At 34.1% G+C, this 144,125-nt stretch overlaps 5 protein-coding genes, 1 non-coding gene and 6 pseudogenes across 6 annotated transcripts; 6 read left to right on the top strand and 6 right to left on the bottom strand.

The window, feature by feature from the left end:
- Nucleotides 1-20,507: 20,507 nt before the first annotated feature.
- Nucleotides 20,508-22,645, top strand: LOC120193528 (DNA polymerase alpha catalytic subunit-like). Its single transcript, XM_039196016.1, has 4 exons — nucleotides 20,508-20,645; nucleotides 21,518-21,637; nucleotides 21,716-22,021; nucleotides 22,149-22,645. The coding sequence occupies exons 1-4, from the start codon at nucleotides 20,643-20,645 to the stop codon at nucleotides 22,245-22,247; spliced, it is 528 nt and encodes a 175-aa protein (XP_039051947.1). The 5' UTR covers nucleotides 20,508-20,642; the 3' UTR covers nucleotides 22,248-22,645.
- Nucleotides 22,646-24,283: 1,638 nt separating this feature from the next.
- LOC120193320 lies at nucleotides 24,284-25,224 on the top strand (annotated as a pseudogene).
- A 30,342-nt stretch (nucleotides 25,225-55,566) lies between these two features.
- On the top strand, nucleotides 55,567-55,673 carry LOC120193979. Its single transcript, XR_005522925.1, has one exon. It is a non-coding gene; the product is annotated as a small nucleolar RNA R71 (small nucleolar RNA).
- Nucleotides 55,674-60,964: 5,291 nt separating this feature from the next.
- On the top strand, nucleotides 60,965-64,463 carry LOC120193311 (annotated as a pseudogene).
- Nucleotides 64,464-64,729: 266 nt separating this feature from the next.
- Nucleotides 64,730-66,756, bottom strand: LOC120193481 (annotated as a pseudogene).
- Nucleotides 66,757-71,610: 4,854 nt separating this feature from the next.
- LOC120193823 (protein YIPF1 homolog) lies at nucleotides 71,611-74,232 on the bottom strand. Its single transcript, XM_039196257.1, has 6 exons — nucleotides 74,076-74,232; nucleotides 73,909-73,948; nucleotides 73,568-73,648; nucleotides 72,977-73,169; nucleotides 72,306-72,573; nucleotides 71,611-72,031 (listed from the first exon to the last, which is right to left on the bottom strand). Exons 1-6 carry the CDS (start codon nucleotides 74,130-74,132, stop codon nucleotides 71,825-71,827), a joined length of 846 nt encoding a protein of 281 aa, XP_039052188.1. The 5' UTR covers nucleotides 74,133-74,232; the 3' UTR covers nucleotides 71,611-71,824.
- A 1,914-nt stretch (nucleotides 74,233-76,146) lies between these two features.
- LOC120193300 lies at nucleotides 76,147-109,470 on the bottom strand (annotated as a pseudogene).
- Nucleotides 109,457-112,989, top strand: LOC120193288 (annotated as a pseudogene).
- A 2,114-nt stretch (nucleotides 112,990-115,103) lies between these two features.
- On the bottom strand, nucleotides 115,104-115,974 carry LOC120193803 (40S ribosomal protein S27-1-like). The gene is made up of 4 exons (XM_039196237.1): nucleotides 115,866-115,974; nucleotides 115,667-115,768; nucleotides 115,541-115,569; nucleotides 115,104-115,369 (listed from the first exon to the last, which is right to left on the bottom strand). The coding sequence occupies exons 1-4, from the start codon at nucleotides 115,866-115,868 to the stop codon at nucleotides 115,225-115,227; spliced, it is 279 nt and encodes a 92-aa protein (XP_039052168.1). The 5' UTR covers nucleotides 115,869-115,974; the 3' UTR covers nucleotides 115,104-115,224.
- Nucleotides 115,975-127,139: 11,165 nt separating this feature from the next.
- LOC120193278 (nuclear transcription factor Y subunit B-4-like) lies at nucleotides 127,140-127,568 on the bottom strand. The gene has a single exon (XM_039195818.1). It carries the CDS (start codon nucleotides 127,566-127,568, stop codon nucleotides 127,140-127,142), a length of 429 nt encoding a protein of 142 aa, XP_039051749.1.
- A 6,531-nt stretch (nucleotides 127,569-134,099) lies between these two features.
- Nucleotides 134,100-140,672, top strand: LOC120193268 (annotated as a pseudogene).
- Nucleotides 140,673-140,739: 67 nt separating this feature from the next.
- LOC120193813 (40S ribosomal protein S21-like) lies at nucleotides 140,740-141,910 on the bottom strand. Its single transcript, XM_039196247.1, has 4 exons — nucleotides 141,815-141,910; nucleotides 141,414-141,503; nucleotides 141,213-141,345; nucleotides 140,740-140,916 (listed from the first exon to the last, which is right to left on the bottom strand). The coding sequence occupies exons 2-4, from the start codon at nucleotides 141,461-141,463 to the stop codon at nucleotides 140,851-140,853; spliced, it is 249 nt and encodes an 82-aa protein (XP_039052178.1). The 5' UTR covers nucleotides 141,464-141,503; nucleotides 141,815-141,910; the 3' UTR covers nucleotides 140,740-140,850.
- Between the last annotated feature and the right edge of the window lie 2,215 nt (nucleotides 141,911-144,125).

Below are 144,125 nucleotides of genomic sequence, written 5' to 3'. Positions count from 1 at the left end.
ATTTAAACATAAAGGATTAAAATAATAAAAATAGAAATTAAAGGGATCAAAATGGATGAAATAAAAACTAAAGGGATTAAAATAGTAAAAATAGAAACTTAAGAGTCTAAATAATAATTACAAATAAAATAGAACCCATATCACAAATGTTTAATAATATAGGCATTGGAAATAAAATAAAACTATAACTACCATTAAGGACTAAAATAAAATAACCATATACACAGAAGACTAAACAATAACTAAACCAAATATCCAGCAGTGACTAAAATAAAGAAATTACAAATGTCATGGCCAAATCAGGATATCAATGAAAATGAACAATACACTAAAATAGTGACTAAAATGGAATAACTAAAAATATCATTACCATATTCAAGTAATCACAGAAATATGTAAGATAAGTGACTAAAATAAAATTATTACAAATATGGTGACCCAATTCGAATAACGCAAAGATCATAATATACATGGAAACAATGATCAAATTGAAATATTTGAAAATATTGAAGCCGGAATCAAATATAGACGAAAATGATATAAAACATGAATAGTGACCAATATATAACAGTGAAAAGATAAAAGCTCAATTTCAAATAAAATGAAACTTCATTTAATGACTAAATAATATGGTTACAAAGCATCAAGGACCAAAAGTGACATTAGACCCTAAAATTTAAAAACACGGGGGAGAACTATCAGAAGATGAGGGACTGAAACCAACAATATCCCTTTTTTCTCAAAACACGTAGCCCCAACCCTGTTCAGAACGACGTCGCTCGGCGTTTGTAACATAACCCACTTAAAGGGTTATTTGAAAACCCTAACCCATTTCAACCCTCAGCCGATCTCCCTTTCTCCTCACTCAAAACAGAGAGCCGAAAAGGCTCTCAACCTTTCTCACTTCTCATCCCTTCTCTTTCCATCCTCCACCGAGGGTGAAAACCCCTAGCTTCCCCGGCCACCGTAAATTAATGGCCATGGGGAGCAGAACGCCTCAGACCCCTCGCATCTCTTCTCTCATTCACGACAGGCCCCTAGCCTACTTAAAACCCAAAGAACCCCATTATTTCGAGCCCTAACAGAACCTAGAACAAAGGAAAGACTTTACCTTCAAGGGTGGTTCCTCCTAGCTCCGACGAGGTCACTAAGGGCTGGATCTACAAGGTAAGCAAATTTTGGTTTCCTTTCCTCTCTCCCTTTCCTCTTCGTTTATTTTTAACCCCCCCTTTTTCGTCAAATCTCTCTTCTTTTTTTTTAATGTTCTCTGTTTTTTTTATCACCGACCGTTCTCCATTTTCTCTTTTTTGGTCTTTTATGTTTGCTTGCATGTGGATTTCTGGTGAGATGATGATGATATCTAGGTAGATAGGATTTGATTTCTCTGATTTGGGTGAATAAAATCCAGATTTTTCGGGATTTTCGGGTGTTATTTTAATGGGTTTTTAGATTTGGGGTAAGTTTAGGCCACTGTTCTTTGATTTGGTTACTGTTTTTACAGGAACCGGTCACTGTTTGATGGATGGACTCCTCACAGCTCCGATGACAGCGGCGGTGAGGGAAGCAGTCAGCTTGAGCGGCTGGGAAATTGAAGGCCAAACGGCTGTGGCGGCTCTCTTGGTTTAGGGTTTTAGAAACCCTAAAGTTTTAGGGTTTAGATTATCTACTGGATTGGGCCAGTGATTTGGGTTCCAGTGGGCTTCTGGTTTGGGTTGTTGGGCTCCGGGATTGGGCCTTTGTAATCTGAATTGGGCTTCTAAGCCTGCAAAAGTGTAATATGTAAAATTAATAATAATAATAATAATAGTTAATAATAATTAATAATAATAATAAATAAATAAAAAATAATAATAAAAAAAATATAAAAGACCCGGACAAAAACGGGTGTCTACAGCTGCCCCTCTTTGCACATACTTGTGTTAACAAGAACAGTGCAAAGACGACAAGCCAACACGTTTTTGTCTGGTTCTCCCTTTCAAACTTAGAAATTGAATAATGTTGGTTGTTGGGGACGACATTGCTCATACGTGATGAAGAGTTCGGGTCGTCTAAGGGTGACACGGTTCATACGTGATGAGGAAATCTGGTCGAAGGATGACACGACTCATACATGATGAAGAGTTCTTGGCCATCTTTAAGAAGGGTGATAACTCAGTTCCTACGCGATGAGGACGGCTGGTTATCTAAGGCTGACACGACTCCTACGTGATGAGGAGATCTGGTCGTCTATGGGTAGATGACATGGTTCATACATGATGAAAAACTCTGGCCATCTTTAGGAAGGGTGATAACTCGGTTCCTACGTGATGAGGAAATCTGGTTGAAGGATGACACGACTCATACATGATGAAGAGTTCTTGGCCATCTTTAGGAAGGGTGATAACTCAGTTCCTACGCGATGAGGACGGCTGGTTATCTAAGGGTGACACGACTCCTACGTGATGAGGAGATCTGGTCGTCTATGGGTAGATGACATGGTTCATACATGATGAAAAACTCTGGCCATCTTTAGGAAGGGTGATAACTCGGTTCCTACGTGATGAGGACGGCTGGTTATCCCAATGTTGACACGGCTCCTACGTGATGAGGAAGTCTGGTCAGTTGATGTTGACTGATTCATTGCTTCAATAATGAAATAAGTCTTGAAGATCCTGTAAAAATGGTCATATGCCATGATTTCATGTTATCAATATGCTCTAAGAATGATCTAAATGCATGTTTAAAGGGTTATGCTCAGTTCGTTCCTGGCATTGAGACTCTCTCATACTCTTTGATCGAAACATGCGATATTTATGCGTTTATCCATGCCTGGTTACTTTCTTGACCTCTCATTAAATATTCTTTGACTTGGTCCCCCCGATCTACCCCGAGAGAGTTTATCTTGCCTCTTTGATTCTTTGGTCATTGATTGATTTTTTCAGAGAAAATTCATTCAGAATGGCCTCTCCTTGTTGCATGCCTTTAAATTGGGACTTCTTTGCTTGGGAAAAGTATGATTATGTTGAAACTGATTTCTTTGATTTAAACCCTCTTTTTTTTTCTCAATAATTTGTTTAATGATTGATGGGAGCGTGCCTTTGTATGTGTTCTCTGGCGAACACCTGTTTCAAAATCCCCATACTCTGACACTTTTCAGAGTAAGGCATAATAATCAAAAATTTGGTGAATATATACAAGGACAATGAATCAAATTTGACAAGTTTCATGGAAAAGAGGCAATGAGAAATTATAATCTTTTGGGGACAAGAAACAAGTAAGTACAAAGGAAGATCAAAGGACAAATATAGTGAATATCAAATGCTGAATCCTTTTACTTCCTCACCCCAAATCTTTCTTGAAAGTTGACATGTGTTTCGAAGATTCAGATCGTACAAAAGATGTGTGAGCATGAGAGTCTTTCCCTGAACTGTCAGGCTTCCGAGGGAATCCGCCATTTCAACTTCTGGCTATTCGAGCCGTCCATTACGGATTTTCAACTCGAATCCTCCTTTGGTTTCAAGACGCCCCTTTTGGGTTTTCATCTTGAACCCTCCTTTATTTAATTTTTTTTTCTTTTTTTAAGTGTAATATCGTTTGACCGAATCGGAATTCACGGGATTAGGCAAATCTTCTCCATCCATTTCTATTAACACCAAAGCTCCTCCTGAGAATGCCTTTTTTACAACATAGGGACCTTCCCAGTTCGGCATCCACTTCCCTCGAAAGTCTTTTTGCATAGGTAGGATCTTTTTTAGTACCAAATCGCCTTCATGAAATTCTCGAGGTCTGACTTTCTTGTCATATGCTCGTATCATCCTTTTCTGGTACATTTGGCCATGGCAGATAGCTCTCAGCCTTTTCTCCTCAATCAAATTTAATTGATCAAACCTACTTTGTACCCAATCAGCCTCGTCCAGTTTCAACTCCATCAATACTCTCAAAGAAGGTATTTCCACCTCAACAGGTAAAACTGCTTCCATACCATATACCAAAGAGAATGGTGTTGCCCCAGTAGATGTACGAACGGACGTGCGATAAGCAAGCAACGCAAAAGGTAATTTTTCATGCCAGTCCCTATATGTTTCAGTTGCTTTTGTGATGATCTTCTTGATGTTTTTATTCGCTGCCTCTACTGCCCCATTCATTTTTGGGCGATAAGGAGCCGAATTGTGATGTTTGATCTTTAACTTTGTGCAAACTTCCTTCATTAAATCGTTGTTCAAATTCAATGCATTATCTGTGATGATCCTTTCAGGTGTTCCATATCTACAAATGATTTCTCTTTTTAGAAATCTGCACACTGCTCCTTTTGAGACATTAGCATAAGAGGCAGCTTCAACCCATTTGGTGAAGTAGTCTATAGCCACTAAGATAAAACGATGTCCATTTGAGGCCTTCGGTGAAATTGCCCCAATGACATCGATGCCCCACATTGAAAATGGCCAAGGTGCGTTCATTACATGGAGTGGTGAAGGAGGAACATGTATTTGGTTATCATGAATCTGGCATTTATGACATCTTCGAGCAAATCTGATACAATCTCCTTCCATAGTGGACCAATAGTACCCAAACCTCATGATTTTTCTAACCATTGTGAATCCATTAGCATGTGTTCCACAAACTCCTTCATGGACTTCCTCAAGTATTTTCTTGGCCTCAATTCTATCCACACATCTCAAAAGCACCTGATCCTTGCCTTTTTTATACAATATATCTCCATCAAGGATATACCCCATTGCTAATCTTCTTAAGGTCCGTTTATCATTCTCAGTTGCCTCCGCTGGGTAAGCCCGATACTTCACATACTGGAGAATATCATAATACCATGGGAGACTATCATCCTCTTCTTCCTCTATGTTGCAACAATGAGCTGGCATTTCTCTTATACTCATCCGAATAGGCATCATTCGAGATTGATCATCGGCCTTAAACATAGCTGCCAGCGTAGCCAAGGCATCTGCCATTTGATTTTCTTCACGAGGAAGATAAGCAAAAGAAATTTCTTCAAACTCTTTGATCAACTCCATCACCAAGTTCTTGTATTCTATCAACTTGGAATCTCGAGTCATCCATTCCCCGCGAAGCTGATAAATAACCAGAGCAGAATCGCCGAATACTTCCAGGCTTTTAACTTTGCACTCAATTGCAGCTTGAATACCTAAGATACATGCTTCATATTCTGCCATATTGTTAGTGCATTCAAAGGCGAGCCTACTAGTACAAGGATAATGATCTCCCTCAGGTGAAACTAGTATTGCCCCAATTCCATGTCCCACAGCATTAGAAGCGCCATCGAAGTTCATTTTCCATGCTTCATTTTTCGGAGTATCTTCTTCAGTAACAAATATACTCATCAAGTCCTCATTCGGAAAATCAAATTTTACTGGCTCATAGTCTTCTAATGCTCTTCTTGCCAGGAAATCTGCAATAGTACTTCCTTTAACTGATTTCTGGTTCATGTAGACTATATCAAATTCGGACAACAACATTTGCCATCTCGCCATCCTTCCAGTTAGAGCCGTTGATTCCATCAGGTACTTTAACGGATCCAGTCTTGATATCAACAAGGTAGTATGATACAACAAATACTGTCTCAGCCTCTTAGTAGTCCATACTAAAGCACAACACAACTTTTCGATAGAGGAGTATCGAGTCTCACAGTCAGTGAATTTCTTACTGAGATAGTAAATAGCTCGTTCTCTTCTTCCAGTTTCGTCATGTTGGGCCAACACACATCCCATTGACTTCTCAAAGACAGTCAAATATAAAATCAATGGTTTGTTTGGGATTGGTGGCATCAAGACAGGAGCATTAATTAAGTAACCCTTAATTCTATCGAAGCATTCTTGGCAACTATCATCCCATTCTCCTGGGTTTCGCTTTCTCAGTAATCGGAATATTGGATCGCATTTCTCAGTCAACTGCGAGATGAATCTGGCAATATAATTTAACCTCCCCAGAAAACCTCGTACTTCTTTTTGCGTTCTAGGGGGAGGTAATTCCAAAATTGCTTTGACTTTATTAGGATCTATTTCTATCCCACTCTCACTGACTACAAATCCCAATAACTTCCCTGAAGTAGCTCCAAATGTGCACTTGGTTGGGTTAAGCTTGAGCTGGTATTTTCTTAATCTTAAAAACAGCTTCCTTAAGACTTTTACATGTTCTTCTTCGGTTTGTGATTTAGCAATCATATCATCCACGTACACTTCTATCTCTTTGTGCATCATATCGTGGAACAACGTAACCATTGCTCTTTGATATGTTGCCCCGGCGTTCTTAAGTCCGAAGGGCATCACCTTGTAACAAAATGTACCCCACATTGTCACAAAAGTTGTCTTTTCCATGTCTTCTGGGTCCATCTTAATTTGATTGTAACCTAAGAAACCATCCATGAAAGAGAAAAGAGCATGACCAGCCGTATTGTCAACCAAAGTATCGATGTGTGGGAGTGGAAAATTATCTTTGGGGCTCGCTCGATTGAGATCCCGGTAATCAACACACATCCGAACTTTGCCATCTTTCTTTGGAACTGGAACTATGTTTGCTACCCATTCAGGGTACTTGGCCACTTGTAAAAATCCAGCATCAAATTGTTTCTTCACTTCTTCCTTGATTTTTAATATCATATCTGGTCTCATTCTTCGAAGTTTTTGTTGAACAGGCTTGCATTCCGGCTTTATTGGTAGCTTGTGCATCACGATGTCAGTCTCCAACCCCGACATATCTTGATAAGACCAAGCAAACACATCCCTATATTCCCGAAGAAGGCTTATAAGACCATCTCTTATTTTTGGTGAGAGTGAAGTGCCAATTTTAACTTCCTTTATATCATCTTCTGTTCCCAAATTTATTGTTTCAGTTGTCTCTTTGTGGGGCAATATTTGTCTATCTTCTTGCTCCATCATTCTAACAAGCTCAGAGTTTAACTCACATTCCTCTTCATCTTTATAACCCTCAGATTCTTCGAGACACATGTCATTTTCAAAATCAATTTGTGGTTCAAAAGTATCATTACTCGAACAGTTGATATCTGAAGACCTGCGAATCAAAAAGGAGTATATTTGGCTATGGACAAAAATTTTATCTAATTTTTATCAAGAAAATAATTATCAATAAAGAATAAAGAATACTCAAGAGATGAATAAAATACTTGCTAAGATTAGAATGAAAGAAGAACACTGTTTCATTAAAGCAATGACAAATAACAATTTGTCCTTTTACAAAAGCCCTATTATATTTGGGTCAAAAGGAGACAGATTTGTTATTATGCATTACTTTGAAAAGTGCTTATAGAACACAGGGAGTTCTTCAACAGTGTAATTGTTCAAAACATAGCCAGGAGGACACGGACGGATTGATGCCAATGAACACTCTCCAGTAGAATCTTCTGTGATAACGTTGATGCTCAGGCTTCCCAATAAATCTTCAAAAAATTCTGTATCTTCAATATCCCCTGACTGTTTCAGCGTGTCAATCACAAATCCTCCAGACACAAAAGATTTGGAGAGAGGCGGAATGACCATGGGTCCCCAAACAAGATCTTCTCCCTTTACTCTTACCTTCCTCCTTTCCTTAAGCTTTTGTGCATCTTTGACTTTATCATAGTACGTTGGTTTGTATCCGAGACCAAAATAATTTCTTTTAGGAACTGGAGCCGGCCCTTCAGTGATTCCTTGCAGTTTCTTTCCCAAGCCTTTCCCTACCTTTGCTCCTCTAGCTAATGTCTCCTTTAATTGCATCTTTGTATTTTTTGAAAGATGAGGAATGAGAATTCTTTTGCCTTCAGAGATAAAAGTAGCATTAACAAATTCCAAGGACTGGAAGGAGGACTCTAGTGGATTTTCATCTACCCCTACATATGGTGCATCTGTAGTGATAGAGGCAATGATGTCTTCTTCCGCTTTTATGGTCACCAGAGTCCCATCAACAATGAATCGGAGCTTTTGGTGAAGGGAGGAAGGAACTACCCCAGCCATGTGAATCCAGGGTCTCCCTAGCAAGCAACTATAACTCGGATGAATATCCATGACAACAAAATCTACCTCAAATGTTGTAGGGCCAATTCTGAGAGGGATAATCATCTTCCCCATTATTTTGCGTTCTGTCCCATCAAATGCCCTTACAGTATTGCCACAAACCCTCATTTGTGATACATCCACAGGAAGTCTATTTAGAGTGGCGAATGGCATAACATTCAAGGCCGATCCGTTGTCAATTAACACCCCTGAGACGATGACTCCTTTGCAATGAGCCGTAATGTGTAAAGCCTTGCCCCTGCCTTTTCCTTCTTCAGGTATTTCATCATCATAAAAATAAATGAAATTATCTGCATTAATATGGTTTACCATCCTGTCCACACGTTCCACTGGTATATCCTTCCCTACAAAAGTTTCATTCAACACTTTGATCAGAGTATTTCGATGTACTTCCGAATGCAACAGTAGAGATAACATTGAAATCCGTGCTGGGGTCTTATGAAGCTGTTCCACAATGTTATACTCGCTGTGTTTCAGAAACTTTAAAAATTCCTGAGCCTCCTCAATCTTAACAGGCTCATTCAATTTATCATCAGGATCTTTAATAACCACATCTCTTGCTTTATCAGCCTTTCCAGGAGCATAGCATCTTCCACTCCTGGTGAAAAATCCAACTTCAGCAACCTCTTCCTCCTTACTCTCAGGAGTATTAATTTGGCATGTATAGTCCCAGGGAACACTCTTGTTACTCTTGTAGGCAAAAGGCGCAGGGGTTTTGATCACCACTCTAGATGTTATACTTCCACTGCTGGCCTCGTAATTTGGTTTCGATATGACCAGGACAGGCTTTTTTAAATTCTTTTCAGCTTCCCTTGAATTTTCTTCAGAAGCGCAAATATATCTTTCATTCTCACTCATTCTTTCTTCATAGAACTGCAACTCCTGCTTGTTCATTAATTCTTGGACTATTTGCCTGAATTCTTGACAGTCCTGAATTTGATGACCATTTTCACCATGGTATTCACAAAAGTTCTCTGTCTTTTCCGTTGAGCATTCATTTCTAGGGCTCAACAACCCTCTCTCCTTCATTTGAGCATATACCCATTTCAGTGGTGTTCTTATTTCTTCAATTCTCCTTTTAATTTTCTGATTTTTCTCAATAGCGTTCACTCCCTGATTCTGATGATTTGGAAGCGGGTTTGCAGCAACACAGGGTGCTTCAGAATCATTAAAGGACACCACCTTTCTCTTGATCAGATCTTCAACCACTCTTTTGAAAGCGAGACACTTTTCAATGTTATGCCCTCTGAGATTTGCATGATATTCGCATGTCTCATTTTCGTTGAACCATTTTGGATAAGGTGGTTTAATTGGATCAATGAATTTTGGTGACACTACGTGAGCTTGTACTAATCCATGGAAGAGCTCACTGTAAGTCATTGGTATGGGAGTGAACGTCATCCTTTCATTGTTATGCTCGCGCTTAGTCTCTCCTTGGGATGAAGAATTTCCCATCTTCGGCTTACTCACAGAGAAATTTACATTATTCACCTCTCCTTGTTTCCTTTTCACATAGGGTTTCTTTGCAGGAGTTTGGCTACCGACAATCTGCCCCTTCTTTAATGCTCTCTCGATCATCTCTCCGCACATCACGATATCAGAGAAGCTCTTAGTTGCCACTCCTAACATATGATCAATATAAGGAGATTTTAACGTATCTATAAACATGGTTATAAACTCCCTCTCAATAAGTGGTGGGTGCACTTGAGCAGCAATATCCCTCCAACGCTGAGCGTATTGTCGGAAGGTCTCATTATGCTTCATCTCCATATTTTGGAGAGTAACACGATCAGGCATCATATCGGTAACGTGTTGATATTGTTCTTTAAACGCATTGGCCAAATCCTTCCAAGACCCTATTTTAGCTCGGGTTAATTGGTTATACCATCTGACAGCTGACCCCGTCAAACTGGCCTGGAAACAGTGAATTAATAGCCCATCATCCTTCACAAATCCTGTCATTCTTCGACAAAACATGGTCAAGTGAGCAACAGGACAAGTTTTTCCATCATACTTTTCAAATTCCGGCATTTTGAACTTTGGTGGTAATACTAAGTCTGGCACAAGACTCAATTCCTCTGCATTCATTCCGTCTTGAGAGCCCTGCTTTCCCATTTCTTTAAAAAACCCTTTGCACCAGTCCTTTAAATGCTCTGGTACTTCCGTTTTAGGTTTCTCCATTTCCTCAGGATCTACATCAATATACTCATAAGGACTGTTTTGAGGGTTAGTCATGGCCATTTGAACCTTTACCGCTGAAGACCCTGCAGGATGCTCAACTAGCTTTTCAGGTGAGATAACTAGTCTCGGGGTAGACTCCTGCCTAGAAACTTCAACAGGGGCAGTGCTTGGTTCTTTAACTGTTTCAGTACGTAACCCAGACATCTTGGTCATCATCTCATTCATCATATTAGCCTGGCTTTGCAGGATTTGATCTATAATTGACTTTTGTGACTGATCCATCTTTGCCTGCCATTCTTGTTGTATTCTTAGTAAATCTTCTTGCATTTCTTTTTTTAATTGATCAAGCTTGGCATCCATGGCTCTACTTCGCGTGTGATAAGGATTGGAGTTTTTACTTGCCAGAATCGTCTGTCACATAACCCTTTGGAAATTAATTTTATTGTTCTTTTAAATTCGAATGCATATTATTGGTAGTGTGCTATAAATGATACATTTTATTGGTGATGCATTATAAATGATGAATTTACTTATGCATAATGAATGATGCAAGTATGAAATGCAAATAAAAGGCGTTGACCCAAGCAGTAACCATTCGGAAATACTTTCATTGGATAAAAAGTTTCACTCATTACAAAGGAGTTCTATTACATATAAGGCCTAGCCCTCAGACTCAGCTCTACAATTTCATTCATAATGGCGATGATCTCCCTTGTATATTCAGAAACCGGATTTGTGCGCAGTTGGATGATCTCCGCTCTATTGGCTAATTCGTTCATGTACCGAGCCACTTCACCCATTTGAGCAATAGCTTCCCCCATCATGCGCTCGCGTTCTTCTACCAAGGATCGATAATGCTCATATGTATTTTCCCATCCTTTATTGATGCGCTTGATTTCTTTTTCTAGACTGGTAATATGAATTCGACATTTCTGGAGTTCACCTTTCAATTCTCTGATTTCCTTCTGGAAGGTTTTGTTTTCTTCGAGAGCAGCTCTTAGGTCCACTGAAGCGGGAGGAACTTGCACTTGCAGAAGGGATTGCTCAAGGTTCGATACATGACTTTTGAGCTCATCATTCATAGCTCGAGATTGGTTCATCTCATGTTCGAATCTCATCTGTAATTCTCCCATTTCTCCCGTGAGCTCATCTACTTGCTGACTTTTTGTAGAGAATCTCTGCATCCACGATCCAATCTCTGCCTGCTTTCTATCTAGGATTCGATTCCATCCCTATCTCTCAGACCACATCTCTTCTTTCTTTTGCTTTCTTTCTTCTTCGAGCTTTAAAATTCTTCGATCTTTGTCCTCAAAGTCCTCAATTATACTGTTCATCTCAGTTTTTAACCCCTGGACTTGATTCTTTTCTTCTTCTAATTCTTTCAGGCTGACTTCTTTTTCTTCATGGAATTTTCGAGCTCTACGAGCCTCAGCTTTATACTGCTTTATTAATTCCTTTTTATCGGCCTCTAGCTCGCATACTTTTGCTTTTCCAGCTTCTATCTTCTTGATCTGACACTTGTTCTCAATTTCCAGACTTTTGATTCGCCGTCTTGCAGCCGCTAATTCTCTGGATCCAAGTTTCTTTCTCACTTGCTGCACCCTTTGATAATCTTTTTTTAAGTCTTCTAAATCGGCTTCCACCTCCTCTTTCCGTTCTCTCATCATTATAAACTGTCTGGCATGAAATTCAACCTCGATAGTCAACATGAAGTTTTCTCTCTCCATCTCTTCTATTTTCTTGGAATCTTTAGCCTTTTCCATTTCAAACTCAATTCTTTGGATTTCCAAATTCGAAGGGATATTTCTGATTTGTTCTTCTATCGACCTTGATCCCTCTCCAGATGTTAAAGGTATTTTATCATTTACCCTCCTGATTCTCCAGGCTTCATAATCAGGCATCAAAATAACATCCGCTCCAATTACTTTAGTCCTAAAAGTCATCCTCCAAGAATCAGCCACATCTTTGATTTTCTTTCTATAATTGCCTTCTTTATAATCAAATTCAGCACCAGTCAACCAATGAGTCACGGGAACAAACTGTCGGGCACCGTATTGTCTCAATATCAACAAAGGAGCGTATCCCACTCCTCCCCACAGTCCCAGTAATATAATCCAGTCCAAATCTCCACACTTGAACAAGATTTGTGTATGCATCAGCCACGGTGTTCGCCATGCTATGTTTTGACTTTGTAGATTCCGGAAGAAATCAATCAATTGATCTTTCTGAGATACTTCAGGCCACTCCTTCGTAAGGTACTCAGCAACAGGAGAATAATCTTTCAAAAAACGGTTATAGTTGACTTTTTCTTCCTTCCAGAAATGGCTTCTGATCCACACAGTAAGCAATTGAGCACAACCCATAAAACGACCTCCCCCCAACCTTCTACATATATTCAAAGATCGGAAAGTTTCAGCAAGAATTGCATGGACTGGATTCACCTCTCTTCCTAACTTCTCAACCAAATCGACTACTGCTAGCTCGATCAATCCCAAACATTTTGGAAAGATTACCAAACCATATATACCCAAAGCAAATACATCTCTACGCACGTTTTCATCTACGTGTGTTTCAGCTATCTTTTGTAAGTGAGACCACGGCACTCCCTCACTTTCTCCCTTGCATTGCAAGCGATCATTTACCCATTTGTCGCTTGTGCCAGAGATCTTTGCAAGCTTTGACTTAAAAGAAGGCCCTTTTATCGACCGGGAGTAAACTTTGTCCACTTTAACACTTGTCAAATTCAACAGAAATTGGTATTCCTCGAGGGTTGGAGTCATGTCCTCTCGGTTGAATGTGAAACAACTATAGGCCGGATTCCAAAACTGTATTATGCTTCGTATGAGAACCGGGTCTACCTTCACGTATATCAGATGAAATATATCCCCATAAGTCTGCTGAAAAGCTTGCCTCTCAATAAGATTCCAACTTTCCCAAATGGTTTTCAATCCCTGAAGCTCATTCTGTTTTAAAGAAGCTGGTGTATAATCAGACAGATCCGACACGTAGTTCCCTGATAGACTATCTCCCTGCTCTTTCTGCTTGGCTTCGGACCAGTTCCTTACATCTGCTGGATTCACTTCTTTGTTTAGGAAACTCCTTTCCATCGTGAAAGTCTTTCCACTTTATCGATACTCACAGATCAATCGCCTTTTCTAATGATATGTCTATGCAGTATGAAAAAAATAAACAAAACAAACAAAACAGTTAGTCAAAACAATTGTATAAATTTAACATAAAAAGATAAGTAAAACGGGAAATAAATCTATTCTATTTATGTATTATCTACCCGAATAATATTCCTCAAAAAGGGTCCTACCCAAACATGCTCTCTACCCTCCTAAATTAATTAAATTCTAACTGCACCTAAATTCTATTTCACATGCTTTAAAAGAATAAATCTATTCTACACACTCAAAAATAAATAAATAAAATAAAATAAAAAGGTTAGAGGGTTTCTCCATTGTGTACGCCTATTTTGGGTACCTATTAACGGACAGAAGTTCAGTATGACTCTACCTAGTGTGACCGTTCTATGGTTCACTATATGCATGGTTTCAGCTCTAACAGGAAAAAAGGAACTCGAATTGTCCTTGATGTCGGTGCCCCTTGGGCTACCAAACCCTCAATCCTCACCCATTACAGGTTTCAAACGGACCGAGTTCAATTCGAGGGGATTCACTGCCTTATACCCATACGAGGAATAAATTCCTACGAAGGTATAAGGTATGTATCCCATGGGTTATTTGCCAAAACTCATACGAAGAATAAATTCTTACGAGAGTAAAGCAATCACCCTAACTAATTTGGATCGAAACTCATGTCTAGAGCTCATGTTATGCTAATGAAAGTGATGTGTGTGAGGAGAAACAAACAAACCTTTGACTCAAAAACAGGGAAAATAAACTCAACGAGAACTAAGAAACATCTGGGAAAAAAAAATGAAAACAATTAAAATGTTAGTATATAAAAATAAAGAGATAAAATAATAAATAAAAATTCAATACATAGATCATAGTTTTACTAAAGATTCGAACTTATAATTTCCACCATAACGACCATATATAAGCGACCGACAGCCTGACTCTCTAGTTCTGTCCCCAGCAGAGTCGCCAAGCTGTCATAACCATTTTTTTTAACAATTAAATATTATTTTTTTAAAAAAACAATTATGACTTTAATTTGGAAAAATTGGGAAATTTGGATTGATTTGAATAAAATTGAAAAGAGTCACCATCGACCTTTGGGTTAGGTAGGTCGAATACCTAAAAACGTCTTTTAAAACAATTTTAAGAAAAATCATTCTTTTTTTTAAAAAGACAAGATTCGGTCTGTGTTACCAAAGATTCATTTAAACGGATTCGGGAGTCGGTTACGTGTGAGGAAGGGTAAACACCCCACAACGCCCAAAATTGGTACTGTGTCACTTACATATCGTCGTAAATGGTGGAAATTACAAATCGAATATAAAGTTAAAATGTGATCTATTTATCGAACATTGATTAATTTGCTTCGAATTAAATAATTAGAGAAAATTCTTTAACTCGAAAAGAATTATCAAAATTAGCAATCCTCCGTCGGGAAAGCTAACTCGAATATTTCTTATCAGTTAAAGAATATTCCCTCCTCAATAATATTTAAAACGTGAATCGAACATAAAATGAAAATCGATCTTCGCGTAAAGTACATCGCTATTTAGTAACATACATCGCATTGTTCAACTTAAAATAAAAGGAATTAATTAGCAAAAAAACAAATCAATTTTATTTCAAGTTCACGTTTGTTCGAATGTCGTATCGGATTGTATCACTTCGATCAAGTGGTATTTTCCACGCCCATTCTACGCATACGTGTTCTTGAAAATATAATTGAATATTTCATACATAAAAATATAATGAAAATAAATGTAATTGGAAATATAAAATAAAATATTTACATTAAATGAAACTAAAACATTATTTACATAATACAAATAACCATGTAATAAATAAAATATTTTCATACATAAATAACTAGCATAATAAGTAAACATTACAAACCTAAATGAAATCATTAAAATGCAAATATTTGCAAGAATAAAATAACATAAATTTGAAGGACAAAAATAGCACAAATTTAAACATAAAGGATTAAAATAATAAAAATAGAAATTAAAGGGATCAAAATGGATGAAATAAAAACTAAAGGGATTAAAATAGTAAAAATAGAAACTTAAGAGTCTAAATAATAATTACAAATAAAATAGAACCCATATCACAAATGTTTAATAATATAGGCATTGGAAATAAAATAAAACTATAACTACCATTAAGGACTAAAATAAAATAACCATATACACAGAAGACTAAACAATAACTAAACCAAATATCCAGCAGTGACTAAAATAAAGAAATTACAAATGTCATGGCCAAATCAGGATATCAATGAAAATGAACAATACACTAAAATAGTGACTAAAATGGAATAACTAAAAATATCATTACCATATTCAAGTAATCACAGAAATATGTAAGATAAGTGACTAAAATAAAATTATTACAAATATGGTGACCCAATTCGAATAACGCAAAGATCATAATATACATGGAAACAATGATCAAATTGAAATATTTGAAAATATTGAAGCCGGAATCAAATATAGACGAAAATGATATAAAACATGAATAGTGACCAATATATAACAGTGAAAAGATAAAAGCTCAAACTCAAATAAAATGAAACTTCATTTAATGACTAAATAATATGGTTACAAAGCATCAAGGACCAAAAGTGACATTAGACCCTAAAATTTAAAAACACGGGGGAGAACTATCAGAAGATGAGGGACTGAAACCAACAATATCCCTTTTTTCTCAAAACACGTAGCCCCAACCCTGTTCAGAACGACGTCGCTCGGCGTTTGTAACATAACCCACTTAAAGGGTTATTTGAAAACCCTAACCCATTTCAACCCTCAGCCGATCTCCCTTTCTCCTCACTCAAAACAGAGAGCCGAAAAGGCTCTCAACCTTTCTCACTTCTCATCCCTTCTCTTTCCATCCTCCACCGAGGGTGAAAACCCCTAGCTTCCCCGGCCACCGTAAATCAATGGCCATGGGGAGCAGAACGCCTCAGACCCCTCGCATCTCTTCTCTCATTCACGACAGGCCCCTAGCCTACTTAAAACCCAAAGAACCCCATTATTTCAAGCCCTAACAGAACCTAGAACAAAGGAAAGACTTTACCTTCAAGGGTGGTTCCTCCTAGCTCCGACGAGGTCACTAAGGGCTGGATCTACAAGGTAAGCAAATTTTGGTTTCCTTTCCTCTCTCCCTTTCCTCTTCGTTTATTTTTAACCCCCCCCTTTTTCGTCAAATCTCTTTTTTTTTTAAATGTTCTCTGTTTTTTTTATCACCGACCGTTCTCCATTTTCTCTTTTTTGGTCTTTTATGTTTGCTTGCATGTGGATTTCTGGTGAGATGATGATGATATCTAGGTAGATAGGATTTGATTTCTCTGATTTGGGTGAAGAAAATCCAGATTTTTCGGGATTTTCGGGTGTTATTTTAATGGGTTTTTAGATTTGGGGTAAGTTTAGGCCACTGTTCTTTGATTTGGTTACTGTTTTTACAGGAACCGGTCACTGTTTGATGGATGGACTCCTCACAGCTCCGATGACAGCGGCGGTGAGGGAAGCAGTCAGCTTGAGCGGCTGGGAAATTGAAGGCCAAACGGCTGTGGCGGCTCTCTTGGTTTAGGGTTTTAGAAACCCTAAAGTTTTAGGGTTTAGATTATATACTGGATTGGGCCAGTGATTTGGGTTCCAGTGGGCTTCTGGTTTGGGTTGTTGGGCTCTGGGATTGGGCCTTTGTAATCTGAATTGGGCTTCTAAGCCTGCAAAAGTGTAATATGTAAAATTAATAATAATAATAATAATAGTTAATAATAATTAATAATAATAATATAATAAAAAAATAATAATAAAAAAATATAAAAGACCCGGACAAAAACGGGTGTCTACAATAGCAATTTTCAAACTCAAGTTACTAATACATGCCTAACTGAAAATGTTAAAAGTTCACACATAAAATCCACATAATACAACGTTTGCATTTAAAAATCACCTAAGTTAATAGTCCCAAAAGGTGAAGCCGGTTGTGATTGGGATTTTAAAGATGATTGCGAAACGATCTTTGCTTGATTTGTTAACTTTTAGTTGATAGCAATCTTCCACACATTTCGTATACAAAGCTATCTTCAAGTCTTCCTTTGTATCAAAACAATCATCTTTCTTGATACGAATAATTTTTGTGTAACAATCAACTGCTATCTTTACCAACTCTTCTTCCGGTATCTGAAGTAATTCTGGCATATTCCAGTTATACTCCCGTGGCATTTTCTTCGGGGACTTTTCTTTGGGGATTTCTTCTTCTTCTTTTTCTTCTTCAGTGTTATATGAATTACAGAATGGATGTTCAACATGTTCATTTACAGTCGTAACTTCCTCCTCATTAACATCAACAACATCTTCCTCGGCAACGACTGTTTCATCATCAAAATTCGGGTATTGACCAATATCAAAATCATACACGGAGGGTCTGTTTCTTCTTCTGAAAAATCATCAAAATCCGAGTATTGACCAAGATCAAAGTCCAGGTATTGACCAAGATCAAATTTCGAATACTGACTAGTACTCACAATTTTTTCTGTTGGCTCATCATCGTCTAACTGGTCAATACGAAAACCGGAATTTGGTGCTGAAAGTTGATTGGGATTTGGATTAGGGAAAGGTTGTGGGTTTTGAGATTATGTTTGATATTGGAAATGTGGTGAAACAATATTTGCTTGGTGATGAAATTGTGGTGGAATCATTAAATTTTGAGCACCATAAACTGGGGTTGAAAAACTTAGTTGATTACTACCCGCTACTCACCCAACTTCACTACTTCTAGGTTTAACAACATACAATGTAACATCATCACTTGAAACACTAATGTAAGAAATGAATCGTTCAACATCTTCATTATCGGTTAGCAAATAAACTTTACCATTTCTCTGATAAGATAGCCTAAATCCACTTAGGGGCTCTAAATTCAATTTATTTGCAACACGTAACATTAGAGTTTCATAAGTTAACTTTTTTAATGACAGTTTTAGTTGAAGATTCATGGGTAAAGGCATATATTGTAAAACACCATGAACATTCTCCCATGACCCTCCGAAACACAAATCTATCCAAACATGGTCAACATTAGATGATTTCATTATTGTAAATTAATTTACTAAACAAACGAGCTGCGAAATTAAAACTTGTTGCCGGATGGGAAGGATGTCGTTGGATATAGGAACGGATGTCGCCGGAGAGAGTGATAGATGAAGATGGAATGAGTTGCGATTTAGGGATTTAGGTTATGAGTTGATGCTGCTGCGTAGTTATATACCCAAAACATTTGTGTTGCGAAATTAAAACCTGTTGCGAATTCAGAAATCGAGTTACGAATTTGAAATTCAGTATTGCGATAGTCAGAATCTCGTTGCGATTTACTAAATCGCAACGCAATTAATTGCGATTTACGTATTCGCATTGCGAATTAGGAAAATCGCAACGCGAATTTGGGAAATCGTAATGCGATAGTCAGAATCGCGTTGCGAATCTGGAAACTGATTTGCGATACCGGAGATCGCGGTGCGAATTATCGATCGCATTGCGATTTAGTTGGTCATTTTGGCAAATCCAAAAAAAGTTGGTTAAAATCGTATATTATAAGGCATTTTTGGTCACTGAGGTTATTTTCTCTAATTATAAATATCTTCTTAAATTTTCAATTCGATGCAATTTAATCTTGTATACATTCTAATTACTTTTAATATATATATATATATATATATATATATAACTATATATGTATAAAATATATAAAATATATAGTTTATAAATTATATTAATATAGTATATATGTATGTTAACTAATATGAGTAATCTATAGATTATATATATAGAGAGAGAAAGAGAAACACTATGCATAAACTATATAAAGTAATAAAGTATATAGTTTATAGAAACCCTAAACTTTATACACTATATATGTATAGACAGTTGATAATTCATATATAGTTTATAACTTTATATAAACAATAGTTTATATAAATTATATATGTAGCATTAACCTATAGTATATAAACAATAGTCAATATATGTAACCTATAGTATATGTATACATGTAAACTATATATGTAACTTATATTACATGTATGTATAAACTATGTATAGTATATATAAAATATATGTATAAAGTAAATTACTTATATAGTTTATATAAACACTATGCATAAACTATATAAAATAATAAAATATATAGTTTATATAAATCCTGAAACCCTAAACTCTAAACAATATGCATAAACCCTAAACATTAAAATATAAACCCTAAATCATAAAACCTAAACTATAAATAAAAAACCCTAAACTAACCCTAAACATATGTATAAACCCTAAATCATAAATCATAAACATTAAAATATAAACCCTAAATCATAAAACCTAAACCATAAATCAAAAACCCTAAACCCTAAACATTATGCATAAACAATAGTTAATATATGTAACCTATAATATATGTATACATGTAAACTATATATGTAACTTATAGTACATGTATGTATAAACTATGTATACTATATATAAACTATATATATATAACCTATAGTATATGTATATATACAATCTATTTATATGTTATATAAACTATATATGTAACTTATAGTTTATAAACAATAGTTTATATTAGTGTACTATATAGTTTATACTTTATAACCTATAGTATATAATTTATAAACTATAGTTTATATTAATGTTAATTATCTTAACTATAATTTATATTAATATAGTATATAGTTTATAAACTACACTATATTAATGTTAATTATATTAACTATAGTTTATAAACTATACTATATAACTTATAACATATAGTTTATATTAATATTAATTTTATAGACTATATTTTATATTAATATTAATTACAAATTATAAACTATATTAATATAAGTTAATATTAATATTAATATTAATTAAATTAATATTAATTATAATATATAATTATTTTTATATTAATTATAATATATAATTATTATAATATTAATTATAAATACTCTATTAATATAAATTATATAAGGCGGTGACGCCAAATAACCAAACAAGAATTGTCATTTCCCTCCTATTTTTATTTTTCTTCTGCTCTTAATTATTTCCCTCTCTCCAAACAACCTATATAAGACGATGACGCCAAATAATCAAACCATAATTGTCATTTCCCTCATATTTTTTTTTTCTTCTGCTATTAATTGTTTCTCTTTCTCCAAACAACCCAATCTACCAAAGCCTAGGAAGAGAGTCGACGCTGCTTCAACCGACGCTTCTACAGCCTCTCTTGTCCGCGCCAAAGATGGAAGTGCTTTTGTCAAATGGTAATCTCATTCACCCTCAACCTAGGCTTTTGTTTCGATTTCCTTTCTGGGTTTTTGCATCATTTTGAAAATTTGAGTGACAAAGTTGTCTGTATCATGGCTGATTTGCATGGTTGGACTTTAGAAATGCTGAATCTTTATGGTTGTAAGATCAGCGATGCTAGTTTGGGTGCGATTGCAGATAACTGTCAATTGCTCAATGACCTTGATGTCTCCGGGTGTGCTATCACTGATTCCGGAATTGCATCTCTAGCTCGTTCTAATCAGATCAATCTGCAGATCCTTTTTGTGTCTGGTTGCTCTAAGGTCTCCGACAGAAGTTTGCCATTACTTGGAAAATTGGGTGAGACCCTAATCAGTTCAATCTGCAGATTCTAATCAGGAAATGGTATTTTTTTTTTTTTTTTGTAGAATGCAGAATCTGCATCGCTCATGGAACTTGTAGGTTCTGGTAACCATGTCTTATAGTAGTATGGTTCTGAAGTTTTCTTTCTGTAATGTCTAATTACATTTCAATTAGGTATCATCTAAACTTCAATAACATTTATAGGGGTCATACCTTTAAAAAAACATTGATAGAGGTCATTGTTAAACATGTATTTGAGAATATAAATATTAGCAGTAATTAGATATTAAGGGCCCAACTTGCATGATGATTGTTTGATGTTTTTCTTGAAGTGTTCAATACCTGTTGTAAGTGAATTAATGAATTGTCCATTCTTGGCTAAAAGCTTTTAGTGGACCGTACTGCTTGAACTTGAGGATAATAAAACTCAGGGAATGTGCAACAGGACAAACTAGTCAAATGTAACAGGAAATTTGCTTCTATTCTGAGTTATTATGCTTCTAATTATATCTTGTGATGTGTTCAGATTGAATATGGCGAGACTGATGCATGGTTATCTATGGAACTAATGTTTCATCTGATTGTTCTTCCCCTTACCCGCCAGCTGACCAATATCAGTGGTAATCTATGGGGAAAGACTCTCCAGGAGAGTACCACTTGATTCCCTGTGTGCATTTGTTTCAATATCAGTTCATTGACTTGACATAAAAACGTTCCTTTTTAGGGTGCTAGGGCACAAAGAGTAGAGTATCTTTTGTTGCACGCATTTCATGCAAAAAAGTATATTGTCCCAGACAAGTTTTCACCTCACACTAAGGAAACAAAAGTTTTGAAAAGGAGAATAACTCATGGTGTTGAGGATGGGAATAGGGATGATGTGAATCTTGAAGAGGAAGCTCATAACGATCGAGGAAAAGACAAAAAGGGTCCTGCCTATGCAGGTGAATTGGTTTTGGAGCCAAAAAGAGGACTGTATGACAAATATGTATTGTTACTGGATTTCAATAGCCTTTACCCATCCATAATTCAGGTTAAAATAACCACCTCATGTCTCTTATCTTTACAATCAGATTTTTTTGCCTCTTGTTCAAGGTTGTGGTCTTTTATGCTGTTGTATATTTTTCTAATTAGTATGAGCTACTAATTTGGTCCAACAGGAATACAATATATGCTTCACAACAGTTGAAAGATTTCCTGATGGATTAGTTCCTTGTTTGCCCTCTAGTAAAACAGTTGGGGTTCTACCTGAGGTATAATCTCCTCCTGGTTTTGCTTGATTTGAACAGCTGAATTTGCCAAGTTCTGTCGAAACTTTATTACAATCTGCTTCTTTATTTGTGTTATAGCTGTCCATATAGTTCTTTAAGTAAATGCTCCAATTGTCTGGAAGTGTGAATCCCCAATATAAATGCTCTAAGTTTAATGAGGATTGTTGCCTTTGCCTTTTAGACATTTTAACTGCATTGATGTTTGGATTTCTTCATAAGTTCACTTGTAAAGTGTCATGACCCTATGAAGGAGCACATGTGAACTTTTAATTGATACCTCGCTGTCGATTAGGTTACACCATCAATTTGTGAGGTCTTTTCTTGTGGATAAAATTGGTAGACTCGGTGTTATATGTGTTTGTATAGATAGGAATTGGTAGAACAGTGAGAACTCTTTGATCTAATTCTAATATTATGAAAGTTTTACATCAAAAATTCCTGTCGTTTACTTTTTTTTACAGTATCACATGTGGTAGTATAGAAAGTGGGCATTAAAAGGTGTATACTCTCTATTTTTCATCACTTTTCCAACTATAAATCATCCTTCAAATCTTTCACTTTTCTTCGTCTTCAATCTCTTGTTCCTTACAGTTTTCTCTCTACAAGATAAGCTAAAATCAAAATGAACTTGGGTTAGTCATTTAGTCTCCCAGTTTCATTCACATTTTTGAAGTTAGGTTATGGGTTGTGGGCCTTTTCCTTATAGTTTTTACTTTATTTTTCTAATTTAGAGGCTCAAGTTATTTTATATAATATTATTTTTTCTTTATATAAATTAAACTATATAATTTATATAAATTAAACTATATTAATTTTCCTTTACATTATTAATAATGTTTTATCTAATTTACATTTAAATAATTTTATTAATTTTATTAAATAATTTTATATAATAGGTCTATTTATTAATATAATTATAATAATAAATATTTTATTATAACATTTAAAAAGTAATCATATTAATATTTTAATTACTTCATAAGCTAAAAAAGTCATAATTTTATTAAAATCTTATAATTTTGTCCATGGTAATATATAAGTCAGGTATCAGATCAGATCATTAACAAGTCAGATCATTTACAGGTCAGGTTAAAAACAGGTCAGATTAAAAACATGTCAAGTTAAAAACATGTCAGGTTCATAACAGGTCAGGTTGAAATAGGTCGGGTAATACTAGTTATTTATTAGGTCAATCTCGGGTTCGGGTTCATATCAGTCGGATGCAGTTCGGGTTCGGGTATTATATTTTCGGTTCAATTCGGGTTCAGGTCGTTCTCAGATTAGATGTAGGTCGGGTTCGGATCCACAATTTTCAGGTCCATACCAATTCCGACTCGAGTCGGTTTCGGATTGCCACAATGTAGGTCAAAAACAGTTTTGACTCGGGTCGGTTTCAGTCAGTTTTGCAAATCGGGTCAACTTTTTACAGCCCTAATTAGAATTATGTGCCATAAACATGACAAAATAGTGGACACGTTTTAGAAACCCTTTTCTTTATCAATAAAAAATTGCAAAAAGCTTATCTTTTAAATAAAGAAACATTTTAATGCATCATCACTCAACAACTTTTAATTTAAATAATCGTTATTTTAAAACATATTGAGATATGCCAATTCAAAAAGCAGATTAAAATTTTAATTTAAAACTTTAACTCTTAAATTCTTAAATAATAATTCATATTAAAATATAATCTTTCAAACATTTTTCATTAAATGACTGGCAATAAAATTTATATATACACATTATCGTCATTGTTTGAATGGTTCATATTTATATAATTTTGTGTTTTCAATTTGTATTGTAAATGTTTTATTTTTTATATAATTTTTTTAAATAATTTTATTTTTAATTAATTAATTTTAATTCTTTTAATTGTTGTTAATGATAAAACCATTTTAGTTATAAATAAAAGGAAGAAATATTTTTTTTATAAAATTAGGATTTCTTGTAATACAAGTAGAGGTTTATATATATATATATATATATATATATATATAAGCGGCTTAAAACTATTTTATATTCCCTTAGGCCTTTTTCTTCTTATTTGATTTAAAACCCCTGCGCTTCCTGATTTTTCCACTCACATGCTCCTCATCCCACCTCCATGTCGTACACCGCTAAACGTGGAATCGTTTCCTTTCTTCTCTTCCTCCTCCTCTCTCCACCGCCTTCCGCCGCACAACCCACCACCCCATATAGCAAGAATTCCCCTCACGAGAGTTTCAGCCCCTCCTTGACCGTGATCCTCGTCGTTTTGATTGCCGCTTTGTTTCTCATCTGTCTTTTCTATATTTACGTTCGGAACTGCTCCAACAACATTAACGGAAGCAGCGTCAACCCTGTTAACGGCAGAGCCGGCAGTTCGTGGCGTGGGATGCGTTGACTTGAAGCGTCGGTGATCGAGACTTTCCCAATCATGGTTTACTCCGAAGTTAAGGGTCATAAGATTGGCAAAGGAGCTCTCGAGTGCGCGGTTTGTTTGAATGAATACGAAGGAGACGAAACGCCGCGTCTAATACCTAAATGCGATCATGTTTTTCATACTGAATGTATCGACGCTTGGTTGGTTTCTCACACTACTTGTCCCGTCTGTAGAGCTAATCTCGCTCCTCAAACAGATGAGCCTGTAGTGAGTCGACCCACTGAGTTGAATAACATCGACATAGACCTCGAGGCTCAAAACGTCCGCAGTGACTCAGAACCGGAAGAAGAAAGGGGGATAAACAATAACAACAATGTCAACAGAGACGTAGAAGCTCAAGTTGCTCCAGAGGTTGGAGTAATTGGTCTGATTCGAACTCTAACATGGAACCGTACACGTGGATCAATATCGACCAGTACGGGTAAACTTCTCTTCCCAGGATCTCACTCTACCGGTCACTCTATGATCCAGCAGGGTGAAAATACTGATCGATTCACTCTACGATACCTCTCTTCCAACGTCATTGATTTACATGGTGTATAGGGCAATCATTTTATTTTGTTTTTGGTATAATCACATGTATTTAATCTATTAATTAATTAATCTAAATTAACTAACTGGTTATTAATATAAAAACCAACGTAATTAATATTAAGTTTAAGTTGTTTTTTCGTCGTTCTTTCGATGATCAGGTTCTTAATCTTTTACAATGATTTTCATGAAAAGTAAAAAAGTTATTTTCCATTAAAACTATCGATATTACGACCCTCATGGTTCAGAAGTTGAATATGTAGGGTTTTAAAGAGCTGGTGCCTTCAGCAAGTTACTCTGTTCTTGTTGCTCTCTGTTTTTATTTGTTTTATTGTATTTTTTTAACTCGGCTGCCTGAAACCTTTGGCAGCGGTTGATTTCAGGCCTTCGTTACGAATGCTTGTTTTTTGGACTGCTATCCCCTTGATTCATTTAATGCATTCTAATATTCTCTCTCTCTTGATAAAAAAAAATATTTCAATTCATTAAACTGTTCTTAACTTGACAAATTGAACTAATTTAATATTTAAGACAAATACTGAGTTAAACCGTAAAATAAAAGCAATTATGGAATAGAATTACACTTTTGGAAGGTAAAACCAATCGATACGTGCACGAAGTCGAATAACTAGTATATTTCTAGGGTGGGCAAAATTCGATCCTACTTGAAAAATCAATTTTTTTCGAGTCGAGTTATTTAAGGTAACTCAAAGTATAAATTCGGTTTTCAAGTTCGAGTCGAGTTGAAATTTTGATTTTTCGAGTTACTCGAAAAATCAAAAATTTGATATACTACTTTGACAGTTTTACGATTTAGTTCATGATTTCATGATTTCTTCAATTTCTCCTTCATTTTAAGTCTTATCTTTTTTTATCAAATTTAAACCACATGCTCTAAACCATAGAAGAATACCTATGTACTCTTAATTCCTCTTTTTGTTATTAATTTTTTTATTTTTCAATTTAGTCTTTTAATTTTTCACAATCTTCTTCTTTCTTCAATTAATCATTTATTTTAAGTCTTTTTTTTATCAAATTTGAGTCACATGCTCCTAAACCATAGTAGAATACATATGTACTTTCAATTCCTCTTTTTGATAACAATGTTTTCATTTTTCAATTTAGTCCTTCAATTTTTCATAATTTCTTATTCCTTTAATTTGTGATTTATTTTAAGTCATTTTTACTAAATTTGAACCACATGCTCATATACCACAATAGAATACCTATGTAACGTTAATTATTATTTTTTAACTGAAGATATTCTATATTTTTTATTTAGTACATAAACTTTGCATTTTACTCAATTTGGTCTTTTGACTACAATTGTTTGCAAATTCTTTTTTCTCACCAATTCCTTGACTCATTTATACTCTCATCAATATTTTACCCTCAAAATTCTTTCTTTAAAATATAATATTATGAATATATTTCATAATTTTAGATTGTATTTGATATATTAAATAACATTAAATTATGAAATATATATATATATATATATATATATATATATATATATATATATATATATATTATGGTTAGATAAAGTAAAAAAATTAGAACAAATCATTGCCATAATACTATAAATAATTATAATACTTGAATAACTCGACTCGAATTTTTTAAACTCGACTCGACTAAAAAAAATTTCAAGTTAAGTTCAAGTTGTAAAATACGAATCGTCAACTTGAATAACTCAAATTTTTTGACTCGTCACCCCTATATGTTTTACCTTTTTTCACAAAAAAAATTATTGTATAGATATAAATTTCGATACCTGATTTTAGTATTGAGGTTGACTAACTCACGTCCATCAAAATGAAGGTTTGTTCGGTAAAATTTGCTCATTAGGCAAAATTGGGTCATTAGGCCAGGTAGGGTATTTAACTGGCCCATGAGGTCAACAAGAATTTTATTTACGGATTATGACAAATGCTATAGTGAAAAGTAAACTCGTCATGTCCATGTGACGAGTTTATCCAAAATAAAATTTAATTGGTCTCAGGTAAGTGGGCTCGTAGGGACCAATATTATAATATATTTCTCATAACTCGTCATCTTGAGTTGACGAGTTCCTTTAAATTTTAAAATCAACTAGCCATTTATAGTTGTTGGACAACAAGTAGAAGCACCAATTAGAAGCAACTGTCATATTAGAACTCATCATCTCGACGTGACGAGTTCCACATAATTTTTTAAAAATATAGTCATTTATAGTCGTTGGGCTAGGGGTTATGAATAGGGTTTGGGGTTTAAGATTTTTATTGTGTATTGTTAATATGAAAAAAATCACTCTTGAGATTTTTTTTTTGAAGAATTCTTGAAAATGTCTACCCGAGATGAAATGTTACGCGTTGGTGTTGTCCATATTTACTCGCTCGAACTTACTCCGCAAGAAGAGCATGGCATCCTTCAGTGATGAATGACACTTAAAGAACCACATGAGCAAATTATTATACATCTACAACAATCTGGGTTGTGTCAAATCATATTTCTTCGTGTTTTTAAGGTGAACCCGACACAGATTTCGACACTGATTAAATGTTGAAGGCCCGAAACACATACTTTTCATGTTTCGAGTGGTGAAGCAATTATTACATTGGAAGATGTTACTTACCAACTAGGTGTTATAATTAATGGTGCAACATTAGTGAGGTGCAACAATTACAACCGATTTAGAATTGTTGAGGAAGTTCTGGAAAAGAGGCCACCACCAGAAGTCTTAGCAGGGATGTAGATACAAATAACTTGGTTGAAGTCCGAATTTTAAATTCAATAAAAACTATACCGAGGATGAGGTCAAATTTGTAGCCCGATCGTATCTTCCCAAATTGATTGAAGGGATATTGTTACTGGATAAATCCATAAATTTAGAGTACACTCAGTATCTTTTGATGTTGAATAATTTCACTGAGTGTCGTAACACTAGTTAAGGTTCAACTATTTTGAAATTTTTATACCAGGAACTTTGCAAGGTTATAATCATTGAGAAGGGTCAAAAAGCCGATGTAGCGAGTTGTCTAGTCTTAATACAGTCCTGTGCATGGTACTGATTCCCATTTTTTACACCAATTACGACATCTCCGGTTGAGTATCCTCTAGTTGAAAGGTATTTTTCTAACTTTATTTTTTACTAAATATTTAAATTTATTTTCTCCTTATTTTTAATTTTTATTTATTATATTATTTAGATGTCGACATAAAATTGCTAAGACAAAGTTATCGGGTGCAACAAAAATTGATATACGAATGAGTTCGATATCGTCGGTTGACATGTGATAAATATTATTTTAATAAAATATTTAAATTTTTATTTATTCATAATTTATACTAATTTTTAATATTTAGTTAATGTTTACAGTTTTATTGGCTTCCATATTGTGAGCCGGAGATCTACCAGTTACTGCCACTGAGATTTTTTGAAGGCTTAGAGTTTTGGTTTGTCGTAACGCCTTTGCTTCATTTTGCAATTGTTGATACGCATGCCGCGGATAGTGTGTTGCACTAGTTTGTGTCCATCAACTTATTCCTACATAAATATTTTAGATAGACGAGCTTCATAGAATTGATAAAACATGGGAAACATAAAGAGAATTGGTCGAGGAAACATGTTGTATACATTCAATAATAGAATGAGCAGCATCTATTTGTGCCTATGCCTTTTAAAATTATAGGTGATGATCTTCATTTTGAAATACCTTTCAACCTAAAAAATTATGAATCAAATGGGAAATTATAACACCCTAAACTCTAGTCTAGTAGTTTCGAGTTTACCCAAAAAGCATGCATACCTTATGAATTTCATGATTAAATTTGTTGGACCAAATTAGGCTTAATTGGGCCAATTAACCATAAAATGGGATTTTTAAATAGTTGAAAGACAAGGAATGACCAAATGTGTGATTATCTTGTTTTGAAAGATGAAAAGCCTTTTATCTTTTTTCACATTCTTATTCTCTTCATTTCTTCATTCATTCTTATCTATATCTCCTTCTTCCTATCCAAGTTCCATAGCTCAAAGGTAAGTTCTTGAGCCTTTTTCATACTTGAAATTCATCTGTAATCCCTCCAACGACCTTGTTTTAAGGATTCAAGCTTTGAGTTTCTTATTTTACTAGAGTAAGTGGGTGGTTTATCATCCAAGCATTAGAAGAGAGTGTTGGTTGACTAAAGAAGCTTCATTTCGGGATTCTAACATCAAGATAGTGTATTTCTAATCCTTTGTGGTGTTAAGGCTTTGATGAATATTTTAAACTTAACATAGTCACTTGTTAATTTTCTCGTGTTATCAATTTATTACTGTTGATTTGGTTATATTTCACTTATTTATGTGCATGAATATATTTTCCAGAACCAGTAGTAAGAAGAGCATTTTCTGTATTTTTTATTATTCGATTGTGGTTGGACACATGGGCACAACCTAAGGCATGACATAGTCTGACGTGGTAGTTTCTAAAAGGTCCAGTCAGCAGCGATAGTTTCTGGAAACAATATAGTCAACATTATCCTAGACAAAGATGGACAAATTTTTTTAGGAATTTAAATTTAAGTTTGAATTCAAAAATATTTTAGGATTTATCTTTTTATGTTTAGGATAATTTATCTTTGAATATTTGTGTTACCTTTAGGGTTTTATAAAGCTATAAATACCCCTTAAGGTAAAGCTTGAAAATTACTTGGATTCAATTCGTTATTGTTTTCTTTTTATTTTTATAAAAAATTTTATTTTCACTTTTCGTTTTTACTTTAAGTCTTATTTAGATTTCTTTAAAAACATGCTAAGTATGATTTCTATCATGCTTAGCTAATTTTCTCATTTAGCCGATGGCTTAACGATAACTCAATTCATATTGTGAGAGTTGAAAAACACTTAATATCTTCGGAACTCATTCTCAATTTTCTAAAAACTTGGATTGGCAATTAACCTTTCCTTTAAAAATCCTAACACTTTTATTTCAAAAGTTGACGTTAGTTTGGATGTTGTTTTGATTTAAATTTGGGAGGAATAATCGGCTGGTAGCAAGTTCGACTTTCTATGAACACACTTAGCGACAGTCCGCTAAGGGAAATTGAGATCGAATTTGATTCTCATTGAGACAATATAATCAGAGTTGACCTTTTTCAGTGCTTAAAATTGTTTTAGTGCTAACGACGATAGCCGTAGTTAGTCCAAACAAGGATTGAATTTCAAAGATTGACTTGGAAATATCAATTTACCGAAGAGAAAAGTAAGTTGCAAATGTTGGACCTTATAGACTGTAACCAACACGAATCCTAAACTAAAATCTCTTTCGATGATCAAAATGAATCGAGTTAACGCAAAGTTTGAGGCTATTTTATTTAATTGATTTTCTTCTCTCAAAAATTACTTTTGTTATTTTTATAAATTTAGTTTTCAAATTCTTTTATGTTTTTTTACATTTATTTTCTACTTCGAAATCCCCCCATTTTCTTTACTTTTTCATCAAAGTCAGTATCAAAACCTCTTTACATCAAAAGATCCTAAGTCTCTATGGATCGTCCATTTCTTATCTTTACTACGCTTATTCATTATTTATTTTGAGATTAAGGATTATTTTTTTTGATAGTCATTGTGCTTGTCAAATTGACGTTGTTTCTGGGGACTTTGGTAAAGTTACTAATTAAGATTTGCTTTGATTTATGACCAGATAGAACCTGAGAGAACTAGTAGACTGTGAACTGGAGATCGAAGCATTAGCTCGTAGAATTCATAGACAGATGCTATGATAAAAGCGACAACAATAACAAGAATAATATTCAAAATTGATACTTGACGTTCTACTGACGTCAATACACATTACATATACGGGAAACAATTTTGATAGGTGATCAAATAATCTGAGAACTAGCTGTGACACCTAACATTCAACAATCATTATGCATTGCCTTCCCTCATGGAGAGACTCTGTTTCAGCTTAAAACGTCTTAGACACATTCTTTCTGCCTTCCATTGATTACCGAGTGAAAATCCACACAAACATATCACTGAATTTTATATGGTTTGCTCAAGCATGAAAATATAGGGAGTATCTGAGGACAAGATTAAAATTCACATTTTCCTAATTCTGTTACAACATGGGCTGACATGACTCGTCTTTTTCTTGACAAGTTTTTCCCTGCGGAAAAGGCAAGTGAACTAAGAAGAAGCATCATAGGAATTTGACAAAAAAGATAGAGAGTCATTATACGAATATTGGGAATGATTCAATAAACTATATGCTAGTAGTCCACAACACGGGTTAACCAAATAGACTCTACTACAATATTTCTATGAAGGATTACTTCCTTTGGAGATGACAATGGTCGATGGTACTAGTGGAGGGGCTGTTGTAAACATGACTGCAAATATGGCCAAGATTTAATTTCTACAATGGCCACAAACTCTCAACAGTTTCACCCTCCATATGAACCCACTCGACGAGTTTACAAGACAAATACATTTACTTTGGAGATAAGATCGATAAGTTAAGTGATGTCGTTAATTCTCTTGTTATAAGTAAAATCAAAACAACTAGACCAGAATGTCGGACCACCCTGTTAGAGTATGCCCAAAGACCAATCATATGATAATTGTATTGGCATATTTTCTTTTTCGTATTTATTGAATAAAGACATTACCATTATTTTCTTTTGTTATATTTTTATGTATTAAATAAACTAAAAGATAGTAATGTCCATATAATAATATGATAATTATTAAAAGATCCTTAGTCAAGTATTATTATGGGCATGAACAATAATAATACGTTTTATACTAAAATGTTATTGATTGATGACAATGAGTTGTCATTGATATAAAGATGTCAGAATTGATGCATGAATATGTTGTTAGAGAATAATGTATTGGATTGACCTGCTATGAGAATGTCTTAGATTATTATGTGACAGTCACGATACTACTCATAGTGACAACCATATGTATGATCATTAGACTTGAGATCATTACTATCTCAACATATATTATTGTATGTTATGATACAGTTAAACGTACTCCGTAACTGGTTGTACTATAAAGAATAACATTGAACATATCACGACATATGTAGTGGGGTATGAATAATCGAGATAGGATTTGTCATTCCTACATAATAGGAAATGTATCACATGACACTTGATTGAATGAGACTAGAAATGCATGACCATGCTCGAATAAGTTGATATGAGATATCATAAATTATTCATTTATTATAGTCTACTCTAGATATCAAGAAATAATATATTGACTCCACAAGTGTGACTATTCCAAAACTTGTGCCTATTCTAGATATAAAGGACAAAATGATTTAATACATTAAAAGAGTTCATCATGAACATGTTATGTTGAATCATGACTTCCTATAACTTAGGTAACAATGATATATTGCTAGATGTAACTCATTGTTTGTAATATTAGAATGATTCTAATTATTACTACTAACGTTACAGGAACCTACAAGATCACACCCCATGGTTGAAAATAGCAATTTATAAACGTGTTACTTTTGCACAATTTTATTATACATGAATAAAATGTGTCATTAATATATATATATATGCGTGTAATTTTAATTACACATTAAAATATCAAATTTAATATGGAATATAATTAGGGTAATTATATTCCATATTAAATTTGGATTAAACCCTAATAGATAGGGTGACACATATAAAAGGGAGATATTGGTCTAGAAACCTTTTTTTTTATCCTTTTTAAGAAATTTTGAAATTGCTCTCAACGATTTTCAACTAGGTGATCTGAGTAGAGGATGAGACGATATTCATGGAGACTAGGATTTAAATCATTCGTGAGATCGTGAGCCGTTGATGTATTGTTGTTATTCAAGGAACCCAAGGTGAGAAATCGTATCTCTTCCTCTTGAATCTGAGTTTTTCATACTTGGATCACTGGTGTGACTGCCGTGTTTGTTTGCACTGCGTTATAGGTTGCGCCGACGGTCCCAACACATCCAATAGATTATTGTCTGATGTTATGAGAAGATGATGTCGCACAAGTTAATGCAATGGGTAATTTTTTGAGATATCCCTAGAGACCATACAATCTCCATGCCAACACTTATAATTTAGGATTGAGGGATCACCCGAACTTTAGCTATGGATATAACTCGAGACCAAATCAATCATATCAACCATGGGCACCTCCACCTCATCAGTATCAACCGCTGAAATCCTCATTGGACTCCATAGTCGAGCGATTGTCTTTATCCCAAGAGAAGTTCTAAAATAGAACTGAGGCTCATCTACATGAGTTGGATAAATAAATGAGTCATTTGGCTCAAATCGTGGGGTAATTAAAGTCACAGGGGAAGCTAACCTCCCAAATAGAGCCAAACCCATAAGAAAATGTTAGTGCCATCACCCTTCGAAGTAACACTGCTATCACACTAGAGATCTGAGAAAGAGGTATCGCACAATCACGAGAGAAAAAGGAAGATAAAACACCATCTCCTCTAGTACAAGCCCCTTCCATGTCATTTTTTGTGCCTTCCCCATATATCGTTCCACCTCCATTCCTATCGATATTGGTAAAACACGACAAGCAGACCAAAGAGAAGGAAATTCTAGATATATTCTGGAAAGTGGAGATAAATATACCACTCCTCGAGGTAATCGGAAAGGTGTCGAGATATGTCATATTTTTTAAGGACCTTTGTACAACCAAAATAATGCTTACCAGCAATGAGAAGGTAAATCTGGGTGAAAACATCTCATTCTTTTTTCAACATAAGCTTCCACCAAAGTAAAAGGACTAAGGTATGTTTACAATACCTTGTAAAATCGATAAGGTCAGAATTAAGCGTGTTATGTGTGATCTTAGTGCTTCTATAAATGTTATGTCACTTTCTGTTTACAACTTACTTAATACTGAGCCCTTGAAGGAAACAAGAGTAATAATCCAACTTGTTGATAAATACATCATTTATCTCGATGGACTCCTAGAAAACGTACTGGTTAAGGTAAATGATATAATTTTTTCAGTAGATTTCTACATGATTGATATAGAAAATGACAAAACCAATACTTCCTCTAAAATTCTTCTTGGTCGTTCCTTTCTAAGCACCACACATATAAAAAATTACATTAGGAGTGGAATTCTTGCCATGGAGTTCGATGGTGTGTTAAATTTGACGTATACAAGGTGATAAAGTACCCAAATAATGTTGTGAGCATTATTTCGTTAATATTATTGAACCTATCGTAGATGAGTTTATGGAAAATAACCTTGTTGATGATTTGTGCAAAGCGTTGGGTGGTGAAAATGAAAACATATGGGAGCTGGAAAATATTTATTTTATCTATTCTAATTTGCGTCGTACTCCCTCAAAAACTAAAATGTTACCTTGCATTTTACAGCATCAGAGACCGAGTTGAAATAGTTATTGGATCATATTAAGTATACATTTTTGGGAAGCGACTCTACCTTACCTATGATAATTTTGAATAAATTGTCTAAAGAAGAGGATGATGATTTAGTGGATGTCCTCAAAACTTACAAAGAGACTATTGATATCGAATGACTTCATATATCGACCTGCATACATAAGATCAAGGTAGAGGATGACATCAAGCCTTCTAGAGAGGGGAAAAGACATCTAAATCCTTTAATGATAGAGGTATTCAAAAAGGAAATTCAGAAACTACTAGATGCTGATATGATCTATCTGGTATCTGATAGTAGCTGTGTAAGTTTGGTCTACAAGGACAAAGTCCTTTGATGTCGACTATAGTCCATCTAATCGCCTCTTTGTAAGTTTTGAGGATCTAGGCTTATTCATTATTTATTTTGAGATTAAAGAATATTTATTTATAGTCATGAAACTTGTCAGGCTTCATAAGCATGATGATTTGTTAAGATTTGAGTATTTGAGCATTTTAGGGTTTATGCTTGATTTCATGATTATATGACATTTCTGATGTAAAACATGTGTTGTTATGATGCTTTATGACCCTAAGTAACTTCCAAAAAGGCTTTACATATGATTAAGAACCAAACTAAGATCTTTGAGATGATTTTTTAGTGTTTTATAAGCCTAAATAAGACATTTCTAGGTTCAAGTATCGATATTGGATGAACATTATTGATATTGGATGAACTAGGACAAATTTTGGGAAACTTTAGCTAGAAGTATCAATACTGTTGGGAGAGTATCAATATTTCCCCAACAGTATTGATATTGAGGGTACTTGGTGTCAATATTAGGCCAATTTTCAGCAAATAAAAGTCATTTTTGTAACGAAACTCATGGGGTATCGATACTTGACTATAGGGTATTGATATTACAAGTAGAGTATCAATACTATCCACTTTGGATGGTTATATTTGACCTTGTTTAGGCTAGTAAGAGTTAAGGATGATCCGTGATGGTGAAACTTAATCCATAAGGGACATAAAAGACCAAAGGGCCTAAAAATACTCGTAAGAGTGGGTTAAAACTGAGGTAACTATACTAAGTCTGATACGTCCAAGTATCTTTAGTCGAGCACGTATCATATAATTAAGAACAATTATTGTTGCAAAGGATGTACCGACAATCGATATGTTAAGTAAGTCGGATTAACTAATAACAAAAATTGTGTACTTTGGGATCGTTAGTAAACCAAGAACGTTAGTAAACCAAGAACGTATGAGTCGTCCCTCCAATTTAAGGGGTATTAAGGAAAATTACGATAATAGCGAATAGAGTGTCGTTACCCAGGATCGAACCCGAGTCAGGTATCGTTCCAACTAGTATTACATACAATGAACAAAAAACACAGTCATCGTCATAAAATCACGAAACATGTAGAGATTTCTTTAGAGATAGAAAATGATAAAACACCCTTTGTAAAATCCCAAAAATCAAATTAGTGACTAAAACATAAGTTTTTAAAAATTTGTGTCTAAATTTGAAAAATTAAAAAGTTCAGGGACCTAATTATAATTTCTTTGGGTATGACTGATTAGAAAAGAAGGAAAGAAGGAATGATAAAAAGGACTTTTAACAAGAATGGATTAAAAATTCATTGAGTTGTTTTATATATACACGTGGGGATTGAGGAGGTAAAGAGAAAGAAAAATTTGGAAAATTGGGTTCAGCTATCTTCTTCTTCCCGTGAGAGCTTGGTAAAAGGTAAGTTGGTCTCAAATTGATTCTTCCTTCCATTTTAAAGTGGGTTTTGATTCTTGGAGTGTTAAGAAAGATTAAGGAAAACTTAAGGTGGCTTAAAATTCAAAGATGAATAAGTTATGTAAGATTGAAGGTAAAGAGTTTTTAAAGGAATTATTGAGAAATAGTTATTAAATAAGTTTTGAAGTGAAATTTGACTTGTCATGAGATGAAATAAGTAGAAATAAAATTGGAATATGTTAGAAATTTAGTAAGATTCTTGGTTTGAAGAATTATTATTAGATATTGAAGATGGTGATGTGTTATATGGATATAAGATGATTTGAATAAGTATAATTAAGTCTAAAGGGTTAAAAGGATTTATAGTAGAAGATTTAAGTGAGTTTGGTAAAATTTTCGGGTAAAATAAATAAGTTGTGGGCATGGGGTGTCAGTCATGTTCATCCAGTACCAATACTTCAAAGCCAAATTAGTAGAATTTGAGCTTGGGGTATCGATATAGAAGGAACAATATCGATACCATAAGGAAAAATTGGATGAACTCTTTAAGAAGTATCGATACTGATTGAAGGGGTATCGATACCAAGTATCTAGTATCGATACATTATCAAGTTATGAATATACAATATCAAAATGGTATCGGTACCTAGGGGGTAATGATACCATAAGAGGGTAGTATCAGTACTATAGTAAGAGTACCGATACTATAATTAAGTGGTTTTTTCCATCTTGCGTTATATTGATTGATTATAAGTGATTCAGACTCGGATATTCATATAAGTCGTATAATTTTACAGATATCGATCGGAAGCAAGTACCGTATGAATCAACAAGATAAGATCGATCAAGAAAGAGTTATAAGTGCTTTAATTTACTATTGAGGCCAGGTGATTGCATACTATTGGGTATTAATGTTGGGAGGAAAAAAGACTTGTGATAAGTCTATTTTCAATGATTGATTTCATGATTTCATGCGTGCAAGTGTATGATTGATATGATTTATTTGTGTACATGAGTGCATGCATATGTAAGTATGTATGTACACTGTTATACAAATCTATGTGATACATGCTATGTGACTATGATATAAACCATGTGATAATGAACTATGTGAATATATGAAAAATGAAATAAGCTAAATAATATTGACCTATGTGACTATGTGTGAAATAGTATAAGTTATGTGATTATATGAGAAAGGAAATAAACTATGTGAATATGTGAATATATGTCTATGAGAAGACATATGAACAAGATATAAGCCATGTGACATATGAATGTGAATCATATGAACATGATATAAACCATGTGATAATGAACTATGTGAATATATGTATTATTGTAATTAATGTAAATTATTCAGTTTTGTTTTCAATATGAACTGAAATTTTAGTTGTTTTGTAAAAGTAAATGTTTTGAAAAGTCAATGTGACACATCAGATTCGTATCCGGGTCGGGTACGGATTGGGGGTGTAACACACTTATGTAAATAATGGCTAGAATTGAGCAGCTAAAGAAACTAACAGAAGTAACAAAATAATAATCCAATGCATAACTTTCAAGGTAAGAGAACGAGTGAGATATAAGCTAGTGGGAGGATGGCCTCACTTTAGTGCGTTTAACTATGCTAGGGTGTAGCCAAGCTACCTTATTTGCCCTAGTAGGGTATTGTTATCATTATGCAACCTTAGGGTCCTCATTCATGCATGTGTAGTTGTATTAGTCCAATACAAAAATTATTATAAAAGTTTCCTTTGACGCTATGTGATACTAAGCCAATGCTTCAATTGAGCGGGAATTACTGATGTTATGTGATACTGGAATTCCCCCTCCATGGTCTATCTAACGCTATGTGATGCCAAAAGATTGTTCAAAATTGAAAGGGGACTTTATCGATGCTAGGTGATATCGATACCCTCTCTCAGCAAGCTAGTATCTGATTCTTTATGAGACCAAATACTAGCATAACAATATCAGTGTCACATTCAGATAATAAACAACAATTTTAGCATCACATTGAGATAATGCACATCAGTGTGTCATGTTTCGTATTTAGAGAATGCATAGTAGTTATAGTCAGTATGGGTAGAGACCCAATAGAGGTGTAATCATAGTGAGACCTTCCTTCAGTGATAGAATAGTTAGACCTTAAGTAGGTAGCACTTGATTAAGATCATGCATGTAACTACTACTTAGCACCATGTCTTTAGCATAATTATGTTTATGAGACTCATAATGTTGTTCTAGATTAGAGATTATACTATTGAGTTGTAAGCTCAGCGTTCAGATGTTTTCTATTTGTAGGTCATTTGCTTGAGCTGTTGGTGGATCACCATCACTGTAGGACTTCCAACACCCCTTCTATAGTACTATATTGTAACCTTAGTGGGTATATATATATATATTAATAAAACACTTATTATTGTATTCAGATTTATAACTCTAAGTTGTATTATTTTGGTTTTAAACTATATGTCATAGAGCTCCGATTTATAAAAGTCTTTTTATGACTATCATATATGTCTATTTTTTCCATATTGTATGTTTCAAAAAGAAAATGAATGGGTTTTAAAAATCAGGGGTTGCCTCGGTAGCCCAATGTGACACTTTAGGTACATTCAAGTTTAGGGTGTTATATTTAGTGGTCAGAGAGTTAGGTTGAGTTGGTCTAAGGACTAAGTAGTCAGTTATAATAAGGTGTTAGTAAATACATCCCCTAGGTACTAAAAGTATTTATATAAGTTTGGAATCTTGATGGTGGTTATTTTATTTGTCTGTGTTGTAGAAATTACGATGGCATATAGTTTTGAGCGTAGCCTTGAGGATAGGATGAAAATTCATTCCTATCATCCCTATAGCATTAGTGATGAGTTCTTGCCTAGGGTAGAGGATCATAGGGTTCCGTTAGGTGCGGGAATCGCAGAGGCAAACTTCTTTAGAGGTTTGACTTCTACCCTCAGGGAGATTATGGATGTTATTCCAAGGGCATATATTATTTTGTCAACTACTTAGAGTATGTTAGTACCAGTAGAGTCCCTAGTAGAGAGATTAAGGGGGAATAAGACAGTCGATTTATTTGGTTCAAGTGATGATAATCCGATTTTGGTCAATCAATGGTTGAGAGAGAATATGAGGATTTTGAGACAACTTCACCTTATCCTAGAGGGAAAGTTAGAGTACGTCACCAGTTTGCTCAAGAGTGATGCTATAGACTAGTTAGAGACTGTAGAGATGGCTCTAGAGCTAGAGGTGCATACGTGCGATCAATTCATAAGTGAGTTTAGAGATAAGTACATTGGTGAGGCATATATGGATGATTTGCGAATGCAGTTTTCTCAACTATTTTAGGGAGATCGTTCAGTGTATAATTACGAGAGAGATTTTTTAGTTGAGTCCCCATGCTCTTGAGTTACTTGTAAAAGAGTCCTTGAGACAAAAAAGGTTCCTAGAGGGGCTTTATATCAACATTCTTGCACAGTTGGTGGCAAACTCACCTAGAGTGTTTTTAGAATTGTTACGATAGGCTAAGGCCATAGAGAGGGTATAAAGTATAAGGAATAGTTTGTTGGGTGAGTCAAATATCTCAAGTATGATGACTTGTATATTAGTAGATTTGCATCAGTTGGTGGCCAAGAGGGCCAAGGATTTGCGTGAGCAAGGTGAGTGACATCAACTTTGCCACTCTAATCGAGTCAGAGTTTAGACGTAAGGTCGTATAGGAGACTATCAACTTCACATTTTGTGCCGAGCGTTGGAAGCTCCAATAAAGTTTTAGATTATTCAGTGTGTGAGAATTATGGAAAGAAGCGTCGAAGAAGGTGCTTTAAAATCTTTAGAGAGTGCTATAGATGCAGATCTTTAGAGCATGTAGTGAGGGATTGCCCTAGTTTAAATAGAGATGTCTCAGCTCGACTTGGGGAAGTGACCACAGTAGCTTAGCATGTCATAGGATCTTCGTAGGGAGGTGTTAGCGCTATGCTCAAGTGGGAGAACCGAGTTACAGATCAACTTGGTTTCAGTTCAACTGCGCGTGACCTAGTTTGTCAGATCACAATGAGGCTTAGATAAGATGTTGATAACGCAAATGAGATGACAAGTATGTTTTTAACAATTTTAGTTATTTATGTTGTGCTAGTAGTTATGAGTCTATACATTTATTTTGGGGCGCCAATGGAGCTATATAACAAAAAGTATTCGAGTAGAGAATCTAGGAACGAGGATCCAAGTAGCTAGTTGGTAGACCTTAGTGTAATAGACCAGGGTGACCTTAGATGATCTTCAAGGGCTTGGGTTAGGTTCAGTAGTCGACCAAAGAAAAGTTGTTAGAAAAATAGTGGTGTTGGCCTCAGGTTTTGGGTCCCAAGATTGGAATATAGGTGTTTTTTCCTCGTTGGGTTGAAGGTCAACTTTAGGAAATGTTTAACTGCATAATCTTCCACCCTTGCGTGTTTCCTAGGGGAACATCCTGATGGGTTGTCAAGTTAGATGCAAGATTATGAGAATATTTTTGTATTGTTAGTTTAGGTTCTGTGTGGTGGATCCCATAGAGATTTAGAAATTTCAAGTTTAATCTTGGAGGTAGAGATCTCCATAAGAGTGTTAAGAATGTCCAAGTTTTTCAAGCCAATGTGACGATTGTCCTAGTTATAAAAAAACATCATGATATATCTTAGTTAGTGCCAAGGCATTTCAGTTTCTAATTGGGTATAGATGCCCTAAGTACTCATGAGGAGTAAGTTAGTCAGGTGTATATTTTCGATGCAGTAGTCTCGTATCTCACCCTAAGTACTAAGGGTACTATAGGTAAGATAATGAGGGTGTAAGTCTCAAGGTGTAGTGAACCCTCCAACTGCACCTATTAGTATGCAGTGTTGTGTAATACCGTTTATTTAGTGCTTGAGGCTAAAAGACACCAATTACTTCAAGTGTCGATTGGCTAGCGTTAACCGTCAACAAATAACATAGTTGTGGTAAGCGATCATGGCAACAAGACATAGAGTCATAAAATCCTTAAGTCATGGTGCGGTTGTGAGAGATCTCCTCTCTGTTATGTGTGCTCTCTAAGAGAGCTAGACATGCTAGTTTTGTTCAGGAAGTAACCAATTTTTAGTATTGATTATCGTAGATGTTGTAGACACTCGTTTATGTTTGGGTTTATAAATTATTATTATTATTATTATTATTTATCTAATAATATTATTATATATTATTATTATTAATTTTTTTATTTTACATTTTTAGGACCCATAATCAAAGCCCAATTTACAAGACTTAAGCTAGATCTGACCCAAGTCAGCAAACTCGAAGCCCAACTAAGCTTGCTCAAATGACAAACCCAACCCAACCTGACCCAACCCATCCCAACTAGGGTTTATAAACCCTAGCCCTAATCTAACCTAACCCTAAAGATCTACAGTTATCGCATTACCGCCACTGTTCTAGCCACATTCTCTCATCATCCACTAGCTGTCGTTTCAACCACTTAGTATTATCATCTTGTACAAATAGTGAGGAAAATCAGTAAAAAAATCAAGCAAATCCAAAACCCTTCAATAAAAAATTAAAATAATCCTGTAAAATCAGAAATGATGTAGGAAAATCATTTTCCTATCAACCGGTGACCATAGCTTTACCAAAACCGAACAAAAAATGCATATAAACCAACATGCAAGCAGAGAGAGTTGAGGATCGAACAAAAAAATCAAAGAAGGATTTGATAAAAAATCAGGAAAAAGAAGAGATTGAAAAAGAAAAAAATAAGGAAAATGGGGCTTACCTTCGGTCAGAGTTTCTCGCTGACGTTTAGAGGGTCTGATCATGGATTAGGGCAATGAGAAGGAGAACACGAGAGAGAGGAGTAACATACTCTGAAATCAAGGTGATCCAATGACCAGAAAAGGATATCGGAGAGATTGGAGCTCGGGACGTTTTTCGGGAAAACCAAGCCCAGATCCGTGCTAAAGGCCTCAAGATGAAGCTACATATATAATCGGAGCTCAAAAGGTCGCTGGAGTACGATGCCAAATGGTGTCTGATGTGGCGAATGGTGGCGGAGCCACTCACTGGAGACTCATCGGGTCTAAGAGAGAGGAAAAGAAAAAGGGTGAAATAAAAAAAGAAAAAAAATGCCTTTTATAGGTCGTATAAAGCGGTGTCATTTTGAGGGGACGATCCTCGTATTTTTGCACGTGGGAAAATAGCTATTTTGATCCTTACAGGTTTTGTAAATTTTTATTTTAGCCATTAAATGAAATGGTTAATTAATGTGTGTGGTCCTTAAATTATGCTATGTTTATATTTTATTCCATTGTTTCCAATATTGCTGAAAATCAGTCTATTTATGTTTTTTAGTTCCTTAGATTTTGTTTATATACAACCTGATCACTATTTTTTGCTTGAAAATTTGAATTATTATCTGATTAGCTCCTTGTATTTTTGTATTCATGTATTTTGATCCCTGTATTATTTGTTTATCGTATATTAGCCCTTAACTTAGCATGTGCATATTTCAGTTGTAAATATTGCTATGCATGTGTTGCCATATTAAATATTTATATGTGTATGTCTAAGTGCATGTATATTTATATATTTTACATAGTATATTTATGTAGATTTTTTAAAATTTTTGTTAAATACTCATTATTTAATAATTTGATAAATGCCACTCGCTTGAATATTTTAAAGAATGCTCGCCGTAGAATGGGCGTGAAAAGTATGTACCTATAGGGGAAGTACGATTTACGACATTTGAATGAAAAGTGAACTTGAAATAAATCTGATATATTTCTGTGCAATTTTTTGATTCAAAATAATTAATCATTGTTCGATAAAAAAGATTGTATTTTAATTTTAGACTCGAATTTGCATATTCTACTGTTATGACAACATATAAGTGACTAGGTACCAATTTTGGGCGTTGTGGGGTTGTTCACCCTTTCCCACGCGTAATCGACTCCTGAACTCTTAAAAATGAATTTTTGGTGACTTTAAATTCGATCAAATCTCATATTCATAAAAAACCCTGATTTTTTAAATTAAGTCATAATTATTTTTAATTCGAATTTTTCGTTTAAAAACGATATGAAAGATGCAGGACCTCACAAGTAACACATTTATAAGTTGTAATGAGCATGAGAAACATTCAGATAACATGGTTGAATATTGAATCAGAGTTACATAACATAAATGTATAGATCGACGTTTAGGAATTCAAGAACTGTCACCAAATATTCAGTAGTCGACATCGAGACCGTGTATGGCGAGTGCTAGTAAAATCTCGACATATCGTATGGCGAGTTATATAAGTTCAGCAAGTAATAGATAATTACAGAACTAGGTAGTTTGTTAACTCGACTTAGCATGTGTTAGCCAGTGAAAGGGGTTAGTGATAACTCTCCAAAAGAGTTATCTTTTAAGTATCTTTTTACCTAGGTTAAGCTTGAACTTAAGACAACCGATAAATTAAAATAGTACCGAAAGAGCAGTTCAAGGGTGTTAATCCTTCCTTGACTGTAACCGACTCTCAAATCGGACATATTTATGGTAAAATGCAGATCAGGTAAGATGGTAAATTAAGGTGTCCGATCAATCTAAATATTTTTAAAATGATCGGTGGCGGCTCTAACGTGTTTATTTAAGTCGAAGCCCAATTCCGGGCCCACCCGAAGGACGGTTGCAACACTTAGTATCATTTTCAACTACCTTCAACTGTTCACTTGGTCAAGTTTATCAACTTAGCTTCAAATAGTCCACCTAGTTGAGTTTAGCTAGCCTTGAGCTCCTCCAGCTAACTTGAGCTTCCCATTGTGTTCCATGAGCTGCCATGATGTTTGTGAGCTAATTGTGAGCTGCATATGGATTCTAAATACTCCAACAAGCTTCCCCAATGTTTGCCATGCTTCCATGTACCTACATGTGCAAAGAAAACAAGGTAAATCAAAGGCAATGAGCTTGTATGATCCAATTACCTTGTTGTCGTGCATGAATATGATCTTGTGAGCTATGAATGCATGCTATGAGCTAAGTACATAATGATATAACATATGTAAGCTAATGTATAAGACTTAGGAGCTGAAATGAATGCAAATGAGCTAACAAATGAATGATTAAGCATGCTGCCAATTCATGAATGTATTAAATCATGCTTAAAGTAATGCAAAACTAGTATACCATACTTAACATGCTTGAATAACATTGTGCATCAATTAACATAAAAATATGGATATGCTAAGTTACTTTACTCATTAGATCACATAACTAACAACCTTAGCATGATATGTATAATTATTTCATAGATGATCAGAATAATATAAAGAAAGTCAAGCATTAAGATGTTTAAGAATACTCCATTTTCATATGGAGTGAATGTGCTTGCATCACATACTAATAAGTTAGATACATTCCCAAAAGAGCCATTATCGATACATACCCTAGGGTCCATTAACTACATAGGCTATACTATTTTATTAGGTTCTTAGGTATATTTCATATACAACCTAATTACCCACCATATGCATGAAATTTGAACCATTATATTAAAAAATAAGCCACCAACTAGGAGTATAAGGATAACGAAACAAGTCATACTTGAATTCTTTCCTTGGATTGATTAGCCAAAGAGGTGAAGCTTCGAATACTCTAGAACCTGTGGTTTGGGAAAGAAATTAACAATAGTGATAAGTATTTATAGTACCTAGTGAGGTAACATTTAAGTTCATTAAGTCTTTACCATATTATGCTTTCCACAACCAACTAAATTATTAATTTCATGCAATTAATATATACTCTAATTGTATAACATTCGATTTGAATATTCTACTTGGTTTAGCTTCAATTTCTAACATGAAGAGAGTACACAATCATACACATTTTATTTAACGATCAATTAAATTAACCAATTAAACATTTCAATACTTCATCCATTCGATCAATACATAATCCATCATATAAATAACACACCATCTACATGACATTTTGAATTAAGCAATTCAATCTATATAGCAATTTTATTTGAACAATTCATGCAAACACGAGCACTCTTATGATTCAATCTTGTTAATTAATTTAAGTGTTGGTTTCTAGTTCAGTCTAGATAGGCAAGTCTCCAACCAATTGTCACCGTACATTTTAATTGCAACGTAATGCTACACCATAGTGCTGATTAACTCTCCTTCTATCGCCAAAGACCACATATTGTACCTTCCATCTATCACCAATAAGCATTGTAGTGTTGGACCGTAGTCCCCCATACACAATTGAGCTCTAGACTCTAAGGCATGCCCTTATATCTTGGACTAACTATTAACCAAGGACATTGAATCTTATTTATCACGAATCATTATTTACTTTGTATAACATAGCATCAAGGATTATTCCATATCAAGATTATTCTTTAAATTCCAAATTGATCATGGCAACAAACAACTGTTTATTCATTTAAGATTTCAATTCAATCGAATTTGACCTTGGTATCATATATTAATTCACAATCCAATTTAATTCCATTATGTCAATACATAATAGTTCGCCATACGATCCAATTCAACCATGAAAATATACAATAGTTCACTATTCGATTCAATTCAACCATGACAATATTTAATAGTTCACCATTTAACTTGATTCGATCATGATATCATAGAATAATTCATCACTCAACTTGATTTGATCATGTTAGCATGCATTAAATTTCAAATCAATTCAATTATATTATGATAACATGTATTAATTCAGAACTAATTCAAATTAAATCAAGACAACAAGCAATAACCAATTTACCAATTAAATTTCTTATAAGACTCAATAACTTATAACCTTTAATTAATCTTTCTTTCCTTTAATTTTAAGTTCTAATATAACTTAATTTTATCATTAGCATACTGATTTCATAAGCAATTGAATCTAGAAATAAATATAGAGAGTGGCTGGGACCTAATTCCCAACCCTAGTATGGTTACACTTACAATACTCCAAGTTAGCCTTGAATTAATATACCTATTTGCTTATCTTTGGTGGATCATCCCTTAGTTCCTTCATCCACTTCCTCAATTGCTTGCTCTAGCAATTGATACACAACATATAAAAGTTATTAAAATCAATATAATATAAATTAAAGCTAAATTATGCTATTTAACACTAAAAATATTCTGTCTTGGCAGATTGGACACCTTGTAGTAATCTGATCATAACTTTTAATTTACTCATTAGATTTTTGATTTCTTTATACCTTTAAAAATCTAATTAAATTATATTTCCAACCATGTATGGCTCACATTTTTATTCATTATATACAATTACAGTTTTGCATTTAAAGTCAGGTATCATTTTGAGTGACAATTTTGCCACCTTTGCAATTTGATGCACTTTGGTGACTAATTCACCTAGGACCCTCACTGATTTGTTTTAGCTATTTCTATCATTTTTTAAAGTTTAAATCTTCAATAAATTTAAATTTCCAGAAACTTTATCCTATATATATTTTTCAAATTTAGTACAAATCCTTTTGATTTTTCTTAATTTGGTAACATGCATGCACAATTAATCCGGTCATCACCCTCTAGGCGATAACCCATTGTTTACCCAACTTAACAAGGTTCTTTATCACTTAATTTCTAACTCAACATAACCACTAAAGTCTCTAATATCCTACAAGCAAACACTTTAAATTTATTCACTAATCAAGCTTATCAATTTCTCAAAAATTAATCAATTAAACCCTTAAAATTTCGAATGGAATGAGTAGGAAAAACTTACTTGTTAGGCTATGTAATTTTCCTAGTAAATTCAAGCTTTAACTAAGCTAGCATGGCCGATCCTCCTCTTGGTATGTTCTCCATCTTCTTATTCTTTTCTTCTTAATTCTCTATAGATTTTCTTTATTAGGTCGGTCACCAAATGAGATGGTAAGATGATATTTTTCATCCTTAATGGAGATGGAAGTTCCCAATTTAGCCTCTATTAGTACTTAAGAAATGAACTATGTAAGTGTAATTATAGGAATTTGAAGTATTAACATGAAATAATAATATTTGCATTTTAATTCAACTTGATCACTATAATTTAGGTTACTGCTCTGTTATTCTTTGTAATCCAGTCCTTGTTTATTTCAATTAATCCGAGTTTTAATTCAACTCAATAATTATCCTAACAATTCGATTAAGTCGTCTTTCAATGTAATTAATTAAATTTTCAATTCGACTTGATTCTTTTACTTAAGTAATTTAATTTATCCTATGTAATTCAATTAATTTAAAACTCAATTCAATTAAATTCAATTTTTATTTTAGGAAAAAATAGTTTAATTCTCCTAGACTAGTATTTTAGAGTGTTACATGCTAGCCCAAGAAAAAGCCCACACAATCCAACTTAAGGGAGTTTTGTTCTCCCTATACCATTGAACATTTTAATTTTGTTTATATTTTTCTTTAAACATGCATTGAGGACAATGTATCCCTTAGGTTTGGTATGTGTTGTTTGTTGATTTTATATTTTTTGTGATGTGTTTAGGCTTGCATGTTTAGTTGTGTTTGATAAATTATTACAACATATAGGAATTGCATTAGTAATATTACATGATTAGTATTAGGGGATTGATGAAAGTTAGTTTTTTTTTTAGAAAATTTTTAATGATGCCTAAGATGAAAACCTTTATACTGTGAAATGGTAGAGGAGTGTTGTAGAAACTTAGCGGAATTAGGATTCATAGAACTTTTGAACACTACAGGTGTATGCTCTCAATACTTAGAGAAGTTAGAAATATTTGAGCCATAATACTCACATCTTTATTAGATGTTGCAGATAATGTTACTAAAAAATAGGAGTGCTTCCTTCAGCATTAAATGATGAATTTTATTCATACTTTTATCCACAATAACAACCTAATCCTTTCATCGGGGAGTGCACCAGTAACAACGGAGAAGCCATGAGCTGCGATGACCAATTGGGATTCAACTTTACTTTTATATTTCAAATTGAGAGAGGGAAAAATGTTATTTTGAATGTTGAATGTTTATTATTGTTTTTTTGGGTATCAAACATAAAGTGTTCGATTAAATACTTATATAATGGTTTTTGTTGCATGAACTATGTTTATGGGTTATAGTTTTAAGATGATTTTGATTAGACATAATAACATCTTATGCATATGATTTTTAATTATTTTTAGAGATGAAATTAATTAAGATTGCATGATAGTTTTGTTACAGCATAGGTGATTACGAGAGTAACATATTCGTATAAAGATATATGATGCCATGTTATGCTCGATTATGAACTTATCAAATTTTTTATGAGAGTCGGAAATTTAATAGGTTGAAAAGTAATCTTTGTATAACTTATGAATATAGTAATACGACATTATCATTTTATTAGCAGCCCAAGAAGATAACATCTTATGTCCATTGGTTTGATTGCTCCATTGTTTGCTGCAACATTCCCCTATTTTCATCATTTTTCTATTTGTTTGTTAATCACCAAATCAATCTCATTCTTGTATACATATTCTTTTGTAACAAGTTTTTCTTCCTATGGAATTCGACACTCGTAACTTTATTGTTACTACTTTATTATTTTATACGATAGTGTATGCTTGCACTTTGCTATATCATTTACATAGCATCAGTCAAAGATAGTAGTTTGGATTGGAGGTAGTGCTATTCTTATGGAACTACCAAGTATTCAGTGTTAGACAACAATAATGAGATTTTGTGTTGCATATCATGAGGTGGGGACTTCTTTTCCAATGATCAGACTTGGTAAGAGTTTAGGTCATTTGAAGTTTCTAAGTGTTTGACCAAAAAATAAGTTGTTATTTGATCTAAGTAAATTTCGAGGATGAGATTTCTTTTAAGGAGGGGAGAGTTATAAAACCCCAAATTTCAAACAAGTAGTTTCAGGTTTACCTGAGAGGTATGCGAACCTTGTGAATTTCAAGATTAAAGTCATTAGACCACGTTGGGATTAATTAGGCTAGAATTGAGCCTAATTAACCATAAAACTGGGGTTTTAAATAGTAGAAAGATGAGGAAGTGTGATAATCCCATATTGAAATATGATAAGCCTTTTATCTCTTTACATATTATTATTCTCTTCATTTCTTCATTACTTCTCATTTCTATCTCCATCTTCCTTTACAAGTTCCATAGCTCAAAAGTAAACTTTTGAGCCTTTTTCATACTTTAAATTATTTCATAATCCCTTTATCAACCTTATTTTAAGGATTCAAGCTTTGGGTTTCTTATTTTGCTAGAGTAAGTGGGGGGGTTTTATCATCCAAGCACCAGAGGAGAGTGTCGGTTGGCTAAAGGAGCTTCAATTTTTGATTGTAACATCAAAGTAGTGTATTTATAATCCTCTTTGGTGTTAAGGCTTTCATAAGTATAGTGATTTGTTAAGATTTAGTATTTGAGCATTTTAGAGTTTATGCTTGATTTCATTAGTAGATGGCGTTTTTTTATGTAAAACATGTGTTTTTATGACACTTTATGACCTTAAGTAACTTTCTAAAGATTTATCACATGATTAGGAACCAAAATTAGACCGTTGGAGTGATTTTTAGGTGTTTCTCGAGCCTCAATAACACATTTATAGGTTCGAGTATCGATACTCAATAAACAATATTCATATTGATTGAACTGGGACAAATTTTGGGCAACATTAGCTAGTGGTATCAATACTGCTGGGGAGAGTATCGATATTGCCCTTACAATATCGATACTGAGGGAACTTGGTATCGATACTAGGCCAATTTTCATTAAACATAAGTAATTTTTTGTAATGATACTTATACGGGTATTGATACTTAACCCTAGGGTGTTGATACTACAATTAGAGTATTGATACTAAATAATTTAGATGGTTAGATTTGACCTCTTTTAGGAATATAAGAGTTAATGATGATCTGTAATGGTGGAACTTAGTCTATAAGGGACATAAAGGACTAAGTGGACCTAAAAACACTCATATGATTGGATTACAACCGAAGTAACTATAATAAGAATGATATGACTAAGTATTTTTAGTTAAACACATATCATATAATTAATAATGAGGATCATTGTAGAGGATGTATCAATAAGTGACACGATAAGTAAGTCAAATTAAGTAATAATAAAAATCGTGTACTTCAAGAATGTTAGTAAATCGAGAATGTATGAGTCATCCCTCCAATGCAATAGGTATTGAGGAGAACTACGATAAGAGCGATTAGAGTGTGTTACCTAGGATTGAACCCGAGTAAGGTATCGAGCCAACTAGTATTACAGATAGTGAATAGAAAACACAATAATCATCGTAAAATCAAGAAACACGTATAGACTTCTTTAGAGACAAAAAATGACTAAAATGCCCTTAAGTAACAAATGACCAAAATTAAGCAGCTTAATAAACTAACAGAAGTAATAGACTAATAAACCCTTACATGACATTCTAGGTAAGATAATGAGGGAGATAGCAACTAGTGAGAGTATAACCTCACTTTAGTGTGTTCAAATATGCTAGGTGTATCTAGGCTACCTTAGTTGCCCTAGTGGGGTATTTGTCGGCATTATGTAGCCTTAGGGCTCTCAGTCATGCATGTGTAGTTGCATTAGTCCAGTACAATAGTTATCAAAATAGCTTGGCTTGATGTTATGTGATACTAATCCAATGCTTCAATTGAGCAGGAATTATCGATGTTATGTGATACCAAAATTCCCCCACCATGGTTTACTTAACGCCATGTGATACTAGGAGTTCAGTCAACAACTTAAAGGGAACTTTAACGATGCTATGAGATACTTGTCCGCGAATTGTGAGTACTATATATGGATGCGGAAATATGTGCAAGTATACACAATCGAACAAGTAATACAGTGATGAGTGAGTATCGTATCCACAGGGATTGAAGAGATCTTGAGTAAAGTTTATGGTCTATTCTAAAGTAACTAAGTATAGTTAATGATATTTACAAATGAGAATAATATGGCAAAATGAAATAGATGTAGGTGGGAATGGAATGATGATATAATGTAATGTGGCAGCAAATGGAGATGTTGTGGCAAAATGGATAAAAATGTATTGGCAAAAGTAAATTGAGTATAGTGAAATCAATTGAAAATGTAAAGGCAAAACAAAATGTAAATACTGGATTTGATTTTCAGGACTTTAAACTCCTCACACGACAAGCTACTATGGGAATGAGTGATAGGAGTCACTTAGGAAAATCTAAGTCTACTTCTCATAATGATCTTACATCTATGCCTTATCTACCCGACAGAGTCTACTAGGGTGCCCTATGCTATCTCTAGTAAGGAACTCGACAGATTGAAGATGTCTTGGCAAAACCAGTTGGAATAAACCCCTCTAGTGATACTATTGGTCCAGATAACAGGATATGTCTCGATAATTCCTTTTTGCGGTAGCATTAACATCTAACCTATCGCTCATGCACAACTCCTTTTAGTCGAATGAAATCTTATCTTTATCTCTAAAGTGGATTAGGCCTAGTTACTATCTAGAACCCTTTGCTTATGTGGTTCCTCTCTAGTTTCTCTTGAACACTAAGGATGTGCTACTTAGACATTCTCTCAAACATTAAGTAATCACCTAAGGAATGACTACTCTCATAGCTCCTACAACCTTAAGGCATTAAGATCCATAAACAAAATAGATTATAACATAGAAAAACAACCATTTATTAAAGCAAACCTTAAATATCCAAAATAAACTACCACCAAATGGGATTAGTTCATGGTAGGGTTCAAAATAAACAAGCACAAAGCAAGTTAATCCGTTCCTTACAACCCAAATGATAAAATATGAAAGCAAAGAGCAAAAGGAATGAGGAAAAGCCTTCGACGTGCACTGTCGGAGCTTCCCTCGGCCACCACGAACTGTCCCAACGAACTAGCTCATCTCAGACACCTAGAACGCCACTCCCTCTAGCTTGTCAGTGGAGGAATGCCACGGAAAAAACGATTGACGGAAAAAGAAGAGATATTTTTCTCCGAATTTTTAGGCTCTTGGTGGCTGTGTAAAAGTCTCTCAGTCTCTTTAAAAAGTCAAATTTCATCTTCTATTTATAGGGGAGAATGAACCTAGGGTTTTGTGTTAAAATTACATTAGTACCATAAAGTTCATTCCTTTTATGTGAGAGTCGGTGCAAATATGGTAACTGGCCCCTCCTTTATGGCTGATTGCAGAAATCACGTTTTATGCCATGACAGCTGGCTCTTACTAAAAATATTTTCTTTGACTTTTTTTGCCCAAAAATGCCTTCCGAGTTGTCGCGGCAATTACATTTTTCTCAGTAGTCTCATCATGTCATGGCAATTCCCTTTTACTTATCATTGCTCCCAAATCCTGCACATCATCAAACAAAACACCTTCCCCATAAAGCAGCATTGATTACAAAATAAAAATGCCTCGGCAAACAAAATTTCACCACATGCAAGTATATGCTCCTAAATGCATCTATATGATCCTATATGAGCTTTTAGACAGTCAATAACTTAAGTGAAAAGGTCCTAAATATGACCTTTTTACAGATTTATCACACCCCCAAACTTAAGCTATTGCTTGTCCTCAAGCAATGGATAACATTAAGCAAAATAAAAATACCATGGCAAGTTCAGAAGCAGAATATTTATATGGGATAAAATTTTAGCCCTCAACACACTTGGCTTTAACATGCTAGACTAGTTTGAGAAATCAAGTATTGTCCCCTAGGGCAAGACTCTTTTTATGGGTGTGTGCGTGTTTGTATCCAGTCCATACTTAACAAACCTAAAAATTTTCTAATCAAGTTTTATTGTTTTGCCATGACATTTACAATTTTTAATCCCACATTGTTTTCTTTTCCTTTTTTTAACACTGCTACGAGGGGAGTCAGCCCATCACATTTATCATCCCACACTCTAGGTGAAATGGAGCATACCTTCCACCCCCGAGCTAGTCAAGTTGAGTCATCCTGTGACTACTTTTATTCACTCATATACTATATCTACCATTTATTTAAATGCATTTTACAGGCAATGCCATGGCATAGCGGAGTGTCCCTCTACAGATATGCCGAAGCATTTATTCACAACTTTATTTTTTTACAAAGTGGGGTTTTCATAGTTTATGCCAAGACATGCAAGAGTTCTCTTATAAAAAATTTCTAAGTTCCTTAAGCATAAAAACATACAATCGTGTATTCAAAGGTTTCAAAGAAGCAAGTCCTAGAGTTGGTTCTATCATCCTCAATAATCATGTACATTTGATTCTAGCCATCAAGAATTCATCATCATCGTGCATCCTTAATTTATTCCAGAAAACTAATTCAACCACTTACTAATGTCATGGCATATTCATGCTACTAATACTATCATGCAATGATTTAAGAACCCTACCTCCCCCAAGCTTGAGAGAAGCATTGTCCTCAATGCTAAATAAAAACTAAGGAAAATCTAAACTACATGCTATGAAATTCAATGCAATGCAAGGTACCTTGACTTCATGCTTATGGTGGTGCGGCGGTCGTGCGACGTGTGCACTTTTGAAATTGTATGGCTGGAGTGTTCAGAATTTGATGCTGGTATGATTGAAATTTGGATGAACCCTAACCTTGAAAAGAAAAATAAAATATTCAATTAAAAGGAAACTGAATAAAAATAGTAACAAAATAAACATTTATTTATGCACATGAGTAAATCCAAAATGTAACGGCATCTTCAAGATGCTTGGCAAGTCTCAATATCGTGCAAGAGGAGTGCAGATTTGTCACGTTTGATCGGAGCACCAATATAGACCAAAATGCCCCACACATATAATAGTTCAGCATTCAAAATATTTTGCCCTGACATTTCGCGTCTTTCACATCTGAATTATAGAACCTTTGCAATAGTCCTCTCTTTTTCAAAGTGCTCTCTGCATTAAGCTGAATGGTAGTAGAATGAGATCTCTTTTCGCTCTTTTTTGTTGTGGCAACTTGAAATCATTTGGGCAGCAAACTCGTTGAAGAGGTCGGGGTTATCCCTATGCCAGTAGCCACCATCGTGTATGACATTGTTCTTTCCTAGGCTAGTTAAGTTAGGAAGCAAAACAACACTAAAGAGAAAATTGGCAATGTTAGTATGGGCAGTTACTTGGGGTTTGGGATGAGTATATTCAATAGAATCCAAAGGTTCAAATTTTATACATGGTCTAGCTATTGGTGAGCTAGACTGACTTCTCTCCTTTGGAATATCCTCGAGCTCCTCTTCGTCTTCTTCATCAAGCTTCAAGTGATTATCAGTGCATAAAATTTTGTTCCAGCAAAATTCTACAGCTTTCCTTTGGTCATCAACTCCTACTGATGGGGGCTTTTTTTTGCCGTGGTAAAATTTTTCTTGTCTTCATTAGTTGCACTCTTCGAACCCTCATCATTTTTTTCAACGAATGTGAATATTCTCGTACCTTCAAATCTTCGTGCATAATCTCATGATCGGGCTCTTCGAGTATCTCCCCCCCAAAGTTAGCATCCTTGTCGATTTTAGTGTCACTCCTTAAGGTGAATGTACCACAATGTTCTATGTCTGGAGCCTTAGTGACTTCAGTATCACTAGGTAGAATGTCATGTGGGCGAGACTGTAATGTCGTGACAATTTGGCCAACCTGACCCTCCAAGGCGCTTAAAGACGAGCTGTGACTTTGAAGCAAAGCTTCTTGGCATTTTATATAGGTTGCATGGTCTTGAATCATGGTCTTCGTGGTTGCTATAAAATCTTGCATTGTGGCCTCCAAAGAACTTGTGTTGGATGAAGATGGCACTCCCTCGTTAGAATTATGACATGGCATATTCGTTTGAGAACCCTGGGAGTCATTGAATTTCTGTTGCCTAGTGGGCTGACTAGCATTGTTGGTTCCTTGATTTCCCCAAGAGACGTTTGGATGCTGACACCATCCAAGATTGTTAGAATAGGGGTTGTTGTTGTCTCGATTGTAGTTCTCTATATAGTTTATAGACTCTTGATTAGTCAAACACTCGCTCTCATGGTGATTGCCATGGCATAATAGACATGCTGAGTTGGATGCATTTGTCGAGGCATCTAGCATCATCCTTGACCTTGAATAGGGAAATTGGTAATCATGGTTAGCAATTCGATCAAGAATTTTAAAAGCCTCTTCAGGTGATTTGTCGAGTAATGTCCCATTTGTCAAGGCATCTAGCATCATCCTCGTGGGTGCATTGACTCCATTGTAGAACATCAAAACTTGAATCCAGTCGTGGAATCCATGATTGGGGCACTTGCGAAGCAAACTTTTGTATCGATCCCAGTACTCATACATAGACTCTTCATCGCCTTGGTGAAAAGTTGCTATGACATTTCTAAGATTGTTGTTCATATTAGGTTGATCATGCCGTAGCAAAAAGTTTTTGCACAAGTTTGTCCAAGACCTTATCGAGTCGGAAGATAATCCATTGAGCCATGCCCTGGTGTGATATTTCAAAGAATATGGAAATAACTTCAATTTCAACACATCTTCATGCACACCTTGTTGTCGAAAGGAGTCATAGACTTCTAAAAATACTTTAACATGTTTGCTTGCATCCTCATGAGGAGCGCCACCAAATTATCCAATCAAGTCCAACATGTCGAACATAACCGGTTTGAGCTCGAATTGGGTTGCCTGAATCTTGGGAGCTACAATAGCAGGTTTTAGGTCGTCCAAGGTGGGAGCTAAGTGATCTCTAATAGTGCGTGGTTGAGCAACATTCCCAGCATTTGGAATTGTCGTGACATTTAGAATTGCAGGATCCTTCACATGATTTTGAACAACATGAACCTCAGGTTCAATATGAAATAATGGTTCTTTGGGTCTTTTACGGGTCATGTGACAACGTAACACCTGAGAATGGTAAACACAAAAACAAGTAACTATGTACAAAGAAAAAAAATAAAACGATGCAAAAACTAAACTCAACATCTTCAATTGCCAATCCCCGGCAACGGCGCCAAAAACTTGTCCGCGAATTATGAGTACTATATATGGATGCGGAAATATGTGTAATTATACACAATCGAACAAGTAATACAATGATGAGTGAGTATCATATCCATAGGGATTGGAGAGATCTTGAGTAAAGTTTATGCACTATTCTAAAGTAACTAAGTAAAGTTAATGATATTTACAAATGAGAATACTATGGCAAAATGAAATAGATGTAGGTGGGAATGGAATGATGGTATAATGTAATGTGGCAGCAAATGGAGATGTTGTGGCAAAATGGATACAAATGTCTTGGAAAAAGTAAATTAAGTGTAGTGAAATCAATTGAAAATGTAAAGGCAAAACAAAATGTAAATACCGGATTTGATTTTCAAGACTTTAAACTCCTCACACGACAAGCTACTATGGAATGAGTGATAGGAGTCACTTAGGAAAATCTAAGTCTACTTCTCAGCATGATCTTACTTCTATGCCTTATCTGCCCGATAGAGTCTACTAGGGTGCCCTATGCTATCTCTAGTAAGGAACTCGACAGATTGAAAATGCCTTGGCAAAACCAGTTGGCGTAAACCCCTGCAGTGATCCTATTGGTCCAGATAACAGGATATGTCTCGGTAATACCCTTTTACGGCAGCATTAACATCTGACCTATCGTTCATGCATAACTCCTTTTAGTCGAATAAAATCATATCCTTATCTCTAAGGTGGATTAGGCCTAGTTACTATCTAGAACCCTTTGCTTATGTGGTTCTTCCCTAGTTTCTCTCGAACACTAAGGATGTGCTACTTAGACATTCTCTCGAACACTAAGTAATCACCTAAGGAATGGCTACTCTCATAGCTCCTACAACCTTAAGGCATTAAGATCCATAAACAAAACAAATTATAACATAGAAAAATAATCATTCATTAAAGAAAGTCTTAAATATCCAAAATAAAATACCACCAAATAGGATTAGTTCATGATGAGGTTGGAAATAAACAAGCACAAAGCAAGTTAATCTGTTCCTTACAACCCAAATGATAAAATATGAAAGCAAAGAGCAAAAGGAATGAGGAAAAGCCTTCGACGTACACTGTCTGAGCTTCTATCGGCCACCATGAACTGTCCCAGTGAACTAGCTCATCTCGGACGCCTAGAACGCCACTCCCTTTAGCTTGTCAACGGAGGAATGCCACGGCAAAAACGATTGACAGAAAAAGGAGAGATATTTTTCTTCGAATTTTTAGGCTCTTGATGGCTGTGTAAAAGTCTCTCAGACTCTTTAAAAAGTCAGGCTTCATCTTCTATTTATAGGGGAGAATGAACCTAGGGTTTTGTGTTAAAATTACATTAGTACCCTAAAGTTCATTCCTTTTATGTGAGAGTCAGTGCAAAGATGGTAACTGGCCCCTCCTTTATGGTTGATTGCAGAAATCACGTTTTATGCCATGACAACTGGCTCTTACTGAAAATATTTTCTTTGACTTTTTCTACCCATAAATGTCGTCTGAGTTGTCACGGCAATCACATTTTGCTCAGTAGTCTCATCAGGTCATGGCAATTCCCTTTTTTTTATCATTACTCTTAAATCCTGCACATCATCAAACAAAACACCTTCCCCCATAAAGAAGCACTGATTACAAAATAAAAATGCCTCGGCAAATAGAATTTCACCACATACAACTATATGGTCCTAAATGCATCTATATGATCCTATATGAGCTTTTAGATGGTCAATAATTTAAGTGAAAAGGTCCTAAATATGACCTTTTTACGGAGTTATCAATACTGGTACCCCCTCCCAGCATGCTAGTATCTGGCGCTCTATGAGACCAAATACTAGTACAACAGTGTCAATGTCACATTTTGATATTGCATAGTAGTGTCAGTGTCACATTTAAATAGTGCACATTAGAGTGTCATGTGTCGCATTTAGATAATGCACATCAGTATCTCATGTATCGCATTTAGAGAATGCACATTAGTTGTAGTTAGTGTTGGTAGAAACCTAATAGAGGTGTACTCATGGAGAGATCCTTAGCAGAAGATTAAGAGAAGTATAAGACCCCTATTTCAACGATAGAACAATTATATCTTAAATACGTAGCACTTGATTAAGATCATGCATGCACCTACTATTTAGTACCATATCTTTAGTATAATTATGTTTATGAGACTCATAATGATGATGTAGAGTAACGATTATACAACTGGGCTTTGTAAGCTTAGTGTTCATATTTTTTTCGTTCATATGTCATTTGCTTGAGCCATTCGTGGAGCATTGTCGCAGCAGGACCTCCAACACCCCTTCCAGAGTACTATATTGTAGCTTTAGTGGGCAAATGTATTCATAGGACCCTTAGGTGGCGTTTGGTTGGATGGAATCCCTTGGAATTTGGGGGACTTGGAATCCAATTCCACCACTTTCCCATGTTTGGTTCAAGTTTTCCAAGGGAATTGGAATCCCTCATGGCTTCAACTTTCCATCAAATGAGGGAAAGTGAATTCAATCCAAGAATGGATGGAATTCAATTCCCTTGTTGGAGGGAATTGAAATTTGACCATACTACCCTCATCAATCTTTTGGTAACTTATTTATATATTGAATAAAAATATTTTTTTTATTATTTCGGGTCGGGTTTCTAATTCATATATTCGTGAAACTTTATTTTGGTCGGGTCAGGTCAGTTTTTTTAAGTATGATATTCGGGTCGGGTCAGGTTCGGGTTTAGGGTAAAAAAATCGGAGTGACCCGAAAAAATATATAATTTTACCTTATATATTTATGAATAATTATAATAATACCCCTCTATATATAATTTTTTTCAATTAATTCAATGTTTTTATTGAATAAAAATAATTTTTTTATTATTTTGTGTCGTTTCGGGTCGGGTTTCTAATTCATATATTGAATAAAAATAGTTTTTGGTATATTTTTTGGTAACTAATTAACATACTCTGATTGGAATGTATTGAAATATTGCTCTATCTTTTGGTAACTTATTAACATATTTTGATTGTGATGATTTTAACTTATGATGTTTATTAGCATGATTTTTATAATTTATTGAAATGAATAATCAATCAATAAAATGAAAATTTAATATTTTTTAATTTTTTATAATATATTACTACATGTAAGTTGTAAAACAAACTAAAATAAAGCAAAAAAACAAGAAGGGCAATTCTGTCATTTTACATTGCTGAAATCAAATTCATCTGACATGTCTGCGAACCAAACAGAATATGGAATTGGATTCCAATTCCATTTCCTGCCAACCAAACAGAATATGGAATTTGATTCCAATTACTGACAGATTCTAATTCCCTCATAAACATTCCAGCGAACCAAACGCCACCTTATTGTTGTATTCAGATTTATAACTCTGAGTTTGTATTATTTTGGTTTTAAGCTATGTGTCACGGAGTTCTGATTTATACAAATGTTTTTATAAATGTCATGTATGTCTATTTGGATACCATATTATATGTTTCAAAAATGAAAATGAATGAGTTTTGAAAATCAGGGGTTGCCTCGGTAGCCCAGTGTGACACTTTAGGCCCATTTAGGTTTAGAGTGTTACAGAAACCATATTTAACAACACCAAAAGATAGAGCCGAATTGGAAGAAATGAAGGTCAAATACGCAAATAGAAATCATCATCGTCAACAACATCTTTGCCTTTTGGTTATGCTTCTACATAATATTTTGCATCTCAAGCCAGTTATGGTTTTAATCCTCCTTATCATGCTTCAATGGAGAGTCGGTCGAATTAGGTTGGAGGTTAATAGGATGCAATGCAAGACACTCAACCATCTTCTATAGAACATGTGAGTGAATGAGATCATATTATATATTATCAACAAGGTACGGGTTTCGATGGACAATTTAAGTCAATAATGCCTTCAAATACCTTAAATATTCCATCACCGTATTTCAAAGGTGGAACTCAAAGTAGAGTGATGTTAAGTACATCTCCTCTTAAAGAAGAAGCAAAAGAAGATGAAGATGATTAAGGCAGACGACCATGACAAAATCGACGAGCCCCACACTATTATTATTCGACCACTCTTCAACATGGTCAAGAATTACAAAAATATAAGTAATTTTGTAGTTATTGTATTAGTTTAAAAAACTTTTTTTATTATTTTTGTAATAAATTAGTTTAAATTTTTTATTATTATTATTATTTTGTAATAAATTAGTTTTAAAATATTTTATTATTACTTTGTAATAAATTATTTTTAAAAAATAAATTGGATTGAACTCGTCATATCGACGTGACGAATTCCAACATCTATATTATTTTAAAATTTTAAAAGCTGCCTGATACCCAAAAAATATAAATAACTTGTGATGTGACGAGTTCAAACATCTATATTATTTTAAAATTTTAAAAATTGCTTGATACCCAACAAATATAAATGACTTGTTGATTTTAAAATCCAAAAGAATTCATCACCTCAACGTGACGAATTCTGCATATTTTTTCTTATTTATTATAATTTTAAAATTAATTATTAAATTAAAAAAATTACTGAATTCTTCACATCGACATGTTAAGTTATAGAAAATATATTATAACGTTGGTCTCCACAGGACAAAGGACCATTCAAAAATATTTTCTGAGAAAACTCGTTACATTGCAGGACGAGTTTCCGTATATCCCCAAATAAAATTTTGATTGGCCTAATGGCCAGTTTTGCCGGTTTGTTTCGGCTGATGAGCCTTATATTTGGGCCTAGAAACCATAGACACAAGTCAGATAAGTGGGCTTCCAGACGAACACCTACACCTATGGTTTTCACTTATTGAATCGAAAATTTCAGCAAGATAACGAGGAAGAATAAGATGGGAGAAAGATGGAGAAAATCAAACTGAACAAACCCAAAACAAGAGGAAAACACAAATTGTAATAGGAATTCCATCGTATAAAGAAGTTGTTGAAAGCTCACAGATTAAATCAACCCCGCCATCTCTTTTCACTCCTTCTCAATCTTTCTCTCAAGCGTTCAATTTCATTAAATCCTCTGAGTTCTACTCTCCTCCTGCTCCAATCTCCACTGTTTCTACACCAAGGTGAGGCCTGTCAATATTCATAATTCACTTCAATTTTACCGTAAATTGTCTTCCTTTCTATATTAAATTTGGCCGTATCTTTTGTATGTATCTTTTTCTCTTTGATTTTGTTGAACCCTTTTGGTCAAGTTTCATTTCCCCCTTTTATTTGGTCCAACGACTAAATGTTTTTGGCTTTTTTAAAAAAATTCAAATAGTTTATTGGTAATTTTTTAGTTTCTTAATTTTAGTTGGACCCTTCTAATCAATTCAAACTAGATTTCATAAGAGTCTGTTCTGTCAATTGAAGTAGCTTGTAATTTTTTGTTGTTGTTTCAAATTTTGGTTTATTTTAGGCAAACAGGTGAAGCTAATGTGCCTTCTTCTTCAGCTGTCTCTACCTCAGCTTCCCCTGCTGCTGCTGTTGCTTCATCATCATCGAATTCGTCTCCCAGTCGCAATGCTATCCTAGTCAGCCATAGGCAGGTGATGTTATATAACTTTGGCATCATTGATTTTTACATTGTTTTCAGTACGAGTATAATTATCCGGTTTTTAACGAGTAAATTTGTAAGCTAATTATCAGCCATCTACTTGTTTCAACATGACTAGGTAATACATTTCACTTTACAGAAGTTTAGCTTGTCTGGTTCTAGTACATGTAGACGGGTCATTCCTTTGATTCTTTCTCACTCTGTTTTGTTATTATCTTGCTCCTTTGGTTCATTTTTAATATGATAGAGCCTCCTGTTAATTTATGAAGTTTTCAACTTATTATCAAGGTTAAAAATATGTGAACTTTTAAGATTCTCCTGAACAATATTGCTAATAAACTTGAAGTCCTAAACTTTCTGAGGAAGAGCCTAGCTTCAACAAAATTTTGTTATTATGACAGAAATAGCGAGCCTTTAATAACAGAACTCTGGTTCTTCTACCTTGATAATAGTAGCCTAAAATGTAGATGTACTCTCACCTCATGCAGAAGGGTAATCCCTTGCTCAAGCACATCCGGAACGTGAGATGGGCTTTTGCAGATATTGTTTGTGACTACTTGCTGGGTCAGAACTCATGTGCTCTATATTTGAGGTTAGAACTACAATCATATCTATTAGTAGCACGATCCAGCAGTTTGTGTGAATTAAACGAGAAATGGGTTATTTATTTGAATTTGCAATCACGTGACTCATAAGATATAGGACAAGTCTTACTTGTATCGTAGTTTTAGTATCTTGCTTTAGATTTCTATATTTACACTACCTTCTAGAAGAAGGAGCAATTTGATGAATTGAAAGCCGGTTTGGGTTATGGATAAGATTACGTGCTCTTCCAAGTTCTGAGTATATTTAAGAAACTATAGGTTTTAATTGATGAAGCGAACCTTGTTTTCTAGTGAAAGGGACTTTGGTATATTCTTTTATATTCAGTGTTTTCCTTGGTAGGTCTATTAAATTCCGTGCTTCTGTAATGCATTCAGCTCATTGATTTGACTATTTGATGCAGTCTTTGGTATCATTTGGTGCACCCGGACTACCTATATTACCGTATCAGAGAACTACAAAAAAACTTCAAGCTTCGTGTTGTTTTATGCCATGTTGATGTGCTAAATCTTTGTTTTTGTTGATATTCATGCCCTTTTAATGGTTTCCTACAAGTTAAGATTTATCTGTACTTAATTGCTCATTCACAACTCGTGCAAACAATTAAAAATGGAACTTGGTTGCTCATTGTTCAGTGCTTTCTTTAGTGCAGGAGGATGTTGTTAAGCCTTTGCTTGAAGTTACTAAAACAGCGCTGCTTCATGATTGCACTCTATTATGTGGTTGGAGGTATGGTGAAGATTTATCAATGCATTAAACAATAATTGCTATACGTACTTCATGAATCTGAATGGCGATTAATCTGTGACTGCTTCCATTTGTTGCAATAATATTTTTGTCCAATAATTTTAACCCTAAACCTAGTTAGATCATATTTATTTTGTGAGTTTTATATCAAAAGATAAGCTGTTGTACTTTTTTACTCTTTAGACTATTTATGCTATTTATTCTTTTTATCGAGTTGTGATAGTCGAAAAAGTAGATAAAAAATCATTTTCTTGATAAACTTTCTTGCTATAATTTGGTGTTAGCTTGGAGGAATGTGGCCGCTACTTTGAAACCATAAAAGTATATGAAAACAAGCCTGCAGACCTCATTCAAGGCCAAATGGATACAGACTATTATCAAGGGTATTGTTTTCTCTTCTTTTGAAGCTTTGGTCTGAAGAAATGTACTTACTGTGTCTCGTAGAACATTATGATTTTTTATTGGCTAATCTGCTAAATCCCAATTTGATGTACATTATTTATTTGAAATTAGTTTTCTCGTAATTGTAGCTAAATCATGCACTTACAACAGTTCGTCATGTTAACAAGACTGATGTGGTCACTCTTGGTTCTACATTCGGGGTGTGTCTGCTGTTTACATCTAAATCGTCAGTGTTCTATTTGTTGGTTTATCTGACCTGATTATCATGTTTTTTCAGTCTCTGTCTAGTATCATGGATGCATCCATGGAAGATATTGCTCGATGACCTGGAATAGGAGAGAGGAAGGTAAAACTCTTGCATGACACTTTCCATGAACCATTCAAGTGTGTAGTTTCCAGTAACCCTCCCGTTCCGGAAACTCCTGTCTGCAAAGATGCTGAACCAAGCCCTGTAAGTGAACTCATAGAAGCAGACAAAGATACTGAAGGTACAGGCAAACGTAGGAAAAAAACCCTGAAACAAACGTTAAATCAGCCCTAACCGCTGCCTTTGACAAGTACTCCGATAAAATTAGTAAAATGAACAATAAATCCGAGGGTAATAACGAAGGTGGAACCAGTGCTGCTGCAGTACCAGAAGTTGCAACTAAGGATTCCGGGGAAGGGGTCAAAACTTGATCTCCTTTTGCTACTTCGGTCTATCTCCCACATAATGATATATTGAGCTTATACCAATTAGGCATAGAATATTTGGGGACCTTTTACCTAGGTTCGAGATCCATGTGGCCTCGAGTGTAATTTTATAGCATGTTCTTCACTTCTTTGGAACGGTATGTAACTCTATAATCTGTTGATCTTTGTCTCAACTAATGCAAGGATTTTAGAAAGTTGTATAATGAACATATGATAACAGATGAAAAGTATAACTAATTTCCTAGACAAAATTGTGATTTCTCAGAAGGGAAAATAATACTGCATTTATCAATCATTTTACAGCAAATTTATACAAGAATATGAATGTAAAGAACCTTAATCATGTTCAAGATATGATGAGCCCATCATTTGAGTGCAGAAGCAAAAGCTGCTATCTGAGGTGATTTATTTATGCAAGGATGCAAACCCTTGTTGCTAACTCTTTTTTGCCGATACAAATTCAAAGATACGAATCACTAAACATATTTTTCTCAAAAAATAAAAATACCCATGTCGGATATATACTCGTATTCAACACTTATGCCTGAACAGGATACACAAATTAGGTTGTTTTGTACATTGTGACAATGCGAGTAATAGTTGGTAATGGAGATTTGTCAAAGGAATCTGGAAGCAGCAGTGGAATTGAAATTTTTAACCAGAGGGATCAATGACTGCACTACATCCACCATTAGAGGTCGATAATCAGCTTCCGGTTGCACACACATAGCAGCAATGGCAACCACCTGTGGAGCAAGTACGTTGTTCAATTGATGGAAAACACAACACCTATATTATAGAAGCAAACTTCACCTGAATTAAATCCTTCTTTGAGTACTGTCCTTGAATTGCTGGATCAACCATTTCGTCAACTTTATCTCTGTTCGTTAACCTTGGAAGTGCCTGTGAGATTATCAAAATGTTTGAACTTCAATGACACATTCGGACGTGATTATTGAGGTATTACAGAAAACCCGAATCGGACACTAACCCAAGAAACAAGGACATGTTCTCCGGGAGGTCTGTTGATGTCGATCGGCACACGGCCTTTTTAAAGCTGTAAAAGCACCACACCATAGCTGTAGACATCCGATCTTGTGGTAAGTTTGCCTTTTGAAACATATCTGCAATGTCATTAAAATCAGATATAATGAAGCAGAGATGCATGAGCATGATAGTTTGATGAAACACTCACTCGGGAGCTAGATATCTGGTGGTTCCCAACACGCGTGTCGAAATCTGACCATCCATCTTATCTGACCCTGTTTTCGCCAACCCGAAACCGGAGACCTTGGCTCGGAGGTTTTTGTCAAGTAATATATTGCTGCACTTAAGTTCACGGTGGATAACAGTAGGGGAAGCATGTTCATGGAGGAACTCAAGGGTTCTAGCACAATCAAGGGCTATGACTAACCGGTTTCCCAAATCCGAAGATTGATGTTGATTGCCAGGAAAATGAAGATCTGTTGAAGAGCACCGTTGGCCATGAATTCATATATTAGAAGCCTATGGTGCCGATCAGCACAGTAGCCTAATAGCTTCACCAAGTATTGACAGTTCAAGCGGCTTAGGAGATCAACCTGAAGAACAAAATGCAGTAATTTGAATGAGCTCCATCTAGTTTCATTTTTAAAGCTTGAAACCGAAGTGTTTCAACTTTAAAAACCAGAAGAACGAAAGTGGGTGGGGGGACAAACTAATTTACCTCCATCCTGAGAGCACGCTCCCCTTGCTTTCCATCTCTGTGAAGCCTCTTAATGGCTGCCATGGTTATATCAGCAAGAACTCCTCTATACATGACACCGAATTCCCTGTTCCCGATCTCATTCATCTCGCTGAAGTTATCGGTTGCCTGTTCGAGATCCTTGTAAGTGAAAACTTGGACCCTTTGTATCTACTCGGAGGTTTACGTACGCTACCTTCGTACAGACACCTTACCTTTACATATGCGCCATTTCAAGCATTTAAACATCGAAAGTTTTCATAAACAACAATAGAAAAAAAAAACTGATGTTTCAGATTTTGAGAATGGACGCATGCCAGGACTAGAATCAAAGTTCATTGTAGTATGAGCAGTGAACATGCTACTGGTACTGTTGTTTATGCTACCACTTTCGTTGCAAGTGTCTCCTTTTCCGACTGATTTAAGTCTACGAAACATTACTATAATTAGAAAGATTGCGGAAGCGACGAGGACTGAGACAAGGGACAGGATGATTATGACAATGGAATTGAATGAAAGGCCGGTGTTATGTTGATGGTTTCGAGATATCAAATTGAAATGACGATGATGATGCTTGAGATGATGACTATGGTTTTTTGCAGTGCTGAGGCCTGTTGTTGACATTCCAGGCGATGGTTCAGTGACTGTAGTTTTGCTATGTTCCATGAAAAGAAAAGAAAAGCAACGTAACAAAGATGAAAGGAAAATGAGTTTTGAAAAGGAAAGAGAAAGGACATAAGCACGAATGTGTGAAAAAATCTATATAATTACGAATTAATATGAACACATGAGGCATATATACATACACAGATTTATTTATGGAGTATAAAGAGAAAGTGCCTTGTGTACTTCATTCGTCCATTGTTTTGTTCTTTTGTGAAGAATTGTCATTTTCTTTGCATCAGAAGAGAGCTTGGAAGTTTCTGATACCAAGTCAATGTCTTTCATCCAAATCATATGCAAATTATTGTCTTGTGTTTCGCAAAATCTGACTCATTCATGTACTGAAAAGAAAACCCCATACTTTTACGATAAAAACTCAACTTTTAGATATTCGAAATCGAATTTTAAACCTTCGAATATTGCATTTAAAAGTAATTGTAAAAGGAACAAATTAAATCAAACTTCGGGTTCATCTTGATTATGTCATTGTAAAGATCATAAGTATGAGATTCCAACTTTAAAGTTACAAGTTTCTTAGCAGGAATATTAAATGGATTTCCCGTAGGATATTATTTATTTTCCAAGGGAAGTGTAGAGAGGGGCAAGTGACAGAGAAAATACAAAGTTCCCTGATTGCTTTTGTACAATACATTATTTGTAGTCACACACTCGCATGTGCTGCACAAAATCAGCAAAGGCTTGCATTGAATTTAGTGAATCCACCATCTCAATATTTCATTTATAAACATCAACTCAAACCTCACTAAACAATCCCTGCCCGCCTGTTTCAATCACGAGACTTTGTTTAGCTTCCCTAGTTTTAAAGTAAACGATTGGATCATCAACGCATGCATTTCTTTTTGTATAAAATCTTCGAGTTAAGTGGTTATACTACGAGTCGAGTCGAATGAGAACTTTATATACAATTCGAGATATGATAATAAGAAAAAGAATCATAATGAGAGTTACGCATGGGATTACCATTCAGCAGAGAAGCTACTTGCTTGACTTTGTAGTGGTCTCAAACGGAAATTTTAATTTTTAATGGCTCAGTTGTTCTCAGCAGGTTCCAATATGCAGAGAAGAAGCACAGAAAGATAATCATATAGCATTGATTATTGTCACAAAGGACAAATCAGAAGTAAATTTTTCAAGCATAAGTCCGAAATCAGCGGGTCAAGTCTATATATATATATATATATATATATATATATATGATCTCCTACATTAATTGCCTTGTACAATAGTCCTGCATCTAGTACTTCATATACCTATCCTCATCACGTCCGGCAAATTTTAGATAATTTTAAATTAAAACTTATTAAATACATAAATATATGTTTATATCATATACTTTCGTTCGAATAATATTAACTGATGCTTTCATTCGGACATTGTTAAATTATCCAAAATCATGTGACGGAGTATATTTTGGTACTAATAGCTGGAGCGTAGAAAAGAACCAAATCCAAGTAGGACCAAAGCACAGACTAAATGAAAACAACATAAATATATCTTGTACAATATTTTGGGTAATAATTTCTATCATAAAAAGCAGCTACGTGCAAGGATTAGTGGGTTGCAACGTGTGATTTCGGAACATCGCTCCCATCAACTTGAAATGCTTGAAGATAATCTAGTAGTCGAGTATAATCGTTTATTGGAACAAGAGAATATTTATTGGGTGCAAAAATCGAGAGTTCAATGGATGCAACATAGTGATCATAATACCCATTTTTTTTCATTTTTCTATGATTGCACATCGAAGGAGAAATAAAATAGCTATGCTGCGAGACTCTAATAATGCATGGGTTAGTGATCCTTCATCCTTAAAACTCATGGTGCAAGATTATTTCAAGTATTTAATCAGCATTGATTTTAACCACCGAATGCCACTGCCAACGCTAAACTGTCCTACGATTCCTTTAGATGTTAGTCAAACGCTAATTGTGGAGATTAAGGAAGAGGAAGTGCATCGTGCGCTCTTTATGATGAAGTCTTGGAAGGTATCTGGTGATGATGGCGTTCACGCTGGGGTGTATCAGGAATTTTGGGGTACTTTTTGGGTCTCTGTCACTTCTTTAGTTGGCTCAGCTTTGAGAATTGATACATTTCCGGTCGAGTAATTGTCAAGCAATTTTGCCCAATAAGTAATGTATTGTTGCGTACAAGCTCATTACAAAAGTGCTTGTGAACATATTAGGACCTTTGTTGGTAGATTTGGTTACACCGTTTCAGGTGAGCTTTATACCAGGTCGTCAAGTTGCTGATAACATTTTCCTTGCTCAGGAGGTGATACACAAAGTCAAACGTTTCAAAGGGAAGAGTGGCTAGTAATTATTAAAATCGGCCTTGAAAAGGCATATGATAGGATCCATTGGGACTTTCTAAAAGAAACTCTTGAACAGTTTGGGATATTGAGCTGGGGTCGACCTCATTCTTTTTTGTGTTCAAAGTTATAAATTATCGGTGCTTTAGAAGGGAGAAAAGACAGAATTCTTCAATCCTTCTAGGGGTTTATGTCAATTGTCAAGGTGATCCAATGTCTCCATACCTTTTCGTCTTATGTATGGAGAGATTTGGTCATTTGATTGAAAATGAAGTTGACATTGGTACTTGGAAACCTATTAAGCTAGGGAGAGATGGACCTCAAATCTCTCATTTATTTTTTGCAATTGATTTATTCTTGTTTAGGAGGGTTAATAATTATTAGGCTCGTGTGTTTAGAAGAGAGTTAGATCAATTTTGTCTTGTTTCAAGTGCTAAGGTTAGCTACGAAAAGTCGAAGTTTTTCATATCTCCTCATGTTAAAACGGGTATTAGATGGAGTTTTGGCCAAATTCTTAACATGAGCTCATCTTCCGACTTGGGTAAAGTACCTTGGAGTGCCTTTGATCCATGGACGTGTCATAAATCTACCTAAAGAGAGATTGTTGTTAAAGTTAATTCGAGGTTAAGCGGTTGGAAAGCTAAAACGTTGAGTTTAGCGGGACGAACTACTCTTATTAGCTCGGTCACGTCCGCTACACCTACCTACACGATGCTAACGGCTCACTTGCCGACTAGTATTATTGAAGAGTTGATCAAGCCAATCGTAGATTTTTATGGGACGGTAGTGAAGGGAAACGTGCTCAACACTTAGTGGCTTGGGATGAAGTTTGTACGCCGAAATGAGTTGGAGGATTGAGACTCCGACAGATGAGAAAACACAACCATGTTCTTCTTCAAAAAACAGAATGGCGATTTTTATGTCAACCCAATAACTTATGGGTGAAAGCATTCAAATCCTTATATGGAGTTAATGGTGATCCACTCATGTATGCTCCGAATCAGTCCCATAATAAACCGTCATGGTCTCATACGTGGAGAGGTTTGGTGTATGGTCTCCAAGGCTTAGCTGATGGTATGATACGATGGATTGGTAATGGGGAATATATTTTATTTTGGAAGGATAATTGGTTGGGACAACCTATTTGTACGTTCCAAAATGTATCTACTACACTTTTGGAGGATTCAACAAAGGTTAGTGAATTTATAGTTGTTGATAAACTATGGGATTTGAATAAAATTTTTGTGCAACTTCCCATGGAGGTGGCAAGCAAAATAATGGGATACCCGATAGGCCGATACTGAAATTCTCTTCCATGCAAGATTCGTATTGCTGGAAATATTCTGCCAACGGAATTTCTATGACTCGATTAGCTTATATTGCGTTTATTTGTGAGGATAATAGATAGGTGAATGAGAACTTATCTTGGATGTGGAAGCTGCCTATCCCAGCTAGATGGAAAACCTTTGTTTGGTTAGTTTGGTGTGACAGATTAATTATCAACTCTCGGCTGGTTGCACCATATGTGGCTGTCCGGTGGAGAATTTAAGTCATGTTTAAGGGATTGCAACATGGCACGCACCATTTGGAGTTGTTGCCAGGGTTTTAAAAAACGGTCCGCGACCGCGATTTCGGCCGCGATATAGCGGTTTCGCTGCTGTCCGAGTTACCCGCGACGGCCGCAATAGCGTCTGCGACAGCCGCAATAGCGCCCGCGACGGCGGCAATCACGGTAAATCCGAAATAACCGAAAACGCGAGTCGTTGCATCTCCAACACCATGTAGGGAACTTTCTTTTCCCAAGATATTAGAAATTGGCTATTAGACAATCTTAATATTGCGAAGCACTCTCAGGAGTCGGTTTGGAGACTATGGACTGTGCGGTGCAAACGGATCTTTGAACCCGATGATAATGATTATGATGATATCAGACTTTGGCTCAATATTATCCCGACAACAAATGACATTTTGTTGGCTTATAAGGAACCTTCTCTGAAGCCAAATACTCACATTCAAGTGGCGTGGCCACCTCCTAAGAATGGCAAACTAAAATTGAATACAGATAGTGCAAGCCAAGGAAATCTGGGCATATCAGGTGCAGGTGGTATTCTAAGAAACACATTTAGCGAGTGAATTTTAGGGTTCTCGACAAACTTGGTTATCTGTTCGAGTGTGGTGGCTGAGCTTCATGCTATAAGAATTGAATTATCGATTGCATGGGAGTATGGTTATAGAGCAATTGAATGTGAGGTAGATGCTCGAGTGGTATTACAATTGATAGATGTTGGTGATGTTTATTGTGCTTTTCAAGTTAGAGTTAAGCTGGAGTTTGGTTCTTTTTTTTATTTCAATTTTGCATCCGAATGATTTTTTATTGTGTACTTGGATTTAACTTTTTATAAACTCACCAATTTTTAATTCATTAATCAACAAAGATTTGTCATAATAGCAACTCTTTCAATTCAGTTTTTTTATTCACCAACATTAGAATTTTAGTTTTTTTCTTTCACAGCACTAAAGGTTGAATAATGAACATTATTAAGTAAATTAACGCCCCATGTCATTAGATTAACCGCTAATTAATCTTAAATTAACGGGTGTTTAAGGTTTTCAAAAATGGTGAACAAAAAGCAATTACACAGTAAATGTCGATTGTATTTATATCTGACATAGCACAATACAAATGAATGAATACAAGATGTAACTCTTGATGAAGAATAGTTAAAGCCCAAAACCGTAGCAACTAGCAATTAAAAGCCAATGGACCAACATGCTCTCTTTTTTTTCTCTCTCCTGATCTACAACTAAAATGGGTTTGCTTCATCAAAGGAAGTATAATCTTAAACGGAAACAGTGAACAAATAGAGTTTGAGCACAACAGACAGAGCCAACTGCAACAGAAAGATGCCACTGACGATCAAGAACCATCTTTCTCCAGCTGAGTTAATATGAGCTTTTAGATTAAGTGCCACAAAAGTTGCTGACATGAACCCAGCTACACCCGCAATTACCCATCTGAAAATGTCCAACGGGAAAACCGATAGACACTGCAATCAAGTACAAGCAACAAGTTAAGCTTCACCTTAAAGAAATCTCCTAAAGTCCAGGTTCTAGCTTTAACAGCGAAATCTTCCACAAGAAAGTTTCAATGTACTTTTTTTTGGGTAGTTTCCGCAGCTTTTTCAATGTTTGAACTTTAAACGTTGGAAGCAAAGGGATCAACTTGGAAATTTAGAAATAAAATTCCAATGGAAGTTTATTGAAATCCAAAAACTAAAATGAGAGAGCCAAATGAACAATCTTATCATTCAGAGAACTTACCAGTGCGGGAATAAAGACAAACAGGGAATATCCATACAGACAAAAGAGCTGGACAAGGCCTGATGGTGCTGAAAAGTACTTGAGAATAACATACAAGGCAAGAGGAACCACAGTGACATAGCCATAGAACACACCAGCAGACCAAGTCACTAGATTTATGTCATAATCCCATTCCTTATTCTTGAGCTTGTGCGCCACGTAAGTCACAAAAGTTCCAATAGACGCTGCAACAAATATAAGAGTGGTGCATATCCAGAATGGTCCGTATCTGCACAACATTTAAATTTTCAATCATGCATGACCTTACTTATAGGAAGAGAGAAAGATGAGTGCAGAAGAGACACATATTTCCATCAGATGAACGTTGAGGATATCAGATTACAGTTACGGAGAGGCAAAATGATATTTTCTAAAGGAACGATTGCATTTCATGTCCAAGAATAATATTAGAACCACGATGCTAAAACCTGCTAATGATCGACTCTGTTTTCTCTTCATTTAGGTTTTTACATACCCACACTTGAAAGAAATGTTTCTAATCATGTGCAATATAAAAGAAACTTTTCAGTCTCGAGCTAAGATAATTTTCCATCCATCTATGTTAAATAATTATTCAATGCTTAGCACATTACTCCATTTAAACACAAATGATTTCCAGGGAAAAAACTCACAAATCCGGGTTGGAAGCCGTTTTCTCTGTAAATGTTCCTCTAAATGGAAAGAGTGACTCCTTAAGTCTATCTACAACATCTGAAGTGTCAACATCAAAGTATGGCTTGTATGCAACAACAGTGAATGTACGAAACCAGCCACCTCCCTGTGCTTCATCAGATCTAGATCCACCAGCAGGTTTTGAAAAAGTATCTGCCGCAACAGCAATGCAATCATTTGCCACCAACATAACACCGAACATTGTTCATGTGAAAAGCTAATTAAAATTTTCATTTGAACTACAAAGTAGCTAATATTACATTTAATTTATTTGATCTATTTACTTTTGCTCAACTATTTGTTTCATACATGGCAGCTATTTCAAACATGTCATCAGTGTCATGGATCATCTTCTTACGGTAATAACTTACTAGAACCAAATCTTAAATCACAAATGAATTTAGTATGCAAAAATGCTACTGAAAAACCGTGATTCCTAGATATATAGCGCCCCAGGATAAACAAACCAAAGCATAAGCACCATCACAAATTAGATCAACTGAAAATGAAAACAAAACAAAGGAATTTAAATAAAATATAATCAGAAATACCATCGGCATCACGAGGAGGTTGAGTTCCGCCAGAGATTTTCCCCTGTGCACCCGATGGAGGAAATGTTTCAAGGTTCGAATCTAAAAAATGAATCAAATTAATTAAAACTCAACCAAATCCACAAATTAAGTCCCTCGAAGCACCAAACAACATTTGTATTGACTTCAAAACTTCATCGTACATTAAATCATACATTCTATGCATTCATTTTAAACTCCAATTATACTAAACTTTCCTACTCTTTTCCAGCAATAAAAAAACTAAATACTACAAGGGAAAAAACAAGAATTTAAATTCAGATTAATATTTCTACAATTGAAAAGGGGGGAAAAGCCTTCACCTGTAAATTTAACGGCAATATGACCGGGATCTGAAACCGCCTGAGAAATTAAGGATTGGAAAACAATTAGCAAACTAGATCTGCTTAATTTAGCTTGAAAAGAAAGAATTAAAAGTCTATATTGAGAATAATAAGAGTAATGCGATAAATTATGAAATAGAACATACAGGAACAGATCCAGAAACTTTCTGATTATCAATGCTTGTATAACCTCCGGACATCATTTTTGCTTCTATTTTTCAAGCAGATCTCTCTCGCGCGTCTTGAAGTCCAAAGATTTTGTTTATTGATTTGTGGGATTTAAGACGGGAGTCCTAATATAATACTATAAATTTGAGTTACATTTTTATATTTTTAGGTAGAATGTCCTTTTTAGCTTCTTAACTTAATCCGATTAATCATTTTAGCCCTTAAACTTTTGTTGCGTTCCTTTTACCCTTTTGTTATGAAATTGACTCAAATGTCATGTTCGAGTTAATTCGAAGAAAAAAAGAATATAGTAAAACTATAAGGGTTAAAATGATTAAATTAGTAAAATTAAGGGGCCATAAAAATATATTTTGCTTACATTTTATTATATTTATTATTTTGGTACAATACATTTTATTGGAGTTATTTGTGTACTTATGTTTGGTTTGAATTAATTGTCATTATATTAAAATTATACATATTTAACAAAGTATTTTAATTTTTTTATATCAAATATTAATATATTATATTATCTTTTAGTCCTAATTATTTCAACTTATATACTTTAACTATATTTTTCAAATATAAATTTAGTTTATTGTTTCGTAGCATATCTCATATCAGTCCCCAATTATCATTTTATAGTTCACTTAAACTTATCCGGGTAAAAAGCCAATAGACTATTTTTCTAATTTTTGAAAAAATACGATTATCAAATTTCAACAAATTAAATTATAAGGATTAACTCCACAATTTACATAAAGCAAAAGGACTGAATTCTTAACCATTAAGGGATGAAAAGTCTATTAACACACAAAAGAGTATATTATACAAATGTATATAACTATGGAGTGTGTATTTCCATTGCATTCCCTCATTAGATCATATTTCATACTTTTTTTAATCTACGAGATTGTCTCAGAAAAGGCGGACTAATATACGGTTAATATACGGCGTTACCAGATATATTAAAAGATATTTGACAAATTTGGTTTAGCGCTATCGAAAATATCAAATAATAATAATGTAATAGGTGGAAATCATGAAGAAATATTAAAAAATTTGGCAACCGGCAAACTTAGCTTGTCGATTTGTGTCGATACTTTATAAAAATATATTGATTTATAACAATATAACAGGTAAAAAATGACAAAACCGGTCTATAAATAACAAAACAGGTAAAGCGCTATCGGATATATTGAAAGTGTCGATACTTTATAAAAATGTATCGATCCATAACAATATAACAGTTAAAAATATGACAAAATTGGTCTCGAAATGGTAAAACCGGTAGTAAAAAAGTGTGCTTGTGTGGTCATTTTTATTTCAGAATTTTCATTTTTTAATACAAAAAGTTAGATATTTTAAGCAAAACCCAGTAAGAAAAGAACAAAAACTTTACAGTAACAAAAGAATAACATTGGGAAACCCACCATGTTATCAGTTTCTCAAAGAACAAAAATCCAGAAACAGACATCTCTCAACGCAAACTTATGATATACTCTTATTATCTCCATAGGATAAAGTTAGGTCAGTTTTAGTTTTATTTTTTTTTTGTTAGGATTTTGTTTCATTGAAACTGTTGATTGAAGAACTCAAACTGGTGCATGCATAAGTGTCGATGCATTTATGAAAAGTATCGATCCAAAAAACATCGAAATTGATAATTATTATGTAACAGGCAAATTTACAATGTAACCGGTAAAAATATATTGGTTAATTAGCAAATAGGTTTACATAATGTATCGACACTCTTTAAATATGTGTAGGTACTTTTTTCCCAAAATGAAAGCACAACGAGGTGCACGCATAAAGTGTCGATATATTTAAAATTGTATCAATCCCAAAAACATCAAAACCGATAATTATAATGGAATAAGTAAATTTGCAATGTTATCGGTTTAAATATACCTGTTTAGTTAGAAAATATGCCAATATAAGCGCAACCTATTACATTATATAAGCGCTACCTAATATATTATTGTACTTGATAATATTTCCGGTTAAATGATATAACATAATCGATCTAAATTTTAAACGATCACTTATTTAATAGATCACGTCGTTTTTTAGGCGCCGCACAGCAAAAGTTCCTTGTGAGCAATAAAGACCTCCGGATGGAAGTATAAGAACCCAAGTGGTGGCTTTGATTTTCTCTTTGATCATCAGTAGGGATGGCAAACGGGTAGGTCGGGTGCGGATACATCCTCCCCTATCTTTATACCCACCTAATATTTTTAAATTCATCATCCGCCCACCACCCATGATGGGTAAAATTTTTCAAATTCACACCCGCCCACGCGGGTACATTCTCAAATCCATCCCCACACCCGCTACTCAATTGGAGACGTACCTAGCTAGACCCGCCTGACAACAGCCTTAAGTTATACATAAGTAACAAATATAAAACAAACACGTCCATTAAGAAGCATAATAAAATAAACAAAGGATTATCTGAGTTAAATGTTAACATAGATTTTAAAGTACATAAAACACCATAATAAAAGACATAATTAAAGCCTAGAAATATAAATGACAAACACATAATATTTTTGTTCTTTGGCATAACATTATCAAATTTCAGGCAATACTTGTGACATTTGTTACCTAGTATTACAATCAGCATTCTCTATTTCCTCCAATTGATAGCGCTCCAATTTAAATTCACTACTACTTACATATATAATAGAAGGTAAAACTAATATAAGTTAGTACCTTTAATATCATCCCAAAGTCAATACTGAGCACACATTAATGCTTCAATCCCACCTATATAAATTAGTCTCTAAAGTTATACCTAAATTCATAATAGTCTAAAATTTAATGTGTATTTAGTGGGCAGGCGGATGCGGGGTGGGTAAGGTCTCAAATCCATTACCCGCCCACTACCCGCGACGGGTACCACTTTCTAAATTTATACATGCCCACTACCTACTAAAGTTATATCCATCCCGTCCCAATTGAAGCGGCTACGGTACAAAATCTACGAAATTGTACCTGTTTGCCATCTCTAATCATCATAAGCAAAGCCGAGCTTAATACAGTCTTTGTGATCTGGGAATCTAATCCCTTGAAAAACCCGAGAATCCCTTCGCTTCTCCAAATAGCACCGATGACTCCTGGAACTGTTTTGCGAGAGTTTGGTCGAGGCCTTTTAGTTTTATTGTTGCCGTCGTCATCTGGATCTGCAGCTTGAATCATGACCTTACACCTGCATTGGGTTGGCATACACATCATTACTTCCACAGTTGAAAATGCAAGTATACTTCTATAACGCGACAATTCGAGAGAGCGGATATGCACCTGATTGCGGGATAAATTATAACAGTCGCGATACTCTTTGATATTGCGCCTAACAAGAAGGCAGTGAAGGCAGATAGAACTACAGGGGATGAACCATGGTCTGGTTTCTTTGTTTTTTGATCAAGTAGTCGTTGTTTCAGTTGATCGAAAACGGTATACTGCAGTTTAACGTATTTCTAGCCTTAGTTTCAATGAAAATAAATGAAAGATTTAAAGATGAAGATTGAAGGCTACAGTGTAGAAACCTGAATTGCCGGGTTGGAGGTCAGTAAAAGAGAGATGCTGAGGCCATCAAATGCATCACTCAAGGATCCTTCTGTGAGGGTCTTCCAGAGCCCTTTCGATTTCCCAAATCCACTTGTCTGCACCCTCGAGGTGGCTGTATCTAGGGGCTACAAAACAATAACCGGCCAAACTCCAAAATAAATTGCGCATGCTCCTGGATTATGCAATATCGTACTACATGATAAAGAAAGATACTTGTAACTGTAATGACACAACTTCGTTACCAGAGATAAGTCATACCCTTTGATTTGCTAAATTAATAAATTTCATTCTAATGCTCAATGACATAAAACATTTCATCTTCTATTCGTTTCAACATTTTCCTTGAAAATAATAAAAAAAGAGCTCAATTTTACTTCTTTTTTTATATGGGATTGTATCAAGAAAGGCGGGTTAATATACGGCTAATATGCGGCAGTACCGGATACATTAAAATGTATTTAATAAATTCGGTTTAGCGGTACCTATTATGTTGACAACTAATAATGTTTTAGGTAGAAAATATGAAAAACTATTAAAAAAATTTAGTAACCGGTAAACTTTGGTTATCGGTAAGTATCTATCCTTTTTATAAAAGTGTCTATACTTTTAACATATCAAGTAAATTTTACCGGTTTTGTCATAATGAATATGGTTTTGTCATATTTTTACCTGTTATATTGTAAAGTATCTATCCTTTTTATAAAAGTGTCCATACTTATTTCACTGTGAAAATATATTTATTATTATCTTTGGTTAATATTGTTAAATTTAAATTCTAAATAATATTTTATAAAATATCAAAATAATCAAATAATTTTTTTGTGTAAATGAAATTATTAAATTAATATTGTAGGTGGAAAACATAAAACACTATTAAAAAAAAATTGAAACATAAATTACATAACTTTAAAAAAAGTATATATCATTTTTATAAAAGTGTTCATACTTATAAAAGTAGGTCTAAGTCATGAAGAAATATTAAAACATTGTGCTACCGGTTCGTGTCGATCCAAATTAAAAATGTGTCGATCCAAAACGATATAACAGGTAAAACTATGACAAAACCGGTATAGAAATGATAAAACCGGTAAAGCGCTACCAGATACATTTAAAGTGTCGGTACTTTAATATAAAGATCGACACTTCGTGAATTTAAAAGAGAAGCAGTTTTAAATCCTATAAAGTGTCGATACTTTTAAAAAATGTATCGATCCAAAACGATATACCAGGTAAAAATATGATAAAATCAGTATCAAAATGATAAAACCGGTAAAACGTTACCGAATATATTAAAAGTGTCGATACTTTATATAAGGATCGACACTTTGTGAATTTAAAAGAGAAATAGTTTTAGCGCCTATAATGTGTCGATACTTTAAAAAAATATATCGATCCACAACGATATAACAGGTAAAAATATGATAAAACCGGTATCAAAATGATAAAACCGGTAAAATGATACCGGATATATTGAAAGTGTCGATACTTTCGTAAGTACGTGTAATAAATTATCGACACTTTCAAAGAAATAGGTAATTATCCTTTCGAAAGTATCGACACCTGACATAAAAGTATCGACACTTTTGTATTTGTATCGATTAAATATAAATAACATATCCGATGAAAATATAAGCTAAATATCCTCTGAAAATAGATAGAACGGACGAGTTTTTGAAATCGAAGCGTAATTGTTGTTGCATTTCAGAAGGCGTTTCTAAAGCGAAGTTTGTTTGTTTGTTGCTGCAGTCGAATCGAAAAGTATGTTGTCGAAACCCTAATTTTTTATTATTACAGTAATCGCGATAGGGTTTTTATGTGTTGTTTGGGGTTTTGGAGTAAAGAAGCATTTGGGACCGATTGCAGGTAGAAAGTGATATTCAAGGAAAAATATAAATGTCGATACTTTTATTAAATATTATAGGTAGAAAATGATATTATAGGTTGTATAAATGTGCCGACACATTTTGGTGTGGCCATTCAAATTCTTTTGAAGAAAACCGTTTACCACAAGAGTAGTTATCTATATTGTATATTGAATAAAGTGTATGTAACAAAATAATTTGATTTGCGTAAACTGATATATGAAGGAAAAATGGAGTCAATGGGTTGGAAAATTGTTGGTGGAGCAGATGACTTTGAAATTGAGGCCGAGACTCGAAAGCAACCAAAGGGTGGATATGTACTTCTAGTAAGTATCAATGTCTTTTTGTTATTATTGTTGAAATGGTAATTGGATTAAAGTATCGATAAACTTTAAATTGATTACAAATTTTAAATGTTGACAGTATGGCCGAATGCAAAAGGATGAAGGAAGATGGCACACAGAGCGGTTCGGTATGTAAAATGAAATTGACATTGAGTAGTATTTAGTGTTAATGTATTGATTAAGAAACGTTTATGTTTTATATTAGGGGACAAAAGATGTGAGGTCCAAATGGAATTCAATGAGTGATGCTGAAAAGGAACCTTACATCACACAGTCAAGGAATGATAGTAAAGAATACAAAGAACGGAGGAAAGCACATGAAAATAAGGTATTCATTAAACTTGTAAATACATTGATACAAAATATATAAGAACTATAACATTATATATTGTTAAAAAATGTAGGAAGTGTCGACAAGATGCAGCATTAAAAGGGTGAATTTATTAATTAAACACCTTAAGGAGAAGGGTCAGTTGAATGTGCTGGGAGAAATAGGGTTTGGATCGTTGGTAGGAGTAAGGGATCGACCTATTCGGAGGGAATTGTGTCGATCCTTGATGGCGCAATTTGATGTCAGACAATGTATTGCTAAATATGGTGATTTTTCATTTCCTCTCGGGATCCCATGTGCTGCAGCCGTATTGGGGGTAGAAAATGAAGGCAAAAGTGTTGTAGAAGTATGCAAGAGTAAGGACTGGAAAGCACTTGCCTCCAAATATGGTTTGAAGCATAAGGTGACATATTCTGAAATTGAAGAGGAAATAAAAAATGGATCTTACGTTGGGGATGAGCTGAAGGCCAGAGTTCTATTATACCTTGTCGGTATCTTTCTTTGTCCAACGGGTAATACGTCAACGAACAAAGAACATATGAAGCTCATTTGTGATGAAGGCTTGAAGGGTGAATTCAATTGGGCTGAATATATCCATTCGAGATTGATTGAATCAATAATCACCTTTAAAAAGGGCAGCCAGAGATACCTCAAAGGGTGCATAGCAATCTTAGAGGTAAATGAGTTGAAGAACTTTTTTGTGTTTTTATATAAAAATATAAATTTTATTATAAATGCAGGTTGCACTGTTCGATTTTTGGTCGGGCTGTGAGGCAGTGCCGGCTTATGAAAGAACCGGAGTGGCATGCATCCGTGCATGGGGGAAGGAAGAGGTGGTTAGAGTGATGGTGAAGTTGAAGTTGGATAGAGCGAAGAAGCAAGAAAGGGTAATAAATGTAATTAAATAATATTAAGAATATAATCAATGTCTTAATATTGTAATTTAATTTTGAAGGTTATTGGCAAGGATGTAGATGAGGCAGTGGAGGCAGAGGAGAAGAAAGGAGGGATGGTTGTATTAGGGGATGACGGTGAGTGGGACGACGGTGAGGGAAACATAATAACTTCGATATTTTGATGTCTGAATTGGCTGATATCAAAAAAATCCAATTTGAAATCATGCAAAGACAATCAAGAGTCGAAGAGAAACTTGAGAGAGTCGAAGATACACTTGAGAGGCATAAGGGGGTAGTGGAAGGAAAAATAGATGGAGTAGTGAAAGAAGTAGAGGTGTTGAGGGGTGAAGTGGTGAAAGAAGTTGGGGTGTTAAGGGGTGATATTAAGATGGTGACGGGTGAAAAATTTGAGGGAGTGGTGAAGGAGGTTGTGGAATTGAGGAGTGAACTTGCGGGGGTGAAGGGGGTGGTTGATAAATACTTGGATGAAGGAGATCAATTGAAGGGTGAAATAAAAGAGATGAAGAGCTATGTAGAAAAAAAATACGATGAACTGAAAAAATATGAAGAAGAAAAGAGGGAGGAGGAAGAAGAAGAGATGGAAGAAATGAGGAGGAAGGAAGTCGATGTCATTTATACACCGGAGAGTGTTATAGCAGCATATTTGGATTCGGAATGTCCTGCACCCCAGAAGAAGAAGCAGAAGGTAAGTTGAATAAAAGAAAACTTAATTTGATTTTTATTATGTTGTTGTGACAAAAATTTGTATGCAAAATTGTAGGTTGAAAAAGCGGATATTCCAAGCGGAATTGATGACATCGAAGCTGCAATTTGTGATTATTTATGGAATAGCGAGTTAGAATCGGAGTAAGTGAAATATATTACTTTGTGAGTTATATTTAAATATTTCATGACAACATATTAATCCTAATGATTCATACAGATATTCTGTAATATCAATGGGAAATCAATTCGCTAGTGTATACGACGTTGCAACGTTGAAGCCTACGGAATGGGTTGGCGGTATGGTAAGTAGAAAGTAGAAAATGTTAAAACTTATTGAATATGTTTTGATTGTGTAATTAATTTTGTTAGGTTATTGATTTGCTCGCCTGGACAGTATGCTACAATTCTCAGAAGTCACTCCGGAGGATTGGCTACCTTCCATACCACTTAGCGGTGAGTTAAATTAATAAATGGAGATAAGTAGTGTTATAGACGGTAAATTAATAATGTTTGTTGCGTAATTGCAACAGCAGGCGTTGGATGCCAACAGCAAAGAAAGTGTTGAGGGTATTGCTAGCTTCTGGGGTCCCATACTGAATAACTATGTGAAATTCACCGACTGTGAGAAGGTAAGACACCATACCAATTGCAAATGATGTTTTCGGATATAGAATGTTGAATTTTGTCAAATTGGGTGTGAAATTTGTTGCAGATCATGATCACAATAAACTACCATAATTCACATTGGTATCTGTTGGTGTTGGATATGGTAGATCGTGTTGCAACAATATATGATAGTATGTTTACAACTGAAGCAACTAAACAGAGAGTGAAGGATGCTAAGAGATTGGTATGTATGTATGTATGAAAGGACATTATGTAAATTATAATGCATAATTTTTTTGGTGCATAACTTCTTCTATTTTAATGCAGATTAAAATATTAGATTCTTATAATAAGAAACGCATTTGGGTTGAATCCTGTGGATCTCTAGGAAAGTATCCCTTGAAAATTTTCAAATTTGTGGAGCATAAGAAGAATAAGCAATTGAATGGGTATGAGATGTTATCACAAATAGAAAGCTTAATTTATGCAGTATTCATCATAATTGGCATGTGTGGTTTTCAAATTTTGTAACAGACATGATTGCGGCATGTATGTGATGATGTGGATGGAATCGATCGGTTCTACAGGGGCAACTGGTGATTTTGTAAGTGGATAGAAAAATTCGTTTGTGGTAAAATTGTTAAAAGTCGTAGATTGAATGCTGTAGTTGACAATACTTAACGTTCTGACAATTTGAATATAGGTTGTTGGAGACTGGGATCGATCGCGAATATTAAACGATCTCGTAAGCCACAATCAAAATGAACGAAGACAGGAGATAACAAAAACTGCCATATTACATAAGAATAACAAAATGATGCAATGATGTAAATGTAGGGTTAATTTTGTATAAGATTTATAATTTTGTATACGATTTATATTTTTGTATGTGAATATAATTATGAATGAGATGAGAAAAGTTAGCAGTATGTTGTTGTACATGTTTCTTATACATATTAAGGGTTATGTTGATACTTTGAAGTAAAAGGCAAATTTACAATATGGCCAACAGGGTGCAACCATAAAGTGTCGAACCATATATAAAAAGTGTCGATCCCAAAAACATCGAAACCCAAAAGTATAATGTAATATGTAATTTTTCAATCTAACCGGTACAAGTATACCGGTTTTATGAGAGAATATGTCTAAATAATGTGTCGACACTTTTTTAGTTTGTGTCGATATTTTTGGTCCAGAATGAATGGAAAACAGGGTGCAACCATAAAGTGTCGATCCATATATAAAAAGTGTCGATCCCAAAAACATCGAAACCCAAAAGTATAATGTAATATGTAATTTTTCAATCTAACCGGTACAAGTATACCGGTTTTATGAGAGAATATGTCTAAATAATGTGTCGACACTTTTTTAGTTTGTGTCGATATTTTTGGTCCAGAATGAATGGAAAACAGGGTGCAACCATAAAGTGTCGATCCATATATAAAAAGTGTCGATCCCAAAAACATCGAACCCAAAAGTATAATGTAATATGTAATTTTCAATCTAACCGGTACAAGTATACCGGTTTTATGAGAGAATATGTCTAAATAATGTGTCGACACCATTTAAAAAAGTGTCGATATTTTTGGTCCAGAATGAATGGAAAACAGGGTGCAACCATAAAGTGTCGATCCATATATAAAAAGTGTCGATCCCAAAAACATCGAACCCAAAAGTATAATATAATATGTAATTTTTCAATCTAACCAGTACAAGTATACTGGTTTTATGAGAGAATATGTCTAAATAATGTGTCGACACCATTTAAAAAAGTGTCGATATTTTTGGTCCAGAATGAATGGAAAACAGTGTGCAACCATAAGGTGTCGATCCATATATAAAAAGTGTCGATCCCAAAAACATCGAACCCAAAAGTATAATGTAATATGTAATTTTTCAATCTAACCGGTACAAGTATACCGGTTTTATGAGAGAATATGTCTAAATAATGTGTCGACACTTTTTATTTTGTATCGATACTAATTTAAATATCAAGTGTTTTTCCACCGTTCACTATATATAGTACTCTTAATCGAGAAACCCTAAACATAAAGGCAAACAGGCAGAAAATAACTCTTCCTCTTTCTTCTAGCGTTATCATAAGTGACGATCAGATATTCAGGTAAATTTATCGATATTTTATGGGTTTGATTGATTTCTATATTGGAGTTTTTTTCCTGAATGTGTTTGTGTTCCATTGTAATAGCATCCAACCAAAATGGCTCCAAAATATCAGCGTCAGAAGCGAGGTCTTTCTCAAAGCTCTTCTTAACCCAGTTCTTCTCAACCACAACCTCCTTCTGTAACAAACGATTCTTCTGAGGAAATTAGGTCCTTCGAAACTCTGAACTTTAGATCCGATATGGAGAAACAAAGATGGCAGACGAGTTTTAAAGTAAGGAAGATTCGTCCTGAACGTGTCATTGACCTGGGTTTCTTGTTTGATGATAAATATGCATTTAGTTTTAAATCCACATTTACATCTTGGGGTTGGCTTGAATTCCTTGGTGTAGAACCAAGATATTATCCCAACCTAGTTAGAGTCTTCTACAACAATGCTTCCTTACAGCACGAGCCTAATAAGACTAATATAATAGGAATTAATACACATGTCATGGGGAAGGATATATATATATATCTCCAGAAACTATTGCGGAGGGTTTAGGTGTAGCGAATACAGGGGATTCAGATGAAAATGGTGTAGATTGGTCTACAATTAAACGGGTTGCTAGAAATAGCCCAATTCACCTCGATGTAGAGTCGAGAGTGTTTCACAAAATGCTCACATGGTATATCCGGCCTAGTGGGGGAAAACATTCAACGCTTCAAGACATCGATTATTGGTGGATAGCAAAGTATAAATCCAAAACGGCTCCAAACATTGCAAAACTCATATTTAATACAATTGTATATATGGTCACAAAGGGAGCAACAATTTCAACTACACTACCATATGGTCATCACCCATCTATTGAAGAAGAAGGAAGTTGATATTTCGCATGACGCCCCTGTTCGATTAACCCGCAAGATTGACATGGTATTTATTAAAAAAGCGGGATATGATTTTGTTGAAAAACTCGGTTGGAAGCGTGTCAAGGAGGTCGGATTAGATCAAGAGAGGGAGGAAATGGACCCCGTTGGCCATGAAGAAGAGCAACCAAGTGGAGACGCAATGATGGAAGAAGCTCCAGTTGCAGATGATGTCACAATTAAGACCGTGATGGAATACATGGTCAATTTTCGGGAGCATATTGATTCCTTTGTGAGTGGAATGCAATCCGATATTTCATCATTGCAACATGAAGTCTCCATGTTGCGTAACGAATTACGTCAACGACATCAAACGAGTTAGGTAATTCATTATCTATGTTTCTAACATTACACGTTCTGAACTTTTTTTATTTTCTTTTAACAGATGTGGACAACCAAGCGATCAATGAAGATGAAGTTGACGATGAAGATGACGATGATGATGACGATGAAGCTGACGATGAAGATGACGATGATGATGATGATGATGATGATGATGATCCAAACAAGTATATCATGTCTGCAACGCCGCCTTCAAGAAAACTTTTAATTTTTGATCTCAATGGTGTCCTTGCCTACATCCCAAGACTGCCTGCAGGTTTTAATTCTATTCTTTTGTATCCATTATTTTAACATATAAGCGTAGAACTTTAATCTCATTTTCTTCATGTTGTAGATGTTGTCCTCAGAAGAGGATTATTTGAATTTATGCAATTTTGTGTCGACAATTTTGTTGTTGCCCTTTGGTCTTCAAAGATGAGGTTAGAACATGTTTGAAGCAATTGAATTACTGTAGTCAAAATCGTTAATATACATTTGAATGTTAACATTCAATCTTGATTACAATCTCAGGCATAGCGTCGACCGTGTACTTGAGAAACTACCTGTATTTTCCGAGCATTTTCTATTCGTGTGGGTAAGATGAATGTCATTACAGTTTGCTGACTTTTCGTTGTCTATGATTCCTACATATTTATGTTCGACTGTTTGTGACAGGATCAAAAAAAATGCAAAACTACGATTCTGTTACCTACTGTAAAGATCTCAATGATGTTTGAAACGCGTGTCCAGATTTTAACGAGCTAAATACACTTTTGGTCGATGATTCAGCGGAAAAATGATTTATAATCCGGTAAGTTGCATTTATGCAATATGTTTTTCCAGTTGAACAGGTGTTCAGACATTGATTATTTTAACAACTTATGTGTTTATATAGAAATACAATTACATATGTCCACATACCTTTGACGCTGCTTCCCATTCGAACGACAATGCTCTAGGTATGACACAAATTTATTCATGCTTATGCGAATTTAGTTTATTGTTAGTAAAATTGCACCTCATTAGTTTGATAATTGAAATTATTTATGTATGTCCTCAGAAAAAGGCGGAAACATACGAGAGTATTTGGAAATTTGTTGAAGGCCTCTAATGTTCCGGACTTCGTTAGAAATAACCCTTTTTCATCGGATTAATTTTGTTTGTCGGTACATTATTTGAACATTCTTGTGTATTTATATTTTGGTGTGATTATTGTGTGTATATTTTATTGATTATTCCATATTTGCTTCTATGTGTACATATACATTTGAGGATTGTTGAAATATCAATACTAATGTATTTTACATCTGATTGCAAATGTATCGAAACACATGACTATAGCATTGTTTTCGATGATATCCACAACAAAGTGTCGATTTAAAAAAGTGTCGATTGAAAAATGTAATAGATAATTTTGTAATATAACTGGTATAAAATACCGGTTACTTATAAAATAGGTAAATATAAGCTCTACCTATTACATACTTACATATTATTAAATTAAAAACAATAAACATATATATTACATATTTATTATTATTTGGTTAATATTGTTAAATTTAAATTCTAAATATTATTTTATAAAATATCAAAACAATCAAATAATTTTTTGTGTAAATGAAATTATTAAATTAATATGTAGGTGGAAAACATGAAACACTATTAAAAAAATGAAACATAAATTACATAACTTTAAAAGAAGTATCGATCCTTTTATAAAAAGTATGGACACTTTCAATATAATAGGTAAAAATATGATGTAATAGGTAGCGCTTATATATGTAATAGGTATCGTTTATATAATGTAATAGGTAGTGGTTATATTGTAAAGTATCTATCCTTTTATAAAAGTGTCTATACTTTTTTCACTGTGGAAAACATTAATTTAATGTTATCTTTTGAGTGAGTTTTAAGATATTAATTTAGTAATTATAGGCGTCTAATGATTTCTTTTTTACGTTATGATATATATTATTATTAAATTAAAAATTATAAATATTATTTTATAAAATATCAAAACAATCAAATAATTTTTTGTGCAAATGAAATTATTAAATTAATATTGTAGGTGGAAAACATGAAACACTATTAAAAAAAATTGAAACATAAATTACATAACTTTAAAAGAAGTATCGATCCTTTTTATAAAAAGTATGGACACTTTCAATATAATAGGTAAAAATATGATGTAATAGGTAGCGCTTATATAATGTAATAGGTATCGTTTATATAATGTAATAGGTAGTGGTTATATTGTAAAGTATCTATCCTTTTTATAAAAGTGTCTATACTTTTTTCACTGTGGAAAACATTAATTTAAGGTTATCTTTTGAGTGAGTTTTAAGATATTAATTTAGTAATTATAGGCGTCTAATGATTTCTTTTTTACGTTACGATATATTATTATTAAATTAAAAATTCTAAATATATTATTTATAAAATATCAAAACAATCAAATAATTTTTTGTGCAAATGAAATTATTAAATTAATATTGTAGGTGGAAAACATGAAACATACTTAAAAAAAATTGAAACATAAATTACATAGCTTTAAAAAAAGTATCGATCCTTTTTATAAAAAGTATGGACACTTTCAATATAATAGGTAAAAATATGATGTAATAGGTAGCGCTTATATAATGTAATAGGTATCGTTTATATAATGTAATAGGTAGTGGTTATATTGTAAAGTATCTATCCTTTTTATAAAAGTGTCTATACTTTTTTCACTGTGGAAATATTAATTTAAGGTTATCTTTTGAGTGAGTTTTAAGATATTAATTTAGTAATTATAGGCGTCTAATGATTTCTTTTTTACGTTACGATATATATTATTATTAAATTAAAAATTCTAAATATTATTTTATAAAATATCAAAACAATCAAATAATTTTTTGTGCAAATGAAATTATTAAATTAATATTGTAGGTGGAAAACATGAAACTACTTAAAAAAAATTGAAACATAAATACATAACTTTAAAGAAGTATCGATCCTTTTTATAAAAAGTATGGACACTTCAACATATTATAATGTATAGATAATTTTGTAATATAACCGGTATAAATATACCGGTTTATGAGCGAATAGGTCTACAACCTATATCGACACTTTCTAATATTGTGTCGGTACTTTATGTCCAGATTGGAAGAAAAATGTGTCGATACCATTTAAAAAAGTGTCGGTAATTTTAAGTAACGCGGTTTTTCTTCCTTCATTCAAAATATTTATATGTACATACAATAGGAGTCATGTTGATACTTACGATATATGGAGATCGTTGTCATTCCATTCCGTCTTCGAAAAAATCAGTTGATGTAGGCTGTGTGCTTGTACTCAAACTAAGCTTGACTTGAGGACATGTTAGTTTGTTATGTCCTCACCGTTGCAGTACCCACATCGCCTAATTTCTTCTCGACCTTGTTCTTCGGCACTTCTTTTCGCTTGCGTTGTTTTTCGTTAAGGGTCACGAACATTGTTTACTACAATGCTCTGGTTGACTGATGATTCAAACCAAACGAGTTTTCTAATTCTTCTATTAGTTTTTCATCTCATCTCTTGCGGTTTTGAAAGACTCGTCTGTCTTTGATGCAATGTAGCATAACCTACTTGACGTTGAACGTAGAGCAGCGAACCTTGCCATTTGCATCACTTCTGGAGACACATTCAAATCAACATAGTTGGGTGCAGAAGCCTTCGCATCATTAGTCCCTACTTTGAATCAAAGTCCCGGGCAAATATGTGTAGTCCAATTGCTTCAAATGTGAAGTTGATGGCGACACGGAAGTCCAACGGTCTCGAATTTTTGCAGGAGAAAATTAGAGTTTTCGTACGAGAATCAAAACTAATTTCAAATTTCCTATTTTTTTCTGCGTACTTTGACAAAATATAATGTTGACATTCATCTGATAAGGACTTAATCTCTGCCTCAATCCGGTACAATGTCTACCGTATAAGTTCATCTTGGAACACACGAAAAGATTCGCGGGTAAAAATCGCAGCGGCATGGCTTTCAAGGTCGACCAGTTTTGTGATCTGGAAGGGCTTCGTATGGGAACTTAAGTAATCCGCTTTCAACTCGTTCATACGCATTCTACTAATTCCATCTTCAATTGCACGAACAACATCTAAATATGTCTTCTTGTGTTTCAGTGCAATAGCTAGTGAAGCATTCATAGACTCGCACCTTTGTGTTGAGCGAATATTGGCAAAGAAATGACCGGTTAGATATGCTTGTGCCCATAAGTGTCGTGTATTTCCCTTCTCAATCACCCATGGATGCTTTTGGACGTTGAATTCTGAAACAACCGAACGCCATTGAATATCAAATTCCTTGGTTGTCCACTAGGAAGCCATGCATTTTGAGAATGCTGCTGTAAACTTTGGGTCACCAATGTTAGCTTGTGCATTGCGAGAAAGATGCCAAGAACATAATCTGTGCTTAGCATAAGGGATAACAGATTTGATAGCCCTCTGCATTGCCCTATCCCCATCGGTTACAACGGAAATAGGTGATTTATTCATCATGGCTTCTAAAAAATTCTGTAGCACCTACTCGAAAGATTGAGACGTCTCGTCAGCGATTATGGCAGTGGCAAACACAATTGTGTTATAGTGATGATTGACACCAACAATAGGCATAATTGGTCAACCATACAAATTATCTTTGTACGTTGTGTCGAACGCAATTACATCACCGAAGCATGTGTAATCCGATCTCGATGTAGAATCCGACCAAATAAGATTATACAATGCCCCGATTCGTCTACCGAGTATGTCATAAAAAACCCGGGATCATCATGTTTCTTATAATCAAAGTAGGCAATAAGCGCATTCACATCCCCATCGACGATTTCCTTTGCTTTACCTCTTTGAAGTGCATGTAGAGGTCTTTATGTGTAAATCCAACATTATGATAGCCCCCTGCCTACTGCGTTAAATAGTTCATTACTTGTGACGTGCCAACACCGACCTCTTTCAATGTTGTTGCCTCATCGATATCAGCCTTACTTACAGCTCTATTAGAATGCATAAATGGTGTCATAGCAGGTGTGCACAATGCATGATTATGTTTCTGATCAGACTTACTTATAACCCACTGATCGTTTGTATTTGTTGCTGTAACTACGACTCTAGCCTTACATCCTGTTCTTGTGACTGGCGTATGAGCACGTTGACGATCAACAGTATGACTTTTGATACTCGAAACCCTTCTTTGGAACAACAAAATTCTTGTGTCTTCACATTCCCTTCCACGTCAAGCCGTGTTGTTCCCTTACGTGCACTAAACCCGTGTTCCCGTGCGAATCCCTTGTAAAAGTACCAAGCTTGATCACGTGAACAGAAGAGCTGACCAACCAATCTATCAGATTCATCAACATTATGTACTTCATGGCATTCCTCGGTTGGCTTAACATTGTCTACATCAGTATTATCCATGGCAAAAATTTTGTTGTGCAAGTTCAGTGCTCCAGGAGTTGATGGAGATGTAAGCAAAGGTTCATTTTGAACATGTTTCAGTCGTGCTGCTTTCAATAGGATGTGGCATTGGTAGTGGTAGTTAAAGGGTAGGTACAACATTAAATTCGCAGTACATATTTAGGTATGTACAATAACTACAAGTATATATTATCATTAATTTAGGTATGTACAATAACTACATATTTAGGTATGTACAATAACTACATATTTAGGTATACATCTTTTGAGTGAGTTTTAAGATATTAATTTAGTAATTATAGGCGTCTAATGATTTCTTTTTACGTTACGATATATATTATTATTAAATTAAAAATTCTAAATATTATTTTATAAAATATCAAAACAATCAAATAATTTTTTGTGTAAATAAAATTATTAAATTAATATTGTAGGTGGAAAACATGAAACACTATTAAAAAAATTGAAACATAAATTACATAACTTTAAACAAAGTATCGATCCTTTTTATAAAAAGTATGGACACTTTCAATATAATAGGTAAAAAATATGTATAGGTAGCGCTTATAATGTAATAGGTATCGTTTATATAATGTAATAGGTAGTGGTTATATGTAAAGTATCTATCATTTTTATAAAAGTGTCTATACTTTTTCACTGTGGAAAACATTAATTTAAGGTTATCTTTTGAGTGAGTTTTAAGATATTAATTTAGTAATTATAGGCGTCTAATGATTTCTTTTTTACGTTACGATATATATTATTATTAAATTAAAAATTCTAAATATTATTTTATAAAATATCAAAACAATCAAATAATTTTTTGTGTAAATGAAATTATTAAATTAATATTGTAGGTGGAAAACATGAAACACTATTAAAAAAATTGAAACATAAATTACATAACTTAAAAGAAGTATCGATCATTTTATAAAAGTATGGACACTTTCAATATAATAGGTAAAAATATGATGTAATAGGTAGCGCTTATATAATGTAATAGGTATCGTTTATATAATGTAATAGGTAGTGGTTATATTGTAAAGTATCTATCCTTTTTATAAAAGTGTCTATACTTTTTTCACTGTGGAAAACATTAATTTAAGGTTATCTTTTGAGTGAGTTTTAAGATATTAATTTAGTAATTATAGGTGTCTAATGATTTCTTTTTTACGTTACGATATATATTATTATTAAATTAAAAATTCTAAATATTATTTTATAAAATATCAAACAATCAAATAATTTTTGTACAAATGAAATTATTAAATTATATTGTAGGTGGAAACATGAAACATACTTAAAAAAAATTGAAACATAAATTACATAACTTTAAAAGAAGTATCGATCCTTTTTATAAAAGTATGGACACTTCAATATAATAGGTAAAATATAATGTAATAGGTAGCGCTTATATAATGTAATAGGTATCGTTTATATAATGTAATAGGTAGTGGTTATATTGTAAAGTATTTATCATTTTTATAAAAGTGTCTATACTTTTTCACTGTGGAAAACATTAATTTAAGGTTATCTTTTGAGTGAGTTTTAAGATATTAATTTAGTAATTATAGGCGTCTAATGATTTCTTTTTTACGTTACGATATATATTATTATTAAATTAAAAACAATAAACATATATATTACATATTTATTATTATCTTTGGTTAATATTGTTAAATTTAAATTCTAAATAATATTTTATAAAATATCAAAACAATCAAATAATTTTTTGTGCAAATGAAATTATTAAATTAATATTGTAGGTGGAAAACATGAAACACTATTAAAAAAAATTGAAACATAAATTACATAACTTTAAAAAAAGTATCGATTTTTTTTATAAAAAGTATGGACACTTTCAACATATTATAATGTAATAGGTAAATTTGCAATGCTATCGGTATAAATATACCAGTTTACTTATAAAATAGGTAAATATAAACGCTACCTAGTATGTTATTGTACTTTATAATATTTTCGGTTAAATAATATAACATAACCGGTCTAAATTTTAACCGGTCACTTATTTAACCGATCACACCATATATTAACAGTTTTTTAGGCGCCGCACCGCAGAACTACCGTTTTTATATCTCTTTGCAGCAACCACATGAAAGAAAAGTATTGCTTTGATGGACAGGACCTTTCTTTTTTAGCTTATAGATGGACAGATTATATATTCAAAACAAAACATACCAGACTCGCTGAATGCTGTCTCTAGCAGTACAAGCCCCTGCCGCAGCGGCAAGAATCAAGTTTGATTTTGTTCCTTAAACCCACTCTTTTCTAGGTACAGTCTTTTGAAGTAGGAATGGCAACGAGTCGGATTTTGCTCGTCACGTCCCCGAACCCGAAATGAATCCCCGTCCTCATCCCCGACCCGATCCCCAATAGTTTTTTTATCGGGGCGTCCCGTCAGGGATTTTTTTTGCCCTGTCCCCGAACCCGACCCGAAATATTATACCTGAACCCGAAAATATTTTTTATATAATTAATATAAAAAATATAAAATATTATATATATAATTAATATAAAAAAATATAAATACTATATATATATATAATCGGGGCGGGTCAGGGCGGGGATACCTTGCCCCGAACCCGACCCGAAAAAATCCCCGAACCCGAACCTGACCCGATATCATTCAACTCGACCGACCCGAACTTGACCGGGTTTCCCCGTCGGGTTCGGGTCATACTGCCATCCCTATTTTGAAGTAGCTATTGTCATAGCGGCAGGGATCCGTTAGACTTGAAAAATTTAATTCGGGGAAAGGAGATGAAATATAACTTTTGAAAATCACACTGATTTTTAAGAGTTCGGGAGTCGGTTACGTGTGGGGAAGGGTGAGCACCCCCACAACGCCCAAATTTTGGTACCTAAACGATTATATATTATTTAAATATTGAGAATTACAAACTCGAAAATATATTTAAATTATGATCATGTTATTCATTTGACTTTATTCAAAAAGTGTCAACTTTCAGATAATGAATGCCCTTTTGTGTGAACAATCTTCGGGAATGCACTTCTTTTTGTATTTAGGAAACTTTTCCATAGATTCCCCTAACAAAAGACGTTATTTCGTAATTTTTGCAAAGATAAAATAAAATAAAACAAAATAAAAGTGAAAAGATGTAAAAAATAATAAAAATAAATAAACGTAAAGAGAAGAAAACTATTTAATAAAAAAACATTTGTGCGAAAATTCTTCAAAAAGATACATTCCCTTGTAGTTGGGAGATATATTCGTTCCCTCACAATGAAATTTTCCTTTTTTTTACATATTTTATAAAACAAAGATGATTTATAACAAATGACGTTAATAATTATCTAAATATGCACATAATAAAACAAAAAGAAATAAAAATTTTCATACAAAGAATGTTTATAACAATTACATAATTTATACATACATGAATGAAGTTATACCAATCGATAAAACAAAGTTACAAATTTAGACTAAAATATGTATATAAAAACATGATAAACTAAAATACCAGTAAAAGAATTTAATCATGCCTAGTGAATAAGGACTAAATAGCCAAAAATAGGAACTTTAGGAACATAACAAGTAACAAACATAAAATCATAGCTAATGTGCAAACATTATATAACCTGAGTACTAAAACAGAAATAAATCCTAAAGAAACATGCAGGACCAAAATATAAAAAGGTAAAATGTCATGCCTAAAACAGAAACATAGCAAAAACATAAAACAACATGAACAAGATGGCTAAAACGAAACAATAACAACTTAATCTACTTAAGTATGAATAAGTTAAAATACAATGGCCCACGTATAAATATAAAAATAAACGTATTTAACGAGAAATTCAGGACTAAAATGGAATATAAAAAAATAAAGAGCTCAAAGTAAAAAAGAACTGAAAATTCATTGGTGACTAAAATGAATTCATACAAAGTTACAAAGGGCTCAAAGTGTAGTTATAGCACACGTTAAAACACAACCCTGGTCCTTTCCTGAACGACGTCGTTTCAGGGAAGGTATAAAGGGATTTCCTTTGAGCCAAAATCCCTTTACCCTTTCATTTCTTTCTGCTTCAACCCGAGAGAGGGAGAAAGAGAAATAACATTCTCCCCCACTCTCTCCCCTTTTCTTCCTTTTCATGAGAGAGGAGATGAAAGGTCACGGCCGTCGTACATCGACGGCAACAAAGAGGAAATTGAATTGTCCTCCCCCTCCCTTCATTATTCTCTTCATTCTAAACTACTCCAAACCCTCAAAACCCTCGACCCATCCAAACCCTAAACAAAAAATCAATGACCATTTTTTTACCTTCAGTCTGGTGGCTCAACTTTTGTCTCGGTGAAGCCCACGTCAGAGGTAACGAAAGGTAAATGTTTCAAAAATTTTCTTCTTATTTTCTTATGTCGTTTTTTTTAAATGCTCTCTCCGGGTTCTTTTTCTTCCCATTCGAATGGTTGTTTCCTCTGTGATTTATGGTTGTTTTTTTTATTTTTTTTTGGTGAGATGATGATATGTTTCTCTGATTTTAGGTAAATATCCCAGATTTTCAGGATTTAGGATAATATTTAATTTGAGGTTTTGATTTAGCTTAATTTAAGTGATGTTGTTGATTTATCTATCAATGTAGGACTTCTGTTGATGACACCGGTGGCTCGGGAATGATCAGCAACGGCTCACGCGCGAGGGGAGAATGGCGATGAAGCCCACGCGCTGAGGGGAAGCTGGAACGTTAGGCGACGGTGGCTATTGAATTATTACCAGAAACCCTAATATTTTTAGGTTCTCTAGTTCTGGGTCGGGTCAGACACGGGATCCGAGTTTTGGGTTATAGTGTTGGGTCATGTATGGGTTGGGTCTTGTACTGCTTTGGGCGGCTGGGTTGTTGGGCTTGAGTGGCCTGTAAAATGTATGTAAAAATAAATAAATAATGATAATAATAATCTAATAATAATTTAATATAATAATAATTTAATAAAATTGAGAATCGGACAAAAATGAGTGTCTACAACTATATCCATAGAAGTAGACAAATTGCGCAATGAATGACTGCAAGTTTTTTTGTTCCTAGGCCCTAGTATAGGAAAGACTTGCGATTTGATACCGCTTCCCATAATACATCAGAGAGATTCCTATATAAGATAAGAAATCGATATCAGAGACTAACAAACTCAACCAAGAACTTCAAAACATCGCTAAAATGTTAAAGCTACCACCGATCATTTTAAAAACAATATTTAGGTTGATTGGACACCATCTTACCTGATCTGCGTTTTACCATAAATATGTCAGATTCGGGAGTCGGTTACAGTCAAAGAAGGATTAGCACCCTTGAACTGCCCTTTTGGTACCGTTTTAATTTGTCAGTTGTCTTAATTGCGAAAATTAAAATTTAAGTTAAAAATTAAAAACTCGATTCAAATTACTTACCTTTGGTTGATTAAAGTTGTCCCTAACAAGTTAAAAAATAATAAATGAAATATATATAAATAACAAAAAAAAAATAAATAAAATAAATAAATAAATAATTAAGATAAATAAAATTAAGAAAATATTAAAATTAAAAAAAACGGAGAAAAAAGTTAAATTTTGAAAGTAAAAAAAATAGATAAAAAATATTAAGAAAAATACAAAAACTGAAAGAAATAATACATAAATATATAAAAAAAACTTAAAGGATCAAATTGAATTAAATTGAAATTTACGGACTGAAATTATTCTTAAAAATGAATTGCAAGAGAAAAAAACAAAATTAGGGGGTTAGTTCGCAAAATATAAAATATAAACAAGAATTAAATTGAATAAATTCAAAATTTAATGTTAAATTTACAACAGGTGACCAAATTGAATTACGCTTCAAAACTGGGAAGACTACGAAAATAATTTAAGAAATTTGTAAGTACATACGAGTCCCTCTCCTATATATATACCCCTAAACTAAAAAAATCATTTTAACCTCATTTCTAAGAAAAACAACCCATTCCTCTTAAACTCTCACCTTCCTCAGCCACACTCTGCCGCTCGCTTAAAACATCCCAAATTATGGGTTAGTGACCAAATTGTAAATTTTTAAAATTTGGTGATAAAAGTATAATTTATTAAAACGTTCAATGATTTAAGTATGAATATTTCAGTATTGGATTAAATGGTAATTATGGAAAGATGGAAGGGATATAATGGTATTTTTATGAAAAATATATTTATCTCTTTAATAAGAGATAAGCATATGGGTGGGGGAGTATCTAGAAGCTTATTTCCTTTTCTTCTTCTTCTCCTTCTTCTCCCCGTAAGCTCCATGACAAAGGTAAGATTTCTTAGTTGTTGATTATTAGATAAAATTTAAGTGGGGTTTTGATCATTAGGTGATACTTAAGCTTAGGGAAAGCATAAGTTATCTTAAAATTAAGAGATAAAGGAGTTATGAAAGATTAAAGAAAATGATTTTTTAAGTGAAATATTGAATAAGAAGGTTTAAATGAATTTGGAGGATGAATTTGACTTGTCATCTATGAGAATAAGAAGTTAGAATTGGATTTAGAACATGTCGGAAATTCTGGGCTTGTGTGCATCGGTACACAATCAACATGTACCGATGCATCAAGGGTAAATTTCCAGAAATTATTCATTGTGTATCGATGCACATGAAGTGTATCGATGCACCCTTTAAAGAATAACATCGAATGCAATTAGTGCATCGATGCACCCCTTAATAGTAAAATATCGAATGTATTTTGTGCACCGATGCACAAGTAGTGCATCGATGCACCGTTAGGAAATGCATCGATGCACTGTAGAGTGCATCGATGCAAACCTTCATTAAAATATGAAAATGGCTTTCATTTTGCCTAAGAGTGATAGTTTAAAATATGTCAATTCGTATACTGATAAGTATTAATGTATTGTTATGTAGATATAGATCGTAATCTTGTTCCCGAACAATCAAAGAATTAGGATCGAATCAAAGCAAGGCTAAGGTGAGTGCATACTATTAAATTATGTACTGTATATGGAAATTAGACTTGTGACAAGTCTGTTTCCGATATTGGAATATATGATTGTATGGGTAGAAGCATGATTATGTTTGATATGACTTGAATATGCTTTATTCATATTATATATATGTTATGTGATATTAAGTTATAGTAAGCTTATATATGTAACGAGAAATTGGGGAAAACATGTCTAAATGATATATATTTATAGGTTAGAAGATATTACGTGATTCAAGTGGATATAAGTGACTAAAATAAAGTTATAATATGATATAAATCAGTATATGCATAATAACAATAGACAATTAAATAAGTTCAATGACATTGATTCAGGTAATATGATTGAGGTAAGTATAGGAGAGGTGATTATATGAAATAGTAAATGAGTACATGATTAGGTGATTATCGGATTACAATGCATGTATAGTTATATGTGTTTACATGACTTGATCAATGGATGTATAGAAGTGATATAAACTATAGGAATTATATGGAAATGTCTTACATGCTTATATGAATATGTAAATATGTAAGTTATGAGAAACATATGTGAACAAGAAATGACAGTGATATTCATGTTATATGAACATGAGAAGTGTTACAAGCTAAATGGCATATGAATATGAATCATATGAAAGTGACATGTACATGTGAATATGTGAAAGTGTGATAACATAAATAATAATGCCCATGTTATGTGATACGAGAGCTAGGGGTATAGTTGGCATGCCAAGAGTCGAGGGATTATCAGTGGTCCTTCGGGACATAGTGGTTCTTCGGAACAAACAATGGTCCTTCGGGACATAGTGGTTCTTCGGAACAAACAGTGGTCCTTCGGGACAAATATTCAGTGCCCCTTGAGGGAATTATACGAGCTGTGGTGACAGCATAGTGCACAACCTCTATGTAATGCATATCTTAGTTCTCACATGTGTACCATGGCTAGTAAAGAGATAATATTAATAAACTTGATATGATGATATGATTATTTCCTTGTGAAATGTTATGTGTGATATATGATTGTACAAGTGGTAATTATGAGATCATATGATAAAGGAATCAATGATAGTGATAAAAGATATGAATGATAATGACATATATGTGTATATATGTATTTGTTATATGTAAAAGTATATGAGTTGTATAGAATGATAGTAGTAATTGTTTATGTATGATTACTAGATAATGTTTACATTATATGTTTATTGCCTCACTAAGTCATAGACTTAGCGTGTGAGTGTTTCACACGCAGGTTCTTACAAGCTATGGATAGTTGGGTGCAAGACAGGTCAGTTTCTTACCAAAGGTCAGATCAGAAGAAAAATGAATAATATGTATGTTAGTATATATATAAGTTCATGTTGGCATGTATTCAAAAAAATATGTTGTATAAGCTAATAATAATTTTGTAAACGTTATGAATAAGTTATATGTAAATGAATAAGTGAATTATGCACGCTCTGATCGGTTTTGCAATAATGAAAATGTATTTTATGTAAATTGGTCATTTTTATGTTGTAAAAGTTTTTAAATTGCTAACTATTTTATTCAAGTAAATGATTCGATATGTCAATGTGACACCTCAGATTCGTATCCGGGTTGGGTACGGGTTGGGGGTGTTACACCGCCGCTGCTACGGCCGCCGCCTCTAGTAGCCGGAAAACCAAAGACTTACCCCTTTCAAAAGCCCTCGACCCCAAGAATCCGAAACCAAAACCCAAATCCCCATAAATCGACGTAGATCTAGGTTTTAATTTCTCGATTTTTACCTTTCCTGGTGAACTGTTCGACTTTCAGTGGCTCTTTCTTCTCTGAGCCCAGATCAAGGTTGCTTTTGTTTGTTTTTTTGGTATTTTCGTATGTGGTTGGGTTATTTTTGTGTTACTAGATATTTGTGGTTTTCTGTTATAGTTCGATCTTTGGTTGCTCGACTTTCTTCGTGTGTTTTCATGATGTTTTTACTTGAGATTCTGCTTGTGGCTCTCTGTTTGGGTTTCGTTGTGTTGTGTTCTCGTCAATAACTTCGGTGGAGATATTTATAACCCACCGCCAGAGGCTATCTCCGGGATTCACGTGGGTTGTTGTCAGGGTTGGGCGTTCGTGTGGTTGTGGGTTGACCGAAAACCCCGGGATGGTTCAGTCCCAGGGATCTCGGCTGGTTGGTAATGTGTTGTTCCTGCTGAGATCATTTTCTGGTCGTTGCATTGGGTCAGATCCAACAGTCCATATTTGGATATGTTGTGATGATATTTGAGGGTTAAACAAACCCTAGCTCTATTGCAATTATAGTCGTTGATCCCAATCTCGATCTAACGGTTGTAGGCTATACGACGCTAAGACTAAATGACGAAACCCTAGCCCTCTAATGGGTCAGGCAGACGGGCTTGGGTCCTTAGATTTGGACATGGACTTAAAATGAACCTGAAACGAAAATAAATAAATAAAAAATATTAATATTAATATTAATAAAATAAAATAAATAATAATAATAATATAATAAAAAATCATTTTTAAAACTATATATTATATATGCTTTTAAAAATTGTTTTCAAAATCATATAATATTTATATTTTCAAAAATCATTTTTAAAACTATATAATATATATTTTCAAAAATTGTTTTAAAACTATATAATATATTTTTAAAATTATTTTCAAAAACTATATATCATATATATATATATATATTCAAAATATTTTCAACTATATTAATATATATATTCAAAATGTTTTCAAAAACTATATATTATATATGTTTTTAAAATGTTTTCAAAAACTATATATTATATATGTTTTTAAAATGTTTTCAAAAACTAGTTATTATATATATATTTCAAAAACTGATTTTTTAAAAAAACTACATGTTTCAAAAAAAATCTTTCAAAAATTATGCGATATTATTATATATATAAAAAACGCTCTGGACGAAAATGAGTGTCTACAGTTACCCCTCTTTGTCCTTTTTCGTGTAATGAAAAATAGGACAAAGATAAAATGACACAAATTTTCGTTTGGTATGAGGGTCTCTAAGTCTAATATCATCCCTTGTGGAATTGAAAACTGACTATGACTCCTCCGTCGCGAAGTCGAGTCATTCTTGAAATAATATCTTTTTTATGAAATTGAAATTGTAGTTGGGAATTTGAATCGGGAGGTGGCTTCTTGTTGCCAAATCATAGTCAACCTTGGTCTTTTCCTCGGTTGAAAGAGCTTGGTTTGAAAAATTCGACTGAAAAATAATTCCTCAACACTAACATGTGGTTGATAGGTCCTCGAGCTAAACGGAATCGAACTCGAAAGTTTTCGTTGACAAATATATTTTCTCGACTTAAGCTATGCTGTTGAGAGATAGTTTCTTGCCACTAAAACACAACTAACCCAATTCTTCTTCTTGACTTAAAGACCTCGATTTAAACTTCTACCGAAAAATAGTTCCTCGTTGCTACAATACGGTTGATAAGCCCTCGAGCTGAATGAAATCGAAGAATGTAATTGAAACTCGAAGGTTTTCGTTGACATATAGCCCTTCTCTCCTTGAGTTAAGTTGTAAATTTAATATACCCTTGAGCTGAATGTAATCGAACTCAAAGGTTTTAGTTAATAGATAACCCTTCTCGCCATGAGCTATGCTGTAAATTTGATATGCCCTTGAACTGAATATAATCGAACTCAAAGGTTTTTGTTGACAGATAGCCCTTCTCACCTTGACCTATGTTATAAATTTGATATGCCCTTGAGCTGAATGTAATCGAACTTGAAGGTTTTTGCTGAAAGATATCCCTTCTCGCCTTGAGCTATGCTGTAAATTTGATATGCCCTTAAGCTGAATGTAATTGAACTCGAAGGTTTTTGCTGCTGTAAATTTGATATGCCCTTAAGCTGAATGTAATTGAACTCGAAGGTTTTTGCTAACATATAGCACTTATCGCCTTGAGCTATGCAGTAAATTTGATATGCCCTTGAGCTGAATGTAATCGAACTCGAAGGTTTTTTTTACTGGTAGCCCTTCTCGCCTTGAGCTATGTTGTAAATTTGATATGCCCTTAAGCTGAATGTAATCGAACTCAAAGGTTTTTCCTGACAGATAACCCTTCTCGCCTTGAGTTATGTTGTAAATTTGATATGCCCTTAAGCTAAATGCAATCGAACGCGAAGGTTTTTGTTGATAGATATCCCTTCTCGCCTTGAGTTATGATGTAAATTTGATATTCCCTTGAGCTGAATGTATTGAACTCGAAGGTTTTGTTGACAGATAGCCTTCTCGCCTTGAGCTATGCTGTAATTTAATATGACCTTGAGCTGAATGTAATCGAACTCAAGGTTTTTGTTGACAGATAGCCCTTCTTGCGCTATGCTGTAAATTTGATACCCTTGAGCTGAATGTATCGAACTCGAAGGTTTTTTTTTTTACAGATAGCCCTTCTCCCCTTGAGCTATGTTGTAAATTTGATATGCCCTTGAGCTGCATGTAATCGAACTCGAAGGTTTTTGCTGACATATAACTTTCTTGCCCTGAGTTATGCTGCGAATAGTTTCTTTAAGTGATGAATGGCTTCCCTTCACGGGTCTAAGACAGTTATAATTCTTTAGATGACTCCCTTTCACGGGAAAGCCAAGTGGTATATTTAGTCAGCCAGATATCATCTGTCGTGAAGTTGAAATCTGGCTTGAAAATGTTAACTGGAAACTAGCCACTCGTTGTTTTGTTAAGTTGTATTGTATCCGTTCTACATTGGCTCTTAAACCCGTCTGAAGTTGATTCTAAGATCTGTCGATCTTTCAATATGTCAAGTTAGTTTAGGTGTAGCTCCTCGCCGTTGAGTTAAGCAACCAACATCGATTTTTAAAGGTGCTTTTGAATCGATTATCTTTCGCTTTGAAGTTGAAACTTGACTCTAAAAAGATGTATGCAACATGAGTTAGTTATTATTTTATCTCCTGGATAGAGCCTCATTATTGTTTGTTGGTCCTGTTCTTGGAATCGATCATGCCTTATTTTCTTTTTGGGTTGCTGACAAATGTCACAAGGGAGTGTTACAAGTTATATCTGATCACTCGTACTATCTGCTTTCAAGAATGTGAAATGCTCTATTGTTTATTCTTTTTTCAATAGAGGCAAAATGAGCCTCACCGGCTTCAATGACCTTTCACATTTGAGATTGTCATGTTTGAAAATATTTTTCTCCTTTCTTTTATCTTAGGGAAAAAAGAATATAAGAATATAAGAATTTTGTGAAACATTGCCCCTTAATTCAGGCTCACAATCAAATCAAATCATAAACATGAGTTCATAAAAAATCAAAAGAATCAATAGCTCTTTAATGCTTTCAGAGTTGTAGCTCTTTGAAAAATGTCCAAATTGATGAGTTGGCTTCAGGTTGGCCTCCTATTTTCTAAGGTTCGTCAAAATGTCATTTATTTCTCGGTCATTTTGAACATTGCAACATGCCCCTTTTCTTGGCTTGGTATTTTAATCGGATGCAGACAAAATAACACAACCAACATAATCCATTACTAGACTTTTTATTTCGGTTCTCTGAAATCTTCCATTTTTTCAAGCTTCGTAGACTCCTCTAACAAAGGTAGTGCAGAGATATCGGTCTAAAAATGAAATTCCTAAGTGCTCGTGTGAAATTAACTATAACAGATGTTGCTTAACTCCTTTAGTCTGTCTTTACCGAAACTCCTTATTTAAATAAATTTGATTTAATTTGCCATTATCTGGCTAGCTGAATCTTATCCAAAAAGCTGGGTTGTTTAACTAATTGCTCTAGAGGGACATCTCAAGCTTTATTGTATATATATTATAATCACCTTTATCAGGCTAGCTGAATCTTATCCATAAAGCCAGAGCGTTTAACCAATTGCTCTAGAGGTACATCTCAGGCTTTATTGTATACATATAATATTATAATTTGGGTATACGGATCCAATTTCTTAAGTTTGCAAGAAGAACTTGTTATAGTCTAGGTGTTGTTGAAAGTCAAAACTAGATTTACCTACTCGGCTATTCCATCTGTGAAGATCATCATCATCATTGAATATCCTCAACAAAAGTATAGTAATGTCATACACAAGGGATGCCCCATGTTGTCCGCTCCTATGCATACCTAATACCAAGTCTCTTGTCCATTCCGTTATAAGAGGAGAAGTCTATATCGGTTCTTGCAAGAGAAGGGTATGGTGTTCGAGCGTATCTTCTAGGGTAAGATCAAGGTCTTTGTTTTATCAAATTTAAATCATGCCACTTTGTCAAAGATCTGTAACTATGAATCATTTATAGAGTTTTTTAATTCAATTGATATTAAGAGAATTTCAAGTTATAAATTTGATTCAATGCTCACCATTTTTAAAGTAGCATAAACTCATTAAATTCCTTACAAAAAGAAATATGTGAAAATTCAAAACACAAGTTCAAATAGGATGCTGCAAATGGAATAAAGCCTCATTAGGATGCCCCTACCCCAAGAGCATTCATTTGATTCAGGCTAGACAACCTTGAAATAATTGGTCAACCAATGAGTCTTGTCTAATGATGGAATCCAAGGTATTTTGTTGATTTTGACTTATGTTCTTTTCAAGTTAAGCAATCTTATCTTCCATTTCCTTTTTGTTTGAACGGGTATTGTAAGGATGAGGTGTGTCCAATGCTTGGGGTGGTATGTCCAATGTTTGTTCTCTTTTTTGACAACATCTCTTGTTAATGTGAATGTAATGAAAAGAGAAAAATAATGTGAAATGAAAGAATGCATGATGCATAAAATATTCAAGGCATTGATAAAAACAAGCCTGTTATTATAAATAATCTTTATTAGGACAAAAATGTTATTTCTTAAGAGACAAAACCCTAAAGGTACATTTTGACTAAGTCTTCTAGACCCCGAATGGCTTCTAATAGGTTGACTAGTCTCCTGCCTTCGTATATCATCGGTTGAATACCATGTCAAACCACTCCGGCTTCTCTGGTTAAACCGTGCAAGTGTCGAGCTTGTTCCAAGAAATCTCGAATGACTGATTTCTAGCTTTCATCCTTTTTTGAGCATGTTTACCAAATAAACGCCATTGAAATCCTCTATCAAATGGACTATCTGATGTTCATTTGCTTGTTTCTTGAATTTGTCAACAATGGCCTTCACTTTCAACTATCACTTTGTCATCTTATTCTTGTTGTCCTTGAAGGGACTCTCCAAGTCAGTAACCTTATTCTCATATGCCTTCGCAAATTTTGCCAACTTAAAAAATTGACTTTTGATGTGCTCGGTGTAAATCCCGGTCCATTCTGAGTCTTTTCTGACCATAGCCGGACTTTTGCGTTTTTCACCTCTTGTGTTACAACCCCTTTGTCCATTAATACAAACTATTTACATTTAACGAACATGTTTTTGGTGGATCAACACCTCTTTGAATGATGTAAATGATAATAAATGAAAGAGAACAAAACGAAAGGAAAGAATTATGAGGTAAGGATAATAATCAAACAATAATGAAAAAAATAAAAGGAAGAATTATGAGGTAAGGATAATAATCAAAACAATAATGAAAAAAATAAAAAAAGTCCTACACCACAGATATCTACCCCACATGTTTTAATTCTTACACATACATGCTTTCTACCCCGCATGCTAATTGTAAGCAAATCCTAACCGCATATTTGTCTAGTTCGCATGCTTTGAACATAAAGTAAAATAGGAGATAATTCAAGCATCCTAGGTTTTGAAATGAGTTTCGGGGTGAGTTGTAATTCCCTGTAACCTCCCGGTTTAAGTTCTAAATAAGGTATCCGAGTTCTCCTTGCTGGTGCCCCCTTGGGCTTGTCAGACCCTTAGCTCTAAGCCCATTACAAGCTTATGTAGACCAAGTTAAACTCTAGAGGATACACTCTCTTATGCCCATACGGAGAATAAATTCACACAAATACATAAGACATATGAATCCCAAAGGTTACTTGCAAGGCCTATACGAAAAATAATTTCCCACAAAGGCGTCGCTTTCACCCCCACTTAAAGGGTTTGGAGCTCGGGTATAGAGCCAGAGATGAAAAATTTAAAATATGAAATCATTGAAAAACGTAGTACAACTATTATTTGAAAAATAATCAAAGATAATATTAGAATCAAAAAAATAAATAAAATAAAAATTTATATTTCGCTTAAAAAGACAACCTGAATCACTTACCTTTCCCCAGCAGAGTCGCCAAGTTGTCGCAACTGTCTTTCGGTAGGCCCGGAATCGGGTTCGACTTAAATAAAAACGTTAGAGGCGTCACCGATCATTTTAAAAACAATATTTAGGTTGATCGGACACCATCTTACATGATTTGTGTTTTACCAGAAATATGTCGGATTCGGGAGTCAGTTATAGTCAAGGAAGGATTAGCACCCTTGAACTGCCCTTTCGATACCATTTTAATTGTCGGTTGTCTTAATTGTGAAAATTAAAATTTAAGTTAAAATTTAAAAACTCAATTCAAATTACTTACCTTTGGTTGATTAAAGTTGTCCCTAACAAGTCAAAAACATATTAAATTGTGAAATATATTCAAATATAACAAAAAAGAAAAATAAAATAAAGATAAATAAAATTGATAAAATATTAAATTAAAAACGGAAAAAAGGTTAAATTTTGAAAGTAAAAAAAAATAGAGAAAAATATTAAGAAAATAAATGTTAAGAAAAATACAAAAACCGAGAAAGAAATAAATACATAAATAGATGAAAAAAATTAAAGGATCAAATTGAATTAAATTGGAATTTATGGACTAAAATTAATGTTAAAAATGAACTGCAAGAGAAAAAAAAACAAAATTAGGGGGTTAATTCGCAAAATATAAAAATATAAAAAAGGATTAAATTGAATAAATTCAAAATCTAAGGTTAAATTTATAACAGGTGACTGAATTGAATTGCGCTTCAAATCTGGGATGACTGCATAAATAATTTAAGAAACTTGTAATTACATACAAGTCCCTCTGCTATATATACCCCTAAACCAAAAAAATCATTTTAACATCATTTCTAAGAAAAACAACCCCTTCCTCTTAAACTCTCTCCCTCTAAAAAACCATTCGGCCGAAGGCATGTCACCTTCCCCGGCCACACTCCGTCGCCTCTGGTGGCCGGAAAACCAAAGACTTACCCCTTTCGAAAGCCCTCGACCCCAGGAATCCGAAACCAAAACCCAAATATCGACGTAGATCTAGGTTTTAGTTTCTCGATTTTTACCTTTCCCGGCGAACTGTTCAACTTTCGGTGGCTTTTTCTTCTCCGAGCCCAGATCGGGTTGCTTTTGTTTATTTTTTTAGTATTTTTGTATGTGGTTGGGTTGTTTTTGTGTGACTAGATATTTGCAGTTTTCTGTTGTGGTTCGATCTTTGGTTGCTCGGCTTTCTTCGTGTGTTTTCGTGATGTTTTTACTTGAGATTCTGCTTGTGGCTCTCTGTTTGGTTCTGTTGTGTTATGTTCTCATCAACAGCTTTTGTGGGGGTATTTATACCCCACCGCCGGAGGCTATCTCCAGGATTCACGTGGGTTGTTGTCACGGTTGTGCGTTCGTGTGGTTGTGGGTTGACCGAAAACCCCGGGATGGTTCAATCCCAGGGATCTCGGTCGATTGGTAACATGTTGTTCCTGCTGAGATCATTTTATGGTCGTTGGATTGGGTCAGATCCAACAGTCCATATTTGGATTCGTTGTGATGATATTTGAGGGTTAAACAGACCCTAGTTCTCTTGTAATTATGGTTATTGATCCCCATCTCGATCTAACGATTGTAGGCTATACGGCTCTGGGACTAAATGACGAAACCCTAACCCTCTGCTAGGTCAGGCAAACGGGCTTGGGCCCTTGGATTTGTATCTGGACTTGAAATGGACCTGAAACGAAAATAAACAAATAAAAATATTAATAAAATAAATAATAATAAATAATAATAATATAATATATAGTAAAAAAATCATTTTTAAAACTATATATTATATATGCTTTTAAAAATGGTTTTCAAAACCATATAATATATATATTTTCAAAAATCATTTTTAAAACTATATAATATATGTTTTCAAAAAAAATTAAAACTATATAATATATTTTTAAAATTATTTTCAAAAACTATATATTATATATATGTTTTCAAAATATTTTCAAAACTATATAATATATATATATATATTCAAAAATGTTTTCAAAAATTTATAATATATATATTTTCAAAAACATTTCAAAAAATATATATTATATATGTTTTTAAAATATTTTCAAAAATTATATATTATATATATTTCAAAAACCGATTTTTTTATAAAAAAAACTACATGTTTCAAAAAATTATTTAAAAAAACTATACGATATTATTATATTTATAAAAAATGCTCAAAACAAAAATGAGTGTCTACACAAGTAAAATTAAAATATGCGACATGAATGTTAAATGAAGAAGAAAGAAAATTATCTGCATAGCTCAAGTTCGAAAAACGTCAATCTATAAACCATAACACGACTTTGTACATATAATTATACTAACAGGACATATGATAAGCCTCTACTAATATGGTGAATTTTATTCCACTACTTCACTTTTAAGGCCAATTCTCTACATCAACGAATAAGAAAAATGTAAAGACAAGTCCAAGACCCAAAAAGCAGTAAGGTTATAGTGAAATTAAAATCATATCCAATTCAATTAACATGAACCTCATCAAGCTAGATTGTGTAGTTTTAATCAATAAGTAAATCAAACCCATATTACGAATAGAGAATTTTAATCGCTCTTCTATTCCAAGCTTCTTGTCTTCCACTGCTAACTCATTCAAGCCTAATAATAAAATGCAAAACCCATATTGAAAAGGAAATTAACTCATGAATTCACACACCGACTAACAAAGAAACGAAATTCAAAATTCCCTGGGATCATGATCAGGGATAACAACAAAAACAAAATTAATCCAGAATTAAAAAAAAAACATGTAAAAATAGAGAAAGAAAACAAGACTAAGAAATGGGTAACCTGTTTTTTCGTTGACCATGGTCTTGGACCTTGGCTTGATACTTGGTTTTGCAGGCATCGAGAGGGTACTTAATAGTGATCCTATAGCACCTGAAGTTGCTTCCAATATAGACTCTAAATCAACTCCCATATTAAAAATTCTTCTTTTATCTCTGGTTTCTGTTTTACTTGATCTCTGGACTCTGGAAATTGAGTCTATGAAATCATTTAAACTAGCTTTTTATACATAATATATAAAGGAAGAAGACATGGAAGGTAGCTGGAAAAGGGAAACGTAAATGCGAGCTGCCGATGATGATATACACTTATATTAAATAGGTAAAGTACACAAATGGTCCCTAACTATAAGTGATACTTTTTTTAAATCTCTCAATTATTAAAAGTTAAAAAAATTATCTTCTTACTATTTTGTATATTCTAAACTTATCTTTTTCATTTAAAAAATTGACAATCATTTGAGTTAGAAGTTAATCTATTTATTATGATATGATAAATCCACTGAGTTAGTATTTAAATATTATGTCATCGAGTTAGTGCTTAAATCAATAACAACACATGTATAGATCATTTAAATATGATTTTATCATATTTTATTCAGCATATTAACGTCGAGCACAGACAATCACCAATTTTAACAAAAAATGATGATTTTTTTAATATATGAACAGTCAAATCACTATTTTATAATTTTTAATAATCGAATGATTAAAAAAAGAATATTATATAGTCAGGGGACATTTTTTGTACTTTATCCCATTTAATAGACGCGATGGCGTTTCTAATTGGGATTCGGAAAAACATGGGATTCTCCGTCCATTTTAACGGGTGGCTTAACGTGGTTCGTTAGAGTGGTGGTCAATATTTTTCAATGTTTTTAAAATTGGACCGGACATTAAATCAGTGAAGGTACTGATTCACTGGTTCAATCGGGTTCAATCGAGTTCAACCGCGGTTGAACTGGATTTTATATAAAATATTTTTTTTTAATTTTACATAATATTCAAAGCAATATTAATATATATAATACTTTTTTTAAGTTTACAATATTAAAAGGTATAAAAATATCACAAGTCATAACATATATAAATTAAAAACCATAAAATCAAATGAAACAAAATTATTCAAATCAACTACAACATAATATTTAAGGTAAAACATATTAAATAATAAATATAATTATATAACTATAATCAAAAAAATAAAATTAGAGTTTAAAAAATCATAACAAATGATGTCATTTAGTTTAATTTAAAAAAAACAATCTCACATGGTTAAGAAACATAAAAAAGCTTCCCAAAAGTTTAAAGAGTAAAAATATGAGAACAAAACAATCCCACATGGCTAAGAAACATAGAAGAGCATCCCAACTTACTTCTATAAATAATAGAGGTAATTTGACATTTAAAATCATGGAGCCTTTTGGTGAGCACAGAGCGAACTATTCTTTTACTTCAATTGAGCTCAAATTTTAGGCTTCAATCGAACTTCTAATTTTTTTTTTGAGTTCGAGCCTTTTCGAGTTCAAGTTTTAATATTATATTTCGAGTTCAAGTTGAACTTGATAATTTTTAGCTCGTGAGTTTTTTAGTTGAGTTGAGCTTACTTTTAAAGTTTTCGAGTTCGAGTTGAGCTCAGCAATACTCGAATTTGACTTGGCTCGTTGAACAAACGACGTCGTTTGATTTAATTTTTTTTTTTAAAGAAAAAAAGTGAAACGGCGGTTTATACCGGTTTTCAGTTGGTTCACCCCGGTTTTACCGGATTTCAGCCGGTTTATTGTCAGACCGGTTTTGTGAGGTAACCGGACCAGACAGGCCACCGGTTAACGGTTCAACCGGTTAAACCAGCCGATCTGGTCCGGTTTTGATAACCATGATTAAAATAAAAAAATAATATTAATGACATTTTATTTAAAAAAATTGACAATTAAAGTAAAAACGATGAAGTTGAGCGACTTATAAGATAATTTACTTTTTTTCCAATATTTTAAATTCCTAAGTTTATTAAAAATGTTGGATGTTTATTGTTATCTAGCTGTTTAAAATTAAACCTTGACATTGATTATTTGAGTCGGCAGATAATGAGTTTCGCGGAAAAGTTGGGAAACCGGCGTATTTGAGGCATTGGAGTTTTACGGGCATTTCTCCGTTAGCTGGGGAATCAAAATTCAGTGTTAACTTTGATTGGGATGAAGAAATCGGAAAACCTGGAGCTCTACTGATCAAAAACAATCATCGTACTGAATTCTACCTTAAGTCTATCACTCTTGAAAATGTTCCAGGCCATGGCCGGATTCACTTTGTCTGCAATTCTTGGGTTTATCCTGATCATAAATATGAAAAACCCCGTCTGTTTTTCACTAACGAGGTATACATACACTTCAACATTAATGGTCGCACAGGAATAGATTTACTCGGATTCAATCCTTAATTTTTTGTTTGGTGATGTAGTTTGTGTTTGTGTTTGTGTTTTGATAATGACTAACCAGTGTTTGATATTTTTCCTCTAAGACGTACCTTCCGCGTGAGATGCCAGAAGCACTGCGTAAATACAGAGAAGAAGAGCTCAACGCGTTGAGAGGGAATGGCGAAGGAGAGCTCCAAGAATGGGACCGTGTCTATGGTTATGCTTATTATAATGATTTGGGGAATCCTGATTTGGGTCCCGAATTCGTCCGACCTGTTCCTGGCGGATCTACTCAGTACCCTTTATCCTCGTAGAGGAAGCACTGGTAGACGACCGACAAAATCAGGTCAGAAATTACATTTATGATAGCAGGTCACACAATTGGCGACTAACAAGGTGTTTTTTGTTCTTTGGATTACAGATCCAAACACTGAGAGTAGGTTACCGCTTCACAAGATCTTTACCATTTATGTCCCGAGAGATGAACGATTTGGACGTTTGAAGTTTTCGGATACTGTAAGTTATCTCGTAAAATCTGGAGTTCAATCCATACTGCGCGAACTAAGAGATCTGATTCATGGAACTCATAATGAATTCGAGTCCTTTGAGGATGTTCTTGATCTCTACTTCGGAGGAATTAAAATACCTTTTAGCAATTTGCTGAATAATATTATCGACATCATTCCCTTGGAGTTGCTCAAACAAATTTTTCGAATTGATAGCGAACATCCACTCAAATTCCCTGTGCCCTCTCTCTCTCTCTCTCTCTCTCTATATATATATATATATATATATATAGAAACTGCTAATTTGATGTTTTAATTAATGAAATGGACAGAGAATTCGAATGCATGGAGGACCGATGAGGAATTCGCCAGAGAAATGCTTGCTGGTAACCCCGGTATCATTCATCTTCTTGAGGTAAGCTTCAACGTCATTCTGATTTTATAATTTTTATAATTTTGATCAAGAATTTACTAGTATAATATTCAAATTCATTTATTATATACTTGTTATTCCAATATCACTATTCAAATTGTCTAGATTTTCTAATTTATTAAATAATTAAAATTTTAAAAATAGAATCTATGTATGAGTAAACTACACGGACGGTTGGTCACCAACCTATAAAAAAATTATTTTGGTCATTCAAATTCAAAAACATACAAAACACTCGCTAAAGTTGTACTATTATGTTATCATTTTGTCATCCATTGTAAATTCCGTTGTTGACACCTCTCCTACAGCGATGACACGTGATTGGTGGGATATTTGGATGAAAATAAAACAGAAGCATCGAGCTTAGGTGACCAACATTAGAGTTAAATTAGTTACATCAACATATATAAACATTCTTTTTCTTCTCTAGGTTTGAATGCACCATGGTCTCCGAATTTTTTTTAGAGTAACTTTTGAGACGTTTTATCTCATAAAATTTAAATCGTTACCTTATTTATCCTAAACCTTTATATATGGGCTGTTTTAATTGTTCATTGATTTTTTATTTTAACGGAACTAACAATTTGGGGTAAACAAAATGTAGATTTAAACTTTAGGAGTAAAACGTCCCAAAAAATATTTTAAGAGACAACTTGATATAAATGGTATATTTTAGGAGGCAATGATGTATTTAAGTTTTTTTTTATATAAATAACGTATTTCAAAATGTCAAAATATTTCAATGTATTATCCGTTTAAATAAGAGTTCACTATATTAATCTTCTCAGAATCGATATATGTGATTAAACTAATAAATCAGAACAATTACAGAAAAAAGTATCCACAATTTGCAAACATGTTTATAAAAAACCAAAATTTTATGTATAATTGATGTAATTAATTTCAAGTCTAACTTAGCTTAAAAAATTTCGTTGGGGAGGGTATATCTGTAATTCACGCATGGCTAAACCCTTTCCGTAGCCATCCAAGTTTTATAATTATTCATTTTAGTCACTGAAATTAATTTCTGAACATTTTATTCAGTCTTTGAATTTTATTTTTTATGTTTTAGTCCTTACAAGTATTAAATAATATTTAGGATAAATATCACATTTAGTCCCTAATAATTTTAATATTTCTATTTTAATCACTGATTAAATAATTAATGGCTAATTACATACTAGTATTTATATTTTATGATAACTCTAACCATGTCTCTTACATATTATATTTTATAATTTGATCATTAAATTATATATAATCTTAATTTTAACCATAAGTTTTTATTTTTACATTTTAAGTTTCTATTTATGAATATGATCCAATAGTTTTAATGTTATTACTTTTATTTTCTTTCATTTTAATTATTATTTATTTTATTATTATTACTTTTGATATATGTTTAAATTATCTTCATGATTTTATTATTATTAAGATATAAATATATATTATAATATTATTATTTATTCTATTTTTATTAAATAAAAATCCTATTTTATAAATTTAATTTTATAAATTACTTTTAAGAAAAATAAAACATATTTGATGTATTTATTTTTTATATCTAAGAAAAGAACTGTCTTAAAATACCTAGAAGTCCTTTTCTGATATTATTAAATAAATAAATGTCCTATTTTATAAATCATATATTAATATATTTTAATTATTTTAGATAAATGTTTTATTAACATTTATTATTTATTAATATTAAGAAAGGAGCTGTCTTAAAGCAACTAGAAGCCATTTTCTGATATTTCTAAGTAAATAATTATCTTATTTATAAAAATAAAGATATATATTAATATATTTCTTAAAATTATAATAATAAATTTAAATTAAATAGGATTATAAATTAAATATATTTTGAATTTTTAAATTTCTAATAATAGAGACAATTTATAATTAAAAAGTACCAATTTTGGGCGTTGTAGGGGTGCTAATCCTTCCCTAAACGTAACCGACCACAAATCCCTTTTTATTATTAAAAAGAACGAATTTTTGTTTAAAACGCAGATCAGTTTATCTTTTAAAAACTCTTTTAAAAGATATTTTTTAGGTATTCGACCTACCTGACCCAAAAGGCCGATGGCGACTCCCAAATTATTTTCAAAACCATTATTCATCACTTTTCCCGCCAAATAAATATTTCGTGCCCGGACGAAAACCGGTTACGACAGCATCCATCGAACGAAGTTTATCTGGGACAAAGAGACTCACCAGAATGGACGTCCGATGAAACCGTGTTAGCATCTTTTAAGGAATTTGGGAACATGCTTTCGGGAATTGAGGAACGAATTGAGCAGAGGAACAATGACAAGAGATTTAGAATCGTATAGGTCATGTTAATATGCCCTACAGTTTGCTATACCCTACCACTGGAGATGGAATCACAGGCAGGGGAATTCCAAACAGTATAGGAATCTAATGCTTAAAACGCCTAATGAGAATGCGGTTTATTTACAGTGTGGGATCGATAATTGTGACAACTATTGTAATGAATAAATATTATTCTGCGTTGGTAAAACACTGTAGACATTATATCCGGAAACCAATCAAAATGCAACTCAGATCATTACTTGATCAAACCAGAGTAACAAGCTTAGAATCAAATCCTTGAACTTACTACAATAAGCTAACTTATCTTGAAGCAAAAAAACAAGATGAACCACGTTCAGACCAATTCGTGTAGCAAATCAGTCTCCCTCTTCCTGAAGGAGCATCCCTCGGTGAGTCTAGCTCGACCTCCGTCGGCTGGCAAGAACAGTTGACAGTTACCACACACAACCACAGTTTGAGAGTGGCTAAACACAGTTGTTCTGTCCAAAACCAAAACAAAAAATGAACACGTATCCGATACATATTTAGACACGAGTAAGCGAATATGGTCCACCAAATATATGAAAATTTAAGACGGATTACCAATATCCGACCTTCAGACATATTGTTACATTATTTTTTAAAGATTAAAAGACAATGTAACAACTTACATGTTGAAGCAGCCTTGACATTTGACATCCTTTGCAAAGAACAAAATAACAAAGTTAACCTCCCAACATATTTACACGCGCTAATATGAGATTTAGATCAAAAGGAATAGAGTTTTAATGAATCACCATGAAGAAAGAGTTGGGGGACTGAACGAGACGCTTGAGCTTATGCTTCTTCTTCTCAAGCTCAGCTGGAGGATTCAACAAATCGACATCGTTTTGGAGAACCTAAATAAAAATCCCAAACACCCACAAATCAGATTCAATTATATACATAAAAAGAACGACATAAACAAGAAGAAACTAAGCAAGAGATTTAACAGACCATTTTGGCTGGGCAGCTAGATGTTTCAAGAGCAACCGCAAAAACCCTCGTATGCTCAGTAGGCGGCAGAGGTGGAAGAGGAAGATGCAAATGGTAATGTGATTGATGTTTATATATGTAGATCGGTTGACCTAAGTCGGTTTAGACAGAAAGAAATACCCAGTAAAAGTAAAACCCAAGAATCTGGGTTTATGTTTGTAGATCGGTTGACCTAAGTCGGTTTAGACAGAAAGAAATACCCAGTAAAAGTAAAACCCAAGAATCTGGGTTTATGTTGAGCCTGGTCTTGTTCTGTCAATCGAGTTTGTTTTCTAGCCAAGCTAAATTTAAATGAGAAATAAGCAGCCCTTTTTATTACAGTGTATGGAAGAGTCCAAAAAAAATTGTGACAACCCCTAGGGTTGAAAAATTAGTTTTTTTTTATTAAATATAAGAGAAATAATTTTTCAGAAAAGTGATTTATTAAAAATTAAAGAAATTATCTTATTTTTAAAAACTTAAAAATTCATTTTTTTTAGAAACTGATCCAATCAAAAATTGATTATTTCTAAAAATTACCTGGAAAATTTTCAATTAATTTTTTGTTTTGTAATCTTAAGAAATCATTAAATTATTAAAATATAAAACATTATTGGCACCTCAAAAACCGATGGCCCTCAGCGTGGTAAAATTATCTTCAATCCCTTACAAATAATGTAATTTTAAATAATATAATAGAAATTTTGTTTTTTGTACTTCAAAACTTATTCAAATTGGTCCCATTAAACATGTGTGCGTGTGTGTGTGGATTGTTGGTGCAATACATCTCTCTTAATTAACTCATAATCATAAATCTCATTAATTACATTTTCAGTAAAAAATCCTTCAAAATAAAACAATAACGATAGAATAATTATGGAAATAAATTTGGCATTCAAAATTCAAGTCTTGTGAAAAGAAAAAACTACCAAATACAAAATTCCAGATATCTAGGACTAAATTGAAATTAATTAAGACATTGAAGATGTAAGTTAAGTTCCGGTAAACAATGGAATAGCAATTAAGATTCTGGCATGCGTATTTCGTTTACATGGTTGCGAGCAGGCTCGACAGATTTTAATATACGAATTATTTAGTTTGTTTCCTCAATGGTACAAGATTCATTGCCCAAGAGTTTGTCTGACCACAAACCTATTGTACTAAAAGAGAGTAGATTAAATAAGATCATTAGACTATTTAAAGGTTTAATCATTGGGTTGATGACCCTATTTTGGCCAAACAATCAAAGAAAACATGTGGAGTTAATAGAGGTAAAGGTATGAATATATACTGTGATGGTGAAGAATGCAACCAAGGATAGAGAGAGAGCAGTAAGTAATGAAAAACCCAGATTCGGCGGAAGAGATTGGAAGAAAAAATTGATTATCTAGAAGATAGATGGGTTGTCCGATCCAAGAATTTCCTAATCCTGTCCGAGATTTCTGGTTTGAAGGCAAAAACTATGGGCTGTTACGAGGAAGAAGAAAGAGAATGGTTAAAAATCAAGGTTTAGGTGGTTTAAAGAGGGCGATAAAAACACGAAAAATTTCCATCTCTCATCAGTATCGAGGGGCCGGAAAAATCAGATTACAAAGCTGAAGGTGCAGAATTCTGTTGTTAAAAATCTGGAAAATTCAAAAAGCTTTGTTAACTATTTTCGTATTGGCTATAATGAGTCGGAAAACTATCCCTTTGAAGAGATTAGAAATCCATTTAAGAGAATTAATGTGCCACCAGAAGATTTATTGAAAGTCCTTTTTCGGAAGAGGAGGTTGGATTACAATTAAGTCGTCCGATGGATCTAGAGCGCTTGGATCGGATGGTTTCAGTTTAGATTTTTTAAAGAGATTCTGGAAGCAAATTAAAGGCGAAGTTATGATGTTTATGGAGGATTTTTTACTGGGCAGAGTTAAAGATTTTTCCTTTAATAAATATTTATTGCGCTAATTCCGAAGAAAGCATAGGCCATTTCTCCTGATGAGTTCAGACCAATTTCCTGGTGGGTAGTTTATATAAGAGTATAGCTCGTGTATTGGTGAAAAGGATGGGTAGTTGTCTTGCCGAAGTGATTAGAGAGAATCAATTTGCTTTTATTGTTGGAAAACAGATAGCCAATTATAGTTTGATTGCAAATGAAGTCATTGATGGGCTGAGAAAAGTAGAAGGAAGCAGTGTTGATCAAGGCAGATTTTAGTAAAGCCTATTATACGGTTGATTGGCGATTTCTGAATTTGATACTGAAGAAAATGGGTTTCGGCAGAAGATGGAGAAAATGGATGTCCGTCAAACAATTTCTTAATTAAAGGGGCTTAAGACAAGGTTGTCCGCTTTCGCGCTGCTTTTAATATTGTTGGTGAGGCTCTTAGTAGTATGACAAAGAAGGCAACGGATATTGGGTTATGTAATGGGGTTGAAGTTGGCTCCGGAGGCATTGTTTTATCACATCCAATTTGCAGATGACTTGCTCATTTTTTCTGAAGCAAAATCGGTGCGATTTCAAATTTAATAGGGTTTAAAAATTTTCGAAGTGGCTGCGGGATTAAAGCTATAAGGAAAAACTAAGTTATTCGGCATCAATATGGAAGAGAGTAGTATAGGAGCTGGGCAGAATCGATATGTTGTGGATGTGCAAAGCTTCCGTCGACGTATTTGGGTCTACCATTAGGGAATCAGATGAACGCAAAATCTATATGGCAACCCTTTTAGACAAAGTTAAAATCGGCTTCAGAGTTGGAAAGGTAAATTACTATCATTTAGTGGAAGGTTAACACTAATAAAATCTGTTTTAGTGAATTTGCCTGTGTATATATGTCTATTTTCTCAATGCCCAAATCTATAGCTGAGACGATAATAGATGTATAGTGAATTTTGTTTGGAATTCCTCGACTGAAAGGAGGATTCACTGGATTAGTAGGGACAAAATTTGTAGGCCAAAATCGCATGGGGGGTTGGGAATTTTTGATGTCAAATTTAGGAATCGGACTTTACTAAATAATGGATTTGGAGGTTTAGTGTGGAAATGATAGCTTATGGCGGAAGATTGTTACAGCAAATATAACTATGACCATGATTCGATTATTCCAAAAGCTGTAAAAAATAAAAAACGCATCTTGGATTTGGCGTAATATGTGAATCCAACTCGGGCTATTGAGTCAAAATTCCTTCTGAATGAGGTGTGTTATGGGTAATGGAACATGATTCGATTATTCCAAAAGCTGTAAAAAATAAAAACGCATCTTGGATTTGGCGTAATATTGTGAATCCAACTCGGGCTATTGAGTCAAATTCCTTTTGAACTGAGGTGTGTTATGGGTAATGGAAACATGATAGAATTTGGACTGATTACTAGTCAGAAAAGGTTCACTGAAAAGTGCATTTCCGAGAATTTTTGATCTGTCGACGAAAAATGCGGTAAGATCAAAGACTTTGGGTGTTGGGTAAATGGTGTATGGGAATGGAGGTTCGAACTTAGGAGAGCATTCTTTGAATGAGAAAAGCCAATGTGGAATGAATTCATGAATGTTTTGAACATAGCAGTAAAGTTTGAACAAAGTATTGACAGATTAGTTTGGACTGGAGCACGGGACGGTTGTTATAATCCGAAGTCTTTTTGTATTAAAGTGGCATCCGATGGCAAGATAGAAGATCAATGTTGGAGATTGGTGTGGTCTAAAGATACTCTGCCGAAGGTAACCTTTGTGTGGAAAGTAGTGCATCAAAAACTACCGGTCATGGTAGAGTTGATAAAGAGATGGGTCAATTGTATGACCAGTCTAGCTGTCTGTTTTGTAAAAGTGAGCTGGAGGATATTAATCATGTTCTGTGTCATTGTTATGTAGTCTAGAAAGTTTGGCAACGTTGGTGCAGCGTGTGGAAAGTAAATCTGGTGCTTCCGAAGATTGTTAAACTATTATTAGAGATATGGTTTTCTCAAAGAGTAAGTAGGAGAGTACGGGCTATATGGCAAATTGGCTTTTTTGGATTGATTTGGGTAATCTGGATATGCAGAAACAAAAACAGATTCAATGGAATTTCTTTTTTGGCAGATCAGATTTTTTACAAAGCCATGCTCAGTTATCTATGGCCGGTGTTGATTCCATCGGTAAATGATTTCATTCAGAATCCAAAAGCTATAGTCTACAGCGTTTGTTGATAATGAAACTGAAATGATGGTTTGTTCAATAATAATCGCTATGCAAATATCAGATTTAGGCATAGGCCTTGGTATTTTGCTTTCTGGCGCAACGTTATTGGCTGGACACTCGGTTCTCTTTTTTTTAGGAATCTATTCTGCTGCTCGTATGGAATGTTTGCGGTTGTTTATTTTTTAGCGTTCAGGTTCGGATTGTTGGTGTGTAGTTTATTCGTGATGGGGTCTAAAGTAGACTGTCTTGGAAACTCTGCATCGAGTTCTGTAATTTTGCAGGCTATCTTCTTTGTAACTAGTTTGATAAGGTGTTTTTTACATATTTCACTATTTGTCTGTTTCATTGTGATGGTGATAAGCATAGTTATTACGGGGATTTTTCTTCTTCTCTCGTCTAGCTGTTGTGATACAAATACTGTTTAATGGAGTTTTATGGGGATATGCTTTACTTTGTGTGTCTCCTTGGAGTTCACTGTTTCGTGTTGATCTGTTCTAGGCGTTGTGTATATGCAGCTTTTTGTTTTGAGACGGTTGTTGCAATTGTTTGGCTAGCAAAGAGTCACGGTTTTGTTTCGATAGGGGCCTGACTGCCTTCTGTGATGGGTGGTTGTTTTAATTAGTGGACACATTCTGAGTGGTGCGTATATCATGGATATTGCAGTCGTTCCCAGTGTCTGCTCCTGTGTTGGTGGAATGTAGTGTCTGTTGTATTCTATTTTGTTTGGTACTACTTCTTTTGGGGAGCTGGGTATGCCTGTGCCTGCTGCTATTGTAGTTGAGTGTTTGGAATAAAGAGTCAGGGTCTGTTGATGTTTTCTAAGGAAGGGTCTGTGATGTTATTTTCCTTGGTTTTGGGTGGATTGTATTTTCGACGTATTGTGTAGTGTTTGAGTTTAACAGTTGTGGTATGTATTCTATGATACTAACATGAACACTCTTTTTCCTCCGCTTAGGTTTAGGGAGATTTTTTAATGAGGTCCATGTTTGTTTCCGATTTGTATTTGACTCGATTCTTAAATACAAAATCAACATCTTTGAAAAAAAAAAATATAGTAGTGCAACTAGCTTGTACTCTGGGTGCCGGTGTTCGTCCTGCAACGTGCCTTTTTAATCCCCCTCCTGAAACACCGCCGTCGCTTGTTGGAAAAACTTTATCACGTTCGACTAAGCATTTTCGCAAGTCGTGAGAGCATTCTTCTCCGCCGGATCCGTCGCGTTCTGGAGGAGTCCGACAATAAATTCATGAGTATTGCTCGCACCGCTCAGAGTTTGCTCTCACCGCAATCTGCGTCAGCGTGGTGATATTGGCGGTTGAAGCCTTCAAGTTTTGCTGGAAAGTATCGTTGCGAAACGCATATTCTTCCATCTGTCGACAGATTTTGTCGATGAGTCGCATTATCACACAGTGCGGGGATGGTGAATATGGAGCTTGCTAGCAAAGTAAGAAGAAGAAAATAACTGTACAACTTGGAAGGATCAGGCATTGTTTTGTTTACTTTCTGGGATGGTAATGGCTAGTGATAAAATTGCAAAGAAGAATGAGAAATATATAATGGGCATTTTACGTGAATTATTTTAACATTATGGTTCTTATTACTATAGAAAAACATAATTTAAAAAGAATTAACCATTTTGTTTAATTTACGGAACTTAGGCAGTGATTAACTGTAAAAAGAAAAAAAGAACATTTATTAGCTATTTTACATTAATGATAAGCAAGGAAAGATATTAATATATGAACTCTTTTTAATATTATGATTCTTACTACTATAAAATATATATATTAGTATAGAAATAAAAAAAATGATTTGATATTTAATATTATGTATATTTATAAAATGTTAAAAAGGTGAGATTTGAACGTTTTTTATTTAGTTTCTCAATTTAAATTTTTTAAATAATTTTTTATGTCATTGGGAAGAATTAACCATTGGTTTGTTTAATTTTTAATAAAATTTAAAGAGTAATGATAAAATTCAGAAACGCCGTCGTTTCATTATCTTCTTCGTTCTTCATGGGGGGGCATTTTTTTTCTTTCTTTCAGCGAACAATGTCATGGCTCAAAACCGGAAACCTCTTGAATTATTTCTGCCACTGGAGCATCAATGGCGTACTTTGTCTTCCTTATGATTCTCACTTCCTCTTTGTTCTCTTCGAAACCCAATTGAGGTAACTCACTCCTCGAAACCCCAAACCCCTTTCTTTCTTCCAAAATTATCTCCCTCAGTACATTGTTGGGATCAGCTAAATATTTCTAGAAAAAAAAACGATCTTTTCGGAACAGAACTGTTCATTGATTTTATGGGTTGAATGCTTGATTTTTGTCTTCTACTTTATTCAGGGTAGATAGCAAAGAATTTAGCTTCCTGTAAACTTTCAGGCTTTGAAACCACCGAAACAGGTTATTTTCCTCGTTATCTTTCTTCTTTATTTACCACGAAGCTGCTTCTTTTTATGCAATTAGTAATTACTAGCGTTTTTTTTTGTAATTTCTGAAAACATACCATGTAAAATGGTTTAGACGCTGGGTTAGGCTAGAATTATGCCACTAAAGAAATGGAACCAATGTATGGATTTGTCATCTGTGGTTTTCCTTTGAATGCTGAGTTGTTGATGATTGACGAACTTCTTTCTTCATCTGATCATCATCAGTCCATTTTAAAATGCATGTTACAGTTTTGTATGCCTTTCTTCTTTGGAGTTTCAATAGAAGCTATAAATTTGCCTAGAGAATTTGGGGATTATGATTAAATGGTGATATAGTATGGTAAGAGTTTTGGGTATTGAAATATGTTTCGCACAAGAATGTTCACTTCTTTATGAGTTCTTCCGTATATTCTGAGGGTTCTTGGAGGGTCAGATACCAGTACTTAAGCATGCAAGAAAAATGAACAGTTGAAGCAACATAGGTGTCAATAACAAAATAAAACTGAGTAAAAGCCAAAGATTAACATTGTGAACTGACCTCTAACTGTTGTTACGTTTACAAAATAGCATATTTGGCTACATGCTGGATGTTTCTTTTTGCCATACTCTTGTGTTTGTGTGCTTTTGTAATCTGATATCATGAATTACATCCACGGCATCCTATTTTCTTCCTTCCTGCATCTGAATACCCCAACAAAGCATTTCGAAGATACGGATTCATGTAGTTTGAATGTAAGTTCTTGTACTCCAATGGTAATAATTGGTTATTGGGTAGGACCAGATATTGTTGATGGTGGGGGATTTGTAGAAGCTTGTATCTATCAAAGTAGTTGATTCTTTTCGAAAATTGCATCAATCATTTTGCATGCTCCCCCTGGTATAGTTGGAACTTGGAATATTAAGAGTGAAAAATATAAGTTATATCTAAATCGGGTCATTTTCAAATTTTTCTCCAAGGAAACCCTATTTTGTAAAGAGAAATTTATTTTCCCTTGGAGGGCATTGTTAGTGAATTCATTTTGTGGAATACTTGACACACGTTGTTTTTCAACAGCCTCTGTGTGTTGGTAGTCATTAGCATATTGAATGAAAAGAAAATTTTATAAGGTTACGGGTATCCGGGCTCTTTTTTTCCTAAAATACTTGTGTCTGGTTCATATTTGGATATGAATATGAGATATAACTCTTCAAAATTCAGTATACTTATGTTGGATACATATATGTACCCACACTTGCCTTCAAGCTTGGGTAACATTGGTTGAAGGGGTTCTTTATAAACCCACAAAGCAATTTAAATGCTGAAAGTAGTTGGCTTTCAAGTAAAAAATTGGTCATCAAATACCAACAGTTCTTGTTTTTGAGCCAAGTAAAATGGAACTTTGGTAGCTAGGCCCAGTTCATATGTTTATGAGATGTTGCCCAGGATTTTTCCTGGTCCCCAATAATAAACAGGTATCCTACATGAGATTGTTTGTTACATCATTTATCAACAAATTTTAAAATTTTAAAATAGCTAAACATAAATAACTTTATGTTTTGAATTTCTTAATTTAATATTTTGTAACAATTTAATTTGAAGGGTCTTTAAGTTTTAATTTTGCAAGCTGGTAGTGTATATCATTTATAAATTGATAGTTTATAAAAATATAAATCTAAATAGATAGGAAATATAACTAAATTATCACCAATACTGGGTAAGTCATAATAATTTATCCTAATATTTATATGACATCAAATTTAATAGGAGAAAAAAAAACTGCAATATATTCTAATATCAGGCAACAATATTCCGGGGGGGAGACAGAAGGAAAGAAACACTCATTGTTGAACAAAATTAATGAAATATAATGTGATAAATTTCTTATATACAGTTACGAAAGGGTGATGGTTATTCCGTATGCTTCTTATATTTTGAGCTTTAGCTGGTTCAGCTAATTCTTTCAAAGATGATTGAATATCGGCTTCTGTCAGACCTTTATCTCCATAACATTTAACTTTTTGAACGATCAAATTTTAAGGAACTACCCTAGAATTAATTAATTAAACTAGCAAGGTAAAGATTTGTTTGTCCTTGGGTTTTGAATGGAATGTACACAATTTTCTGTTGTTTCAAATGCTTTAGTAGATATTTGGGGGATATGAAAGTTATATTGATAAAATTTGAAGTATTGTTACAAGGCATGCTTAGAGAAAATCAATATCTATGCATGAATATTCTTAAACCATTCTTATGTCAGTACATGCATCAACTTTGTGTTGGACCATCAGCATTTCTCATCGATCATATATTATATCGAACTTTTAATAAGTTCAATGTATCTCTTGTTACGCATCTTAAGGCACATTGCAATTTGCAACAATGTTGCACTTGCCTACTTTGAGTTGCTGAAGCTCACATGGATTATTCATGATCCTCTTGCTTTCTGTCCTGGAAAATGGGCACATCGATGCAATCACGACGACAGATTGCCTTAATAATTTATTGTCATTCACCATTGCCAAAGTTCCAGATCATTGCTCACTGACAAGGGATGCAGGCTCATCAGGAATTCAGATCATGGAGCTCAATACCGCAATTCCATGGTCGGAGCCAGCGGCAACAACATTTATCCTTGAATCATTATATCAAGAAAACGTCACGTAATACCACATTGATTCGGTTGGTCCCTGAGTTTTGAGGCTTTCAAAACCATCCTGTTAAGAATACTGCTGCAGATGAGTACATTGGTATAGTTAGACTCAAAGTTTTGAGGTTTTCAAAATCACTATGTAAAGAAAGCCCATCACACAAAGGTTTGAGGATTAATCAGCTTTTGTCTCCTGTACTAACCTCATTTATGTATTATTCTTAACCCTTTGAAGGGGAAACATTTTGAGTTGGGAGCTCTCTTTTCACTCCTTTTGTATGAAGTGCAAGCTCATTGTTCAATTGGATGGAAAAAGAGGGCAACATACCATAGTTGACAAGTGGTCCCAACAGCTTAGAAAAGCCCTAGGATTGATGCCCTAAGGGATTGACAGATATTCTAGGTTTATTAATTAGGGTTCAAGCAATCATTTTTTTGTTTGATGGGAAGACAGCCTGAACCATTTGTATATATATTAAAAAAAAGAAAAAAGAAAGCATGCTTGGAGATTTAAATTGCATTTTCACGATTACTCATGTAATATGAAACAACAGTTCCCGTGGTCCCCCTTTCTAGGGTTTAGGGAACACTTGGTAAAGTTTAGCTTGTTTTTGACTATTTCTTTGTGCTGGAAATTTATGTGGAACATGGTAACAGTGCTTGCTAACACAGAGATCCAGAAAGGGCATTTATAGTTTCGAGTCCGGATTTACTGAAAATTTCAACTTTTAGATGAGAAAGGAAATTGGAAAATGTGCTAGGGCTTGTGTTCACTAAGAATAGTGAGAAATATGGTGTAAATAATGAACCACAAGGAGAATTTGTAAGCTACAGTAGAGGTTGATCCGATCTTTCAATTTTTACTCGTTTGATATCTTCCGATTTACAAACGAGGTCGTAGTTTGAGCATAACGGAACAAACTAGATGCAGATAGGATAGGATTTGAAATGGAACGGACTAGCTGCGGATAGGATCCGAATTTAAGGGTGCCTACTAGGTGAAGCCTTCCTGAACCCCTTGTTTATTTATATTACCCGCTTTTGGAAGGGGTGAGGACTAGAGAAAAGGATTGAAATTTTAGGCCCCAATTTTACTAAAGAACTGATATGAATCATTATGTAGTTTGAATTTGATTGTTGACCTTTTTGGTGAAGATTAATGGTGCTTGATGATCTATTCCACACCTAAAGAGCCTTGGATAGGACAGCCGAATACTGCTATAAATGGTTTCATAAACAGTAGTATCAACCGTCATCTCTCTCTCAAACGGTGCTTTCACAGCAAACCCTAAGTGCTAAATGCAAAACTGCAGAACTGATTTATAATCAGAACTCAATGGTAATTTACACAATACTAAAGGCATCTTCTGAACTAATCATTTGATGCACCGGTTAGAAGAACGAATAGGATAAACATCTTTCTTGTTGAAGTTACAACTGCAAGAAAACAGTTAGTCTGACAAATTCTCAACTGTCAACTTGACAGAACATAAAGATCATATTATCAATATATCTATCTATATGTGGGTGTGGGTATATGCATAACTTTGTTTACATTGTTAACTTCTGAGCTCATGAATGGCTTTCTTCAAACTGTTTCTTCAGTGTCTAAAAAGGGAAAGAAAGATTCCAATTACCAATTCAAAGAAATCCTCAGCTTTCTATATTTATGTATTCAGTCTTTCTGTAAGCATCAGCTACCTGAAACTTGAACTGCATCAAACTTAAGTACAGATAAAATGGAACAAGCAAAATACTAATCATACATATCATTCATTTCACAATTAACTTCACAGAAGTTTCCCTTTCCCTTTGCAGCAAAACCCCATGAATTAGAGAGAGATAAAGAGGAGGAAAGAGTACGAAAAGGAACAAAAAAAAATGTAACCCTGAATCAAAGAAATTAAGCTACAATTTAACCCGAGTTTAAGCTAAGAGAAGATCGAATCTATTGATTACAACCCGTTTGTCCTTGATCCTGCTCATATCTCTCCAATTTACTACATATATATATATATATATGTTCTTGAAGCCTTTGTCTCCATTCTTGACACACTAAGTTCTAGCACTTGGAGTTGGAGCTTGAGTTTGTTGATGAGGTTGATGGTCACTTTTTTCTTCCGATGAATGTTCTTCTTCTTCATCTTTGTCTCGAGAGGTTCTGCTGCAGGAAGCTTTGTTTAGGGTAGCTTTGTCTCGTTCAAGCTCCCGATATTTATGCAAGTACCTGACAATAGCATCAGCGTAGTCGTCAAACCCTAGAGCACCCAGCGCCCAACAGATGTCATCTCCATTGACGGTCTTTCGATTCTCTTTGCGACACTTGTCAGACGCCTCGCCAGTTACAAAGCTTATAAACTCCGTTGCACACTCTTGCATTGTTTGTTTGGCCTCTTTTGAGACCTTTGCCCTTGCTGGCAGTATTTGTTTCATTATCCTACCCACGTTCGCTATTTGCAACAATCGCTCTTCTTCATCTACCATCTTTTGCTCCCAACTCAACTCAAATCAGATGATTATCAACTTCGATGCTCTCAACCTTAGACACGTAGCTCTTTCTGGTCAATAAATAAATGAGGATCCTATATGTGTGTATGTATGCATGTGTATACATGTATTATGATGCTGCAACATGATCATATCATACATTCGAGTTTTACCATAAGCATGCTTGTGATATTCAGTTGATTATTATGGAGATTTAATCTAATAATTTTAAAACTAATATCTTAATAATATAAATAATTAGTAAAGTAGCTTGGGGTTTTCTCTATACTCTCTACACATATATATTTTAAAATATGCTTCCAAAAACAAACTCTATGGATATCTCAAAATCTGTTGAGGGATTACAAAGCTTTAAACTCCGTTGCACACTCTGCATTGTTTGTGTTGGCCTCTTTGAGACCTTTGCCCTTGCTGGCGTATTTTTCATTATCCTACCCACGTTCGCTATTTGCAACAATCGCTCTTCTTCATCTACCATCTTTTGCTCCCAAACTCAACTCAAATCAGATGTATTCAACTTCGATGCTCTCAACCTTAGACACGTAGCTCTTTCTGGTCAATATATAAATGAGGATCTATATGTATGTATGCATGTGTATACAGTATTATGATGCTGCAACATGATCATATCATACATTCGAGTTTACCATAAGCATGCTTGTGATATTCAGTTGATTATTATGGAGATTAATCTAATAATTTAAAACTAATATCTTAATAATATAAAGGTAATTAGTAAGTAGCTTGGGGTTTTCTCTATCTCTACACATATATTTTAAAATATGCTTCCAAAAACAAACTCTATGGATATCTCAAAATCTGTTGAGGGAATGAAATTAATGGCAGTCTCTCTTACTTTTTCCATTTACTTTAACTATTTTTATATCAAATTGATGTTCAAAATTTTTATATATTTATTGAGATTTACTTTAACTATCCTTAATTATCTATGTTTTAGAGGCTTTTTATCTAAATGTCAATAAATATATAAACAAGATTGAATGGCGTTAGACTTTGTCTAGTATATGATTTATTTTACGTTGATCTTACTTTAATTATTTTATCACCTACAAATTTATAATAATTACCAACTCATCATCACAATAATTTCAATGGAAGAATAACGTGCTTGCAAATCCTTAACCAGTTTAACTTAAATAGTTTTTGACAAGTTACTGATGCTGTTTAAACATGGGATACTGTCCCAAACTCCCAATATCTTACCATTAGATGGTTTGATCAGACTTCTTCTCAAGAACCCTTCACACTTTCAACTTAATTAGCATATTAATTAGCTAAATTGAACATAACTTTGGAATATATAAAACAATATCAAATGAATAACTTTTTTTTCAACTTTACTAGCTAATGTTCAGCATTATCCTTAATCCAAATTAATCAATCTAGATTATGCAGTACCTAATACAGAATTGCAAAATTTCTAAGCTATTTGATATATACACTGACCAATCAAAGTTCAAGCAAAATTCATCAAGAAGGCTTTGCTTTACATTAGATCTTGCTATATCTACAGATCATTTGCAGGTTCTCCAACAAAATAGAATTAAAAATAAAGAACCCCAAACACTAAAAAGACTTAACTATGGTCCCCCCACCGTCTCCCCTCCACTATCACCTTAAATGGTAAAGAATTATGTACTATATATTCAACACAAGTGGAGGATATCTTCACATGTTTGAATGTTTTAGCGTTTATTATAACCTAAGAACATATAGCAGTATACCTAAAAAAGAATTGATTCATAAATTTAATAATTAGTGTTTGATTACCTCACAAATTATGGGTTAAATTCAGGTTTTGTCACTCTATTTGTCTGTCAAAGAATTCCTTTTTTTCTCATGAATTCAGTCCTGTTAGGTTTTAGGTCAACTTTAGATGTTAACCCTTCATGTAGAAGTTGACATATGAGGCCATATATACCCTATATTCAGTACCTTTTAGGCAGATATTTACATTTAAAAAGACTTGTTATTGCAGTATGGGAATTAATTCTTGTGGGGCACTTCTTCATATATCAACAAAATGCATTAAACTTATAGTTGGCTCCACTAACAATTCCCACTAAGCTTGAAAAAGTTCTCTGCAACCTTAATATATATATATATATGTATATATGCACACTGTATAGTTCGGATTTTTGCAGAAGGTATTATGGTTAATAGCTTTCTATATAATTAATATCACTTATACATATTAATTGTTGATGAATAACCAATCTTAAAAGCTAATCACAGTTTAATAAATTAATTGAGATAAAAGGTATCTGCTTATCAAGCCTAGTTGCCCGTTACAGCAAAAGATGCTTAGAATAGTATAAATGTAACAGCTGTCCAAACCTTTTACTCAGTCACATACATCAAGGGTTTACCATATTATTATAAGATAGCTAGGGTTCCATCCATAAAGGAAAAAGTATAATCCCTAGACTGTTGGAAATTTTTTAGGCCTCTAATTACAGAAAATAATATAATGCAAAGTATTTGTTTTCATCTTTTTAATTAGGCCGTAAGCTAACTTTGGTAAGATTTCTTTTCAGTACTCGTATCTGCAATTCACTTACTAATCTGGAATCTGGTTTGATTTAGTTTAATATACAAAAAGAAAGTGCATAATTAACTTCGTAGAGTTAGGGTTTATAACCTTGGCCTAATTGGATATAACTCAGAATTTGATGCCTTTCTTGTTGTTGAATATATATTAGTACTTAATTTATTATGATCTTATTAATCACTGCTGCTCATTGGCGAGCTTGGCTGCTGGTTTTTGTGCAGAAAATTTTGAGGAAATTCATGCCACTTTGGTTAACTTGTTTTCTTGAAAAATCCATGAAACCTTAATTATTAGTAATCAAGTTATAAATCTAAAATCTTAATCCTAATAAAGAGAGATAGAGGAAGATGAGACTTTAGGGAAGAAAGGTGAGTGCTACTAGTGAGTTTAGAACCTACGACCTAAGGTATACGAGGAACACAACAAATAAACAATTTGGTTATTTGTCGACCAATTTATCCATAAGTACCATTTTTAGTTATTTGTCAATCTACTGACGTCACATATGACATCATAGATGCAAATTATATAATGGCAAAATTTTCGAGATAATGTTCTCGAAAATTTTATTTAACGATATAACGTACTCCCAAGATTAATTGCTCAAATAGGGTGAATTGCACAGTGTTGGCCGTAGGTCGCCATGCCTTCCGGGCGACCTACAGCGTGGCAGCTTCCCAGCATAGGTCGCCATGCACTCCTGGCGACCTTGTAGGTCGCCATGCACTCCTGGGGACCTTGTAGGTCGCCATGCACTCCTCCTGCTCCTCGCGTAATTCCTCTTGCCCTCGGATGCCCTCGCATAGCTCGCTCGAATGGCATCGGTTGGATGCCCTCGGTCGGATGCCTTCGGATGCCCAACGTGTTGGAACGTGCATGACACATGCAATCTCTCTCATAGCTCGCCGGGAAGACATGGCGACCTAGTAGGTCGCCCGGATGGCATGGCGACCTACGACCAACACTGTAGATTTCACCCTATTTGAGCAATTAATCTGAGGAGTGCATTATCTCGAGAGTTTAGCCATTATATAATAATACATTATTTTTATTGGAAATGTGATAAATAATCTCTCTTTGGACTCTTCCCCTCTTAAGAGAAGGGAATTCGAGTCATAACTATTATTTGTAGTCACTGATATTATTTAACGATTTTTCGTTTAAATCAAATAAGGTAAATTATCATTGTTCAAATCTTCATGTCCACGTGTCACAATTTTTCACATAAATTAAAAGAAGTAAACCACTATCGAACCTCGCCTCCTCTAGTTTTGCATCAACAATTCAATCTCCTCTTTGCTTACAAGGTCATAGCAGATACTTAATATGGCAAATTAGCTAAGATTTGCAATGCTGTTTAACAGTTGAAGAGTTACACAGAATTTATTGGAATCATGATATCACTAACAGTGTCTTAACACACTCATGAATTATAATACTTGAATTGTGAAGTTACACACTAGGCTTTCTCTAATTCAAAAATGTGGTGGATATATATAGAATTAGCCCATTTCATGTAATCCATCAACTCGTCCGAGTCACGGGCCTTTAAGGCAACAATGAGAGGCTCCATTTTATTTTATTTTATTTGCAAGCTCCCCTAATTGAAAACTTTGGTCAAATTATGATGCTAATCTTTGTATTTGAATGTTTTTTTACAATTTAATCCTTATACAATTATATTGAATTTAGAGATAAATTATTATGAACTAGGTAAACAGACTTGATAGTAAGCACATTTTAATTAGCAACACTAGTCGTGTGTCAATGAATATACTATGTTTTTTTAAATAAAAAACATATTTTAACTTTTTAAATATAAAGAATAATCTTCAAACTTTATTAAATTATAGGGACTGTCTCAGATTTGACCTTTGACTTTTGTTTTTCGGTTTTATTAACAGATTAACCCTCGAATTATACATTGATTTCCACTTAGACACTTAATTGTTCTTTTGTAAAAAGTAGTACTTAAACTCTTATTTTTTCAATTTATCTAAAAGAAAATATAACGATATTAAAAGTTGTTAACAATATTGATAAAAATGATACGTGAAAATGGTGTACGACAATATCGTTTGTTTACGTTAGTATTAGTTGATATTATCAGCATTTTTTCTGTACGCACTTGTTCTTTGTGAGCGGTAAACTAGAAAACAAAATATACAGTATGAGGGCCACAGTATGTGTTATTTTTTCTAAATCAAATTATTATTTTTTTATTTTCTTTAATCGACAACGACGTTAATTTTGATATTAGTTGTCAATCGTCGGTTGTCAATTGTCGGTTGTCTTTTTTCTTTATTTTTTTAATTTTTAATAAGAATAATTATGTCTTTGTGATACGTTTATCTTTTACATTTACGACATGTTTTTCTATGCTTTTGTGGCACGTTTTTCTCTTCTTGTTAATAGTTTTAAATTGTTTTCGTTAATTTTTTTTTCTCAAAGTTGTATTTGACATAGTCAGAACTGATCAAGATGACAATTATTTATTATCATGCTGATCTTCCCTACTTTGGACGCTCATATTGATTTGAATACGTATTTTGTGTTTGTAGATAGTTTTTTTACTTCGCTCGACTTTGATTTACGATTTGTCAGTGGTATGTCAATAGTTCCATCCCCTTTTGTGGTTTTTTTCCCGATACAGTCAGATTTATTCGTAACTTTATTTTGTTCGAGCTTCTTGATTATGGTTTTTAACTTTTTCCTTCTTTGGTTATTGTATGATCTAAATGACTAATTTTTGTGTTATTATAAAAAATTGTCCTAAACATTTTCAATGTACGATTATACTTATAAATATCCATTATAATTCTAGATATTTTCTATTTCTAGTAAAACTATCAGTTTTTTAAATAACAGTTCAGGCTCTACTTTTTAATAAAAAGAGAAATTAAATACTAAGTAAAAAATGGGTTATAGGGGTCAATTTGTGAATAAAAGCCTTCTCTTGTTCCGTTGAAATTCTTTCTTTTTGGGCAAAAGGGTACCTAAGCTCATATTTTTCAACAAAAAAAAAAATCAATGTGGTTTTCTACTTTTTTTTCCACCCATCGTGATCCTCCAAGTCAGAAAAGAAAATTTAATGTGGTCATTTGACTAATGTTTTCCGTCGTTAACCAACGACCCTATTACTTTATGCTGATGTGGCACGTTAAGCAGATCAATATCTTATTTTTCTCTCAATTTGATCCTTCAACTCAAGAAAATAATTTAATCTGTCCCTCCTATTTTTTCTCTTCTATTTTGGTAAGTTTTCAATTTAATCACTCAACTTTTGAATTACTCCCATTTTAATCTTCATGATTTATTTTATTAATATTTATGTATGATGTGACATTTATTATTCTTATTATTTCTTTCATCTCCCGGTCAAGTAGCTCATCACCAGTTTTTTCAATTTTTTTACAAGTTCAATATGGGTTCACTAAATCTACTAATGAAAGGAAAAAAGAAAAGAAATCTTTGTATGAAAATAAAAAATGACACATCATACATAAATATTAATAAAATAAATCATGATGATTAAAACATGAGTAATTCAAAAGTTGAGTGGTTAAATTGAAAAATTTTAAAGTTTAATGACCAAAATAGAAGAGAAAAAATAGGAGGGCCAAATTGAGTTATTTCCTTGAGTTTAAGGGCTAGATTGAGAGAAAATTATGATGTTGGCCTACTTAACATGCCACGTCATCATAAAGTAACGGAGCCGTTGGTCAACGACGGAAAACTTTGATCAAATGATCACATTGAATGTTTTTGACTTGGAGGGCCACATTGAGTATAAAAAAAATGTGAAAGACCCATATTGATTTTTTTAAAAGTACGAGAGGCTTAGGTTATTTTTTTTAAGACAAGAGGCAAGTGCCAAGTCAAACAGGCCAACATCCGGAGCTACGTTAAATTTTTAAACATTTCGTCGCTAAAAACATTGCTCAAACTCAATCAAAAGTCTTATATCTGTTACTTATATATTTCTCTGGTCAAATCCAAATCCGCGAGACAAACACACAGTTAAACAAATTCCGGCGACGATGGCGAGGGCAATCTCTGGCCTCGCGTACCCGGACCGATTCTACGCGGCGGCGGCTTACGCTGGCTTCGGCGGGTCTCCCAATTCAAGCAACCAGGACATGGCCTCCAGGTTCTCCAACGACGTCGCTTTGATCCTCTAAGCCTTATACCAGCAGGTAATTTCACTTCTCATTTCCCATCTCTCTTAGTTCGTTGGATCCAGCCTTCTCCATACGACACCAGCTTGTTAAGTTTTTGCTAATTTCCAGCAATGTGATGTTTTTTTTTTTTCTTATTTCGTATATTGGAATTGATTTCCATTTACATTTATTTGAAGCATTTGAACTATAATTCTGGTTGATCTGGCTTTGCACTCTGAATTTAAGACAATTCGATTGTTGATCTCTCGGATTTTTTCTTGTTGTTGTTGAGTTGTAATGGTTACGTTTAAGATGATAATGTTTTGATCTATTTGCTCAAAGTGGTGCTGATGATGGCAATGTTATTAGGAGAGATGTGATTGGATAGTCATACATGTGGGTTGGATATTATTGGTTGTTTCAACATTTAGTGACATTGTGGCAATGTTCTGCGTAGTTTATATACATAAACGCCCTTATTTTTTTTGGTTTGTTTATTGTGTAACTCAAGGAATAGATGATAAAAACAGTTTATTATATGTCAAATAGATTTTTGAGTAGTTTTTTTCTTCTTCCTTTTTGATATTTGTTTGATAAAACTTTTCACTTAATACAGCTGGCAGCAACTTGGAAACATGGTTTCTGCAGAAGCTATGCGTCTTTTTGTGAAGATATTGGAGGTTTAGACCATACCTTTTTCTGATAATTTTTATGTGTATGAATCAATTTAGTTTGAGAATTATCTTCTATTTTATTCCTTGTTCATTGACTTCTTGTTCAGGAAGAAGAACCAGGATGGTTTTCACGAGCTTCTAACTCTGGCTTGGAGCCTGTTACAGATGTACAAATGAATGCGAGTAATATATTACTTTCTCATTTTTGTTGTCTGATTTTAAAATTTCACGTGGTCTTTTTTTTAGCAGTTTTGGTTGAGCAACTTTATCATTTCAAGGGCATGTAACTCTGTTATAGATCTTGTTCTCAACTTCTAGAGTTTGTGTCTGCACAATTGCTCTTTTCAGTCTGTAGTTAAAATTTAAATGAGAGAAGCCAAGTAGCTCATCGGAAGTGCTTTTATTGAGGGTTGTAGTTCTCTTTACTTTCATTTACCTTCCAAACTTGTTTGCATGTTCACAGCATAATTCAAGTGTTGAACCTATCATCGAGAATGGGAATTCTTTCGCTGAGACAACGGAAATTACCGTTGAAAGTGAAGGGCTGATGGAAACTCAGGACAAAGATGTTTTGTCAGAAGGCCTTGGTTCAGTTGTTGTGTATGATCAATGGATTTCACCTCCAATAACTGGTCAACGTCCTAAAGGCCGATTTGAGGTATTGGGGTTTGTCATTTAAACCAGTCATTTCTTCTTCATCTTTCCTTTTTTCCGCATCTAAAGAATGTTTTCTTACTTGTCAGCATGCAGCAGCAGTTGTCGAGGACAAGATGTATATACATGGTGGAAATCACAATGGTCATTACCTAAGTGATCTTCATGTAAGTAATTCATTTACCTTTTAAACATGCAATATACATGCTTATGCAATTCCACAATGAATTATTTTTGTAACATCCTACATTATATTCCTTATACAATTCAGTTTAATGTATGGTTTTGGACATGAAAAGAAATTTTCAAATGCATTATTGTTCGTAGACTCATGTATCAGTATATTTTTACTTGACAGATTTCATGTCTCTAACGGAAGCCGTAAAGTTTGATGCAGGTTTTAGATTTGAGAAGTTGTACATGGTCAAAGGTTGAAGATAAGATTGGATCTAAGTCAGTGGAACCGCCATCTACTATAAATATAACCCCTTGTGCTGGTCATTCATTGGTTAGTAGAGAAATGACTTTCTTTTTTTATTTTCCTTTGATTTCTCAAAAACAGTGATCTCTAAGAAATTTTTCACTTTTCTTAGAATATGTTGGACCAAATTTATTGTATTTATGCTTAACTCTCTGTCTCTTCTACTTTTCCCATAGATGCTTCTGGAGAACAAGTTTCTTTAAATTTCTGGCCGTAGAATCTGTTTGAGTGCACATTTCATTAGAATCTGTTTGCTAAAAGTTATTGTATTCATACTGATTGCCTTTCTTCTGTTATTTTATTTAATTCTCTCTCTTCCTTCTGTTTTTCCCTGTAGGTACCTTGGGAGAACAAGCTTCTTTCAATTGCTGGTCATACAAAGGATCCTTCTGAAACTATCCAGGATACTTGTTCTTTCCCCTTATAACAATTTAAAATTCTGAGTATTTATTTTTCTCCTATCTTGTTTTCTTATTCTATTGTTCTGTATTTTTATGGCAGTGAAGAATTTTGATCTGCAAAGTGGCATGTGGTCAATGTTGAAAACTTATGTAAAAGCACCGGTATTTATCTTATCTTCTGGTTAATCATCTCTCTCTCCCCTGTACCGATTAGAAAAAGATTATAGCAGTATATTGAGAAACTTTAGCAGGTTCATGATTGTTGTAGTATTCACAAAGAATTAGACCAGCCTTTGGATTTTTTATGCCTCTGAAATGGTGTGGAATTAACCTTTCTTACTCATTTGAATACGTTATTTAAGAAACTGAAAACTAAATAATAGAATGTTGATTGAAAGTCAATGTTTAGCTGAAAGTTTATAAACATATTGGTATGCTAGAACAAAGGCTGGAGGTAAACCTTGTGAAGCAAAAATGTCGATTGCATATCTGTGCTTATATAGTTTTCTGGCCCTTTATTTTCCTAATGGTAAAATTCTTTGATTTTTTTTCTGAAAAGTTATTTCCTAATAGTTATAAGTTTTTCTCCCTAATTTGAGTGTCTTGCAGTTTGCTCGTGGCGGTCAATCTGTGACCCTCTTTGGAACAACCTTAATAATATTTGGTGGACAGGATGCAAAGCGAACACACCTGAATGATCTACATATATTGGACCTAGAAACCTGACCTGGGATGAAATTGATGCTGTGTAAGTATATTTTTGGCAATTTTGGTCCCGCAACACTCCACACATGTTACTGGATGTCTTCGTTCTTTTGTTAAAGATATGCTACCGGTACTTCTATAGCCTTTATCAGGGAGATTGTAAATGAATTTATATTTGCCACCTTAAAAATATAAAAAGCTGGCTTGAACTAGGTTTGCTGCAAAGCACAAGCAGCATTGGTCCATAATTTTGACATGATAGGTTGCACTATCATAACAGCTATCTGATGTTTCAATTTCTATCTTTTTCCTAAGACTAGCTTGCCATCAAAATTGAATTCACAATTACATCAGCTTCATTTCAGTAATGAACTTAATATTTAAGTTAACAAAAATGCTAGGTAAAACTGGTATAGGATAGTGATCCAAAATTACTTCACATGCTTGAATTCTTTGTTTTTGGGTACACTGACATTGGGCATGCAGCATACTTGTATCCAAATTCCGCTTTTCTAGTACTATATCTGAGCTTCGCTTCTATGCGACTTATATGTATGTAATCCAACCTGTCTATAAACAGACATTTATGAACTAAAATTCAGCATGATACAATCCTTGTAGTATTTCTATTTCGAGTAATCCCTTTTACCCAATTATTTTATAGATTGGACAGTCATATTCCACAATAGCTCTTAATATTTGTTTATTCTCATCATCATGCAGGGGGGTACCTCCCTCACTGCGGTCTGGACATGCTGCTGCATTACGTGCAGAGCGTTATCTTCTTATATTTGGTGGGGGTTCACATGCTACTTGCTTCAATGACTTGCATGTCCTTGATTTGCAAACTGTAAGATAATTACTCTCTCATTTTTTGCATGTGCTTTTGAGAAATTAGTATATTTATCTTCATGTATTTGGGTTTATAGATGGAATGGTCAAGACCCACACAAGGTAAGATACCCGTTCCTAGGGCTGGTCATGCAGGTGTGACTGTTGGGGAGAACCAGTTTATTGTTGGTGGTGGAGACAATAAAAGTGGTAAATGTCTCACTTCGAAATCAATTAGAAGATTACAATTGTGAATTGTTCCTTGGATGACTTCCCCACTATATGCTTAGTTTAGAGTTAATATAGTTATACTGTCAAGTGTCCTCCTTTAATATGAAGAAAAGAGAACACTTTGGTGGGATCTGTTGATTGCGTGAAAAAGCTTACTTTCAATTACTGCTCCTTGGTCTTCATTGACTATCCTACTCTCTTCTTCCAGGGGCATCAGAAACTGTTGTGCTCAACATGTCAACCTTAGCCTGGTCAGTTGTGACATCAGTTGAAGGACATGTTCCTCTTGCTAGTGAGGTAATTGACATTTTACAAATGCTTGTTCCCTGTGAATTGTTACATCATACATGTGGCATGTGGAAATTTTTTGTTTGTATTATGTATCATGTGTATTGGTTTAATTGTGCTGGTAATTTCACAATTTGGATCAACAAGGAATGCTAGAGTAATGCCTATAAATATAGTAGACTTTCTACATTTGTTGTTTTGCTTTTCTGTGATTATTATGGTCATTTGATGGATTTCTTTAGTGCTTGTTCATCATTTTTATTCTCGTCAATTAATTTCATTGGCTTTTAGACTCAAAAAACCTGTTTGTAGAGTAATGTAATAGTTTATCAGGTCGAAAGAAACTTCTTTTCTCACTTCAGTTATATGCACGTGTGTTAACATTGAACGATTTATATATTTGTGGTCTATTGGTCTTTATAAATAGGAGATAACTTATGGTGTCACAGATTGAAGATATAAAGTTTTTATCTAATTGTCTTGATTGTAGGGTTTAAGTCTGGTTGTAGGCTCACTGAATGGGGAAGATATACTTATATCTTTTGGAGGATATAATGGGCGCTACAACAGTGAGGTATAGACGGTTTTAACCTCTTTTTATATCACATGGCCTTTTGGTTACTGTATGGTAATTTATGGTTGGCCATCTGGTTAATGTTCTTAAGCCAAGTCACAAGTCAACCTTGCAATCGAAGATAATGGAGGGTCCTGCTCCTGATAGTGTCTCTACCGTGCATTATGCAACAAATCTTACCAAAGATTTGGAATCCGAGTTCGAAGTTGGTCAAGAAGGAAAGTACGAGAAATTGCTATGGATAGTTTTGAGCCCATGGTATGTAATGTTTTGATAGTAAATATCAGTTCCATTTAAGCTTCATTGGATATCTCTGGTTGAATTCTTCTGATAAAAAGTGCATGCTTGCTCCGAGTGTCTTGAGTGCCTTTGTTTCATATATCTTATATCGTGATTCCAGTCTACATCATAACATTCTAATTTTTTTTCTTATTTTATTCTCTTCTATATACACCATTTTTTTTATCGTTCCTTATTTTAAGAATTAAAGAGTTTTGAAGTTTTAAGGCGTTCAGATTGTCATTTCCTGTATCATCAGTTTTGTTTCGATAATTATATGCAGAAATTCAAAGGTGAGGGGGCTAGTGAGCACATTCTAGCAATGCTCAAGGCGGAGAAGGAAGAACTGGAATCATCACTCCACAATGAGCAATTTTTGTCTGTCCGGCTAAGGCAAGAACTAGCAGACGCCAAGGCTCAAACGGACCTGTACAAGGTATTTTTTTCAGATGTATAATGGCGGGTCATGTAGTTCTTTGACTACAGTGATGTTTATTAGCTTAACAATTTTACTCTCTAAATTCCATTTACATCTTAGGAGTTCCAATCCTTACGTGGTCAACTTGCCTCCGAGCAGACAAGATGTTTCAAATTAGAGGTATATGAGAACAATGGTATATTTATTTGATCTGTTTTCTCCTTGAATGGGCATCAAACTCTGATTTTCTTTAATACAACTAGCTGTTTGTATAAATTTATTTGGCAGATAGGCTACCATTGTTTGCATTTCTCTTATTGTCGTCTAATACTCTTGAATCAACAGGTTGATGTTGCACAACTGCGACAGAAGGTTCAGACAATGGAAACACTACAAAGGGAACTTGAACTCCTGCAGCGAAAAAAAATCACATCTGAACAAGCTGCCTTAAATTCAAAGCAGCGGCGGGGCTCAGGTGGTCTATGGGGCTGGCTTGCAGGAAGCTCTCCAGAAAATGAGGACTAGGCTGAAAAGCTAATTACATTAGTCATTCCTGGTGCAATGTTCTATCCACCATGGAAATAGGCTAAAAAACAGCAGGAACGTTGGCGGATCTCAAATCGTCCCCCAAATCATTCTTTTAATGGGAAACATTGCATTGGGTACAATTTTTTCATCAAATTTTTGGTAACATATACGTCCTTTTTTCTACTTATCCCGGTTCTTTTCATGATCGAAATAAGATGTCTAGTTAGTTTAAGTGAATACCTTGAGAGGTTTTTGACTGAGTACATGTCTTGATAGATATTTGTTTCAGTTCTTATTTTCTAAAGTCTAACTTATAAACGATATTCAAACTTTCATAATGCAAAGAACAAGGAAACAAAGAGGCAAATACATTAGGTTCAATGCATAATCCTTAAAAACACAAGCTAGAATTTAATTCACTTCCAAAGTCAAGACCATTTTAGTACTAAAAGGGAAATACCACTACTGCTGTCGGACTTCAGCTTTCTTCTTCTGCCAGAGTCTGTCAAGCGCACTGTCCGCATCACCCTGCAACCATGCACAAATCAATCGGAAGCCGACTTAAGACACAACTCAACATCGTCACAAAGAACACAGATTGGTATAGAATCCAACTCCTCTATCATCCATCAGTTTGAAAAATCCAACAACTGCAACATATGCCCTTCGCCTAGTCGGACTTGATTACAAGGATATGATCTTTTAAACATATATACTTGAGAACTTCCAAAATATCCAATAAACAACACCTAAAGCGTCACAGAAATAATGCAAATCAAGTAACATAACAAAAAAAAATCAGCGAGTACAGATCCAACACAAACCTGGGCACGGACAAAGCCACAAAGAGCAAAAGTGGAGAAGGTTCCAGTGTATCTGCCAAGCTCATCCAAATGTCCAACATTAATCTGAACAGAGGCATGATCCTTCGAGGTGATCAACCGATTAGTGGCCGAACTGCAACGACAAGAACAGCATACATATAAGCTTCCAACAAAAACAAGGGTGACGGTCAGAATAAATACCATTTTCTGGGGATGTAAAGATCCATGTTTTGACCCTCTTCGTTCTGCATCTTTGCGAATTGCTTCAAGAATACTAAACGCTCAAATCACCTAATTCAGCACCGATTTATATTCATTAAGCAACAATAAAGAAAAACTAAAACAATTTCAACTTCAATACCCTGTAAACAAATGACTAATTCGAAAACCAGAAATGATCAAACAAGCATTTTACAGAGAACCATAAATCCAAGTTCAACTATTGCTGCTTAGGATAACATTAACGATTATGCTCATATTAACATTTTAAGAGAAAAAAACAAACGTATGCTTATCAGAAAATCCAGATAACATATAATTTATACAGGTTTAGAACTATGAAGCATGAATAATGAAACCCATAAAGAGAGAGAGAGGCTTACAAGATGAGAGAGAGAGAGGCTGCTGCTATCGCTGCTGCAAGTGAGGTTTTAGGTTCCTTGTTTGCTAAATTTATATGCGAAGAAGAACGAACCCTAATTTCTTCTCAGATTTACCAATAGAAATAGATGTAGTTTACTCCCCATCTGAGCCCGCTTTGTTCATGAAATAGGGTCAATTCTATTCAGGCCACGGCAATTTTGGCCCATTACGGCAGCCCAGAAAAAATTTAGGGAATTAAGGCAGTTTGACTTTTAATTTAGAATCTACGACATTTGTTACAGTGAAAGACTGAGTTACAATGCTCGATCACAAAATTTTAGATCTATTGATTTACAAAATTTAGAACTGTCAGCTCTATTTCTCTTGTCTCCCAATTTGTAGAGTGAGCGAGTCCATCAAATTTTTAATTTATTCCAGAAAGTTTTCAAAACTCTGAAAAATCGTTATTTGTTTCTTCGTCAAACTATATCCATCTTTAAATTTGTTCTTTTATCTTCTGTATTTTCTCTATCCCCAAAATATCCAGATTTTTCTTTTTTACTTAAAAGTTGTAGATCTAACTCCAAATCTTTCAACTAAAATTCCCTTTTTTTTTTTCCTGTTTTCATCTTTGTTTGATCTGTTGTGTTGTACCTTTTTGTTTCTTTTTTTTGTTTTATTCCTTCGAAAGGTTGAAATTTTCAACTCAGATTTAGCTTGTTTAGACAAACTATTTTCTTTCTACTTGTTTCGTCTACCGCTTCATTTTTTATCTGTCTCGTCTAGATCTAATTCATCACTGCTAGTTTCTGTTGCTCGTATGTTTGTCTTGGGTTCGTCAAGAGAGAATCTTGTTCGTTGGTTAAATTTCAACAATCATTGTTTCTTCATCTATTTTTCGATCTTTACTGGTCTGTAATTTCAACAACCATTTGCTGTTGCATGTTCATTATCTTTGTTGCTAACTGCATGTTCTTTTAGCCGTTATAGATCCATATCAGATTAAGGTTTCATTCTAGATCTCAACAGAGTAAAATCAATAGTATTCTATTTTCTTCCCTTTTAACACTAGGCTTTTAGCAATAATAATAACAATAGTATTATATAAATTAAAATCCTATTAAGTAACCAACTAGGCTTCTTAGTACCCCTCAATTTTCTAGCGTTTATTGTTGAATCTTCTGTCTTCTTTGGATTCCTTTTTCATAGTTTCTCATAGCTTCGGCTATAGATGATTACTTGAGGTCATGTCATTCTCCTAGATCCCATAGGGCGTATAGGGGGCGAGCTCGACAGAGTGGTGGCAAGAAGACTAGACTTAGAGTTTGTTCTTTGAATGTAGGCACATTGAATGCTAGGCTGCTAGAGATGACCGTCGTACTAAGTAATAGGAAAATAGATTTTGCATGTATTCAAGACACTAGGTGGAAAGGGGCTCACGCCAGAGAGTGTAACAGGTACAAGTTGTGGTATTCAGGCGTAGATAACACTAGAAATGAGGTGGGTATCTTGGTATCCTCTAGGCTCAAGGAAAATGTAGTTGAAGTTTGTAGATACAGTGATAGGATCATGATGATTAAGGTTATTATAGAAGCGGAAGTGGTGAATGCCCTTTCAGTGTACACCCCACACGTTGGCTTAGGAGAGGAGGAGAAACGTTGCTTCTGGGATTCGTTAGATGATGTACTTAGGAGTATTCCGGAGGACCAAAGAGTTTTCATAGGGGGAGACTTCAATGGCCATATAGGTAGAACAATCGACGGGTATGATAGTGTTCATGGGGGTTTCAATTTTGGTAGTAGGAACGAGGAGGGGCGCACGTTGCTTGAATTCTCTACTGCACACGATATGGTGATCACTAACTCCTTCTTTAATAAGAGAGATGTGAGCTTGATTACGTTTCATAGCGGGGGACATTGTACCCAAATCAACTACATCCTGGTTCGAAATCGGGATCGATGGGCTTGCATTGACTGTAAGGTATTTCCTGAAGAGGCATATGCATCATAACACAGATTGTTGGTTTTGGTGTTTCGCGTACGCCACAAGCGGAGCACTCATAGGAGGGCTAAACTAGGTAAACCTAGGATTCTTTGGAATAACTTACATGGAGCGACATCTGATGACTTTAGGAGTAAGGTTTTGTCTCATACAGGTTTTGGAACTACAAACTCAAATAATGCAGATATGTTATGGAAAAATATGGCAAAGTCCATCAGAGAGGTGGGCAAAAACACCCTTGGGTTGTCAATAGGAAAGGTCAAGGAACATAAAGAATCGTGGTGGTGGAACGACGAAGTCCAAACTAAGGTGAAGACAAAGCAAACTTGC

Source organism: Hibiscus syriacus, unplaced genomic scaffold (assembly GCF_006381635.1).
Source record: "Hibiscus syriacus cultivar Baekdansim isolate YM2019G1 unplaced genomic scaffold, ASM638163v2 tig00004355_pilon, whole genome shotgun sequence".
Lineage (NCBI taxonomy): Eukaryota > Viridiplantae > Streptophyta > Magnoliopsida > Malvales > Malvaceae > Hibiscus > Hibiscus syriacus.
This window is presented reverse-complemented; position numbering and strand designations above follow the sequence as displayed.

Bases quoted from the DNA above. Each gene is read 5' to 3' on its own strand.
- LOC120193528 (XM_039196016.1), top strand. The intron at 21,638-21,715 runs GAGAGTACCACT...GTTCCTTTTTAG, and splicing joins TATGGGGAAAGACTCTCCAG to GGTGCTAGGGCACAAAGAGT. The intron at 22,022-22,148 runs GTTAAAATAACC...TTGGTCCAACAG, and splicing joins TTTACCCATCCATAATTCAG to GAATACAATATATGCTTCAC.
- LOC120193813 (XM_039196247.1), bottom strand. From the start codon at position 141,463: ATGCAGAACGAAGAGGGTCAAAACATGGATCTTTACATCCCCAGAAAA. The intron at 141,346-141,413 runs GTATTTATTCTG...TTGTCGTTGCAG, and splicing joins CTTTACATCCCCAGAAAATG to TTCGGCCACTAATCGGTTGA. The intron at 140,917-141,212 runs GTTTGTGTTGGA...GCATGGTTGCAG, and splicing joins GTGGCTTTGTCCGTGCCCAG to GGTGATGCGGACAGTGCGCT.
- LOC120193278 (XM_039195818.1), bottom strand. From the start codon at position 127,568: ATGGTAGATGAAGAAGAGCGATTGTTGCAAATAGCGAACGTGGGTAGG.
- LOC120193823 (XM_039196257.1), bottom strand. From the start codon at position 74,132: ATGATGTCCGGAGGTTATACAAGCATTGATAATCAGAAAGTTTCTGGA. The intron at 73,170-73,567 runs GTATTTCTGATT...CTGTTGCGGCAG, and splicing joins ACCTCCTCGTGATGCCGATG to ATACTTTTTCAAAACCTGCT. The intron at 72,574-72,976 runs GTGAGTTTTTTC...AATGTTGTGCAG, and splicing joins ACGGCTTCCAACCCGGATTT to ATACGGACCATTCTGGATAT.
- LOC120193803 (XM_039196237.1), bottom strand. The intron at 115,570-115,666 runs GTGATTCATTAA...TTCTTTGCAAAG, and splicing joins CCCCCAACTCTTTCTTCATG to GATGTCAAATGTCAAGGCTG. The intron at 115,370-115,540 runs GTAAGTTGTTAC...GGTTTTGGACAG, and splicing joins TGTCAAGGCTGCTTCAACAT to AACAACTGTGTTTAGCCACT.